The sequence below is a fragment of the Tauraco erythrolophus genome, chromosome 3, assembly GCF_009769465.1.
Source record: "Tauraco erythrolophus isolate bTauEry1 chromosome 3, bTauEry1.pri, whole genome shotgun sequence".
In the NCBI taxonomy this organism is placed as follows: domain Eukaryota; kingdom Metazoa; phylum Chordata; class Aves; order Musophagiformes; family Musophagidae; genus Tauraco; species Tauraco erythrolophus.
The window spans coordinates 10,930,524-11,066,730 of NC_141467.1; the positions used below are offsets into that span (position 1 = coordinate 10,930,524).

General features: G+C 41.8%; 4 protein-coding genes across 10 annotated transcripts; 1 reads left to right on the top strand and 3 right to left on the bottom strand.

Annotated features, from left to right (window-relative positions):
- Nucleotides 1-13,154: 13,154 nt before the first annotated feature.
- NHLRC1 (NHL repeat containing E3 ubiquitin protein ligase 1) lies at nt 13,155-16,967 on the bottom strand. The gene has a single exon (XM_086609004.1). The coding sequence runs from the start codon at nt 16,965-16,967 to the stop codon at nt 15,804-15,806; it is 1,164 nt and encodes a 387-aa protein (XP_086465130.1). The 3' UTR covers nt 13,155-15,803.
- Nucleotides 16,968-17,131: 164 nt separating this feature from the next.
- On the bottom strand, nt 17,132-30,451 carry TPMT (thiopurine S-methyltransferase). Of its 6 annotated transcripts, none has more exons than XM_086608464.1 (9): nt 29,757-29,786; nt 29,088-29,249; nt 28,226-28,318; nt 26,824-26,956; nt 26,275-26,327; nt 21,535-21,609; nt 20,709-20,794; nt 19,678-19,722; nt 17,132-17,583 (listed from the first exon to the last, which is right to left on the bottom strand). In XM_086608464.1, the coding sequence occupies exons 2-9, from the start codon at nt 29,225-29,227 to the stop codon at nt 17,522-17,524; spliced, it is 687 nt and encodes a 228-aa protein (XP_086464590.1). In that variant the 5' UTR covers nt 29,228-29,249; nt 29,757-29,786; the 3' UTR covers nt 17,132-17,521. The 6 variants fall into 6 exon arrangements, with proteins under 6 accessions (XP_086464590.1, XP_086464589.1, XP_086464588.1 ...); XM_086608463.1 differs by lacking the exons at nt 17,132-17,583; nt 29,757-29,786 and adding exons at nt 18,758-18,897; nt 30,427-30,451; XM_086608462.1 differs by lacking the exon at nt 17,132-17,583 and adding an exon at nt 18,758-18,897.
- Nucleotides 29,907-58,809, top strand: KDM1B (lysine demethylase 1B). Of its 2 annotated transcripts, none has more exons than XM_086608461.1 (21): nt 29,907-29,938; nt 30,120-30,186; nt 32,736-32,838; nt 33,654-33,778; nt 36,502-36,613; nt 37,342-37,458; nt 38,393-38,431; nt 39,533-39,737; nt 40,852-41,036; nt 41,896-42,072; nt 43,004-43,078; nt 44,458-44,595; nt 46,081-46,252; nt 47,349-47,476; nt 48,929-49,060; nt 49,437-49,511; nt 50,419-50,535; nt 51,391-51,516; nt 53,017-53,139; nt 55,139-55,291; nt 55,995-58,809. In XM_086608461.1, exons 3-21 carry the CDS (start codon nt 32,749-32,751, stop codon nt 56,076-56,078), a joined length of 2,373 nt encoding a protein of 790 aa, XP_086464587.1. In that variant the 5' UTR covers nt 29,907-29,938; nt 30,120-30,186; nt 32,736-32,748; the 3' UTR covers nt 56,079-58,809. The 2 variants fall into 2 exon arrangements, with proteins under 2 accessions (XP_086464587.1, XP_009988321.2); XM_009990019.2 differs by lacking the exons at nt 29,907-29,938; nt 30,120-30,186 and adding exons at nt 32,559-32,617; nt 35,622-35,711.
- Nucleotides 58,810-62,368: 3,559 nt separating this feature from the next.
- DEK (DEK proto-oncogene) lies at nt 62,369-82,840 on the bottom strand. Its single transcript, XM_086609005.1, has 11 exons — nt 82,737-82,840; nt 80,688-80,834; nt 78,860-78,961; nt 78,258-78,367; nt 76,019-76,113; nt 73,175-73,295; nt 71,738-71,920; nt 68,517-68,649; nt 66,522-66,670; nt 65,140-65,208; nt 62,369-64,180 (listed from the first exon to the last, which is right to left on the bottom strand). Exons 2-11 carry the CDS (start codon nt 80,821-80,823, stop codon nt 64,169-64,171), a joined length of 1,110 nt encoding a protein of 369 aa, XP_086465131.1. The 5' UTR covers nt 80,824-80,834; nt 82,737-82,840; the 3' UTR covers nt 62,369-64,168.
- Between the last annotated feature and the right edge of the window lie 53,367 nt (nt 82,841-136,207).

Genomic DNA, 136,207 nt, shown 5'->3' on the forward strand with positions numbered 1-136,207 from the left:
TCTAAGAATAAATCTGAATGATTCTAATGAATGAATCTAATGATTTCTAAGAATTAATCCAATCTTAAGAATCTAATCTTCCTTATATCTAATTTAAGAAACAACAAACTGTCACAGCTGGTTTGTAACATTATTTACAATTTAAATCAGTAGGCAGGCCCCAACCAACTGAAGAAAAGGACAACCCTCCCATTATTCCCCTTAACTGGAAAGCTCTCATCCCTCTTCATCTTTATAATAAGGCATGTCTGGTATGCGAGCGTCACTACAGCACATCCCTGCAGTTCTCTTGTGACTGTGAATCCCAAATGAGACTAAAGGCACTTGTGAGCACAGAGCCAGCTCCACTGCCCGGAGCATCACTAATTATGCATTTGCTGAGTACTGGTGTGTATCTTACCACAGGTCAAAAAAGCGAGTCTGCGGTCTCCAAATCTCTTCAGTTAGCAATCAGATGCTACTCGCAGTCTGTCTCACATACAGCAATGCTCAGAGCCTGCTTTTTGCTCACTAGGGATGAATGGGAAAGCTGTAAATATAAACAGCCTGAGGAGGGGCTGCAGCCTCTTGGAACAGAGGTGCAGCATTCCTATTAACCCTTTTGCACTCAGTCACAGTCCCCTTGTTGAAAGTAAACACTTTTGCTTTCAGAGAGAAGCTGAACTTTGCTGGCTACCCTGCATGAGACTTGGATCTTGGCTTCTGCCCCAGGGAGGAGGAGGAGGCTGGGGAGGGAGGAGTGCATCCACCAAGCTTGCTTACTAAGCCAAGCTAGTAACCACGCTGGCCAAGGCAAAATTTCTCCTTACGCAATTACTTTTTAGTGATGCTTGCAAATATGCACTCTAGCCAAATGTATGTTATCTTTCTGAAGTGTGGAGAAGAAAAGAAGCTCTTGCTTGAAATAGATTAGAAAGGAGAAGAGTACGTGCCGGGATGTCAGCACAGAAGGAAGGTGAGTGAGGCGAAGCCTTGAGAGAGCAGGTGGAATTGCATTTGTTAAAACATTTAGAAGTCATCTCAGCGCCGATCTTGAATCTGCTCTGCTGTCTGTTGAAGTCAACAGGAAGATTCACATTAAGTTGAACAGGTTTCATCAGTTCCTGTATAAGGTGGAAGCAAGTGCTGAAGGTGCTAATTAAGGTGCATAACAAGACTCAGGATCTTTTATTTAGAAAACAAAACACCCAGTCACTCCCTCTCCCAGTTCTTCCCTGCTTGAAGAAAACATACCAAATACAATCCTCTCATAATAAACAACAACTAAATTATCAGCAACAGATCATACTCTCATTTTTAAATTGAAGACTGTCAAATAGTGCAACCACTGGGAGTCCTTTGTTGTCCAGTCACTTCAAATTTCATCCTCTTTGGTTCCTGGCAAAAAGGCTTGCTCTTTACAGGTGAAAAAAATAGAGGAACTGACGGCCAATGCAGGCTTCTGAGTTTTTTGTAGTTTGTCTACACCAGCATTTGACACGGAAACTCAGACCAGTTATAGGAGTCATCCGCAAAATCCAGTACAGGAGGACCTCTGGATCCCTGGAACCAGTCTGCTGCTACTGCAGGGAACCACAAAAAAAGCCAGTGACTTGCCAGTTAGTGACTTCTGGTTTAATTTTTCCCACAGTCACTATTACAAACGGAGCGGTACAGGGAGAGCTGGAGTAGAAGGGTTCCTAGAACTGTTAGTTTAAATTGTACAGGTCTTCACCCTTTTCTCTCCTGTAACAAAGCTTGCACGCCTGTCTCCCAAATGAATTCCCTGAATGACTTAAAGTCCTTTCACCATTCATATTGTGATCTGAGGTTTCCTCCCTTTAACCTGACAGTAAAGATGAAAGGCTGTTTCAGAAAAGAAACACAGCAAAACCAAAACATGGACAGAACCTCTGGGGGAATTAATCCTTCTTCTGAAATGAAAGTGGAGTGAACACATGTACACACCACACAGCGTGACTAAACAATAGCTAATGAGAAAGAGAGTTCTGGAAGACACTTCAAGGGATAAACAACCAACTGGGAAGAATGGGTGAGGGCTGTGCAAAAGGCACAAATTGGAACAACATGGCTGAATTTCAGAAATCAAAAATTTAGTCTTATCATCAAGAAAAGACTTGAGATTCAAATTCAACAGAAGTGAGAGGGCGAAAGTCCATCCCTTGATAAAGACGTTTGAAAATAATTCAGTTGCATGGCTCTTATTTCTCCGGTGAAAGAGATACAAGAAAGAGAAAATTTTCTTCTGCCTTCAAGGTACACTTTTCCTAAGTGGATGGTTTTGGTTTTTATCTCAGTAACACTGACACAGTGGAAATATGAGAAGAATAATATCAGTTGCATTTTAATGATAACTCCATCCAAATACTGAACAGCTTTATGAACATCACGAAATAAATGATAAATAGAGCCGTAGCTCCAATCTTGGGCCTAGGGCAACTTCGGTTTCACTTTGCCATGCTGGGGAAAAAACGGTGCACTTTTCTCCTGGTCTTTAAAAGTTGGCATTCCTCCATCTGAAATGAAGCAAAACGTGGCTGACTACCCTGCAACCTCAGAACTCCTTTCGCATTGTCTTCCTGGGACCTAGAACCTACAGTGAGTCTCTACCACAATGAAAACACCGTAACTTCCCTAAACTGTTGGCTAAGACCAATATTACCTCTTCAGGATCTGCAAGAGCAGTTCAGGTACGAGGTCTCCACTGATGCCAGTCCAGAGTGAGCCTTGCCCCACATTGCTGGTTACTGGCAACCACACATCCCAGAATGAGGTGTGGTACTGATCCACTTAGTCTGATGGACTCTGAGGAACCAGGCAAGGGTCCAGTCTGTTACAAAGAAATAAATAAGAAAAGTTAAACCATTACCCTGAGTTTGTTTCACAAAAGATTTCTGATGTCGAAAGTAAGTCCTAATTAGTTACGATATATTCTAAACATGGGCAGGGCTTTCAGCACATGAAAAAACCCAAAGCGGTGTTCTGAGGAATTGTCACAATAAAGTCTGCTGCAGAGACTTCTCCAGGGCAAACCTCTGCACTAGCCTGAATCTCCCTGACTTCAAGCCCAGTCCTGCAGCGTTTATTTATGTGGACAATTCCATCGGCAGGACTCATGACTGCACAGATAAACTATGTGTGACAGAGCAAGCCTCAACTCAAACAAGTCACTTTAAGGAATAATAAGAATAGAAAAAGACTAATACACGTATTTGAAATACTTCTGGCTCCGTAATATCATGCTGTAAGTTGAGTGGAGGTTGGTGCAGAACTCAGAAGAGCCCTACTTCCTTCCTAATTAGGGACAATGACAAATTAGGGAGCCAGGCACATCCTTTTTATATGAAGATGATTATAAATTTTTAATATTTAATCCGACTCTTTTCAATAGATTTCTTAAAAGCATGCCTTTAATGACATTATATTTCTTCTCATGTTAGCTCCTTAGTCTGTGATAGTATAAGACACAATTATTCTTTGTTTCTTACTTTCAATACAGGTCAGTAGTTACTAAATACTGGTTAATACTGGTTAAATTCCATAGTCCATATTGTTCAGGAAATCATGCTAGGCGAGCATTAATACTTTTATATAGGCTTTATCTTTTATCTATTTATAACTGGAACAAGAAACAGTAATTGAATTACCTCCTTTGATTATGTAGGTGTGATAGTTTTTTCAAGATCATCTTCTTTGTATGAGAAGTTTTAAAAGCAAACGTTGATAAAGGACTTTTTTTCCCCTATCTTCACAGTTTTCTCAAAATAAATTATTTCATTTTTCCCAGCTATAATTTTCTCTCTCTAATTCTATATCCTGCTTAAAATTGCCTACCCTTTATATATTACAAAGTGTATCACTATATTTAGAATATTTAAAATGGTTTACAGAATCTTCTAACTAGCAATATTTTCCTGATTTAAAAAAAAATGTATTCTATGAAAGCAGAAGTTCTTCTCACCTCAGCTCACTGCCCATATAGTGTTCACCTGTGACCAAAGAACAAGAATTGCCTACATTAAGAGGGATCTTTAAAAAAATGCTATATATGTATTTATTCAATTACAGGGAGCATGCTTCCCTAAAATGCTTAGTTTGCTCCAGATCTTCATTTCCCACAGATTTTGACTACAACTACAGAGCTGGAAGTAACAGATAGCTCTCCTAAGGATTACTGTCTGAAAAGTGCCTAATTGTGGCTGGGAAATCTGTTCAAATGTTGGTTATTCCCCTGCCAGAGGTCAATGCTAGTCAAGAGGTGACCTTTGTCATCTTGTCCATTTTCCAGGCTGAAATCATAGAATCACAGAATGGTTTGGGTTGGAAGGGACCTCAAAGATCATCTGGTTCCAACCCCTCTGCCATGGGCAGGGACACCTTACACTACACCAGGTTGCTCAAACCCTCATCCGACCTGGCCTTGAACACCTCCAGGGATGGGGCAGCCACAGCTTCTCTGGGCAACCTGTTCCAGTGCCTCACTACCCTCTGAGTGAAAAATTTCTTCCTTATATCTAATCTAAATCTGCTCTCTTTCAGTTTAAAGCCATTGCCCCGTGTCCTATCACCATACACCCTTGTCAAAAGCCATTCTCCAGCTTTTTTATAGCCCCTTTAAGTACTGGAAAGCTGCTATAAGATCACCCCAGAGCCTTCTCTTCTCCAGACTGAACAGCCCCAACTCTCTCAGCCTGTCTTCATAGCAGAGGTGCTCCAGCCCTCAGATCATCTTCGTGGCCTCCTCTGGACCCACTCCAACAGCTCCATGCTTCACCTCTTAAGAATGCATTCCCTTTACTGGAATGACGGGTGTGCTCTGTGCTCTGACTTTGTGGAGTTCGCCCTCTGCTTAAGTCACTGACACCTTTCATTAATTTTTTCTCCATTCAGAGTCAATCTCCTCTTTTCTATCCTCAACATGAAATAAGTAACTTGATCACTGGAGTGGGGCTTCACAGCAGTACACCTCCTTACAGAGCATTTAAAAATGTTGAAACCATGCACCTTTGTGGAGCACACTGGAAGCAATTATCTAGGAATATGTTATGGTTTAGAAAAGCATTAATTTTAATGATTTGTAGGACACACTAAAGGAATTAGTAACAAGAAGATCATTAGTAAAATGTCAAAACTTCTTCCAGAATCAGGAAGGGAACTCCCAGACAAGAGGATAATTAAACACAGACTCTCCCTGTTTTATTAAGGCACTGTCATGGTTTAGCCCAGCTGGCAACTAAGCACCACGCAGCCACTTGCTCACTCCTCCCCTCCCCTGGTATGATGGGGAGGAGAAAACACAGTGAAAGGCCTGAGGGTCCAGACAAGGACAGGGAGGGAGCACCCACCAGTTACGGTCATGGGCAAAACAGACTTGACTTGGGGAACAAAAACAATTTAATTCATTACCAATTATATTAGAGAAGATAATGAGAAACAAAGCCAGATCTTTAAAACACCTTCCCTCCACCCCTCCCTTCTTCCCAGCTCTACCTCCTCTCCCCAGCAGCACAGGGGGATGGGGAATGGGGGTTGCAGGTTCATCACATGCTGTTTCTGCTGCTCCTTCCTCACACTCTTTCCCTGCTCCAATGTGGGGCCCCTTCCCACAGGAGACAGCTCTTCACAAACTTCTCTGATGTGAGCCCTTCCCACAGAATGCAATCTTTACCCATCAGACTGGACCAGCGTGGCTTTTTCCATGGAGTCACAGCTTCTTAGGGCGCAGCCACCTGCTCTGCTGTGGAGTCCCTCTCCCACAGACTGCAGATGCGTCTCTGCTCCAGTGCCAATCTCCAGCAGTGTGGGAGGTCCTTCCCATGGAGACAGTCCTTTACGAACTCCTTTGAGTGCAGGTGTCTGCTCCAGTCTGGGGTCCTCTCCCATGGGCTGCGGGTGGGTCTCTGCTCCACCATTAATCTCCATGGGCTGCAGAGGGGCCACCTGCCAACTCACCATGGGCTGCAGGGGAATGTCACCTCTGACACACCTCCTCCCACTCCACCTTCACTGACCTGGTGTCTGTGTGGTCGTTTCTCTCACATTTCTGTCCTCTCTCCTCTGCAGCCATGCTGTGCCTGACACACCTTGGCAGTCCCGGCTGTATGAGCTCGGCCCAGCGAGCGCCCTGGGAGGGGGGCACTCTCCAAGTCATGCTGCCACAGCCATCTCCAGTTGAGTGGCGGTGGCCCACCATGGGCAGCTGCCTGTTCGAGAGGCTGGGGGGGCCAGCCCCCGCCTCCCCCCTCTCTTCACTCCAGGTCCTGCATGGTGCGGGTTTCTTTGTCCCTTCTTAAATATGTTATTTGCATAGAGGCTGACTGGCTTGGCCCTGGCCAGAGGTGGGTCCACCTTGGAGCTGGGGAAGCTTCTAGCAGCTTTCTTCTCACAGGGGCCACCTCTGTAGCCCATCCCCTGCTACCAAAACCCTACCACACGAACCCAGCACAAGCACCAACCCTGTAATGGGAAGTTTGAGATCTAGTCTCCAGTCTGCCAAGGGCTTCCCTTGATTCTCAGCTCTCCTGCCTGCAGCTGCAGGGCCGGGACATTTGTATCACATTTGCCTCAAAGGCAGGTTGGAGTGGCAAGTTCAAAAATAGCTGTAAAACTCTTGGAAAGTGGTGGTGAGAAAAAGGCTAAGTGCAATGCGTCATCTGCTTGCTGAGGACCTCTCCAGCATTAGACAGCTTTGAAGCTGGCCCAGAGAATCAAACGAGTTATTCTAAGGAAGGACTCTAGAGAAAGCCTGTACGTTTACGTAACAGTGTCAAATCTGAACATGTTGTTATTAGCACATTTAGTTGAGATAATGAAGTTGGAAGTGTCATGTGGAACACGGGCATGGTCAATGCCGGAAACACAGAACTTCTAAGTCTTCCTTCCCCCTGGACCGCTGTATGACCCACAGCAGCACATGGCGGAGGGAGAAATGCTGTGTGGGTCGTTGGGTTATTACATTTCAAGTGTAAAGATTTACATGTTTTGTATATTTGGAATTTTTACATGCAGGTAATGATAATAATTCCCCATCGCATTCAGTAGCAGAAAGGTTTGCTGAAGAGAAATCCAGCAAACCGAACATGTTCTTAGCTCATGTCCAGTGGGGCTGAGCCAAACTTCTGCCCAGCAGTGCCTGGGCATTGCCTGCAGAGGCAGACTGAGACCTTATTTCAGGTCTGCCTGGCCTGTTGCTCTTTACGGTCAGTGACCGCACATGTGACATGACAAATTTTGAATTCTTTCAGCAATTTCGAACTCTGTATGTACCTATTGCAGATGGTAACCTCTGCTTTGTTTCCAGAGCCTCGTTTGCACCTTTGCGCTGGCTCTGCAGCCGTCACATCCAGTTAAAACAAGGCAAGGTCAGGAGAAAGCCCCTCTGTTGCTGGGGGCTATACATTCGACCTGGAAGATCTTCCCTTGAGATGGAAGGACGTTTGGACACAGCTGGCCAAACCAAGAGCCTGCTGCATCAGATGAGCTGGCAATTCAACCAGCAACTGCTGGGGCTGGGGCTGGAGAGGGCTGAGCACGAAACCGCACGACAGACCTGACAAGACGGTTGGAAAAGGCACTCTCTTGCGAGACTTTTCCCACCAGACTTTTCTAGAGTAGGGCAGTGGATTCTACATAGGGGCTCCTGGCAGACTTACAGGGGAACCAAAGGTAATAAGGGGAGAAAATCTATCATCGGTAAATTTAAACTGTCTACACAGGGGCCAGGCCTCAGGCACTTGCTGCTTTTTGAAGGATCTGTCACTCCTGCTGAGATGTCTGAATGAAGTCTGAGGTGTAGAGTTAATTTTGCCAAATCTGTATGTTTTTGCTTCAGTTATATGATACTCCTGTGGAGGCAAGCTGACTCACAGGTGACTTGTAAACTATAGAGACGGGCCTCTGAGAAGTCAGGAAAAAAACAACCAAGCAATGAAGAGAAAGAAATGAAGGAAAATTCCCCCTGTGCAGGTTGCAAATAGCACCAAAACCCATGGCCCCAGGGCAGAAAGCTGCTTTTTAATGTCTGTCAACCCTTCCAGAAAGGAAAGGTCTCCTGTATTCAAGGCCATCGTTTTGGTGGATCCTCCTCCATAAAATTCTGAGTGGTCTGAGGGCTGGACATTACAGGAGGTCCCCTCTTCACCTGAAATCAGTCCATGTGTCGTGGGTTAGGCTGATCCAGCAACTAAACCCCACGCAGCTCTCCCACCCCAGTAAAATGGAGAGGAGAAAAATGTAATAAAAGAGCTGAGGATCGAGACAGGAACAGAGGAGCACCCACCAACCACGGTCCCGGGCAAAAGAGGCTTTTTTCTTAAAGCAAAATTATTTATTAACAGCTACCTAGAAAGAGAAAAGCAAACAAAAACGGTTACTTAAGAGGATAACAAGAAAACAAGGCCAGGTCTTAAAAACAACACCACTCCCCCCCCCTTTGCCTCTACTTCCCGGCTCTACCTCCTCCCCCCAGCGGCGCAGGGGGCAGGGAATGGGGGAGTGCAGGTCAGTTCATTCCGTGCTGTTACTGCCGCTTCTCTTAAAGGAAAAGGAGTCCTTACACCATTGTCCCTTGATCCAGTGGATCCCCTACTCACGGCGAAAGCGTGAATCCTGCCCACTGGGAGGCAAATCCTTACCCCATCGGATTTGCCCCAAGCGCGGGCTTTACCAGTCCTGGACTTTTAAGGAGCTGTAGCCACTCGCTCTGGCGTGGGTCATCATACAGACTTTAAATGCGCTCCGGCGTGGGTTGTTATATCGACCTTAAATGCGCCTCCGTACAGACTTAGATGCGTAAATGCAAAATGCGTAAATGCACCTCGACCTGTGCCCATCATTCACAATAGTCTCAGGCTCAGGCATCTCCTTTAACAAAGCACCTCCCCATCGGCGGGGGTCATCCCACGGACTCTAGATGCGTACCGTACTCTGGCTCTGGCATCTCTTCTCGACATGGGTCCTCCACGGGCTGTGAGTGGGTCTCTGCTTGCTCCACCGAGGGCTGGTTGCAAAGAGGCTGCTCACAAGGGGGACTCAGCCGCGGCACACGTTGTTCCGTTCCATCTTCACTGACCTCTTATGTGTGTGGCCGTTTCTCTTAGCTTTCAGTCCTTTCTGGGTGAACTCGGCCCAGTGGGCGCCCCAGGAGCGGGGCTCTCCCCGAGTTCCCCAAGTGCCTCCGCCGCCGCCATCCTCGACGGGGCGGGCACCGGCACGGAGCGGGCACAGGCCCGGCCCAGCCCAGGCCACCGGCCCGGCCGGGAGTGGGGGCCGTCCCCCCTCCGGTCTCCTTGCTCCCGGGCAAAGGCACACCTTTCCAGTTCCTTTGTTCCGACGTAAATAGGGCAATTCGCAGAGGCGCCGATTGGCTCAAGCCCCGAGGGGGACGGGAGTCCGGTGTGATGGGCAGCTTCTGCCACCCGGACCTCCCCCCACACTTCAAACCATAACACCACGCTAAAAAAATGCTATGGTAGTGTTATGCCCACACTTTGTGAAAATATAAACATCCAACTGACATGCCTCGTACCCTCAGTAAATTTGCGGACGACACCAAGCTGGGAGGCTGTGTCGATCTGCTCGAGGGTAGGGAGGCCCTTCAGAGGGATTTGAACAGGCTGGATCGTTGGGCTGAGGCCAATGGCATGAGCTTTAATAAGGCCAAGTGCAGAGTCCTTCACTTGGGGTATAAAAACCCCAAGCATCGCTACAGGCTCGGGGAAGAGTGGCTGGAGAGCTGCCTGGCGGAGAAGGACCTGGGGGTGTTGGTTGACTACCGGCTTGATATGAGCCAGCAGTGTGCCCAGGTGGCCAAAAAGGCCAATGGGATACTGGCATGTATCCAGAATAGTGTAACCAGCAGGAATAGGGAAGTGATCCTGCCCCTGTACTCGGCACTGGTGAGGCTGCACCTGGAATATTGTGTCCAGTTTTGGGCCCCTCGCTTTAAGAGAGATATTGAGCTCCTGGAGCGAGTCCAAAGAAGGGCGACTAAACTGGTCAAGGGGCTGGAAAATAAAACTTATGAAGAGAGGCTGAGGGAGTTGGGGCTGTTTAGCCTGGAGAAGAGGAGGCTGAGGGGAGACCTGATTACGGCCTATAAATACTTGAGAAAAGATGGTGGGGAGGTAGGGGAAGGACTCTTTACATTAGTGATGGGTGATAGAACAAGAGGAAATGGGCATAAGCTTAGTCAGGGGAGATTCAGGTTGGATGTTAGAAAGAATTTCTTCTCTGAAAGGGTTGTCAGCCACTGGAATAGGCTGCCCAGGGAGGTGGTTGAGTCCCCATCCCTGGATGTGTTTAAGAATAGGGTGGATGATCTACTTGAGGATATGGTTTAATGGGGATTAGGGATGGTTGGACTCGATGATCTCTAAGGTCTTTTCCAACCTAGAAATCTATGAATCTATGAATCTATGCACAGCAATGTGGCTGGAGGGAACGGACAGATGGTCAAATGGGCAATGGCCAAAATTTAGTAAATTTTACTTTGTTCTTTTTTCTGTATTTCTTTCATCTTTTTATTCACCAAGTGGAAAAAAAAATTATTATATTCTTTATCTAAAATTATTTTGTTCACAAGCAAAACAGTATGTATGCTACAGGATGCAATTTCGACACACATTTCTGGAACTCCCCTGACTCCTTTATTCTTAAACACTGTAAACATACCCTGGTGTGTTTTTATGCAAGGACAGCAACTTAAGATCAGTGCTTAAAAATAAACCAAGTAGGAACAGCAATCTATAGCAGGGGCTGAAGAGGTGACATTAGGGGAGTACTGCCTATTATATCCTTTTATTATATTTAATTTTAAATATATTTTTATTATATTTATTTATTTTAATTTTTTGTTTTGTTTATTAATTTGTTTTTAATCCAAATTGTTAAAGCATGAGGTGCAGAGGGTTATGAAAGTTTAGTTTACGTTCTTTTTTTTTTTTTAATAAATGCAAGGGTAATTATCACTGAAGCAACCAGACACAGTCTCACGTTGCTTTCTAGATTAAATGGCCACCACTCTTTTCCAAATGTAAGCATGCATCTGTATCTATCCAGTCAGACCCCAAAAGCATCACCTCCCTCATGATACCTGTTCAAGTATGGGCCCCTCGCCCTTGGCCATCCCGCTCTCAGAACGCAAGTTTTCATTCTGTTGGAGTCTGTGACTAAATTACAATGGATTTCCCAATGGATAGGAGCAGTATGCGTCCCCTGGGCCTTTGAAAAGCAGATGGCATTAAGGTATCATCCAGAAGGCAACAGATATCTACAGTAGCTATAGGGGAAATGAGCATATATGCATAAAGGAAGAGGCAAGAGTAAGTAAAAATGTCAAAGGCTTCAGCATATTAGTGGATCTCTGTCTCCCATTAGCTCTTAAATTCTCTTGTGTGACAAAAGAAGGATTTCAGGTTTACTGCTGCATTTTCCCATATACGCTGAAGAACTCAATTTTAAATATGTGGTTTTATAAAACATATTAAAAAATAAACATAAAAACCATATATAAATGTTGTGGTTTTAGGCCAATCTGGCAACTAAACTCCACACAGCTGCTCTCTCACTCCAGTAAAGTGAGAGAGGAGAAAAAATATAATAAAAGAACTGGGGGTCGAGACAAGAACAGAGGGAGCACCCACCAACCATGGTCCCAGGCAAAACAGACTCAGCTTTCTGAAAGCAAAACAATTTATTAACAGTTACTTAAAAGAATAAAGACAAGCAAAACCAGTTACTTAAAAGGATAAAAAGAAAACAAGGCCACATCTTAAAAACAACACCTCCCCACCCCCCTTTCTCTTTTCTTCCCGGCTCTACCTCCTCCCCCCAGTGGGGCAGGGAATGGGGGAGCGCAGGTCAGTTCATTCCATGTTGTTACTGCCGCTCCTCTCTTAAAGGAGGAGGAGTCTTTACACCATTTTCCCTTGCTCCAATGGATCCCCTACTCACGAGGAAAAATCCACAAACTTCTCTAGTGTGAGTCCTACCCGCAAGATGCAATCCTTCCCCAACAGATTGCTCCAGGTGTGGGCTTTACCACAGTCTCGGATTCTTAGGGAGTTGTTGCCACTTGCTTCAGCGGGGGTCATCATATAGACTTTAAATGTGTAAATGTGTTGCTGTATGTCGCTGTTGAGACGGACACGACATACACAGGTTCAAGCAGTATTGATTTATTATATAATTAATTAATCCCCCCTTGCAAGTTCCAGCACGCCTTTATACTAATTCTAGCAGTGCACGTGATATAAGCAATTAGGTGGTTGGTTAACTACAGCTGTTCACGCGCCTTAGCCTAATACATGATTGGTGATCACGCACTCTACATAACTTAAGCCAAATTCATTACATCACACAATTAGTGCAAAAACACAGTCCAGTCTCTTATCATACAGTTCCTCTTTATCTTACGGCTCCCTAGCTCTCCCAGGCACCTGCAAGTTGTTTTCCACTTCTGTTCAGGGAGTTTTCAGATCTGCAGGGGTACACAGCAATTTCTCCAAGGCCAGTTTCTTCATCTTCTGTCCTGGGATCCGCGGACCAGCCGTAGTTCCCACATAAATGCGTCTCTACCTGTGCCCATGCTTCACGACTGTCCTCAGGCTCAGGCTTCTCCTCTAAACAAAACACCTCCCCACCGATGGGGGTCGTCCCACGCCCAGGCATCTCTTCTCCGACGTGGGTTCTCCACAGGCTGCGAGTGGGTCTCTGCTCCCCCGGGACTGCCATGGCTGCAAAGGGGCCACTAGCCATCTCGCCACCGGTTGCAGGGGAAACTCAGCTCCGGCACACCTCGTCCCGTTCCATCTTCGCTGACCTGGTGTCGGTGTGACCGTTTCTCTCAGATCTCAGTCCTCTCTGGGTGAACTCGGCCCGGCAGGCACTCCGGGAGCAGGGCTCTCCCTGAGTTCCCCCGGTGGCTCTGCTGCCGCCATCCTCAGCGGGTGGCACTGTCCCGGCCCGGGCCGCCGCCCAGCCGGGTGCCAGGAAGGGGGGCAGCACCCTCCTCCCCTCTCTTCACTCCTGGGCAAAGGCACACCTTTCCGGTTCCTTTGTCCCAACATAAATAGGGCAATTTGCGGAGGCACTGATTGGCTCAAGCCTTGAGGGGGATGGGAGTCCGATCAGGCGGCCAGCTTCTGCCACCAGAACCTCCCCCTCCCCATCAAACCATGACAATAAAAAAAGGTTTTTATGGCTTCTCAATGTGGGCACCTGCATCAAATGAATTAAGAGAGAATGTAAGGGTGTCTTTGATGCAGTGTTGTACAACACTAAGCACCAAGCTTTGTAGGAAAAGGAAAATAGTGACATCAGTCACAGAAAAAGTCTACATGTGCTTTCAGCAGGTAGTAAAGCAGAGCCAAGAGATGGCATAAAGCAAACTAGGGAGAATAAAGGCACAAAGTTTATTTTGCTTACAAACCCAAACATCAGGTGATTTCCAGTCACGTACCAAAGCAGACAGGAGCAGAACGGGAAACAACGGGAGATTTTGTGGATTCTAAAAGAGCATGAGTCAAATATTTAAAAACGGGCATTTATGCTGCTGGAAAGTTGCCTACATGGCAGTAGGCACAAGGAAATTTGCCCATCCATGAGCTCAGTAGCAAAACCAAGCTCCTGGTGCACACAGAGGTTGGAGGAGATGAAAGCTCACAGCCGATGGTTCAGAGGAAGTGCTACTGCAATAAACTATTAATTATGTATGAATACAGCATCGATGGTGTTGCATGCGTCTTGAAACACAGCAGTTCCCCAAAGGAAGTGTTGCCTAATTGTTTTTATATCCCTCAAAGACAGACGTCTCCTTGGCACCTAAAAAGGAATATATAATCTGCAGGGCTGCTTCATTGAGTAAATTTCCTTCCTGATCCCTCAAGAAGGCTCCTGTTCTAGGCTGTACACCTCCCGCTGCAAAATAGCCACAGAATATTTCTGTCCCACAAAGGCACTTAATGTGTGGCCTGGCAGTAGAGAAGGCTGGAAAAGACCAAATGTGCAGGTCCATATATTTTTCAGTAGCAACAAATGACCCTACAACAACTTTAGGATACCTCCAAATAAAAAAAAAGAAACCGTCCTCAGGGCAACCGCAATAGAGAAATTGGATTGTAACAGAGACACCCACGATAAAAAGACAGAAGGAGTATTCACTAAATTATTCAATATACAAGCAAATCACACTTTATTGGCAGGTCACTGTTCAACTAACCCTTACAAATAGCTGCATTTAATAGATTTTTTTTGTTGTTTATATAAATGTTGACATAAGACACATTAATACATTGCCTGAATTAGAGGGCTAACTGCTCCAGTTTAAAGTATTTGGCAAATCATCGGTGCAGCAACACATGCAGTTATTAAATGCCCTAAAGTCAGACCAAAAACCAGATTAAAAATTTACCAATAGAAAGATTGCCTGTGAATTTCAAACTACGCTAGTTAATATTAATGATTTCTGTGAGTAAATAAAAGAAATTACCACAAAAGTTTTATGCCATTTTAACCTACTTGTCTCTACCTCAGATAGCATTTACATTTATATCTAACTTCCTTTTAACACTGCACTAAGTAACCATTTTAGCAGCAGGTAAATGCCTAAAAACGCAGCAGTGACTTCTAGTGGGGGTGTTAAATCCTTCTCAAAATAAATCAGATATACCTTAATTTCTACTGTGCAATAAATAAGGCAACAGAACTCATGTCCAGAGTGAAAGCATTTTCAAGAAAATACAAACTGATCTAAACCACCTGTGCATTCACAATCAACAAAACCTTATTTGGAAGCTAGGAAAAAAAAATGAGGATTATATCCTCCTTTCTCTATTACTTCTCACCGACGTTTCAATTTTCAGTTGAATCTTGGAGTTTGGAGCACAAAAGTACCATATTAATGACAAGACAGAGACAGGCAGTACTGGAAACCTCCCAAGCATAGCTGTGTTGGCAGCACAGCCAACTCAATTTTATATACGCAGAAGTATTACGGTCTAAACAATAACACTTCAAGGGGCTTTTAGGGAAAGCTGCCCATGATGGTAACCACACACCAAACTACGTCTAGGTAAAGACACAGACTTGTGCATTACACAGGAAGACCAAGTGCTCCAGTACAACCCTAAGAAAGGTGGGTACAAACTCGTACGGAGAAGAGCGCTCCCAGAGATGCGCTTCCCCAGTATGGAAAAAACAGGCTTTGGGCACCAATTCACTTCACGTGGCTCACTACCAGTGGTAGCTCCTCCATCGCAATGATCTTAGCTGGATCCAGGCGACCTTGAACTGAAGCTTCCATTTCTCCTATCGTTTTGTCAAGCCAGTCTCCTTTCTTGTGCACAAATCCTGGAAACAGATATTCTGCCACTCTCATGAATGTACCTATAATTAATGAAGAACAACAGAAACTACGTGTTGGGAAACACAAACAAATGATGCATCTCTTTCTCTCCCAGGTGCCAGTCTTTGATTACTCCATTCCAAATGTCGTTGTTATTACTTGTCAAAAAGTACCAAAAACGTTTGGTTGTCAAGGCATGGAATAGTTTTAAAATGCCAAATTATTGATTTGGTTGATTCATTGTGGACTACGGCCTGCAACAGCCAGGTCTTCTCCCCAGGCAGGCAAGAGAGGTGATGTAAGTCTTGCAGGAAGCACAGCATGTTGGTCAAAAAGGGCAATTTCACTCTAGGTAAAGCCCAGAAAATACCTCCTTCCTACGCGCCTACTAACATCAGAACTTTGCATGCTTTTTGGCCAAAAGCAGCTTGAACCCATAGCAGCCAGCATCTAAACCCATTCACGTGGAGCTATATATTTTTATTGAATGATCACCACTGTCTAAAACGACAAGGGAATTGTTTGCCATGTAAGTCAGTCCCACAGGATAAGAAAGCCCGTGGCTAATTAGAGGGTTAAAGATGGGAAACTCCTCAGGTTTCCCTAAGCATATTACGGCCTGGCCACAGACATCTGTTACTATAACACGATCCTCTTTGTCAAAGGCCACAGCTGTAGTATATATTTTAGAGGGGAAAATGAGGTTCAGACCGAAGCTATCCATCTGGCCGATGAGATCCATCTCGGCACTGAATATCTTCATGCGAGTGCTGCCACTGTTCGGTCCTTGAGCTTTCAGGTGCTCTATTACCACAATGGCACCCGAGGTCTGGGAGACTGCAACTCCTCTTGGGCTGATCAGCTGAGATTGGATCATCTGACACTTCTTTAATTTCCCCTGCCTGAAGTCAGCAGTCAAGCGGTAGAGAGCACCTGCCTCTGAGTCAGTCAGGATGACTTCACTCTCCGGGGTGGCATCCAAGCCCCAGGGCAAACAGAAACCTTCCCGGACAGCCAGGACCCCCCTTCCCTCGAAATCAAAGGCCTTCACGGAGCGATCCCCACCGTCGGTGACCACCACGTGCCCGTCCGCCGTGACCGCCACATCAAGCGGGTACTTGATATCATTGCCCGCGTCTCCCCGCTCCCCGAACCGCTGCAGGCAGGATCCGCTCGGCCCGAAGACGTGGATCCTCTTCTTGCCATCGTGCGACACTGCCAGGCACCCCGACCTCCGGCAGGCCGCCACGCCGGTGGGGTTCACCAGCGACCCCCAGCCCCCCAGGGACAACCGGAGCCCGAGGCCCGCGGCGGCCGGCCCGACCGCCCCTGCACCGCCGCTCCTCCCCAAGGCTGAGGGGACGCTGCCGCCGGCGGGGCCCAGCACCTCCAGCAGCTGCAGCAGCGGCAGACAGTCACTGGTCTCGGCGGCACCGCAGGCCCTTCGGCAGAAGGGACACTCCAACCGCCGGCGCTCCGCGCCTCCCAGCGCCCCCACGCAGCCTCCACAGAGGACGTGCCCGCAGGGCAGGTTCCGCGGCCGCCGCTGCCCGCCGGGGCCGTACCGCTCGAAGCACACCCGGCACTCCAGCAAGTTCAGCTCCGCCTCGTCCTCCGCCGCCATTCCCGCAGCCCTCAGGAGGGGCGGTGGCTGAGGGAGGGGAGGGGGGCGGGGCGGCGCGGCGCGCCTCCGGCTCTCGGGCGCCCCCTGGCGGCGTGGAGGGCGCGGAGCGGCGTTGCCGGCGACCGCCAGCACCCGCCCGCCGGCAGCATCGCTCCGCCCCCGGTTAAAATATTCCCCAGATACTTACAAAACATCCCGTCAACAAAAGTTATCACACCGTTCCGAGTGCTATTTGTGCCATTTATGCCCGTACCGGGGGAGGAAGGGGTCACGTGACGAAATTATTGACGCTAATCACGAGTAACCGCTTGTTTTGTTTTGTTTTACGAACACGTGTCTTTTAAGGTGCAAGGACAGCACGTGCTTGTCCTGCAAGGTGTATTTACGGCGTATTCTCGGAGTAACTGCACGGTACGCGCACGGCGGAGGCATTTTTCACATCCCGAAATGGCTCGTTGGGCACGCAGCATTGCTCCTGTGCCAGGTTGTCACGTACCTGGGAATGCTCTGCAGGACGTTGCTGAGCACGCAGCAGCCTTGTGTGTGTGAACCCGTCATGTATCTGCAAGCTTGAGATAAGCTTCAGTGGCTCTCACGCTGCATCTGGAAAAAAATTCTGGATCAAGAGGAAGGAGACGCTTTAATCTCATAGCTGCAGTACTGGCCTGAAGTTAAAATAGCCGAAAACAGCAGCTCCCAGCTTGTGCTGGGCCACCAGCTACATCCTTTCTTCTCTCCGTCAACCCCACCTTGAAGCGCCAGTAGCTACAAGCAATATCACGAGTTGCAACGGGCTGTAGCGTGGAGACTGCTGTGCTAAAAATCATCAGACATGATTGCAGCTCTGGGACTACAATGCTATCAAAATCCCCATGGCCTTTACTTGCCTTCAAGTCTTGGGGAATTACAACACACTACATAGCACCTTTCCAGCGTTTTTTAGAATGAGCTGCCAAGGGGAGGTGGCCAGGGCAAGAAAGGGTTTTGAGACTCCCCATTTTGTAATTGTTAAAAATTGCAATAGTACCCACAGAGGGGTGATAGAAGACCCTCAAAGGAAGGTTTGTGTTCGGATAGACATGTGGCAGCCCTGCAGGCTTTCTTTGAACACTCCCACCTTACAAGCCCTGCACCGGTTTGCCTGCTCGTAGCTGGGCTCTCAAGGGAGGGAGCAGCATGCTCGTGAGCAGCCGCAGGGCCATTTTCTCCCCTTGCTCTCTCCTTTGTTGTCATCCGGTTCACTTCGCTCCTCTTTCCTGCTGGACGATGATTCCCCCTCGGGTGTTCTCACCCGCTCGCTGCCAGCTCGCCTCTTGACTTGCAATCACGACTAACGAGGACGGAGAGGAGCCACTCGTGCCAGCATCCCGCCTCTCGCGCCCAGCTGCCCGCTCTGGCGCGGGGCTGGCGTCATGCGACACGGTATTTGACCAGCAGCTGCCACCGCTCCTGGGGCTGCCAGCCGCCGAGGCCAACCCGCGGAGCGCTGGGCAGACAGCATTGGCCGGCAACGGCCAACAAGGAACAGCAACGTTTCTTTTTTTTCCTAGCTCTGATGATTTGAACTGATACCGAAGAGAGACTCTTTTAAAAAAGCTTGTTTGTGCACGGAGTTTATGAAAAGCTCATCCCAAGGCAGCGAAGGCAATTATGTAGGAGATCTGCTTTGGTAAGCAAAATGGGCAAAAATGTTCCACAGGCATTTTTCTGTACACTGAAGCTTGCTTTAAGAGTGCCCCAAAACACGTCTCATTTTAAAAGGTAAGATAAAAACAAAAGCAAGATGAGAGGTAAGTTATTTTAACTCGTTTTAATCAACCTATAAACTTTAATATATATAGCACCTCCAGAAAATAATCTAGTCCCCATTGTCTGTGTCTGTCTGAGAAGTCATCGACTTTTTGAAGACACTTAATTTCACAGTGGTTGCCTGAAAAGGAGGAAAGAGTAACGAATTACTGAATGATTAGTCATTGAAAAACACAAACTATCAGGAGGAAAAAAAAAATTAAATTATCTTATCCACAGATTTCCTCACACTCCCTAACGCAGTGGCACCATTGCACCAGGGAAAAATTATCCGTCTCCTTTGCATCGGGATGCAACTGTCCATGCCAATGACTCACTGCACACAGACCCTGCAGGGGTCTCAGAAAGTCATAAATTTAAAAGAAGTGCAGTATCAAAGCATATCAGGAGGAGCTTTTAAAATTAAAATCCTGCCATAATTCTGAGTTTCCCTATTTTGAGGGATTGAGTTGCACATTTAGCGTTTTCTCTGCATGGCATGTCGCTTTTCTTCTTTGGTTACAAAAGTACAGCAAGACTGTGGAACTGGTATGCCTTGTACTAAAACCAGGGCAGCTGGTGATGAGGTGCAGAGAAAGACGAAAGGGTCGAATGGTACTAAGACTGCAGCTAAAAGATCACCGAGTACAGTATGAATCCTGGGAAAATGAAAAGATGCCAAGGGGAGGAAAGACACAGTGTATGTCTCTTGGGTTTTCTTCCTATCTTTTGAAGAGCTGAGAATCTTGAAAATCCCTGTAGCTAAACGATATTTATTTCCCCCGATATTTTTCATGATTGCACCCCTCAGATAAGAAGCAAACAACTCTCTATCATTTCTCACAGGGCAAGGTAGAAGCACATAAACACATGTATGTGTTTTCGAGAAAAAATTCTAAGGGTTAGCTGAAATATTACTTACCAAACAAGCTTTTAATTTCAGATTCAGGAACGTAAAATGGTGGGCCTGGAAGAAAGTGGGTAAAGCTAATCAGAGAGAAGGCACAGGAAGGAAACAACCATTTACACTGGAGCAGGAGCGCCAGCCAGCCCCATCACTCACAGCACCTGCAGGAACCAGAAATCACCATATCCATGAACTCGTGGCACCTTGGTGGGCCACCAAACAGCTTCTGGTGCCACTGCTGCATCATCTCCAGGCCACAGCCAGGGTAGCCACATTGTCAGAAGACATGAACGTGCCGTGGATACAACCACTCTCATGCACTGTGTGAATCTGGCCAACAATCTTGTTATACTACAATGGCATCATTAAAGCTAAAAGCTGAATAATGTGAGAGGGATAGCAATGAATTAAACTATTGTTGCTTATGATAACAAGACATGTTTTTTCAGGGATAATTATGCTGAAGAGCCCAAAAGCAGCAAGAAATCTCTTTCTTTTGAGAGTTAATAATCAACAACAAAAAATTAAAATATCTCAGACTTTCATATGTAATAAAAGTTATAAAGGGAAAAAATGCTTTATGATTTTAAAGAATTTCACCTCTTCCAAGCATATTCAGACCATGGTAATGGCTAGGAGCGAGGCATAAGACAGGCAACATGTTGGGTTGCAAGTATCAGGTAAACAGAGTGAAGCCGATGTTCTTGGGAGTGCTTCAAGCTCCCTAGGCCAGAAAGGATATTCCTTTAAGCATTCACTCTTCCAGCTTCATTGTCACAGCCACACTTCCAGTTTCATGTCTTTGTTAACATACCATGCCTGTCCTCCACTCACCCTTAGCATGTCTGAATGTTAGAGAGAAAGAAAATTTAGTCTCAAGCTTGGTCAATATCTAAAGTTTTTAACACACAGCTGTATTGGTGTGATCAGCTGAGAAAGCTATGCTGATAAAAAACCTGGGGAAGATACTAAGGTATCTACCACATCTCTACACAATTTGTATTAAAACATGCAAAATCAAAACACAAACAGTGCAAAGTTCTCACCTTTGTGTTTGTTTGGATCATATGAAACGGTAACGAGGAGGTAAGATGAATTTTTCTCCATTAGGGTGATCATCAAACTGGCATAGCTAAAAGGAGAAAGTTATATTTTATTATTTTTATACCATACAGACACTCAAGCACAGCATTCAAAATATTCACCAAAAGAGGTAACACATATTTCTATGCAGAGACAACCTGAACTGAACTGCACAGAAACGAAGCAAAGCTTCGTAAGAATTTCATGAGCATGAAATTCACGCTACACAAGAAACAGCTCAAAGAGAGGTTACTGTTTACTCCTTATAAACAAGCGTTTATCTTTTTTTTGCATATTGATCTCAAAACTAAGAGACAAAACATAGTATTCATCTGCCACAGTCTAGAATACAGTACACAATACAGTACTGATCTTTTAAAGTTATTGTGAATTCAAGATTCTGTATCTAATTAAAAAATCCTGGGGGTCAGGTCAAACTATACTTGGGTTGGCTATGGGCAAGAATGAAAAATTGGAATAAAGGAAAACGAGGGGAAAAAGAACAAAGAGAGGAGAAGCAGACGGAGTGAAAAGGAAATAATAAAATTCAGATTAGACTTGCAGCTCTGCTTCTGCTGGGTTGTAACAAACCACATATTTTCCCACCAAGAGGCAGGGCGGCTTCCTGAAGGAAGCTCACACATCCAGAGTACAGCCCTCTGCAACTGCGGCCAATGCTTGTGGTAGAGAACTTGTGTAGGCTACTCCTTTAAATGAAAGAGGCAGGAGGAAAAACATGTGTCACTGCGTACATCAGAGACAAGACAGTCACAAAGCAAATTTACTAACCGTTGTCTGTCACACGGATTCACAGCTACCAGAGCTCCTCTGTCCCAGACCCCATCAAACTTGCCAGCTATGGAGCTACAGGGAGATAAGGAAAGGCTTAAAATACTAAAAAGGCACATTCATCTTTACTCAGATACTTCTGTGAAGTCATCAGGAGCCTCCAGGTAGTTGTGCAGATCCCTCACCACCTTCTTATTATGGTCCAGCGTTTTCATGATCCAAAACAGTATGGAACCGAAGAAACTCCCGTGGTACAGGGCTCTGCTGCCATAGCAAAGAGATGCTGGAATTGCTCCGCCTTCCCCCATCATTAGGGGGTGCTGAGACAAAGTGGGGAGGAAGGAAAGTCGCTTAAACATGTTCGGGCTACAAGTCCGGGTTTCTGGCAATCACACCTGGCCGTGACTCCAGAGGCAGCACTAACGCACTCAGCACGCCGGCAGTTCTTGGCCACCTAAAACCCACGGATTATTCCAAATGTGGTTAAAGAAGGTGCCTCGCTGCTTTACTCACTGAACTCAGCGCACCCAGTAATTCAGACACCTCAGTTCCCAGCTACACGCCCAGGACAGTTACCTTCAGCTTGTAATTCCTTTAATGCTAGAAAAGCTAAGTTACACTGCTGCTTGCCTCAGTCTGCCACTGTCACAGACACTATTTTCACTCCTGGATACACTGGCAGATGGCTTCAGCGATCACCCAAAACCTGCAAACAGCCAAGACTATCGGGAAGTATCTTTATTGATGGGTGGTAAGAGCAGACTGGGTGACGCTAAGGATCAGAGCATTTGGCAGGGAAGGAAGAGCCTTGTTTCTGGTAATTATTAAAACAGGAGTTTAGAGAGTAAGGTAGTAATAACGTTAATTGCATAATTTTAAAGAAAGTCTGAAATAAGTTTACTTAGTGAGAAAAATATGGTATGGAATTGTATAATATTCTGCTTATTGAGAGGGTGTCAGATCCCAACTGCATCACCTCTCTCTTGGCTTCTGGACTGGTTTTGGCTGGGGTAGAGTTAACATTTCTTTGTAGCAGCTAGCATGGGGCTGTGTTTTGGATTTGTGCTGGAAACAGTGTCAATAACACAGGGATGTTTTAGTTACTGCTGAGCAGTGCTTGCACAGCATCAAGGCCTTCTCTGCTCCTCACCCCACTCCACCAGGGAGCAGGCTGGGGGCGCACGAGAAGCTGGGAGGGGACACAGCTGAGACAGCTGACCCCAACTGACCAAAGGGGTATTCCACACCATGATGTCATGCTCAGCAATAAAACTGGGGGTAAGGTTGGTGGGGCAGGACACTGCTCAGGGACTGGCTGGGCATCAGTTGGTTGGCTGGTGGTGGGCAGTTGTTCTCATTTGCATCACTTGCCTTTCTTAGGTTTTATTTTCGTCTCTCTTTGGTTCGTTTTGTTTTGTTTTTTCCTTACAAGTTTTTTTTTAAATTTCTTTTTAATTATTAAACAGTTTTTATCTCAATCCACAAGTTTCTTTCTCACTTTTACCCTTCTAATTGTCCCTGCCATCCCACTGGGTGGGGAGTGGGCAAGTGGCTGTGGGGTACTTAGTTGCCAGCTGAGGTTAAACCACAACTTCTCCCTGCCCACTGCTCATTTCATTGCAATGACATTGCTAAATCTCTGACATCTAACCTAGAAGCTGATCCTGTAATTCCTGCTCTGCTGTGATAAGCCATGATAATACTTTTCAGTCCTCACTTCTTTTAAAGTTTGCCAAGACTGAGCATCTAATTTAAATAACCGGCCTTTTAAATGAAGGGAGATTTTTTAAGAGACAGTTAAACATGTAATGGGCATGAGGGGGACAAAGCCAAGTCTAGTGGGGCAGGTGACAAACTTGATGATCTGAGGCTTAGAGGCTGTTCTCCTCTCTGCATGGCTGAGTCTGCTACCTGACCTTAGGCAAGCTCCTGACGTTTTTCGCACTTGGTTTTCCTTCCCAACTTTAATCTGGTCTAACTGGAATGGTGGAGGTGGCTCCATACAGACATTTCATGTATTCTACTCCCCACTGATTTTATCGGGGCCCACAGACATCGCAGGCTGCAGGCAGCCTCCTGCTGTGGCCTTCCTCCAGTCCTGATCGCCCAGATCTCAGGACCTGCTGAGTATCTGGGTGCTCCCTGCCCATCCGCACATCCAATTTCCTTCTGAGGAGAACCAAGCCAGAAGGAAAAGGCCAAAAAAGGTACACGGCTGTCTTACATCCTGATGTGGAGTCAAGATGAAGCTAAGGTGTTAGGAAGCACTCCTCTTGGGTGTACCTTTCACTGTGTCACTACCCAATCTTTTAGCCCTGCATTCTCTCCTGCTATGTGTTTGTATGATATGTAGGACAAGAGATCGCAGTCTAGGTACTACTACAACTAATAAAAATTAACATGCAAAGCAGAAATCCACATATCTGCAGAAATCCCAAGTTGTGAATTTCTATCTCTGCATAATGTTTAGTAGCTTCAGTTGATGCAATTTTTAATTTTTTTTTCAAATCTTGCAGCCATAATTGTATTAGGAGGTACAATGGTTGTGTAATATAACTGTTTTACATACATCCCAGAGTTCCCACAAAGAGCAGTAATTCCTGTTACTTGTTAACTAGCAAGAGTCTTTGAAATGTCTCATTCTGACAAAGGTCAGGAGCACATCTGGGTCTTTCCCTAATGAATGCTAGGCTAATAGAGATCAAAAGGATTTGTTTGCAGGCCAGCCTCAGCAAGAGAGAAGTAAGTTTAATTTCCATAATTACTGGGTAATTAATCAAATTGTCTGTGCATAGAAACTAGAAGAGCGTGTGCATTTTTCTAGTTACAGGTATCTGCTGCCTGCCGTAGGGAATGCAGTTCACACTTTCACCACTACTGCACCCAGAACAGAACCATGCATCCAGAACATGCATCTGTCAATTTATTTCGTGGATGACAAACTATGCACTGGACCCAGTAACACACACTGAAAATGTCATTAATTACCTATTTTTGGTTTATTTCATAGTACTATTCCACCCTGTTATGATGGAAGTTACGGGTTTCACCATGCTACTTGCTACAAAACTTAGAACCGAATTCTTTAAAAATTGCTGACAAGACGCTTAAGCAACCCCTGGGCAACTTGTCAACTCACAGCAAGGATTTATAGGGATCTACACAGCAAGGAGCAGGGGGAAGGTGGGGAAGGAAACCAGGCAGCATCTACAAAGTCACGTTCATATACAGCCCACCTGCTTCACGGCACTCACTTTGCAGGGCTAGTTATGTACATGTTATTCAAACCAACTGGGGTCAGCTGTACCAGCAGAAGTCTTAGCAACAGCCTATCGTCTAAAAGACTTTGGACTCTAGTAATGAATATTCTTTTTTCCAGTTTATGCAAATTAAAAAAAGATCATACAGTAAGCACTGTATTCTGGTGTCCTAAACTACCTATTACACCTGCATATGTAGTAGCTCTGAAAAGCTAAAAGATTAAGACTTGACCTCCTTCTTCTTATTGAACAGCCACAAAACAAAACCGCGTTCCTCACAGTTGTTTGTAAGAAAAGCAAACAAAACTTCACAAAAACCTTATAATCTAGGGAAAATCACGTCTGAGTAAGAACTCCAAGGGGAGGGAACTACAGGGCAGGACACTGGATACCTTCAGCTTCCTACAAGACACATTACAAAACCAGAAACAACACTGCTTTCTCGTACGCTTTCCACTCTCCAGCTACCTCTGCACCAAACTAGGTCTGAGGACATTTTAGGACAGACTTAAATATGCCTGTTGCCAACACTATTGGGAAACTTCTGGGGATAAATAAATAAGCCAGATGCATTACTGTCCAAGGCAGAGTCTTCTATGCTAGAGGCTAGAGAGAGCCCTAAGTCCTCTCGCAGTCTCTGTACAACTCGGTGATTTTCCGGATTCCTCCACCAGCTGACACGTGAGCAGAAGGTCAGGTGCAAAGTCACCACAAACTCTGAGAAGCAACGCTTGAGGCCACAGAGCACAATGAGTCAGAACATATTTCAGGAGTCAGCAGTGCACACTGTATTGAAGAATTCTGCATTTTCTGTTGTGTCTTTTAACTAAGAAATAAGGACATATTAGCACCAAAAATCCTTCAGAAGACATTAGCAAGCCGAGCCATGTTTGTCAATGCACTTGCAGAGTTGGTGTTTGACAAGATAGTAGTGGTCACATAAACTGGAGTGACGTAATGTACTTCAAGCCCATCAAGAGAAGTATGCTAAGTAAAGTAGAGGATATGTATAATCCATAGGTGCAGCTTACCTATGTATACATTAATCAATAGTTTGAGAAAAAAAACGCATTTAGTACTCAAAGGAAAAGCTGGCTAAGAAGACCCCTCTGGTGTATTCTCTTTATTTTTACTAAGCTACTCCGAGTAAGGGATTGTTCTAGGGTTTTGCTTTGTACAATCCATCAACAAAATTAAACATAATTTGTTTTTACTGTAAAAGCAAACACTTTTCTACACTTTTCATAGGATGGCTCAGAACAAGAAGCCCATTTAAAGGTCCTGAGTTTGCATCTTTACCTAATAGTTAACAAGAGTTACTTTTTGTTGGAGATTAGATATTCACATTTCTCATACAAGTTAACGAGTTTTCTTGAGAAGACCTGTTTCAAATCTTTACAGCAGATTCAAATAAAATAATAAGACAATACTAATACATCTTTGATTACAGAAAATTGTAGAACACATGGCGTATTCCTACCTGGACAAATCATAAATACTGCAGCAGTACAGCGAAATGTTCCCAGAGGTACTCTACAATAAAAAGCAAAGGAAACAATACTTATCAGTAAAATATCTTTGAATATATACTTATATTTACACTTAGAAGTGAATATTTATACTTTATACCTTAAAATATACACATATAGTACTTTTAAATATACACTCAGGTGTAATGGGAAAAAACTGTGAGAAATATTTTTAGTTTTTCTTTACTGAGGTACCTCTCCTGATCCCCTCCAGAGAGGTTCTGCCTCTATCAAGGCACACAACTGTCCAATTTTAAAATACGTTTACTTTGCATTTTAGTGCTTCAATGTCATAAGAAAAGAAGGTCAAAGTAAGAAGCTCAAAAGAAGAACTTTTCCGTCCAAAATTACGACTCAAGAGATTCCTTTCAGACCTCTTCAGGAAAGGTGAATGATTACCAGTAAGACAGAGGCGTAAAAGCAGAGTGACTTGTTTGCTCAGTTATGCCTGCACCGCATGATTAACCACACCAGATCATTCAACAATGCAGGAAACATACCTGCAGCTTTTTTGCTCCTGAAATCTCTGGGACTGGCTCCTTGCAATAAGGCAGACCATGTTCCGCAAAAAATTCCTTCAGTGCTTGCTCGCTGACTTCCACACCAACAACCTTGTGTCCCATGTCCGCCAGCCTGCACCCAGCAGAGAGAGGTCCTAAGTCTACGTGAAGCCCACAGGTTGGGCCATTACCCAGTGCATACCTCCCATGCAGGATTTATTCATTAGAGAAACCCTGGCTGCAGGACACACTGGTATGTCTAATCCTGACTTTCCGGAGCGTTCACATTTTATTGAACGCCTCCCCTCCACGATCTAGGCTTAAATTAGCACCACTCAGTTGACAAGGACTTACAGGCTTTATTTAGATTCAATGGATTACTGATTTATTTCTATGAACTCGATGAAAAAAAAAGTTAATTACACAGAGAAACCGTCCATTTTGGTTTACAGAAGTATGTTCTGCTCCGAGCTTCAGCAGCTGAGGCACGCTGTCCACCCAGCAGTAAGAGGCAGCGGGGTGCAGCAACCTCTTCACTGCTGCAGCTCAGTGCAACAGCAACCTGCGTCGGAGCCTGCTGTCCGCTGAGTAAGCAGTTACCGTGATAAAATCTGAGAACTGGGACTAATTTGGTTCCTTGAGTATGCAGTTCAGTCCGGGTTTTTTGGTTTGTGTCCCCTCCCTCCAACAAAAAACCCACTGGCTTATGCAGCTCCTAATTATAAATATAACCCACTCAAAAAAGTAAAAGTAAAATAATAAATGTAAAAAAGAGGAAGTTATATTTAGCCCAAATCATTTAAGTTCCCAGTGTGACATGCCACATGGCCCCTTGAAAACATGCTCTGGCACAGCCGACCTCGCTGTGGGAGATTTAAGCTGGCATTGTCACCAAAAGAAGCAGTGGTAAAGGCATAGCTTCAGTCACTCTGTCCGTCACAAATTCGGCGTTCCCCAAGCTGAACTTGGGACAATCAGGAGGACTTTCAGGTTAGTCCTTATCCATCCCATTTATCATAGAATGGTTTGGGTTGGAAGGGACCTCAAAGATCATCCAGTTCCAACGCCCCTGCCACGGGCAGGGACACCTTCCACTACACCAGGTTGCTCAAAGCCTCATCCAACCTGGCCTTGAACACTTCCAGAGATGGGGCAGCCACAACTTCTCGGGGCAACCTGTTGCAGTGCCTCACCACCCTCACAGTGGCATTTATGCTACTATACAAAATGCCAGCAAATGAAACCAAACTTCCTCCTCCCTTCAGCCTCCAGTGACGCTGCTTTCCTACCAGCAGAGATGCAGCACGTTTCCATTGGCCGAATTAAGGTTGGGAATTCCCCTTCTCTCTCCCTCCCTCCCCACATCAAGTAAGATTTTTTGCTCTTATAATCTCTGCTTTACCATTTCATCTCTACTGCTTTACCACAAAGTGGGAAAAATATCCTCAGTCCACTCCTGCCCTTTAAAAGAACATCCAGGTACTTCTGTAGGAGCCTGTGGAAGAACAGACAGGTTTTACTTAGCACTGTATTTGTGCTGGCACATTAAAAGCCGAGTACTATACACTACGCTAGTAACACGCAAACTCCGTGATGGAACACAGGTTCTTAGTTCAACCTGCTTCACAGAAGCATCATAAGCTTCATTAGAAATAAAAATGTAAAATAAAAACATTCACTTTCCATTTACGTAGAAAGTAAATGCAATTTATGCTAGAAAAGAACACATTTCTCTTTGTTCTGTTTTCTGTTTGTCTTTTCAAGTAAACAAACCAACCAACACACTTTGAAAAAGGCCACAATAGATTATTAAACTTCTATATCAAGCAAATTACTTATACATATCTTAAATGCAACTTTCACTGGTTGCAAGACTATATAATCAAGTTTGCTTTCTTAGGTCCCTCTTCCAGTGTACAATAACTGCTCAGATGCCCTCTGCATATTGTTTTAGGCCCCAGCTTCATAACTTACAAACAGCAGTGCACAGCTTCTGCATCGGAAAATTTAAGATTCTTAAGTTATCCAAGCACTATAGTTTAAAACCTGATTTAAGAGAAGTTTTAAATTCAAGGCAATCCTTTCTTTTCTCTGCCTTCGACAGACGTACGTCATAAAAATATTTACATTTATTTTACTTTCAAGCTATGCAAAATAATTTTCCTTTTGTAAACGCTCCATTTTCTGCTAAGAGTTTTTTGACCGAGTCATTCATCTCCCGGCATTTCTTTAGACAGCTCGGGCAGAAGAGCACAGTCACGTACGGATGCCCTTGCTCCTTGTGGAATCCAATGTTACCCGTTTCCCATTTCTGCAGCCATTCCTCCTCAGTCACCACCCTGTCTTTTTGTGACCCGATGTCGGCGCCTTCCAGGGCCCCGCATCCATCTGCCGAGCGCTCCATCGTCCCCGCGGAATGCTAGCAGCTGTGGAAAAAAAAAAAAAAAAAAAAAGAGAAAAATTACCCACACTCAGCAGTCTGGAACTGGCTCTTACGTCCCAAGACCAAATCAAAAAATTAGCTCATTTGAAGAGATTATACTTGGGACTATTTCCATGTACCGAAGGTGTTGGAGCGCGCGCTCTTCCCATCGCTGCCTTGGGCTCGGCCTTCCCCCCGGCGCGGAGCCCGCTCCAACGCACCCGCTGAAGCGCTGCGGGGGCGCCGATGACCTCCCGCTCCGCGCACGGCTGCCCACGGCGGCGGCCGCGCGGCCCGGAGGGTTAACCGCGGGCCCGGGCCCGGTGAGGGCGCGGGCAGGCGTCGACACTCCTCTCCCCCTCTCGTCAAGCCCGCGGGCAGAGCGCGGGGGCGAGCGGCGGTCCGCGGCTCAGGGGAGCCGGAAGGAGCCGGCGGGGCGCAGCACCTTCCCGCCTCACCCGCCCCCTCGGCTGCCCCCCGTCCGCCCGGCGGCGGCGGCGGCGGCGGGTACCTGCCCTGAGGCACCGGCGGCGGCGACGGCGCGTCCCGTGAGGCGGCTGAGGGGACGGGGCGGTGCCTCCTGCCCTCCCCCTCGCTACGCACCGCGGAGAGCGGAAGCGGCGGCAGGAGGAGGCGGGCTGAGGGTGCACGGCACCGGGGAGGCGGAGGATGGCGGTGGGGATGGCGGCGGCTGTGAGTGACCCCTTTCCCCTGGCTGCAGCGCCCGCCGGCAGGCCGCCGGCCCGCTCTCCCCGGGCGGCGGGGCAGGTGCGAGCGCTGCCCCCGTCCTCACCTCCCCGCTTCGCCCTTCCTCCTCCCTCCTTTCTCCATCTCTCCCCGCTCTCTCCCTTCCCCCTTCTCTCCCCCGCTGCAGCTCTAGCAGGAGGCGGCGCGGACACGCGTGAATGTGGTCTCCGGCCCCCGAGTGACCCGGCCCTGAGGTGAGTGCCAGGCGCAGCGCCTCCCCCGCTCCCCCTGGGGACCTCCCCCCGGCGGCATCCCCCCCGGTGGCACCCCTCCACCCGGGGATCCCCCTCCCGCCAGCTGTCACGGCCGCGGCGCCGGGCGCTGCCCCGGAGAGCGCCGGCCGCGGGGCGGCGGCGGCTGTCACCGCGGTCGCCGGGCGCCGCGCCGTCCCTCGGGGGGGGGTGTTTGAAGGTGTGCGCTCTCCGCCGTCCCACCTCCCCGCGTCTGTCTGTCTGTCCGGCTGCTCTCCCTTCCTCCCCGTGTCAGAGCGAGAGGGCGGCTTGTCGGGTGCCGTCGTGTCCCCCCTCACCCCCCCGGCAACGACAAAGTTGCTGCCGGCTGCGCCCCGCCGTGTTTTCCCACGTAGGCCACGCGTTACAGGGCGAAATGTCACAGAATGCGACGGCGTGTTATGCACCTCTCTCTCTCCTTTTAAAGGGCTTATTTTCTCAGCCAGTAAGGTAATGCTTTTAGGATGCAGAGTCATGCAAAGCTTAGTAAAGTGAGCGATGTTTTGCTTGTTCTTTAAAAATTTGTGGTTTTTTTCGGAGTGTTGCTTGTTTCGGGAGGGGAATTGGAGGACAAAGTGGCGTACAACTGGAAGCAATGGCCTTGTTTGCAGTTATATGAATAAACTAATCTCCTTTTCTTTCTCTCTTTCTCCCCACTTCCCTCTTTCCCCTCCCGTAGTACTTAGAGCAAAAATATGTTTGTGGTTCTCTACGACTGGCCTCTGCCTTTCAAAATGAGAGGCCTCTCTGCATCTTAAATATTTTTACCAACCTTAGTGAATGATAACTGCTGCCTATTCTTTTTCTAACCCCATACATGCAACGGAAGGGCTGCATGTCATTTCACCTTCTTGGATGAAGCAGCAGCAGACTGTGATCGCCTGCTAGTCACCCAAGTGAGTCGGCTGGTGCCTTGCTCAGCAGTGAGGTAGTTCATCCCCTCCATCTGTAAAGGCAACAGCACATAGGAACGATTATCTAGCGTGAGAAGCTAAGCTGATAGAAAGAGATATTGTTGTGCCACTGATCCAGAAGGAAAGCTCCTGGGGAAAAAAGCCACCATTTCCTGGGGCATTACACAGTAGTTTAGGGAAATCTCATGTAAACAAAACCGGTTGTTTTTCCTTTCTCTGCTCCCCAACCCCATCCACCCCCATACAGTGGTAGGTTATGGTAGAGTCATGGGGTTTTTTTAGGTAATAAAAATTGACTTAATTCTTTTTTTCTTCCCTCTAATTAGTTATAACTGGGGGCAGTGCATACAAAAAATAAGGTTATTTTTTGTATTGAGTTGTCTGAAATAATTTTTCACTTACGTGGGTATCATCATGCGATTTCCCCTCCCAAATGAACTCCTCCTGTCTTGAGAGGAGAATAAAGCGCCAATTTATTTGATTTGCATCAGCTTCATTTGAAAATTTTTACCAATGCCCATTGTCTCCTCCTATTACCTTTACTTTTAGAAGAATTCCTGAACGAAGCTACTGTCACCATGTCCATCACTGTCAGCTTGAACAAGGAAGATGCAGCCTGGAACAGAGAGAATTGAGAAGTCTCAAATATAATTTAAAAAAAAGTATTGCAAACTGATCTGTACTACAACAAGATAACATTTATGATGCAGTTCTGTAGTATGAGGGTTTTATTTCCACTTCCTTTCTGTGTGTGGTGGAGCATATTTAGATTTAATTCTTCCTCTAGGCTCTCTTTATTTGTGTTTTACTCTCTGTGAAAAGAATGCCTTGATAATGTCTTTTTAAATATACTTTCATATTGCTGCAGCATGCTTTCTCACACTCTGTGCTTTCCAGCTTACATGATAAAGCGTGGTCTTTTCCGTGTTCCAAGCGATGTAGTCAGACAGCTATAGAGCTCTCTTGTGTTGTAAACCTTTTATTTTCTCCTATAGTAGGCCTAACAACAAAGTTTGTAATGTTCCAATCACCTCTAATTGCAATGCAGCTGGAGTTTAGATTTTTAAATGCTGCTGTACTTTCGCGGGAGGGTGTGCAGTTCTTGGAACTAGTTGTTGACTTGGTGTTAAACATCTCTTCAGTACACTGTTTGGAAAAGTGCTTTACAGTGCAAATCTCTTGCTACCAATAAATCAGTAGTTAGCAGGACGAGCGTTACTCAGTGGTATTTCAATGCCCGCATTATGAGCTGATGTCTCTTCACTTTGCCAGCCCAAATTCCAGGGCAGGTCTTCACGCAATGCAAATCAGATTATGGAAATCCAGGGTATGCTGATCTGGAACAGCCTGTCAAGATGTACTCAAGGATCTAATCTTAACTCTGAATTTAGTTTAAAATAGTAGTATTGTTCCTTCCGCATAATGCCTCATTCTCATTTTGCTCCTGAATTAATTGTCAAGCTAAACAGATTCTTACCTAGGTAACTCTGACAAAAGTAGTGTTATGAGTGGCTGTACTGCCCAGGTGATGAGACAGCTCTGCAAAGTCAAGCAATTTTTTTTCTTTTTTCCTTAACCACTGCCTACCATTTTTTGCAGATCTAATAATACAATGTCAACTGGAAGGGTGCGAACGAAAAAAAAGGCATGTTCTTCAGACCAGTCTCCAGACAACCTTCCTCTGAGGAGTTCTGGAAGACAGGTATTTATAATAATTTAAAAACACATGGGTTTGTACTCTGGTATTTTTTATTTTCTGTTGACATTTATAAAGAAAGCAAGCTTCATTGTGGATAAGTTAAGACTTAGAATACTTATCCAAAGAGAGGGAGAATTAGTTAATTCTGTGAATAAGCGGGTAAAGTGTCTCATTTGTGAACAATCTTCAGAAAAGGCAAATGCTCAATATAACCTGTAAGTACTTGATGTATTAAAAATACAGTCACAGATTTCTGTGCAGCCAGACAAGGCTGTCTGCCCATCCAGACGGAGGCCTAAAACAACACAATGCACAGTACCTCTGAGGCCCAGAAGAGACATTTGGTATACAGCTTTCTGTTTGGAGTCCAAAAAAACCCCCAAGCCTAATACTGTATTTGAGGCGCAGATAAGATTGCCACTAATTAATACCAGTAAGTATGTGAAGATGAGATTTTCTGAAGGAGAAATAGAATGAACGCATGAGGCTTGACTCATTAGCATGTGATGGAGCTTAAAATATGATTTGAACTGGAAGCTTTGCTTCTAATTTCTTCAGTGGCATCAGTTAGACTAAGGCAATACATTTTTAGCTTTAAATGATATTTCCAGCCTTACTGGGTTTTTATTTTGGTAGAAAAACTGATCTGCTTTGACAGCTGTTTCATGCTGCAGCTACTTCACAATGGATACAAAAATGTTCATTAGTGCCATTTTAACCATTTGATGCTGCCCACAAGCTGCAAAACTGTCTGAATGCCGTTTTGTAGAAGATGCATTTGTGTCATATCTGGTCAGATTTCAGCTATTATTTATTAGGTGAAGAAGAAAGCGGCTGAAGCAGCAGATGATGATGATGAAGCATCAGAGAAGAAATATAGAAAGTGTGAAAAAGCTGGATGCACTGCAACGTGTCCCGTTTGCTTTGCCAGTGCAGCTGAAAGGTTTGTTTCTTTTTATTTGCATTTTCCATGGACTTTTCTAAACTTGCAGCTGAAGTTCAGGATCCTAACTACATTCTGAAAAATCCCTTCGTTTCTAAATGCAGAGGGAGAATCGAAAGGTACTAATATGAGTCTTAAGATGCCAGGAAAGTGTCACAAGTTACTCCTGTCGTGCATAACTTTCTACTGTGCAAGTTGCTAATTCAGATATAGAATATCTTTAGAATACGCTTATTTATGTTATTAATGGTGTCTTCTGGAACATGCCTTGCTTCTGTGAAACTGAGAGCGTATTAGTGTAATCCGAGGAAGCTAAACTTGCTTTCAAAATTGAAAATGAAACCATCACTTACTGCAGAAAGTCTTTATCACTCTTCCGTTAGAATGCTTGGCAGTCTGAGAGGAGCTGCTGACCTTGAGATTTTAGGTCTTGGGAGACAGTTGTACTTATCTGAACTCTTGGTTCTCAAGTTGTCGTGGCTTTCTGTGTACTCGCACAAATCTTTTCACATTCTGACCATGGAGGTACCAAACGCACGATGCTGGCAAGGTGTCTCTATAATAAGCAACATGTTAGTTCTAATTATGCAGTAGGCAGACTGTAATTATATAGCATTCCTCCCTCCCTGGCTAATTGAAACAAACTTTCCTTATTTTATTTGTTTTCCAATGATAAAAAGTAATTTAGCGCTTCACTTCGTTATCTATGTGGATTGTTCTTTGGTGGCAGAAGGTCAATGCGCTCTGGATGTTGTCACAGCAAAGCCGAGTGTTTTGGCAGTTGTGTAAGAGATTTGCAAGGGAAACGAGAACCTGAGAGATCAGCATTGGTGATATTACATTTTTTCATTTGGGAAACAATAGATTCTGCTTAGTCATCTTTTTGAATTGTTATTTTAATATTTGGATTTCCACCCCCCCGCACCCTCAAGTACATACTTTCAACATTACTTGAGATGAGATCATTTCATGGCCAGCTATTTCAGTTAGTAGCTTAGATCACTGCTTTTTATTTCGTGCTTTCTACCTCGTGCATTTATCTTAAACCATTTCATTGAGTTTAATGAGAGTTTTCTAAGTGAAGAGCGATTGCTTTGTCTGATCTTTGCCAATGGATATTTCTTTCCGAGAGTAGTAAAGAATAAATGCCCAGAGTGTGTAACTGCTTCCTCAGGGTTTTTTGCCATTGGGTTAAAATCGCAGCCAGCTTGGTCACGTGAAAAAAACAGGCAACATCTGGTTTTGTGTTCAGATTTGCCTTTATAGTTTCATCAGTTGTTCTGGGGACAGGATGTTTCAATGATTTATGAATCAATTGATCACATGTACAGGAAAAATACCAATTTAAATGATCCCTCCCCTGACTGCACTAATACCAGAACAGAACGGAATGAAGGAAGCGTAAGTTCCTATGGAGAGGGACTTTGCCTTTGTAGATGTTTGCAAAACGCTGAGTGGGTCACAGCACATAGTGTAAGAGCAAATGTATTTCATGTTCAGGAAATGTCTGCTTAAAGGGTACTAAAGACAGGCTCAGCTGACCATTGTTAGCGGGAGGTTGCTGGAAGGCAGACCAACTATACAACTGCACATTGTGTACATTTTGCCTCCTTTGCATCTGGCGTTGCTTAGTTTGGAAACTGGAAATGTTTGAGACAATTGAAACGATCTTATTGTTATTTGAATGACTGCAGTGCCTTGTGCAAGTCAGCCTTCATGAATGTAATGTAAAGCCCTGGCTTGTCCTGAGTAGTTTGTTCACGTTCTAGATCGTGCTATTGTCAATAGAAAGATTTTTTTCGAAATGTATCATAAAACTATTTCTATGTCTCCTGCATTACAGATGTGCTAAAAATGGGTATACGTCTAGATGGTATCATCTTTCCTGTGGGGAACACTTCTGCAATGAATGTTTTGACCACTATTACCGAAGGTAGATTTGCCAATCGAGGTTGTGCCTTTTCAGTGCTTACTAAGATTTGGCAGATATTACAACTGTTGAATCGTCGTATACATAAACATCATACAAAGACTTGTCCTCTGTGCTTGCTTTGTTCAAACTGAGGCTTAGATGTTGGTGCTAGAACTGCAGGTGTTGTATGGACCAATCATCAGCTTAAACATAGCAGCGTGAACAAAACTGGTTAGTTTAGGCAAGCTGGTCTGTGTGTACAGTTATTCTGTAGCCTTTTGGCTTTTTTAAAACATCAGAGAATTTTAAATTATGAGAACAGCTTTAAGTAAATCTATTGTCCTTTATAAGGCAAGTTCACTTTACAGTGTGAGTTCAGGAGAGCTTACCTCTCTGTAACATCAAATCAGTAAGCAGATTTAACTCTTGTGATTCAGTGACTGTGAAGACTCTGGTCAGGCTCACAGGGTGCTTCCAGCTCCAAGCTCCTTCCCATTTGAGTGGGAGTTGAGTCCAGCTCTACTAAGACTTTTGGGTGCTTGCGTGCCGAGCAGTACCTGTGACTCAGTCCAGGCCTTAGATACTGGGAAGCATGCTCATGATCAAGAGGACATAGTGATCAAGATGCAATTTATTGCTATCATAAAAAACTGACTTTCTCCTTTTTTAATAAGAAAAATACAGGACACTCTACAGCCTTACTTCTGTCCTTATATAAAATGTTTAATTTTAGAATAACTGCTGGTCCTTGAAATTAATTACATATTCACTTTTCTGGCTGCTTGCTGTTTTCTTTTCTCTTTCTTCTTAGCCATAAAGATGGTTATGAGAAATACACTGCCTGGAAAAGAATTTGGACAAGTAATGGTAAAAGTGAGCCCAGTCCAAAAGCCTTCATGGCAGATCAACAGCTTCCTTACTGGGTAAGATGGAGGGTGATTTATTTAACCGGGTATATTTCAATGTGGTGTTCCGATGTGAGTTTCTGTGTTCAAGCAGCAGGTCAGCTGAGTTTTTGTGGGGGTTTTCTAGTATTAGAGGACCGTGAAAAAGCTCAAGACGATTAATTCTGATCAGCTCCTGCATTGTTGGAGACCTTCTCCACACCCCACAAAGAACAACCTTCTGTTGCTTTTCAGTGCAGTAGCAGCTAAGATGTGATATTCAGGTAGAATAAGACGTGGTGGGGAAAAGGCAGTGTGCCAGCTATAGGAAAGTATGAGTGTGAAAGACTATGAAAACAGACTTTGTATTTTCCTGGTAAAGAAAGCAGAAGAGAGACTGGAATGGAAGGAATTTTGTTGCTGGTGGTGGTGTGTGTATGTGTGTGTGTGGGGTTGTTACTGTTTTTGAAGTGGTGAAAAATGTGTTTTTGCAGTAATGCTTGCAAAACCCGCCGAAGACCATAGGAACTGGGTGTTGAATTACTTTTGGAGTTCGATTCTGTGGAGAAATTCAGTCTTACAGGAGATGGGCACAAGGTTTCTGTGTACCAAAGTATGACCTGAGGATTGCATGAGAACAAATTTAACAATTATATCCCACAACTTCCTCATATGTCTCTCCTTTCTAATTGGTTAGTTACGCTTCATTAATCTTATCTGTAATCAGACAGCAACAAGTAAAAACATGTTTGTTTTTTGACTTGTAGGTGCAGTGCACAAAGCCAGACTGTGGTAAATGGCGTCAGCTGACAAAGGAAATCCAGCTGACACCACAGATAGCAAAAACCTACAGATGTGGTATGAAACTGAACAATTCCACTAAGGTAACACAGAAGAGTTTCACTCATATCGAAACCTAACAACGAGTTGGTGTTTCTTGTTTGCGGACATTAATTCCTTCTTGTTTGCTGCCTAATGTTTCTAATGTCAAACTGGTTGTCCGATAGCCTGGAGAGCTGCCCGGTGACAGGATTGCACGCTGTTTGGACTTTTTGTTTCCCAAGTGGAAATGTCAAGAAACAAGTATCTGGAATGTCTTTATCTGCACAGACAATTGTAAAATCCTTCATTCCAAAGCTATGGAATAATTAATCAGCATGTACAAAATAGACATACACCACAATGTTTATGTTGGTTTTGTTTGGCCATACTTCGTTATTGAGGAAAGCATCTGAAAAGCTTAATGAGCTTTTATTAATTTCTAACAAGTCTGTCATGGGGTTTTAGATGAAAACTTTCAGCTTTGGCATCAAAATAACTCTTGAAATTTGAGGGAGTCCTTATAGTGCCATAGCAAAAAAACATAACTTGAAAGTACTGACCACAGGAAAATCTGAAGGGTCAGCTTTTAATCTTGAATCTTTGTGATAAAGATACTCTTAAAATGAATGAGAAACTTTTTTTATAGTCTAGACTGGAAGAGTCTCTCTGGAAAGCGTGGGATGTTTCTGGAATTTTTCTATAAATTTTTTTTAATTTTTGCAGTTCCACTCCATTTCATGGAATAGAATGTGTATTTTAGTGTCTGATCAGTAGAAACTAACTTAACAAACGAGAAATGTTTTCTGAGATGTCTTTGCTTTATGGTGTGTTGTGGTTTTTAACTATGCATTTCTCTACTATTTATTTTTACTAACAAAATCATCTGTGCTACAGAAGGCTAATTGGTTTGGTTTTTAAGCTCAAAAATGCTGTAGACAAATTACTTTGTTTTGTATTTGATGCATTTGTATTTGATACCGTTCACTTTTCTTTCAGACTGAGGGCTCAGACCAGTGTTCCATGCCTGAGGACTTGGTGAGTAGTGGCCGTTCCTCCTCATTTGTCCTAGAATACGAAAGCAACCTTAAAGCACGGCATATTTCTTTCCTTTTCTTGGTCCTTTGGCCAATTATGATGATATTAACGCGTTTTGCTCAGGAAACTGTCAGACACTATTTGCAGCAGTCTGGAGTCTTCTACTTTCTCATCTTTTTCCTCTTTTCCCTTACCATACCAATTAGCTTTCAGACAGTTCGTCGTGTCTCTGAGTTGTGGCCTGCGATTCGAGGTTTACTTCTAATTCTCATTTTTGATCAGGCAAAACAGTATTCAGTTGCCACCTTTCAAATAAAATTCGTCATCCTAAAATTTCCCTGTCTTGCAGGTGGTTTCCATCTTTAGTCAAGCTAGTGTGCTCTTTTTGAAGACTGTGAGAGATCAGAACATGTTTGCTCTCTCCTCTCCCTCATAATACAAAACTAGGCTTGATGTCCATTGGTGTTGCAATGGGTTTATGATCACGTAACCCTGCATTTCAGATTTAGTACCATCTGATGTTCAGTAAGCCAATGTTGGCAAGTGTACCTGAGGTGCCTCTATCCCAGGAAACATGTTCAAGCTTACTGTTGACTCTTGTAGAAGCTTTGTGTTTTTGTTTCCTTAATGCACGTTTGATTTGTAAATTAAAGATGATTCATTAGCGTTTTGTAGGGTTTTAGAAGGCCTTTGATGGGGATAGTAGAATCTAAATTAAATTGATCAGTTAGCATAGACTTTTCTAAGTTCAGATTTCTGGATGCATAAACAACTGTAAATGTTTTATAAAGGGCCTGATAAGGCATAGATGTGTTGTCATGGCATGTCTCATCTGTTTGCTTTCCACGTGGGTGTGGAGTTTGTGAAGTTTCAGCTCCATTTCTGAGGAAAAGACTAACGCTACAGGTTTTCTGTGTCAGGCTGAGGAAGGGGAAAGAGGGAGAGAAAATGTCTTTATGACTTGCAATTCTGAGATTGCTACTTCTGGTGCTTTTGGTCTCAGTTTTGGAGGGAGGGGGGAAATTGGTTCATTTTCCAACGTTTTCAAAGTACTGACGTGTTCTCTTCTCCCCTCTTTCCTTCACTTCTCCGCTTGGCCAGAGAGTGGCTGAAGTTTCAGACCATTGGTGGTACTCCATGCTCATACTCCCTCCTTTGCTGAAAGACAGTGTGGCAGCTCCCTTTCTAGCTGCATATTATCCAGACTGCGTGGGCATGAGTCCATCCTGTACCAGCACTAATCGGTTACCTGGTGAATCCAACCTTGTGAAGTTAGAGCACTTAAAGAGCGTGCCTAATTTGACTGGTAAGGGCCATCTGTAGGGCTCTGTTGCTTAAATAGGTGTGATAAGTTTTGTCTTACAACTGAGTTTATAAGGCACATAATGCTCCTGACTCAGAAATACCGGTTCTGTTCTCAGCACTAATACACACTCTCTGTGTGACTGCCTCTGTACTACTCTGATGCAATTTACTCGTTTGTAGGATAAAGGTAATACAGTTTCTTTAGGGAGTAAGCACAGACATCACAGGCTTTTTGTTTATCACCTGTCATTTGTTTATAGAAATGGGAAATCAATATGTGGATACTTAAAAGATTGTTTGCATTCCTTAGGACATGAAGATTTATCAAAACAAAACGATTCTGCTAGTTTTAATATTGTGGATCATTGGGGCTTTGGAGAAAAGGATTTGATTTCTTAAGGCGCTTGGATTCTATTTAGGTTAATTTTTTGCTAATGACAGTTCAGACACTGACAGCGTGGGAGTGCAGATCTGCAGAACAGGTCAGGTATGGAGAAAGGTAGTTCAGGATTCCCACACTCATCCGTACTGGTACACCTCAATACTAGCTCAGAGAGAGTGATTTGAAGAAAGTTCAGTTTCTGCGTCATCTTAGCAGGCGTTGCTCTCCTCAGGCGTTGAAAATAAATCTGCTCATCTATTCAACATAATTTATCTGCTTAACAAACAGAAAACTTCATTACACAGAGCTACCAATACTGCACGTGGAAGATGATTACTTTTAGTTACAACCCACTCTGGGCAGTACTGGGAGCTGAAGATGAAAGGGATTCAGAGGATGAGCCTGTACAGCAATGCAAGACCTTAGACCTAGATCCTGTTCCTTGCTGGACTCCTCATGACATCTGAGGGTACACACAATTTCTCTGACAAAACTTAAGCTCTGATAGGTCCAAGACGTGCCCATCAGGTAGTAGGGCAATAATTAATACCGCACAGCCTAGAGGGTAGGAGAGGGGAGAGCCATAGATGTGAAATCATTCCGAAGGTGACTAGAGGCTGGAAAGCTTCATTACTTGTTTTATCTGTGTAAGGTCAATGGATCATCTTAGAGGGAAAAGGATACAATGAAGATATGATGGAATATGACTGGTTCTTGGTGTGTCTTTATTCAGTTGCAGGCATGAACAAGTATTTCCAGCCTTTTTACCAGCCCAATGAATGTGGGAAAGCACTTTGTGTGAGACCAGATGTCATGGAACTGGATGAGCTCTATGAGTTCCCAGAATATTCACGGGACCCTACCATGTACTTGGCTTTGAGAAACCTGATTTTGGCTCTGTGGTATACTAACTGCAAGGTAAGAGATGCTAACAGTTAATTTGTTTGTTTACAAATAATAGCTACTTTTTTAGGATGTGGAGCAAAAGGATTGGATTGTCTTCCTGGACATCATCTTATGCACCAGAAAAATTCTTCCCATACTTTTGAAAATCCGTTCTAAGATTGGCTGGCTTTTTTGGTGTTTGGGTTTTTGGGGGGTTTTTTTGAGTCTTAATGCCTGGGAGCTTCTTTTGCAGTAAAATACAAAAGTTTTAAAAGTATTAAAAGTGTACTGAGTCTGCCCAGCTACTAACTTTTAAAGGGATGCTTGAATCTTTCTAAACAGTCTTTGTGGGTGCTTTATGGTGATTTTTTTTTTCTTATGACTGTTGGACAGGGAGGTGATTGTCTTTTTACTTATGCTAACTCTATGACACTGCCTTCAATAGAATTGCTGGAATTTTACATACTGGAGCTTTCAGATGCTGATGTCTGTATTTATCTGAAGGTTCTGGATATTAATCTTCTCTTTTTTTTTTGTAATAGATTTTACTGGAATGTCATTGTGAGCATTGCCACCAGGTAGATTGATTTTGCAGTCAGGGATGCATTTCAGTACTGTTCCTGTACTGATGAAGCACACCATGGAGTTTGTGAGGGTATTTTGTGGAGTTATTTGCTTTTATTCCATGTCATTCTATCTTAATAAATTGTTACCTTACTGTGTAAAGCTGGCTAGCAAGAAACTTCCACAAAACTTGCTTTTAAAATGCTCTCAGAAGCCTGATTCATTATTATTTTTTAACATCTGGTTTACAGTTTACAGATGATGTAAATGCATGAAAAAATTGAGTATTAGAAATTAATGCTTTCTATCCTTTCTTTCTCCTTTGCAGGAGGCTCTTACGCCTCAAAAATGTATCCACCACATCATTGTTCGGGGGCTTGTGCGTATTCGCTGCGTACAGGAAATGGAGAGGATACTTTATTTTATGACGAGGAAAGGGCTAATTAATACAGGGATTTTGTCAGTCAATCCTGACCAGTACCTTCTTCCTAAAGAATACCACAATGTAAGTTGCTGTAATAATCCCTACGTTATTAGTGCTGTAAAACTACATGGCATGTAATATTTTTTTTTTGTTCTGGATTTTTTTCCTCATTACCTGTCATTCCAACCGTTTATGTAAAAATTACATCTAAAAGCAAACACATTGCATGTTTTTCATAGGGTTCTCATCTGCCTTCAATGGCTATGGAAATTACAGACATGGGACTGTTCCCAGCAAGGTTTTTGTTCCTACTAAAATCTGTGGAATTCAGTCCTATGGATTTGTGCTTCCTATGAGCTTTTCAGATGGATGGGAACTGTGTGAAAAATATACAGTACACTTAGGTTCTACTCATGGCTTAATCTTGTAATACACCTCTGCTTTCGTAGGTGAGGAAACTTCTATTCCATATTGGTTTGCAAGAACCATGATTAAAATGTACAGATTTATGAATAGCAATTTGCTTGACAGCACACAGAAACTTATCCAATTAGTCTATTCTGTAATGGAATATCTGCTAGAAATTGCAAGTTGATTTATGTTTGGAAAGAGTGCTTGTATATGTTTTCAATTTATAAAATAGTTTTTACTAGTCAACACAATCTGATTGAAATCATTACAAGGTAAGTGTGTTTCTTGTCTGATAGCTTAAGTTAGATTTTGTTACTTGACTGATAACTTCAGCCGTTTCACTTAAAAGCAGATGTCTCAACTTCTTTTAAAGTCCTTAAAATTGTAACTATTTTCAAAGCTACAATTGATGTTTTCTCTGTATTGAATGCATGATAATCTTTAAAAGTTATCACTGATTACTTAAAAGGACAAGAGAGCCTAGACTTCTGAAACCTACGGGTATTTTTAACTTCAGTAAGAAGAAAAATAAGTGTGCAATGACAATTCCTGTTTTAATTCTAACTATTCTTATTTATTTAAATGTTTTATTATTTTTTAGAAATCTGTCATTATTGTTGGCGCTGGTGCAGCAGGATTAGCAGCAGCCCGACAACTGCACAACTTTGGAATTAAGGTAAGAAACTTTAGAGTACATTACTTAAAAAACCACACTTCCTCTGCTTTGAAAGTGTTCCTCATCAAAATGAAAAAAATACATTCTTGTTACAAAGATTTATGTATAGGGCATCCTAGTTAATTTGTAAAATCTGGGGGTTTACTGAGTAAATTTGCTGTTTAAAAACGGCATTTGTTTGTATTTAAAATGCAACAGAATATCAGTGAATATTTCACATAGACTTGGGATGGGAGGATAGGGGAGACACGGACATTCATGACAAATAATGGGACTGTAGATGATGATGGCTGTTGAAATGAGGTGAAATTTTCTTTCATTTGTGCACTTCACTGTACTTACTTGTTGCTTATTAAAAACAAGCAAATCACCTGTATTTCCCTTTTCTCTCAGTTTTATTATTGACAGCATGATCTCACAATATTTACATGTTGAAATAATTTTACATGTCAGAATATTCTAAGGAAAATCTTATGGGACTCTACACATGAAGAGTTTGCAGGGCTGATGTTTAAGGAAATGAATGAGCATCTGACTATCCAGATATATACATTTATATGTTCATAGATGTATATATTTGTATGAATCCTTGAATCCCATAGGCCCATTATCTCATTCTTTGATTGCTAAATAGCAAATTGCAGTGCATCCTTTTTGTACAGCCAAGTCCTGCAGAAAGCTATCCTGCAGTAAAATACATAAATATCAACTGGCAGGACCTTTTTTTAATATATAAAATGTATTATATATATTTTTATATATACACACACTGTTGCTTTCTACTGTTGAGATGTGTTTTCTCTAAAACGATGTTCTCTAAAAATAAAAAGATAGTATAAGTGAGTAGATAAGGGTAAAGATAGTCAGTCAGACATCCATCTAGTCCAGTATCTTGTGTCTGTCTGTGACACGTAGTGGATGCTGAAGGAGATTTGTATGCATAGTGGAAATACATGAGAATGGGGTTTTCTTGGAATGTCCCAGGAATAAATTCCTCCAAAAAGCGTATGGACTTTCTCAGATGGACACTGCATCCAGATCTCACTGTGTTTAATAGCCTGTAGCATGCCTTAAACTCCAATTTTGAGATTTCCTGAATAGCTCTTTAGCTTTCTTAAAAACAAGGCTTATTTTTATTAGAGTTGTTTCTTGAAGTAACAGTTATTTTATATGTGTATATCGCAAAGGGCAACATTTAAAAGACAATTTAAATGCATAAATGAACAATATCCACAAATGAAAATAAAGTGTCAAGATTGTTAGCATTGATGGATTGCTTGGGTTTTTTTTGTTTCTTTTTCGCCTTTGCTCTGGAATTGAACAGATACACTTAATATAATAAAATCTTACCATTTACCTTAGTAAACATTGTGTCGTAGGTCATTGTCTTAGAAGCTAAAGACAGAATTGGTGGCCGAGTGTGGGACGATAAGACGTTCAAAGGAGTCACTGTTGGAAGAGGTGCTCAAATCGTCAATGGATGTGTCAACAACCCAATGGCACTAATGTGTGAGCAAGTGGGTTCCCTGCAGTGGCCATAAATTATCACTAGTGAAAAACTGTCGTTAAAGCTGGGTTCAGGTGGCTGGGCGAGGGTGGGAGTTCTTTTTCATGACGCGACTAAAACGCTGTTCTGCATTGTAAGTGACCTCTGTGTTGCTCTTATAACTTTGACAACAGCTGGGGACAGAGAAGGGCTGTAGAATGGTTTCAGGCATATGATGTAAGGAAAAACAAGGCGGCTCCAGCTTCAGAACCAGAAGAAACCACTTTTTTTCCCCTGTTCTGGAGATAGTGATGTGAAAGGTCCCTAGTAGACTTCCTTAGAGCTGAGAAGGCACTGCTGTGGGAAGCTATCGCTGTGTTGTTGTAGTACACAGTTGTATGACGGACTTGCCTTTGCTCAGCCTCTGTATTTCTAATGGAATTCCGCACTAGTTAAGATGAACAGCTACTGATGGAAACACACTGCAGCTTTATTTTTTTTGGTTTTGTTTTTGTTTTGTTGGTTTGGTTTGAGTTTTTTTGGGGCAGGAAGCTGAATTTCTCCAAGTGGAACTTGAGTATGAATTTTGTTCAGAGAGGCATGCAAGTCCAGCCTATGCTGTTTTAACTGCTTAGTGCTCTATAGTGTCATGAATATATTTTTTTTTCTTAATTTAAAATAAAGTTTTTGTTACAAGGTGAGGAGCAATGACTCCTGAATACACCTGAGGTGCCCATCCCTTTGTGGTCATTTGATGTCATCTTTCATTCAAAGTGCAATCATATCTTGAGAAGAGATCTGCGGTGGTGATTAAGAGCCTAGAGAGATATGAGGATATGTGAAAAATGCTGGAGCGCCCTACGTAACAAGGCCCTAGGAAGAACTTAACGCTGTATTTATGCTATTGTCTCTAGACTGACCCTGTAGAACATGAAAATGTCTTTATTCTCTTGTGTGTTCGACACAAGTTGGACAAGCAGAACAAGATACTAGGTTTAATTCCAAATAATTTCTTTCTTTGCGTGTTTTTAATGAAATTGGTGGTAACTGGCAAGCAACATCCTGTCAGTTCTTGAATGCAGGGAACTGTTTGGGCATAAGGCACCAGAAAGTTGCAGAAAAGAACTGATTTTAATGGCAATTTAGAGTACAAAATGAGGTAGAAATGAAGGAGACTGGTCCATTGTGCTTGATAACCAGACACAACATCCCGGTACTAGCCCCTGGCCTGATAGTGAAGTTGGAGATGAGGTTTCTGGGAATCCCCTGTAAAGAAAAGGATGGAAGACTGGGGAAAAACAGTTTGTGGACAATTAACAGATAGAAGGATTGTTGGTATTCCAGTTTCAGGAGAACGAGAGTTTGAGTTTATCTGACAACTTATTTAAAATCATGGATGTTTTTTAAGTGGCATCGCTTAAATCTGAGGGTTTCACCTTACTTTAAATTACTTTGAGCAGGCTAGGCACTGTAGTTTTTCCATACTTACAAAGCAATAAAATGTCTTTTTCTTAAGCTTGGCATTAAAATGCACAAACTAGGGGAGAAATGTGACTTGATCCAGGAAGGTGGAAGGATAACAGATCCCACTATTGATAAACGTATGGACTTTCATTTCAATGCCATCCTAGATGTCGTCTCTGAGTGGAGAAAAGATAAAACCCAACATCAAGATGTTCCGCTTGGTGGTAAGTGGGAGATGTATTGCAAAGTGAAGATGTTGGCTCTGTTCATAGAGTTTTACATTAAATTGGCTTTTACATCGGATGTTTTTAGAAGCATATAGCTGTACATCTGACCTTAAAGCCAACAGTGACAACCTGTCTCTCTGGAGGACAAAGGGAGATTGACTATTGTCTACACACAGACCAAAAGTCACTTGTAACTTTTAAGGAAGCCTAATTTGAAGGCTTTTATAATGCTGTACAACTTCTGATGCAGTATCTTGTTTTCATGAGGTAGATTTTTCAGTATAACTAGTGGCACTAGCACTTCAAAAGACTTGCTTCTTGCTGAAGCAGGCCATAGCTAGCCGTAACTCTTACACTTTTTGACTAATCTGTCTAAAAAAGAGCCTGATCAAAGCCGCCTGCTGGCAAGAATAGTTCCATCTCCATTGGTAACGCCTCCCACCACACTGACAGCATGCAAGCACATGCAACAACAAAAAATAAACTTGCTCAGAAATGCCTGACTCCCAGATCTTTTCAGCATGGAGTCTGTAAGACAGAACTAGCAACACCTGTGTTCTTCAGTGAACTCTGGATCAAATTTCTCTGCTCTTTTGGTTCTGTAAAAATTAACCAGGATTTATTTGCAAGGATTCTCCATTATCCTAAAGTGTATTTTCCTTCAAATATCTTTAACTGTATATCGATGATGGCCAAACAGTTAATTTATCTCCTGTCTCAACTGGCTAGCCCAGCTGTGCTGTTGCACACCTTTTTTCTCTGAAATAATTTTAACCTCTTTTTTTCCCTGAGCTATGTATGTTTCCTTTTTGAAGAAGATTTTACTAGGGAAACCTATGATTAAACAACAAAGTTGTATTTTTATCACCGGAAAGATCTTGTGCTTTTTTCTGTGAGAATCACAGAATGGTTTAGGGTTGGAAGGGACCTTAAAGATCATCTAGTTCCAATCCCCCTGCCACTAAGGAAAATATCTCAGTGCAAATTAGCAATAAGCTTGAGAATCTTGCCATCCAGAGAATAGCATATTGAAATGCAGTAGGACTTCTGATGAATCGTGATACATTCTTATTTTGAACATGTTCTTTCACAGAAAAAATACAAGAGATCTATAAAGCCTTTGTTCAGGAGTCCGGTATCCAGTTTAGTGAGCTGGAAGAAAAAGTACTACAGTTCCATCTCAGTAATTTGGAGTATGCCTGTGGCAGCAATCTCTCTCAGGTGAGCTTTGACAGCTGTGTTCTCAAGTGGTTGAGCTTCACAGAAGCTAGGGTTGGAAGTAACGTTGAGAAATCGTCTGATCCATCCCATGGCCCCAAAGGAAGAATGAGCTATCCCTAAGCTGTTCCTACATCCCTGACCTGTTCTTTAAGAGCATTGAGAGACAGGCTCCAGCACTGCCTTAGGTAATTAGATGGGAGTTCATTACACGCTTCCAGTGAGATCCTTTTTAACGCAGAGGTTGAGAGTAGATGGTGCAGTGGAGTAGGGCGTTTTGCTGAGATGCTGGGCGGTAAGACTCGCAGGAGAGTTTCTCTTCCTCAGATGTTGTGTGTGACTTCTGCTTCTCAGTTCTGTGTTTAAAAACTGAGGTATTTTTCTACCTTGCTAGGTATCTTGAGAATAAATGCATTTAACTTCTGAAGTGTTCCAACACCCTGACGGTGGGCCCCAGTTCACCACTCCTAGGTATTCTGTTGACTATGTGATACTTGGCTTTCCTCGCGACTTCAGTTCTAACCAAGCAGGTGCAGGAAATATCAGAGTATGGTGTTGTTTGCAGTGCCTTATTTACTCGGTCCTGTTGCTTGGTTTAAAGATGTTTAAGGTCCATCGTACTACGGCAGTGGGACAGCTGATGGATGTGTGCAGATGTACAAATCTGATGTGAACTGGGAAGCGCCTAAGAACATAACAGAAATCTGCAAGACGGTACAGGGCAGTCAATGGAAAATATTTTGATACGTCAAGCTTTCACACTTCACAAGCACACAGGGGAAATAAGAAAGATGTTAAAATCTATCTTACGTTCAATTTTAAAATCAAAAGACGAAGCAAGTGCAACTGCAGTGATAGGAATTGGCATTTGAATAGCAGTTTGAGAATGGCTTCAGATTTTTCACTGCTAAGCGGTGATTGCTTAGTGCAAATACCTCTACTGTACTAACTATGAGTTTGCAGGGGTGGAGGGAGAAGGTAAATGAAAGATATCATGGAAGAGCCTCCAAAGTGACAGAAAAATTCCATTGAGTTTTTTTGTATCTTATTTTCTCCTTCATGTTAGGAAATAAAATATTTCCATTTGTATTTGAAGTCTTAAGGCTGTAAAATTGGATTTCTTTGCTAGAGACAGAAAAATGAAATAAATACACTGCAATCCACCTGAATTTTTGTACTACTTTCCTTGTTTTCTCTACCAAGCAGGACTATAAATTACCTGCTAGTGACCAGCCCTTACTAAGACATTTCTTAATCCAGCAATTGATATGTTGTATAGTGGCCTTAGGTAAATAAGCTTTTGTCAGCATTGCCATACGTTCTGGTGATACGCTTTTTTTTTTTTTTTTTTTCAGTTGTGAAGGGAATTAGGGTGGCTTCTTCTGAACTGTGGGACTCTTGCTAGTACCCATGTCACCTCACCAGTAGAGACAGTTAGTTATGTTCTGTCCACAGGTATCTGCACGCTCATGGGACCACAATGAATTTTTTGCCCAGTTTGCTGGAGATCACACTCTTCTAACTGTGGGATATTCTACTGTGATTGATAAATTGGCAGAAGGGCTGGACATCCGGCTGAATTTCCCAGTGAGTCTGGAAAATGTTGATGCAGTGCCTGTCTTGGATTGCTTTGAAGGACCCAGTTGTGTCTTTGTATTCTTTTGGACCAGGCAAATCTATGTCTGTGATTATTTTGACTTGTCTCTAAGAAAAGATATTCAGCATTTCTGGAAATCCTCTTTGAGGATTATCAGTACTTAAATATTATGATATGATGAGCTTATATGTTAAAATCCTGATGACTTTTTCAGCTTCCATGGAGGCTTTTTTTTCCTTTCAATATTTCTCTGGAAATTTGTGTTCTTCGGTTTCCAGTTTGCAGCTACGTTAGCTATTCTTGTCTAAATTTGCATTGCATATGTAGATTTTGTAGTATAATCTTCTTAAATTTTTCTTTCAATAGGTACAGAGCATTGACTATTCTGGTGAAGAAGTACAGGTCACTACTGCAGATGGAACAGTGTGGACAACACAAAAGGTACTAAATATGCTTCAAGATTAAGGATTTTAGGGAACACAGGAACAATATTGACCACAGTACATGTCATCTTTATCTCCCTCCCCTGCCCCCAGAAGACTACTTAGTCCAATTTCTCCTCACTTAATGATGAAACCCCATGTATTCTAATGACCCATATTTGGGTGTCCTAGAGCCTATTCTTCATTGACCATGCTTGAGTTTTGAATACTAGTTGATTTGAAGAACTAAGCACTATAAAGATACTACTAAAAATGTGAAGCAAATAGATTTTTATCTGGTCTTTGAAGTGACAGTTACGTTTACTGTTTCCACTCCCTGATGAGCTTTACCCCATTTAGCATGTGACTGCCTTGTTAAAAATTTCCCCTTTGGTATGCAGGACTTATCAACCCGTATTTCTCAGGCTCCCTTATTCCCTGTATCACTGCGTAATTTAGCTTTTAGTAATTTTTAAAATGATACATAAACTTGATGGAGATTGGATTGGCATCAACAGTGTTACTGAGCATATTTTAAAGAGAAGGAATCTGTAAAGGAAGAAAAACCAAACCAAAACAATGACCATCTTCTCTCCTTTCAAAAAGATAGCTTTGTTAATCTGAGAGCCATTGACTATAACTTACAGGGGGTATTCAAATCAGTAGCATGGTTAGCCACTCCGATGATACGAGCAATTCAACAGACCACTACAACTTAAAACTAGTGAGCTGCAGGATCTGTTCTTACCTGAGTGTGATGCATGTGTTTCCCATTAATGGGAGTAAAACCAGACACTAATCTGGAGACGTCTTGAGTATTCTGCTGCATCCTACAAAAACAATCCAAGATAGTTAAGAGGACGCTGTGAGGCTTGAGTGCAGCATTCAGCTTTTTTTAATGTTGTGATTGTAATTATTTCTTTCAGGTATTAGTGACTGTACCACTGGCCCTTCTTCAGAACAATGCCATTCAGTTTAATCCTCCACTGTCAGAAAAGAAAATTAAAGCCATTAATAGTTTGGGAGCAGGAGTCATTGAGAAGGTAATTTCAGATTATATGTCATTTTCTTTTCTTAGAAACATTGGCTGCTTTGTCCCTGTTGGTTTTGCTGCATATTTCTCAGGATTTATTATGCATTAGGTTTTACTCTTATACAGAAGCCCAGATGAGGAAAATGCTATCGGGGATCACATGTATTCCTGTTTCTTAGATTTCTCACTTAATGGGGTTTTTAAAGAAATTGTTTGCAGAATCACGTCACAGCTTAAACGTTGTGTTTCTAATTTTGAGTAAGCCATCATGATGGTCTTAGATCTTCCAAAATTCTAATAATATGTTTATTCCAGGACCTTTTGATCTAATAAATACATAAACTATTCCAGAAGAATACCAAAAGTTGTGTATTTGACCAATGTAAAATCTCCTACCCTTTCCCAGTGCAAAAAGACAGCCTCTCCTGAAAAGATCCCTAGTAAGATGTGTGCTTAGAATAAAACAGTAACAGAGGTAATGCCAGAAACAGGATTGTAAGAGTGTGGAAATTTAAAGGCAAGATTCAGACCCCCTCCGCCCCACAGGATGGGGATCACTAAGTTCTACATTAGGTTTGTAAAAATTCTGCTGAATTTCTTGAGCATTTTCCATAGTGAATTCCCTTGTGAATTTGATACTATCTGTGCATTTGCAAATTGAGACTAGTGGGTTTTTTTAGCTTCCTTGTCCCCTTTGGAGAACAGGCCCGTATATTCTCTGTTGAGACCCTCTCATAGAACTGGGTGTCTCTAATGGAGTGGAAAAGGGAAAAAGAATTAGAAGAACATCATATACCACATCCAGTTATAAGTTTTGTGGTATGAAATGCTTTAATTCCATCTCTCTCTCTCTCTCTCTCTCTAGATTGCCTTGCAGTTTCCTTATAGATTTTGGGACAGTAAAATTCAAGGAGCTGATTTTTTTGGCCATGTTCCACCCAATTCCAGCCAACGTGGGCTCTTCAGTGTTTTCTATGACATGGATCCAGAGGTATCATATGCCAGCTGTATTTTCTGTTAGCCTTTCAGAAACTCAGTTTGGAATCTAGGTGCAATAATTACTGAACAATGAAAGTTTTCTTCTTCCCCCCTACCTCCACAACTGTTGAAAGAAGTGGAAGCAGTGTTGTTTATCAAGAAAAACTGATTGATTCTTCATTGTAATAAATGGGAATGTTTTCCTACATTTGGATATAATATACAAGCAAGTTAGTGCTTTTATTCTTAAACTACCTTGAACAAGTTTGTAATACCTGACTATAGACGTACTAACATGGGAAAAAGCCTACTAGTCACTTCCAGTTTAGGACTTCTGTTCCCTTATTTAAATCAGCTAAAATCCTGTTAAAAAGATCACGCTGGCTTATTAACACTGAATGGCTTGTACTAGCTTGAATAACTATTTGGAGTGGTAGAAGAGAAGACAAATTCTAGGTTTTGTATGAAACTGAGGTCTGTAGGGCCATTCCCAAACTCATGAATTTCAAACCAAATTCAAATCAGTGCATTAACATCATGTTTCTCTTCCCCCGACAGTTCCAAGCAGCCACATTACACAGATCTTACATTTCCATGCTTTTACAACAACTGCTGCTTACTATTTGGCAGCAATGAAAAGGCTGCTTTGTAACCTTATGGCTTACTCTGAAGGGAAACCATCCCGTGAGGATTGTGCTCCGTTACTACACAATCTGTACCTGTGTGTGACTTTCCTTGAAGAAGTTTTCTCTTCAGTACTTTTAAGCCCATTCCACAAGAGGTTCAATGTGCTGGTGCTGTCCAGAGACACCAGATATAATTCTTAATTTGCTTGGTAGCTGTTCTCTGCTAGCTACCTAGTTGAGTAACAGAAGAGCTGCCATACATCAACAAGAGAGGGAGAGTTCTCTGAAGGAGTTGAGAACCTGTGTGCTATTCTATAGTAACAGCTTCATCTTTGAAACTTCTGCGTGGTAGCAGATTTCTTGAAGTGGAAGGAAACAACAGTAGAACTCACTGAGCTTTCATTTCTTGGGCCAAAATCCGCTGGTAAAAACTTGGTATTGGCCCAATCCAAAACATATCTAACTAGTATTTAAATCGATTCTCTTTGTTAGCACCTTTTGAAATTGAAGTACAGTTGAGGTGCAATTTTGGCACGGAACTGGAGCTTAGGAGCTCTGTCACAAAGGATAAAACTATAAACGTCAAATCTTTTGGTGTAGCCTTTAAATAGGTAGATACAAAGTTTTCATTTAATTTGGCAAGTTGCAAAAGGGGCCAACCCTAACAGCTCTGTGAACGAGACATCAGACTATGTTAGTAATTAGAGTAGAAATACTGTAGAAGATGCATCCCTTATTCTAAGGAATTAAACCCACTTTTCTGTAGAAAAAAGTTGCTTTACAGCTGAAAATCTCTTTGTCAAAACCAATTAAAAGGGACTCTTGAAGAAATAGTTCATAACCTAGTAATTTCTAAATGATCTCGTATGTTCATGTCTTGGTTTTAGGGCAAACAAAGCATTTTAATGTCAGTGGTCACTGGAGATGCTGTGACAACCATTAAGAATTTAGATGATAAACAAGTCCTGCAACAGTGTATGACTGTACTTCGAGAGCTGTTCAAGGAGCAGGTAAAAGAAGTCTCTTTCCTTAAGAGATGAATTAACTTGCCAACAGAGGTAAAGCTTTTGATTGTATTACTTCATGATGTATAGGAAAACTTCTGATGTTTTAAACTGTTTTTCTTTTCGTGTCAGTTTGAGGGTATGTGCTTCCTTTGAGATACACTAAACCCACAATTTTTGGTCTCTTATGTGAAGAATATAAATTGAAATATCTTAGATGTATCTGAATGAAAACGGTAATCAATTGAAAACCAGAAACGAACTATCATCCTTTAAAGAGCTTTTAGAAAGGAAAATTCATTAAAATCAGTACTTTAGGTAGGGAACACGAATATACTTCTTACTTAGCTGTCACTTTTTCCAAATGTTTGGTTTGTGGTTTTTTTTTTTGTCATCACCACTTCCAATACATCATAAAAGCTTTAAGCTAGATGAATTTGATCTTGATTCCCCCTCCCTCTATGTAAAAAGCAACTGAAATTACAACACCCCTCCCAAACCAAACCCCTTACTGTTTTAATAAGCAACGACCCTTCCTGGGCTGTCTTGGGATGGAGGTACAGGCAAAATGATCCATCGAGAGCCCTACACCTTGACGATAAAACCACATTAGATAAAAAATTCTACCTTTTTTCCTTCTCCCAGCTCATCATGCTGATAAAAACTAATAGGAAAATCAGAGACATCTGGGGCAAGCAGAAGACTATCACGTCACAATGTTATTAGCATTCCACTCTACAGACAGTAACGCCTTAGTTAAATCACTTAGAGCGATTAGATCCCCAAGGAATGTTTGTGTTAATGATGTTCATGGGTGACCTCTCAAGTTTTAGTGATGGTTCAGATGTTAGGATTAATGATCTTGGAAAAACTTTGGCATCTGGAAAGCGTGACTTTTCCTAGAAAGCATACTTTTGGTAACGCCTTTACAGTTACCAGAATCATGTGCAAGGTAAGTCCATGTACCTGCTATTTCGATCTCATGAGAACACTGAGGTAGCAAACAGGTCTTTGGTTTTGGTGCCACCCTAGTCTAGAAGAGTGATTTTTCATGTCTGTCTCTGTGGTTTATAGCAGTTGTGAATTTCAGTCACCTGTCCATATGCAGCAGGATTTTCAAAGACACTATAGCTTCCAGGGGTGTACCAGGACTTCTGGGATGTCCATGAAACTTGCCATACCTGGCTAGCCATTGTCTTGATTGCTTGAGCTTTTGTCTCTTGTGCTACCTGAATGGAATGCTTTACTTGTTGATACCAGATGCTGTGCAAGAGGCAACCAGGAGTGCTTCTGTTTACTTGTCACAAGCCCCTTAAGAGTAAGACACAGCTGGAGTTGATTAAGCCTTCATACAAGCGTTATCCAGGCTCTTTTTGGTAGACTTGTGTGGGATTTGCATGCTGCAATGTGACAAAGAATACTCAGTATTACTGTCATGACTTAGCTGCAGATGCTCTGACTTTCTATTTTGTTTTTTTTTCCTCCCTAAAGCTAGTTTTCAATCCAGCTCATTTTCTATCTTAGATAAGTAATGTTATTTCTCCATATCTCCAAAATGAAGATTACATTTGGAGATGTAACAAGCTAGAAGTAGCAAAGCATCGTGCTGTACCATGATGAAAAGTGCTTACATAATATATACAAACATGTCGAATGATGTCAGTAACGGTACTTTATCTGTTTGAAAGAGTGTGCAGATATGTATTTTGAGGGTAATTTATTTTTTCTCATGTGTAGTTCTAGGTATATTACAATATCCAGATTCGTTGCATTCAACACAGTGCAACTCTGGTATTTCAGACATCAGGCAAGTCTAGCAAACAAGATTATCTTTGCAGTTAGTAGTATAATAAAGAAAACTGGAATTTAATTCTGGAATGTGATCTAATCTGTATTGCAAGAATACTACATACTCTAAAAGATTACAAAAAACTGTTTATGAGAAAAAGCTATTGCAACTACGAGCTTTTCTTTGCAGCACATAACTTTTATTTTGACTCTGCAGGAGGTTCCTGACCCAGTGAAGTTTTTTGTTACTCGATGGAGCAAAGACCCTTGGCTCCAGATGGCATACAGTTTTGTAAAAACAGGAGGCAGCGGCGAAGCTTATGACATTATAGCTGAAGACATACAAGGAAAAATTTTTTTTGCTGGTGAGGTAAATATCTTTGCTACTGCTACTTTGAGGCCCTGAGCAACCTGATCTAGTTGGAGATATCCCTGTTCCTTGCAGGGGGGTTGGACTAGATGGCCTTTGAAGGTCCCTTCCAGCCCTAACGATTCTATGATTCTATGCTGATTAAGGTTATCGGGGAACCATTTATCTAGAGGGAGCATACAAATAATCTGTTACATAAATATGATAATGTTTCTTGATTTTGATACAGAACCCTCTTTATTCATATTATTATTATTGGGCACGGAAAGTCTGCCAAATATTTCAGGTCAGGAGTGAATCAGTAACCAATAAGTGCAGAACATGGCCAGACTCTACAATCCACTTGTGTTTTTAGCCAAATTACCCTTCTGTGACCCCGTCTGTGGGGAACATCACAAATGCATGCTGCTGATGGTAGAGGTGCATTCTGTACTGGAACAGAACTTACCTGCCCCACTAAAGTGCAGATGACAAAAACAGATTACTAATCTTGCTAGTTGACTTGCTTGCAAATTTTGAAGTTGCTAAAAATCCTAACTATTTCCTCCTAAATTCTTTCTAAGAAGTCTTCCGTGGCTTTTAAAAATGTTGGTATATGCTTAAGGAAGACAACACTGATCTCACAAACTGAAATTCTGTGTGTTCCACTAGTTTTAGAAACAATTAACTTTGTGTTTGTTTTTTTTTTTTTTTTTAAATACAGGCCACAAATAGGCACTTTCCTCAGACCGTTACAGGAGCCTACTTGAGTGGGGTTCGAGAAGCGAGCAAAATAGCAGCATTTTAAGTACTGAAATTTTGTGTTTATAGATATATTTTTAATTGTTTTCTGTGGGTAAAACTATCTTCAAGTTTCCTATTTGCTGCCTTTTTCGTAAGTGGTACTTAAACAGTATATGGTACCTGAAGATAAAATCTTCATCTTCCCTTTCCCTCTTTCTCCTCCAGCCCTCTTTTAAACCCTGATGATACATACTGTTGGGGTTTTTTTTCCAGCTAAGGTATTGCTAGCGAGAGCGACATTGGAGTCGCTGGCCACAGCTTAACTAACGGAACTTCTGTTGAGAGTCCTCTTCTGTATGGCTCGAGTCACGCTGTTGTAAACCTTCATTGCAGAAGGTCAGGTTAAAACAAGACTAAGTTAACAGACAGCATTAAAAATGCTGGCAGTTAGTAATGATGATGGGAATTTTCCACTAACTGTGCTTCTCAGGTTGATGATGTTCATAGGAGTTCAAACTTGCTCCCAAAAGCCTGAATAACCTCAACAAACTCTAGAATCATTGTAGGAAGGAACTCAACTATCATTATTTCCACTCACAATCAATAACCTTTTCTATAATATTTTTCATATTCTTAGCCTCCACTGAGTGGGCTTTGGAATACCAGGTTTGTTCCTTTGAATCAGACTGCTGGAACAGTTTACAGTGCAATCATAGAAAGGTTATTGTAGCTAATAAAAACTTGAAAAATGAACTTTTACATTACTTTAAAAAGCTTTGAAATATTCTCTCTATTACTTATTGAGAGAAATTCTTGTTACAATAATAATAGGCTAGGTTTAGATTTGCTTAGTTCTGCTGATCACCTATAAACAAGACAGCTTAAAAATACTATATTTCTATGATTATTATGAAAACAAGCTTCCAAATTCATTTGGGCTGAGTAGAGGAACTGTCTTTTCTGATATGAGCATACAGTGGGGGGTGAAGGACTGTAAGTTCCTAACTGCTCATTCAGCTTTTATATTTAAAAAATAAATGAAGATGAATGAGGAAAAATATTAACACTTTTATGAAGGGCTGAAACAAGGTGGCTTGCACTTTGACTTGAAGGTTTGTGTTTTTTTTTCTTTTATTATTAAAGTATTATTAAAAACAACTTGAGGAAGTAATTCAGTAAGGGCTAAGCATCAAATAACTTTTCCATGGGATAGGGAAGAAAATAAAGTATTTTTCAATAGAAATAAGACAGACACAACCAGGGTATTTGTTGTAATACTGTTCCACTAAAATGGTAATAATGAAAAAAAAAAAATAAAACCAGCTTTTAGATGTCTTCCCCCACACCCTTTCTGTAACTTTACTGCATAGACCTCATGATTTCTGGAAGTAAGCACTTATTCTTCCCTACCACCTCCCCTTCTCAGGCAGAGCCTCTTTTCTTTTTTTAATGTCTCCACTTAAGAATGACAGAGCAAACTTTTTTTGAGTTACAGTGCTTTATTTCCGTAAAGCTGTATCCTCGGAAAAAACTCAAGAAGCAACCTGAAGAAAAAGCCTACTGAATAAATGCAATTCTTTTTAAATACCTAATATTTTGGTTTTAGAGTAGTTATGATATTGTTAAATACCTTTATTTAATCTCTAATTTACAAGGTGAAGATGTTTATATAACTAGATTTTTTCAGATATATATTCTGTTCTGCTTCTTAAAGCTGAATTATATGGATTAATAGGAAAAGTGTAACTGTTCATAATTTTCTTCTACATAAATGCTAGTATGTACAGTTTTAAAGTATTTCCAAGTATTAAATTGTAATTTAAAGGCTTATAAGAAGCAAGACAAAATCCTCTGATGATAAAAGATAATCAGGCATCAGATTTTGTTTCTGGTAATCATTTGCACTTTGTTAATTTCAGCTATTACAGGCCAATTTATAACATAACTAGGAAAGGTTGAGAGCTGCATATGTTCAAGTTCCAAGTTTCTTTCCAAGTTTATCATATGACAAAATTATTAGGAGAGGAGCTTCCGAAGGTGGGGAAAAAAGCTAATTACTACGAGCCCAAAATGTTATATTCAATGGCTGCTTCAGTGGCCTTGGTCAAAACTTCAGTCAGCTTAATAACAACGTATGAACACATCAGATTTTATGTAGGAACTGTCTGGAAAGTTTTGCTCAGCATCCATTTCTTCAGTCCAAAGCTTGATCTAGCATCCCGTTAATTTGTACTTGGGGTTTTAAATCTGTCTACAACTTTGCAGGTATATAAATGCTATATTCTGGAGAACAGAGATGGTCGTGAACAAACACTGTCACATTTGGCTTTAGCTGCTGCACGCTTCTTATAGCATTAAAAAAGAATAACACGATAAATTTACCAATGGCCTAGTCTATTAATTATTTGTATATTATTTTGGTACCAAGGCACTTGAACTGTGTTGTACTGCACTTATGTTTGAGGAGTAAATAAAAAAAGTATGTTCCATTTTTTAACTTACGTTAATTTGAAATGTATAAGAACATCAGGCTGGTTCTGAGACTTCATTCTTTAATTAATGCTCCCCAAAATTTTTGTTTAGTACTTATGTTAAAATTTATTTCAAGCATGGATGTGTTTTTTCTTTTGTTTAATTTATTCCCTGCAAATAAAGAACTGGGGAATGTTTTCTTTGAGTAGATTTGTTTAAATGTTATCAAAAATATTTGAATGCAGAGCATGATCTGTTACACTTCAACTCTTCTGTGTGACTGTGTTATGGCAGCAGAATAAAACTGGAAAGTATCCACAGGATGTTCATGTCTTGCTTTTTTTTTTTTTTAAAAATTTAAATTTAACTAGTGGCTAAGCCTACTTTTTTGTTACATTTGATATTGATTTAAGATTTCATTTTAATATATTCTCAGAGCTAGATAATTCCTTAGTAGTGCCACTCTGCAGTCTTCTCTGAGCTCTAACTCCACTATTATTTGGACAATACCAAAATAGTCTGTGTCTTTCACCTCAAAGGTTTACAAAGCAGCTCATAAGCTCGTATCTGATCGCTTTCCATAACCAGAACAAATTTAAGATGAAATGGTAATTTTTTAGGGCCACTGCCCGTAATTTTAAAATAGCCAGAAAAATCACCAGAGAGCCACTTAATGCTTTTCACTGAATAATTGCAGTATAAACACTTGTTAGGATCATAGTCCCGAAAGGTTCCTAGTAGCACAGATCACTGTAAGACGTGCAAGCCTGATTGTATACCCAAAACACTTAAGTGTTTCCAGAATTTGTCATTGTTTGTATTTTATCTACATTGTTCTTCTTGAATGGGGGGTTTAGATGTTCACTTAGTGTAAGTCTGACTGCAGGCAACTTTCAAAAGGAGTAGGAATGGGGTTTTTTTTTAAGTTTATTTCAACCAGTAAAACACATAGATCTGAAACAGGGAAAACGTCATTGTGTGGAAGATTTCCTGCTTTCCCTTAACCTTGTCGTACTTGATTAGCAGTGCAAAGTTTGTATCCTGAGGGTGTGCTTTCTTCTCCTAATGCGAATGCCCAGAGGAAATTTTTGCTACACTTGACATTGATCTTGAAAAGTGTTAACTTCATTCTAAGAATAACAATCTTTAACATGGAAACAAAACACTAATGCTGCTCTTAGAGTACAAGTCAGTAGATTTCATCACGCTCCCCCAAAGAACGACAGTCCTTCAAGAAAATAGTTGCTGTGAGGGAACTGTTTTTCCCTTTTAGCCCAATTGTCTAAAACTTCGATCAGAAATAAAAGTGAAGTGGCAGTTCTGTGCCTGAATGCATTCCAGTGAACAAGGTCAGGTAGAAATAAAAAGGCACGGCAAGTTACATAACGTTGCCATTCTCTTATCCACAGGACCTCTGGAGATTATCGGGTTTAAGCCCGTACTCGGCACAGGGCCAGTGTGGAGCTGGTTGCTCGGGGCCCCACCAGGCTGAGTCTTGAACATCCCCAACAACAGGGGTTCTGCAGCTGCTCCAGGCCCCGTTTCTGTGTGACCACCCGCATGGTGAAGCTTTTCTTCCCCTAACACACAATTGTCATGTCCCTGGTGGCAGCTTGTGCCTGTTGCCTCCTGTCCTCTCACGGTGCCTCCGAGCAGGGCTTGGCCCTGTGCTCCCCACACTCTCCCATCTCGTAGCTGCAGACTGCGGCATGATCCCCCTTTATCTCTGTCTTCTTGAGGCTGAACAAGCCCAGCTCTCTCTGCCTCCCCACTACATCGTGTGCTCCAGCCCCCACCCCCGGCCTCCTTGGTGACCCTCCACTGGACTCACTCCAAGGTGTCCTTGTCTGTCCTGCACCAGGGAGCCCAAAGTTGAACACAGCACTGCCAAGGCAGGCTTCCCAAGTGCTGAACAGGGGGTAATCACCCCTTCCCTCAACCTGCTGGCCACACACTTGCTGAGACAGCCCAGGGTGCTGTCTGTTCCTTGTCACATCAGCACACTGCTGAACTGGGTTCAACTCGTTATCTGCAAGAACCATCTGCCCCTACCAGGTCCTTTTCTGCAAGGCTGCTTAGAAAGAAACCAGTCTGTCCTCACCCACACTGTTGTACAGGATTATGCCATCTCAGAAGCAAGATGCTTCATTTGCTTTTGTTGACCTTCAGGAGGTTTGTCAGCACATTTCTCCTGCAAGTCAAGGTCCATCCGAATAAACTTTTAGACCTACAACTTCCAACTACTTGCTTTAATAAATATTTCCAAATTCAAAGGCAGGAGAGACATTGCTTTGAAGAAAGAAAGTAATACACTTGTCATCATTCAAGGTGTTTCTTAACTTTGTTCAGCAAGTGAAACATTAATTTTTCTAAATTTCTTATTGCCAGTTTTCAGACAGTATTCTGGTGCCTTATAGATTTTCCACTCTTCTCCCTCAATAATGCAAACTAAAATAACAACCACCATGAGAAGTCATTTCAGGAGTGTTTTCATCTAGCTCAGTTGAAGCTACTTGAATATAATCAACTTTCTGATTTGGAAACAGGAATAATTAGATCTACCCAAGCAGTCATGAGCCACCCTCTCTTTCAAACAGCAACAGAGCTAATAAACCTTATTGGAATCACTGTGCTGACTGCCAGAGGGATTATTTGGCCAGATTAAGCACTGGGCTCCAAAAGGGTTATTTTTAAGTGCAGCTTAGCAGTGGCTAATCTAAACCCAGACACGTTCCTAGATCTTGCTTTGTCATGTGCCTTGTAACAAGGATAATGCAGGAAGAACACAGATGCTCTAAGCAGCCTGCTCAGGTCCAAGAAGGCTATCAGTCTAGAGCTTCTGGGAAAAAGGGGGATGGCACTTAAAGCTGCATCTTCCCAATTTCATCTTGGTTAGACATGCTTAAGCAGCGTACCATGGGTAACTACACAACTCCTAAAGACATGTAACCTCTCGACTCAAAATTTCTACTCTTCCCTCTCCCATTTTCCTTCTCCTACCGGGCCCATACACTGTTACCTCAAGTGTCAAGCTCACTCCCAATAACTATTTAGATAAGCAAGTCATTCAGGTTAATTTTTGTGGTGTTGCAGGTCACCAACCAAAATACTGCACACCAATGACTTAACTGACAGAAGAGCCAACACGCTGGATTGTGGCAATTATGCTGTAAGCAATAACATCAATGTGTTCAGACTATTTTTCTAGAATACAATGGTGAGGACATAATCTTAAGCATCTGGAAGGTATATGCCTGAATACTTGATTCAGTTACCTTTTATCCAGTTGGCCAGTTTCTACTTTTTAGGAGCATCTCTGTACAGGATTTAGAGACCTGATCAGCTCTGTTTTTAATGTAATAGCATCAAGATAAGCAGGATGTTTTATTTACCTTGTAGTATTATCTTGCAGCCTTTTCCCCAGTTGTAGGAAGAACTGGAATCTTTTATCAGTTGCAGCCAGACTGGTGTGGATTAGCAGGGAAACAGCTCAAACACTTCTTCTCTGTTGAGAACTACATTGAGTTGTAGTTAAGAGATTTAAACAAAGTATTTGAAGGATTCCAAGTTAATTTCCATTCCAAAGTGGCAAGTAATGTGTATATACAATAAATAGAAGTACACTATCCTTGTGTAAGTTTTTGTTAGAATTTACACTGTAAGAAGTGTTTATACTTGGGAGTCTCTGATCTTAAAAACACTTCCTGACCCACATAATTAAAACTGACTGGCATATTTACATAAAAATCACAAGGCAATTCAAGTATTTGCAGAAAATCCATCCAAAAACCCAACAAGACTTGACACAAGTAACTTCCTGCTTTTAAGTGGGAATTGGAAACTTTTGATGTTTTTAATTGTAAATTAGAAAGTGTTCTTTATGCTAGATAGTTCAGAGAACAAAACCAGAAACAAACCAACCTCACAGAAGAGAAAAATCTTATCGTGGTACAAGGACGCACAGTTCAGCAATGGTATCTTTGAAGCAGCCTGCTGAATCACGCTTGAATAGTTTCTACCAGATGAGATAAAGACAACAACCTTGTTTCTGTATAGATTTTTCTTTACTATACATTTAAGCAAATGTCAGATCATCAAAACCGATTTACATTTTTGTGAAAGACATTTATTGAATACAAAAAACCCCATTACATTCAGCCTTATTATAAATGATTACACACAAAGAAATTCAAAAAGTGTGTGAAGATTAATAGTCTAACTGGCTGAACATTTTCAGAATTTAGATCGTTTACGAACCCTTATTTCTCAACTGTACAATAATAAAATTCAAAAAAATATGCTTTGTCTTTTCAGCAGCACTAGTCAGAGGGATTGTGTGCTCATGGCATTAATGGCAGATCACGCTTTGGCAACTATTAGTTTCATGATTTTAAGTATAGGACTTCTCATATTAACAACAAGGTGTATGGAGAACAGAAACCTAAACAACGAAAATTTATGCGAAGAGTTCATTTTGATCTGAAAAGCTGTGGGCCAAAGTTCAAAACTGCAGGCTTACAAGTACCATTGTTCATGTGGAGGCACCAAGGCTCAGGTTCAGAAGAGCTTTCCCATACAGAAGAGAGCTTAACCACACGTGTCAGCGCTGCCCAATTCAGAAGCCCCTCTGTGGACCTCCACAGGTATTGAGCCTCCCAGCTCGTATCCTGGACACACGCTTCTGAGATGCCAGGCCATCAAGTCAAGACACTAAAGTAAAAGATTTTCTGCAAAGTGAACTTTAGAAATTTCCCTATAGCCTTTGGAGAGATTTTATTTACTATGTCAAGCCATTGAAACACATGTATCTGCAGTCTTTTGTACAAAGTTAAACACTGAAAACCTTAAGTATAAAACTACAGTTTAGTTTCTGTACAAGATAAGATGGGAAAAACATTGTAAAACCTGAACTCATTTGTAGGTCTTGAAACTTCTGCATACCACTTTTCATCAAAGCCTCACTGCTGAACACTGACATTTCATGTCATAAACCCTAAAATAACAAGATTAAAAAACTGATTTGCACAAAAGAAATCTGAAATAACTTTATATACACAACAGAAAGCCTTTTGAAAGTACAAAAATAACATCTATATGCCAATTAGTTACCATGCTTTGACAGTTCTCTCAGTGCCTACACATGCAAGACAGTGATCTAGATTTAGAATAATTCTGCATCCGTAGAATGTATCAGAATATAAAAGACATTAACACGTGACTAACTTTTGTTGTTTTCAGAATGGATATGTATTCAAAATATCTTTATAACCAATACTGCAATATTCCAGTCTCTGCATGTATATGTGCAGAAAGCAGCTTTCATCTTACTTGATTTTAAAATCTCCTGCAAGCTAGTACAATCCACACTAAAAAGCTACGATGGTTCTAATGAATCTAGTTATACAAAGCAATTCAAAATGTACAAAAACTATAAAAAAGGGAACATTCATTGCCATGCACGAAACTTAAGTATGTTCAACTAAAAACTGCATCAAATGCAGGTTGTTTTTAAAAAAAAAATACACAGAGCAATTTACATCAACACTTAACATTAGATCAGCAGAATCAGCTCTGACTAAATACCACAAGGGTAAGACACATTCCTTTTGCTGGTGCCTATCAGATCTTCAAATCCATGGGAACATAAAACCAGGAATCTTCATTTCCCACAGTCAAATCAGATCATGAAATCAACTGAAATGAGAAGTGCATTAGTTTTCTCCTTTCTCTCAGTCCAAGTACATACAGCCTCTCCTTTTGTGTCAGACCATCAAGAAAACACACTCTACTTCTGCTATCACAAGAAAACAAGAACGTCTCTACGGCAGACAAATTGCTCTTACGCCTTTGCTGATAGTGACACATGTACGCACAGCACATTGACAAAACTATTTCTAGACAGCCATATATCAACAGCTGCAAATAAAGCCACAAGGGAAAGAAAAGTCACTTTGTTAACTCCACTAAGCAAAGCTCACTTCTCTAGTTCCATTTTTAGTTTTGGGGCACGCAAAAATAAACGAACTTAAAAGTTTTCTTACAAATTACCAACCACAGACTGGACAATAAACCCTTTGTCATGAGTACATTTTATCAGGCCTAATCTTCAGTGCAGCAAACTCAAAGGCAGCATTGTAACTGTGCTACACCAGGAGCACTCACAGAGAAAAAATATCTATCTTTATGCTCTTTTGCCTTCTCTCATTGCCAGAGCTTGCAGGTCTGTAAAGCTTATGCAACCTCATGCATCGTCACCTACGAATGTACGTGGTCAGTGCATGAAATATAGGGCACCTCGCAGCCAAGGCTGTAATTTAAAGCAAATGCATAGCTTTCAGAGAGTAAAAGTAATCAAAAATTATGACAGCTGTACTTTTAGTTCTGCTTACCAAAGAAATTCATAAGAGTAGTAGTGGCATGCTAAGAAAATGAGTCTGAAGCGGTTATTTTTGAAAGAGGGATAAAAAAGGGTGTGTGGGGGGGGAAATCAGAGCCAGAGTTGAGGTTTATCAGAGCACTAAACTTCCAGTACTATACAGGAGACTATTACAACTAGTGTGATAGGATACCATGCCACTTTCTAATAGGCTGAAGGAGGAAAAAAACCCCAAACAACCCAACCCAGGATGTTTTCTAAATGATAAAGTCTTTACCTCTTTGACTGTTTTTTTAATGAAGTCTTTCCTGCCAGATAAATCATAACTAGGATAGTTTTCATACACCTAAGTAAAAAAAACAAAACAAAACAAAAAACAAACCTCAAATTACTTTCATGCAATGTATTTTATGAATAGAAGGATCTTAAATAAAATTAGGGCAAAAATTGGTGTGGTTTTTCTAGTATTGCAACTGCCAAAACACCCTGTTAACTATGGAAAGTGACAAGCTTATTCTCCTGTCCTTATTTTGACCACATGAAATACTTAAATACAATTATTTTTTTATTTGGTCACAGACTAAACTGGTACTATAATTTTTCACATCAACAAATTGGAATGCTTAGCCTGCTGTGTCAGACAAATAAGAATTCTCCAATCTCTGTCTTCTATGCTAAGTAGTCAGACACACCTGCATTAGTGTAGGAAGCTACACAAATATCAAATCTCAATGCTTTTTTTTTTGATAATAAGTAAAATAGTGATCCTTTCAAGTGACTAATACAAGAGTCAACATATTTGAGTGCTATTGTACAACTTATTCTTTGCTTAGCTGGGTGGGAGAGGACTACACAAACAAAAAACCAGATGCCAACACTGAAAACCAACGCAGAATATTTTATTTCAGTATACCAAATTTCAGACTTCTAGAATGACTATAAACATGACAAAGAGTTTGTACAGAATATAAACATACAGTTTTCTTGTAATAATAACTTCTGGTTTAATTTTCTCAAGACAACTTCTTGGAAGTACCAGGAAAACAAGCACGTGAGTTAACTGACTGTAGAAAGTGTCAAGGTAACAGTATTGTCTGTGTTTTGGTCACTTTCCACCACCTTTTCCTTTTGTGGCCGCATGGTCCCTTCCTGGCACCTGTCCTGAAAATCAGTGGATTCCTTGCTGAACTGATTCAACTCACTAATTCAGCTGAGAACTATTCGTTTTTTTGCTGATAGATGAGAGCTGAATGGACTCATGAAGAGAATATATGAAGAACGAGAGCAAGGTGAGCAGGAGAAACATACAGAGAGCATGACACAGCCCACCTCCTTTGACAGCAGCAAGCTGCTGCACTGTCTCAACATCTCAAATACTTTCACTTTAATATGTGGCAGTTGTTTTGGAGGTAATACTGCTACTTTCCGTGTAGCTAATTCTTTGGAGACTTCCCTTCTACTGTTAGGTTCAGTGTTGCATATCTTAAGGTTAAAGCTCTCCTTGTTACAGCTGTTGACAAGTAAATAAATTAATGTGAAACTACTTTGTTTCTGAAACTTTGTGCGGAGCGCAAGCCTCCATTTCTGAAACAATGACAAAAGTCAGTTCACAGACAACCCACTGCCTACAAAGGGATTGCAAAAATCATATTTGCTTACCTCCTTGCAAATTTGTTTCATTGTGACCTCCTCCAAATTTGCATTGGCCAACAAGTTCTTGACAGTTTCCTGAAGTTCTTCATCTGTGGGTGGTTTCTTCAGCTTTTTAATTAAAGGTTCATCATCTGAACTATCCTCGGACTCACTTTCTAAATATGAAGAATAAATTGAATTGTAATAAAAGATTTAATTTGTCTGATGCAGATGTTTTCCCTTAAAACAGACATCTTGACAGACCATCCATTTAAAACCAAAGCTAATGCTATCAGTACTACGTTTATTTATCAATCTGCATCATTGGTGATGCACTATCAGTTTACAAATCAATATGTACTCTAGAAAGTATGAGATTAATTAATCAAACTAAAAAGAAACGTTTATTACAGCAATCCTAAATTGAGGTATTATGGCCCTAAAAAAAGTACTTATTTGCTTTAAAAAGGAGTTTGGATTTATTTTTTTTACCTCCAGCAGCACTGCCCACTAGGGTTTTGTAATTTTGCAATGCTGTATTACTGAACATGCTATCAGAAACACCATGACAACAAATGAGGAGGATCAAAAAGGAAGTGAAGAGGCACAGCACAGACATTCTTACAATCTTTTCCAGCAGCAAAAAAAAAAAATAGACTGAATGACTCCAGCATCCACTCAGTTCCTTTACTGCCAACAAGACAAAGTTCAGAGAAGATGCCAAACAATCTAGAGCTGACAGAAATACCTACTTAACATTTGATTTTCGTACTGTGAATATTAACTCAAAACAGACATGCAGTAGGAGTAAAGAAAACATTGTGCGTATATTACATAATATATCTAACATTTTTTAATTTTGTTGTTGTTGTTGTTGATGACAAGATAAAGCACACATACACAGAGTCGGCCACGTTAGTACTGCCAGTAGCCAATCTGGAAATACATGGAGTTCAGCACAGGCCTGTTTACTTCACTGAGAAATAAGGCTATGAAAGAAGTTTAACATAATTCTATGTCTAAGAGTTTAACCATTCCTTTTCTTAACACACTGACAAGCAGAGTAATTAACCTGAACTGATGTCTGTGCTACAGGACACATATGCCAGTGCTGGCACTAAATGAAGATGTTTGCAGTATGGATATATGCTGCATTAGTAACTCACACTACAGCTGTGACAGAGACATGGCTGTTACCTCACAGAGCGGCTGAGATTTAAGGCAGAAAAGGACCTCTGGAGATTATCAGGTTTGAGCCTGTACTTGTCACAGGGCCAGCGTGGAGCTGGTTGCTCGGGGCCCCACCAGGCTGAGTCTTGAACATCCCCAACAACAGGGGTTCTGCAGCTGCTCCAGGCCCCGTTTCTGTGTGACCACCCGCATGGTGAAGCTTTTCTTCCCCTAACATGCAATTGTCATGTCAATGACAAAGAAACCAGTCTGTCCCCACCTGCACTGCTACCATCTTTACACAGAAATTAAGGACCTCAATATATGTATACCGTTTACCCATATCGTCAGATATGAGAAAACCAATACAGCAGGATGCACGTAGAACACCCATATTTATGTCAATAAAAAACATATCAAGCTGCTCAACAAAAGACATACACAGTGGAATATATACTACTGGGTCAATTGTAAGATTCACGTGAAGTCACTACAGAGAAACCAAAAGAATTTCACTAATGTTATTCCAGCAGAAAAAAGAATTTCACTAATGTTATTCCAGCAGAAAAAAGAATTTCACTAATGTTATTCCAGCAGAAAAAAAGAACTAGGCTGATACTCTCACTTTATATGCAAATAAAACATATATGTATGTACACAACAGAAATTACATAAAGTATACCCAAACCAAGAACTTTGTTAATTACTGTTGCAATGAAAGAAACACCAAGTAGCAAGTCAACAATTCACCAAATTCTGTTTTCTTTCACAATTAGGTACAGAGACTGCTTTCTAATAAGCATCCAAGTTAAGCTACAAGACAATGTGTGATGAAAGATTTAAATAATTTACCTTTTCTAGAAGTGTTCTGATTTTTTTTAGTAGTGCTGCTATCCGCCTTCTTGACATTCGCACCCTTCACAGCTTTCTTGGTTTTGGAAGTCATCTTTTTAGATTTTTCTCTTTTAGATGCTTTTCTAGGAGGCTATGAAGAAAAATAACAGAAGATTAAAATTATGGTTTCTACTCAAACAAATTGTACCCCCTTTCCAAAATGAACATTATCCTTTCTGTCAATAAAAACTAAATCAGCAAATTTAACTACTATATTTTTCTAGCAATTTGCACCCCTATACCATAGGGGAATATGTCCACAAAGAGTATTCCTACATTCTTTTAAATTTCACGTTGTCCTTCTACATAGGACTCTTAAGCTCAAACAGCTAGAACTTTTTGATGATACTAATAGTTTGGTTGTGCTACAACTTTCCATTTATAATTACTCATAATTAGCTTATCAAATCACTTTAAAGATGTTCCTTTCAAAAAGGACAAGGTATGCTGTATTCAATTACTGCTATAGCTCTCTAAGACTACACACAGCTAATTTTGCACCAGTTGAGGAAAACTGCATCAGCTAATCCATAATTTGGTCAATTATTGCAACTAATAAATTAAAAAATTATTGCATTAAGTTAATATCAACAGAAGAAATCGAGAACATAAATACTTACAGTATACATGGATCAGTGCATTGGATTTTTGGCACAAATTAAATGCGTGTATAACACAAAATCTTTAGATAACACTTGTGACAAGGCTGAAAACTTTCCTCACAGAAACAAACATGGAATATTGACCAGGAATAAACCATACTTCAGAGAAAGAACATCATAAAACATAACAAATTAACTAACAATAGTTATAAAATTCGTAATTCTGATTTATATTTAAAATGGAAGTGTAGTCAACTGAGCAAACTATCACATCTAAACAGTCGAGACTGGTTCATATAACTTAACTGCTTCTCCCATTATTACCCGGTGCAACTTATGAAACTAGTATTTAATAAAGCAGATTATTTATATTGGCTTGCTCAGTTACAGCTGCACTCGCTCTGCAGTGTTAAATGAAGGATAAAGACTTCCACAGTTGAAATCTCCCCATTTTTAAAAAGAGTTTGTAGTTTCTAACTTGTCAGCTTTCGAGTTTCTGCTAAAGCTCCATCACCAGCTACAAAGTCAGAAGTTAAAACCAGCACTCAGATTTCATTTTGGTGGGGTTTTTTTTTTTTTTTTTTTTTTTGTTTTTTTAAGATTATGCTCCACCAGGACACAAAAATATTTTGGATATCTTATGCTTCCAAGTAACTGTAAGACTTTTTGTCTGTTTGCATTATTTAAAGAAAGAGTTGTCATCAAGAGACACACGCAATTCTCAGGACAATCCATTCCAGCCACTCCATGCCTAAGATTCCAACAGAACTGAGGCAGCAAAGCAGATATGCTGCCTACATCTTTCCACCTGTAGTACGTTAAAGGGTGTCATAAAGCTAACTTTTTTTTTTTAAATGCTGCAATCTTAAACCCGCACAATCGCAGACATTTTCCACTTACCCATTTCCCATATTCAAACTAATTTGACATACTAGTGTTTTTGTAATAATTAAGCTTTTACTCCATACAAGTCGACTTCAGTTTCTGAAGACTACAATCTACTCAGCTATTGTCTGGCTGATGTATCTAACTCCTACCTTCTGAAAGAAGGCAAAGAAGATCCAGCTAGAACAATGGGGTTTACTGTGAGGTTTGTTTGTTGCATTTTTGTTTGTTTGGGGTTTTGTTTTTAAATAACTGAGTTCTTGAAAAATGTAAAAGACAGCTCCTGCCTTTGAAAGCACTATTCCTCTCCTCACAGTAGGAAGACTGCATTGCTGAAGAGGTGAACAAATATGAAATTAACTTTTAGTCAGCCTTCTTTCAGTTTGCCATTCATGAGGAAAGACAAAGGCAAACTAAGAATTATGTTTGTTTCATGGAGGCATGGGGAATTTCCTTGAACCATCTTTTTAAATTATAACTAACTCCTATGAAAATGACAGTGACAAAATAAACTGTTAAAAGTTACTTAAATTGGCCTTTCAACAGAAGATTTTTGTTACTATTTTCCATAGCTCAGACTATTTAGATAAGTCTGTCACACTTCCACTGCAACAGACAGAAGGTAATCCAAGTAAATTATAGCCTTACTATAGTCTTACATTATAGCCAAATGTTCCATAGCTTACATAAAGAATTTCCTTAGACACCGACAGTTGCCTAATTGCTGTTTGTTGCAGGACTCTGATTAAGATTAGAAAGGCAGTCTCATCTAAATCAAAATATAGGATAAGATGGAGCCTGTAGCTCCTTTTAATTTCTTTTTTCCAGGCTTCAGGCGTATAGACAAATCAGTGTACGCTTTGTACACAAATCAGCTGTACACTTTTACCGGCCCTCCATGTTTTGTGGCTCTTCTGTGGTCAAGCACAGGACTGAAAGGGAACACACAGGGAAAGGTATTTTGCATTTAAATGCAAAGTTAACCTTATTTTTCTCCTACTACGCAAGGCCAGAAGAAGTATCAAAGAAAACAGAGATGAACAGAAAATACAGTGAGATGAGAACACTTTGGAGATTACAGGAATCTTTGCAAGGCTGCTTACTATGTTGCTCACTTTATCTCCGCAATGCAAGACACAGAACTCTAAAAGAGATTAGGACATAAAATCCAGGAGAAATATGGAATCCAGATCCAAAACCAATACAGTCAGGTAGGTCAGGGACCTTTACTGAATTCAAAGTTAAGTCCTAGGTATCCAATCAAACCCTACACAGGAAAAAAAACACAGACAGATGGACAGATAGCTATTGGGAGGGAATTTTTAGGAAGTTACATTAATAAAGTCATCGCAAGATGATACAAGAAACACAATTAATTATGTTTGAAATCCTGGCTGCCCCAAAACAACATATAGCAAACAGTTTTATAAGGTGTATATATACATTCAAGAACCAGAACCTTTGCCTCTCATCATATTGATTCTCTAGCTTTATGCACTAAGAAATTACGAAAATCTCTTCTAAACTGTGGATGTGTTCCCTTTTCTTTCAAACCATTCATTCAGTTAAACATCACTTACCCCCCACGTCTACGTGTTCCAAGAATTACCAGTCAATAACAACCACATAATGACAAATTGCAGACAAATGTTTTTAGCCCTATGTTGAAAAACAAACAAAAAACTTCGTTACCTCATCTTCACTTTCTTTTTCTTCCGAAGAGTCATCTTTTTCCTTCTTTTCATCTTCTTCACTACTGGATTCATCTGACAAGATCTCCGGGCACTTGGTGCGTTTTGCTTTTCTCGTTGTTCCAGTGCTACTGCGTTCTTTTTTGCCACCTTTACTCGGTGTTTTTTTGGACTTCGGCAATGGCTGAAAGACGAGGATGTGTGTAATCCAAGCAGGAATACAAAAGTGAATTTTAAAAATACAAATCTCTTCAAATCACATGAAAGAACAGTAAACAAATATAGAGGTTTCTAAGTCTTGATACCAAAACCCAGGACTAATTTATGTACTACTCTTAAGTCATAACGTTTTGCGGCAAGCAGAAATTCATTACAGAGATGGAGCTGAGTAAAATGAAATTTCAGTTGTAAGCTAAGCACGCCGTCCACTCCCTTGGAGGGTTTCCCTGCTCATGGCAGAGGAGTTGGAACTAGATGATCTTTGAGGTCCCTTCCAACCCAAACCGTTCTATGATTCTATGATTTCCCTAATCGAACAAATCTTCAAATGTTGGGGGTTAGGGAAGGGAAGCAAGAAAGAACAATGTAGAAGGAACCTTTTATCTACCTATGCCCCTACAACCAATAATCACGAGATTTTTCTTCTGGTAACAAATTAGCTGACAACTCTTTGGAACACTTAAAAGCAGGAATTCTGTCATGTCTTATGCAAAATCGCATTTTGCTGTCACTCAGTACCAGTGTCCCTAAGGCAGCATGCAGACTCCTTGTTCACATCACTCACCAGTGTTTGCTGGGAATAAATTCAATTTCCTAAGCAACAGTCTAACTGGATGTATCGCTTTTAGATTAAAAACTGAAAATCCAAGATTAATAATAGAGTTTAGTAGTCTTGGTACCTGAATCTAATGCACTAGCACATAGTAGTTAAAGCAAGTTTTCCTACCCTTGCAACAAATTCCATTTTGTGATGGCCAAATGTGATCACACACACTTGTCAACTTGTAGCATACCCAGGTAACACTGACAGCTCTTTTCCTCTCCTTTCATGTTTTATTTCCTTGCTCTGACACTTTTTTATTTTTTCTTTCCCGCTCATGTTATGTCTACTCCCCTGCATTCACCCACAAAGCAGATGCCATTTATAGTATTTGGGTATGGATGTCTCCAATTCCCTTCATGTGTTGACTACATACACACTATTAGCGCACAAAAGTGTAACAGGTGCACTTACATGTAAGCAACTAGTTTCTAAGTCTTCACCCCATTATGGACGCCTGCAGAAGAGCTACTCTCTTTCCAGAAGCCATTCCTACTTCAGGAGGTTAGAGCACTAACTGCATCGCCACTGGTAACACGCAAATAATAAGGAATAGAGACAGCTACATTTTTCATCAGAATAGAGCTATAAAAGCGAGCATAACAACGTGCATCTCACCTTGCCTGAAGATTTTGGGTTCATTAAGAAGTTTAGGATTCTGGTTACCAGCTCACTATTAACTCCTGATCTTTCCAAGTCAAGAACTTCACAGATACTTTTCAACATTGCATTTCTAAATCTGGGAAAAAAAAATATTCAGTATCACATCCTAAACAATCGGTCAACATTTGACTCCTAGAAGCTGCTATCTGGTTTGTGTCTGTAACCTGACAATAGACATGAATATATACACTTAACTACATTTCCAGTTCCAGCTACAGTTAAGCAAAGAACCACCATCATACCACATCAACCAAAAAAAAAATTTCCAAATCCACATATGTGTGAAGTAGGATATGTAAAAGAACTTATAAGATCTTAGTAAAAAAAAATCTTCCCCAGAATCTCTCCTAATCTACCACATTGGAAAGAATCAATCTTGGAAAATAAATCCAATGGGTACAAGACTTGAACTCTAAGGGGCAGGGAGTCTTCCTTTATTTTCTCTGGTTCCTTATCCCTTTACAGAAGTACCTCTGATGAAGATAGAAGGTTAAGAGAAACTCTGACATCCACCCCCTTTACTCCAACAGGATCTTGAAACAACTGTCCCACTTTATCATTTGTCCCACTGGTATTGAAAAAAGTGGAAAGAAAGAGTCAAATCCTGTGAGGGTGTGACATCAGAATGCAAGCTTAGTGAGATTTTGAAAAAAAAAAAACAACAAAAACAGTAACAACAAAATCACCACCACACAAAAAAAACACCCTACTTATTCTGCTTGCCTCCCTTCAAACGCTTGCACTTTCCTATTCATTCATTTTGTACAATGCTGCCTGAAAGGTGGATTTCATTGTCTGACCATTTTTTACAAGTTTAACAGTTATTTTTGGTAATCAAAGTCAAAGGAAACTTATTTTTCATTGTTTATTTAGAAAGTCAGTGCAACTATTTCATGGTGGCCTACAACTTCTCTAAAGTAGCATTTAGTTTCAGACTTTAAACTCACAGACTTTCAAGGCAGCAGAACAACTTTGTTCTCCCATGTTTTAGGGCACAGGAACAGGAAATCTGGTCTGGCATGTCTCCCTGCCTCAAAGTATAGTTCTCCACCACCCCTTCCAAAGACGAAGTCAAATCTTTCAATTGTTTTCCTAGACAAGGTTATAAAAAAAACCATTTGCACAATCTTTACGTGCAGAGACTTCCTGTTTAGCTTTTGGGGATACATCGAATACTTGTGAGGTATTCCTGCAGAATTAGAAGTCAGTTTCTTACATTTTAAGACAGTAACACTGTCAAGTTAAAACCATTTAACTTGTTAACAGATTTTAAAACTGCATAGCATCGAAGTTTCTGTTTCAGCCTTTCAATATCTTGTATACTGAATTTGGGATTTTATGGTGCTATTGCTGCTTTAACTTATGACTTGTGTTACACGTGGCATTTGTCCTTGTATTTTAGCTTAGGTTGGAACTAACAGATACAAAGAATAAACATCATCTCCAAAATACTTTCATATTTTTAAAGCTTTGAAGATGCATCTGTAGGTCACAGCAAACAACGTACTAGAGCATTAAAACACAGCTCAAGTGTGGAATAAACAAGAGCACACAAGTTCTGAGACAGTAACTTCCACAGCAAATAGCTTTAAGTTAAAATCCAAGAACTCTAATCCACACAGCAACCTCAACCCTCATTCTTTTTAGTGTATAACCTGAACAGTAAGATTCTGCAAAATAAATCTTGTCCTTTGTTCGATGCTGTTGAAACATGATGACATGCAAGTGTACAGTGTGGGCAGAAATCAACCGCATAGTCAGAATAAATTAATCAACAGCGTTCCATATATAGCTTTGAACAGCAGGAGAAAGTACCACAGTAACAAGCACACAGGGCTCAGTCCCTTGATAGGAGTGAAAATGTAACCAGTATTCAGAATATTTGCTGAAGACTGAAGAGTAACGAAACTTAACTAGCAGTTCTTTCATATGGAAAAAATGAAAGAAAAGTGCTCTTCCTATCTTATTTTGTGACCTTTTGCAGATAAGGGGAAACATTACCCAATTAAACCAGTGGGAAATGGTCAAAACTCTCATCCTGAAACAGCCTGTCCCGTAAATTCACTTGTATTTGACACACCCTACTCCTAGGAAACTGCGTATCTCAGGAATGAAGATTTGCAAATTCCAAATTCTGGAAGCCTTTCCACAATCAACAAACTGACACACACAAAAAAGTTTTAGAATCAATTGTGTAGAAGTTATTAGTTCTTTCATTTGTTACAACTGGCTGCACAAATATGCAAGGGCCTTTTTAAACACTTTAAGTGAAAACCAAGTTGCAGCAGCTTCTCCTGTTAATAGAGAAGCAGCTTATGCGGGGAGATGGTAAAAAAAGGGAAAAAAAAGATTTGTCAGACTAGCTGCTACAGCAATTCTAGGAATAATACTGTATGTTTAATATACAATGAGAAAAAACGGCTTTGATTCTGAAGGAGGAAGGTTTTGAGGCATAGAAGGATGCAAGTTTGCACCACAAATAGAGCACAGTGTATTCACAACACTATGCTTGCCCTGGGGAAAAATGTTTTCCTCTCATTTGGCAAAAGAATCTGCTAGCTAGCATGCAGGACTGCAGGAACTGTGAATAAAATATTCACAATTTAACTCGTACTAATACATTTCAAGTTGTCTTAAGAGATCACCCCGTGTGATGAAAAAGAGCTCAGACATAGAACAGAGCTTTAGGAAACAGCTACTCAGATTAAAGTTTAAATTTAATCTGAAGTAAAATTTTGAAAATAAAAATGAGCATTTAGCAGGAGTCAAGCTATGTTAAGTAGCAATAGAGATCATTACTTTTTTAACATTTCTTCCTTCTTTTTGTATTGGTCACTTCCTTTTTCAAATGGGAACCCGCTGAACTGACCCACATTCTTCTTTAGGGAAGCAACCTAGAGCAGAACACACAGATTACTTTCCATTGCAAGTATTTTAAGATTTCGTCCAACTCCATTTGTTAACTTTTCACACAAGAAAAAAAATCTATTCTGGCATTTACCTTTCTGCTGACAAAAAGTTATACCCTTTAAGTTATAACCTACATGGATTATGTCTGTCTTTATCTCATGACAGCCAAACTACAACAGTTCAGTTGCCTGTTGCATACTCGGTACCATGTGATTTGTTATAGAATAGTGAATTTTATTTTTGCTACATAATCTGCTAAAGCAGATTTCCTTTATATGCTTTTCTAAAGTCTTACATAGGACCACGATAGTACTTTTGAACCTCTTCTTTAGCATGACCAATTTTTGGATTTACATACCACCCAATTTACAAGTTTTACCATTATACCTGCAGTCTGAACAGGGCTGAACTTTCATTGCGACAGCCCTGGTAATAGGAAATTGCTCCCATCAAGATCCCAAAAATATTAAGTTCTTTGTTTTCACTTCATTTCCTTTTACCAAACTAGAAGTTTAAAAACATCCCCAAATCTTCTGAGATCTTTCTAACACTATTGAGAATAATTTGAACTCACTTTCAATAGTTCTACAAATTTTGTTTCTGATGTTTCTCCATTAGTTTACAATTATTTACAAATAGCAGTTGTGTCTAACTAGTGTGATTTAGGAGCGTTAAAAATCAATTTACAATTACATAATTTGCACATCATTATGAAACTGAGTAGCCGCGTGTCTAGCAGATGATTATTTATTATTGATTGCTAATAATAAATCAATAAATCACTAATAACAGTATCATCGAGTTGTTAGTTTCTTATTAGTGTATTGCATAATCAATAACCAATACAGTCTCTTAAATCACTTATGTGTCAGAGATGCAATGTGAAGTGGGAAAGATAGACTTTGAGGTACCAGTATCCCAGTATCTCCACCCAAAGACGGCAGAAAAGCATTACTGCTTTCCTGAAGAATACACGGATGCAGTTCAACAACTTCCACAGTAAAGCCACTTAAATCAGAAAGTTACATGGTTCTGACATCGCACCCTTCCTATCAAACAAATTCTGCTTTCCTATCAAAGAAATTCTCCAGTCTGGTACGTCGTCATGCTGAATAAATCGCGTCACTCACAGAAGCAGGCTTTAATGAATGTATATGGTTCTTCTTCTGAATACTCGAGGCAACAGACCTTTCTTTGCCATTTGAAAAAGCACTGTGTTTGCAGCAGTGGTTGGAGATACTACAGCTAGCATGCATCTGTGCTAGTACTACTCCATTTCTGGTTCCTGTGCTAGCTGTTCAAGTTTCCAAAATACACAAAGAGATTAAAAACAAATTCCTATAAATATGCTAAGTGTATTGCAATAGTAAAATTTAATCTGCCTTAACTTCTCATCTGTTTTACCTCTATTAGAAAGAAAATAGGTCGTATTTACTCTGACATTTAAGGCACGATCACTGATACATAAAAGGCTCCAAGAAAGATTCGCTATTATATTTTAAGTTTCATCCTTAAATACAAAAGTGAGTATATCAGTTTTTTATCTAAGACAACTAAAATATTAGTTAACGTGACAAAAATCACTACAAACATTTTATATACAATGTAGTTTTACTCTCTACTGCTTTTTGCAAACTAAACAAGAAAATGACTAGGTAATTAGCAATGTATTAAAACCAATTAACAGGTTTCGAACATAGAAGAAATAGAACTACTAAGGAAAAACTACGTTGAACAAAACTACATGGAGTATTTTGACTATAATCTGCATGTCAGCAGCTTTTAGTATGTGAACCATAAACTACTTCCAACTCATCCCCATAAGGTAAATCACCCCTCCTCCAATAGAAGTGGTTTGGGGTGTTTTTTTAAAAAAAACTTATATATTCAAGCAGACCTACAATTCAGTACACCTTTCCATAGGATTTTTATAGTAAGAGTAGTTTACTGGAGTTAGAAAAATTATGGGCTTCCTTCACTGGTCTTGCAATATTCATTTTTTAATTAGTTTGTAATAAATGACGCTTAAGAAGTAGATCCACACATGCAAATGTCACAAACTATACTACAAACACTTTCACTACACATGAGAACTAACAGATACACAAGATTAATGTTAAGTTCTTACAGTGCCTGGCCTGTTGTAGAGGAGTTTGTGCAGGTTCCTAAGTTCGTCTGTCTTCTTTTTACTCAGAAAGAATTGTATCCTTTCAATTTCACAGAGTTTTTGTCCTTTTCCTGAAACAGTTAAAATCAATTATGCTATTCATCGCATTCATATTTACCTATGTGTTTACAACTTTAAATATCTACTGTTTTTTAAAAAAAGCAAAGAAGTTATCTCAGAACAGCATCAGACATTCTAACAGGTCAAACATCAAGCAGGCCTCTTCCTATCTTGACAGTCTCCATCTGCCTTACTTGACACTACTTAGAATAGGGTACAAGGACGTGGCATCTCTTTTTATTCCAGTTGCTCTTGCCTTTGTTAGTGGTGACTAGGTACGGAAGATCCTATTCCAGGAGAGTTCAAACATTATATAATTTCTATGGTTTAAATTGATGCTACAGAATAAAAGAGGGTTTTCATACAATTTTGGTAGCCTTATTATTTTAAAATGTATGATGACTCTTAAGTTAGGTCTCATCTACAACAAATCATTTGAGCTTTTAAGAGGTTTCATTATCATTCCCAACACTCTCAATTCTTATGTGAGAGGACAAGCTTACCTGGTGTAATTGTAAAAGGTTCCTTTTGCAATGAGGACACTTGCATGGTCAGTCGGTCTACCTTCTTTTTCTCCCTTTTTCCTTCAACAATGAGACTCTTTTCTACAAAAGACAGTTTCCTTAAACAAATATTTTTCACTGCATGAGGAGATTCCACTGTAGTGACAGGCAATACAACACTGAATCTTTGAAATGGCAAACTAAAAATGGATAACGATCTAACCAGGTACTACGACACTTTCAAACCTTGGGCTAATAGGTCAATGGGATTCTGTGGAGGTGTATATTGGAGTCTCTAGTTCTTAATCACAGTCCTGCATCCCACCTAACCTCAAAGACAAGACTGGGTATTTCCTAAAGGGAACTTCACCCCACGATGGAGACTGCAGTACTATACATTTCAGAAACCCATCCTTTTCTCCCTTCAACAACTTTCTGAGCTACAGAACTGACATTGTTTGCACAGTTTCCTTCTGGGATGCCCCAGTCCCTACATGCACAGCTCCACTTCAATTCTAGTACCACCAGATGGGCAAAAGCAGAGTCCAGCACATCTACAGACACTTTCTCTTTCCACTATTGGACTGGAGGATCCACACATATCAGCAGGAGAGGCAGAAGCACAAGCACAGTGGGACTGCACTACACCTCACAGGTCTACGCAGTGTGGCACTCCACAGGGCACAATATGAGTGTCACAAATACTACAAAAATACTATTCCCAGTAATTCTAGTACTGCTTAGCAATGAATATATTTAGATTGTTTTATGTATACATTGTACATCACTAATGATACCATGTCAGGAGAAAAATCCAAAGATTGACCTAAATGTTTCATACTAAATACTTGATCTCAAATCACATATCAAATTATCCTTAGTGCTAAACAGATGGGCTCTCCTAGCTTAAAAATGTGGGTGAACATCATCAAAACTGCATACATACCTGCTGAAAACAGAGCAAAACATACTTGTGTGTACACAACAAACAGCTGTTTCTAAAAACCTAGTTCTAATTACTCTATTGTTTCCCAAACAGCATGATCTCTTTTCTTTCTAGTACCTTTCCTCAAGACAAACCTCAACTTTTCTAAGAATTCAAGACTACCAGCAACTTGATTTTCACTGGGCCATACTGCAGCTCTGTTTACATGGATGCTTTCATTTGCAACATAGGCACCTAGAGATTTCACAATGGAAGTTAACATTTTTGCACAGTAGTTCCTTCATCATATCTTGTATTCCTTAACTATCCTCTTCAATTACATGCCACCACACAAAACCTGCCTTGCTTGCTCGTCTTATGGTATCGCCAAGATTTTTATTAACAAAAATTAGTCAAATGGAATTCCTCCCCTCCAATGTAATTAAATTTTGGTACCCGGTAAGTTGATTCACAGTAGTTAAGCCAAGACATCTGTATTGTTTCCAAAGTTATTGCACAGATTTTTCAAGTTTCTCTTTTGCAAAAACAGATCACTTCAGAGTGTTACTGGAAAAAAGGATTCGGTTTTGGATATGTGATTTTATACGAATAATTTGATAAAAGGATGCTTCCTCTTATAATCAACTAGAAGGTTATTATAATCAACCAAAAAAATGCTAGTGTAGGAATCCAGGAAGCTGGCAATTCCTTCAATCATTCCTGAGGAACTGTTTCGCATGTTGCCTGTTACAGTTTACTAGAAAGTGATTTACGGCCCATGAGATAGATGTACCATGGAATCTCCTAAACAATAATTGTACAATTAGCTGAGATCACAGGAGACTGCATTCAGTAAGCTTGACATTTTTAATGGACAACTTATTCAGTGGAAAAAGCACGTACCCTTTTCTTCTTCTTCCTCTTCTTCCTCCTCTTCATCTTCATCGCTTTCCTCAGCTTTGTTTTCAGTTTCAGGTTGTTTCTCATCTGCTTTTTCAGACGACATTGTATCTTCTTTTGATGAAGCAACAGAAGACATGGCGTATGGTTCTGTAAAAAGCAGTCAGGGAAACTATCATCAATACAGCGTTTTACATGAAAAATACAGGAATCCTGCTTTTTAAAAAAAATCTTCTTGCATAGCAGAAGCAAGGTCACAGTGCTCATATTGTGACTGTACACATCCTTCAAGACACTGAAGTATTCTGCGTAAACACAATACATAAAATCTTTCAGGAGAAGTTATTATCCACTCTGCAACCAGCCTGGTTAAGAACAGTTGAAAAGGTTATCAGTTCTTTCCACACCCAAGTCTTGAAGCTTGCTTTATGAGATGTTCAGAAACACCCACTCAAGGCAGCTGATGCTGTTATCTGTTAAGAACGGTAATGTTTTAAGATATCACAATTTTAGTGCACCGTATTATAAACTCAATAGTTATTTCTAATTACAGTTAACTATGCATACGAGTTTCCTAACAAGTGAAACAAACTACATATTTAGAAGAGAAAAGGTAATAGAAAAATAAAAAATAAAAGCTACCAGCAATTGGGGAAAAAAGTTAACACTGCTTTCAGAATTCAAACAGCCACAACATCTTAGGACTTGAAAACACTTTTTGCTTTTAATCTGCAGATCTACAACAAAAAAAGAATAAATGCTTTGTACTTAGCATAATTAAGAGGCATCTTTTCTTAGTATTTGAAATAAGTGGCTTAAACGTTAACTTTAAGATTAAAACATCTCACTTTGGCAAGTACTATTTCCTTACTGACAGAGAATGCCTATCTAACAAAGGAAGATAACTATGTTTGTTCATTTCAGAAAAATTCTAGCTTTCAAAAGTCTTTTGCTGTTTACAAATCTGGAACAGAATACAGCATCAGCTGTATAAGCCCTTGTGGAAAAAAAAGTCAGAATTAACCATTTCCTTTTTCTAATATTAAAGCTGATACCATCTGCAAGAGGCCACACTCAATAAACAATAATTAAGTCAACTGCTTATACACAATATTAGCAGGTGCCAGAGAGCAGCAGCACTCCCAATGACAGAAAACATAAGTTATATTACTAACAGTAAGGGGTAAAAGAAAGTTTATTCCTCTTTGTTAAATCACCGCAAAAATTAAAAATAATCTCTTTCAGAGTATTACTGTCAATATTTCATTTGACACGGAAAAGCAATCTGACTTTTTCACGACATTACTGTCTGAATTTTAATAGTCCGCACAAGTGAAACGCCAAGCAAAGTTACTACTGCGTGTCATCTTTCCCTCCTCTTCCGACGGGAGCAGAAGGGTATGGGAAAGTCAGAGACTTTTTAGCATTTCAGCGACAAGGTCCGTGAGGACGACTTGCCTAGGGAAAAGCAATACTGGGATCCACCTTCAGGGAGACTTAAGCACAGGATATTTTTGGCAGGGATAGGGTATCTGGGAAGCTGCCCCGAAGATACTCGTACACAAAGGCACCTCCCACCCTTGCCCAGGACTTTTCAGACACGGACTCGCCACCTGTCCTCTTCCCGACTCGCGAGCCGGAGGCCGGGGAAAGCGACGACGATGGGCAGCGCCCGGAGCAGCCGGGGGCTAAGGAGAAGGACGGCGGGGGGAGCGGCGGGCACCGTCCACCTCCCCGAAGCAGCAGGCAACGAGACCGTTCCGCTCCCCCCGCCGCTGCCGGGCCGTAGGGCGGGACAGAGCGCCCAAGGAACGCTTCTTCAGGCGGAAAACACAGCCCGCCGCCGCGCGGAGGCCTGAGGGAGGCGGCTCCGGCGGGTCGGTGACAGCGCTCCCGGCACACGGCGTCCCCCCAGCGGCGCAGCGGCCCCGCTTCGTTTCCCCTCGTCACCCCCGCTCCCGGCCTCACCGGGCCGCCCGGCCCGGCGCGGTGAGGTGCGAAAGGCGGGAGGGCCCTCTCCAGCACCGTCACGGCCACAGCGGCAGGACCCACCTCAGCTTCAGTCCCGGCTGCTGGCTCCTTCCTCGGGCGCGGCTGCGGCACAACCGGCGGACGGAGGCGACAGTTACCGGAGAAGGGAGGGAGCGGGGCCGACTGGCGGCCCGGCGCACAGCGACACACACACACACCCCCCCCGCCTCAAGGCGCGCGCTCCGCACCCCGCCGCCGGCCGCTCTCCCGCTCCCGGAATCAACAAGGTTTTCAAAATGGCGGGTTCCCGGACGCGGAGAAGGAAGCGGGAAGGCGGCGGCCAATCAGCGCCCGCAGCGCAGCCGGCACGGGGAGCGTGCGCGCGCAGAGGCGGGGGGGGGGGCGGCTGTGGTGGTGGGGCGTGCGCAGTGTGCGCCGGCGGTGACGTCAGGCTGCGTGCGGGCGGGGCGGGGCGAGGCGGGGCGGGGCGAGGCGAGGCGAGGCGAGGCTGGGCTGGGGCGGGGCAGGGCAGGGCAGGGCAGGGCAGGGCAGGTGGCGCGCTGCGCGCCGCGCGCCGCTGCGGGGGCCGCCTTCTCAGCTGAGGCGCGGAGGGGAGCGGGGCGCGGGCAGCACCTGCTCCGCCGCCGTCCGCGCTTCGTCGGGCCGTGGTTCTCCGCGGGTGCGGGTTCAAAGCGCCCTTTCCCTCCCGTGCGCTTTTTCCGTCCTGCCTCCTTCGTTCCCGCGCGGGCGGGACGAGCTTGGCGGTCCCGGGTTACCACAAGGGCCCGGTCGTCCTTCCTGCGCGGCGGCCTGCCAGAGGTTAACACATCACCCTCAAAGCAGAGAGGAGGCCTGGCAGGGCTTAACGTGCCGTCAGCAGGAGTCAGGAGTACTGAGAAATGCTTTGTACTTAGCATGTTTATTTGTTTGTACTGAGCTGAGAAAGCATGTTGGAGAAGGAAGTAGCCCGAGCTAGCAAGTGCTGGTGACTCTTGAAGCCATGTTGTACTGACAGCAGCTTTTTGGCTAGCGTGAGTAGTTGTAGGTGTGTGGCTCTTACTTTGGGAGGGACCAGGTAAAGGGGTAAGAAGAGGGAGGAAATGAGAGAGACGTCACACAATGTGAATTATTAATCTTATATAAAGCATAGTCACGTAGAAGCAGTAATAAAACTAGGAAATAAACGTAATACAAATACTACAAAATAACAGAATTTGGAATAGGAAAATACTGGGGAAATACTACAATACATATACTGTGTACCAGAGGAAAGTCTAGGAAGTGTATATTAACCTCCAATTTAGGCAGCAGAGATGCAGATTCCTTTTTTTGAAAGCTTTTAAAACTGGTGCAATCACAGACAGTGGTGGTCTTAAAAGGGAAAATGTAAATTATTTACCAACAATACATAATTAGACAAGCCTGAAGTTAACAGGCAATAAGGAGAGAAAAATATCCCGTTAAGCCATGGGCTACACAAATGATACAAGACACATGTTTGAATACAACAGACTACTCCCTGTAAGATGAATAAGTTTGGACTACTTCAGAATCATGACAGAAGTCATCCAAAGGCTGTGCGTCAGGTTGTGATGATAAATTAGGCAGTCATTTTGTAAAGAAGGATAGGTTTACCCAATGGAGATGATTTACCTAATTACACTACCTATGTTCATGTCCTACACATATCACATTAGAGCTGCATCTTGAGGAAAAATAGAAGATAACGGCTTCATTGATCCTTCTAGTGAAGACATATCGCTCTAGTTAGTAGCAGGCAGACCCTTGTATGTAGAGTGAGTCCAGTATTTTAGGAACTGATAAACTCAGTGCAGGTAAATTGCATTTTGTGCGCTGGCAGCCCAGAAAGCCAACCATATCCTGGGCTGCATCCAAAGCAGCATGGGCAGCAAGTCCAGGAAGGTGATTCTGCCCCTCTACTCTGCTCTTGTGAGACCTCCCCTGCAGTACTGTGTTCAGCTCCATGATGGTTTGATGTAAAGGGGTTCTGGTGGCAGGAGAGGGGATTTGTTCCCTGTGACTTCCCTGGTTTTGGAACTGGGTCAGACCCAGTTCTGGCCACCCAATCGGACTCCCATCCCCCTCAGGGTTGAGCCAATCGGCGCCTCTGCGAATTGCCCTATTTAAGTCCAGACAAAGGAACTGGAAAAGGTGCTTTGCCCAGGAGCGAGGAGAGGGGAGGAGGGCGCTGCCCCTGCTCCCTGGCCCCTGGCTGGGGTCTGCCCGTGCTGGGCCAGCGCCACCCACTAAGGATGACAGCGGCGGAGCCGCCAGGGGAACTGGGGGAACGCCCCGCTCCTGGGGTGCCCACCAGGCCCAGTTCACCCAGAGAGGACTGAGATCTGAGAGAAACGGTCACACTGACACCAGGTCAGTGAAGATGGAGCGGGACGAGGTGTGCCGGAGCTGAGTTTCCCTTGCAAGCGGTGGCAAGACAGCAGTGGCCCCGCTGCAGCCAGGATGGACTCGGCAGAGCACAGACCCACTCGCAGCCCATGGAGAACCCACATCGGAGAAGAGATGCCTGAGCCTGAGAGAGGTCGTGGAGCATGGGACGCACAACAAGTAACTGGTTTTGTTTCTTTTTATCCTCTCAAGTAACTGTTAATGTTTCTTTTTATCTTTTCAAGTAACTGTTAATAAATTGTTTTGTTTTAAGAAAGCTGAGTCTGTTTTGCCAGGGACCATGGTCAGTGGGTGCTCCCTCTGTTTTTGTCTCGACCCTCAGTACTTTTGTTATATTTTTCTCCTCTCCACTTCACTGCGGGGAGGAGTGAGAGAGCGGCTGTGTGGAGTTTAGTTGCTGGATCGGCCTAAACCACAACAAGCTCTGGAGTCCCCAACAAAAGAAGGACAGGGAGCTATTGGAGCAGGTCCAGAGGAGAGCCATAAAGATGATTCGAGGACTGGAGCCCCTCTCCTATGCAAACAGGGGAGGGGCTGTTTGTTTCTGTTCAGCCTGCAGAAGAGAAGGCTCCGGGGAGACCTTCAAGCATCTTTCAGTACCTAAAGGGGCAACAAGAAAGCCAGAGAGAGACTTTTTGCAAGGGCGTGTAGTGATAGGACAAGGGGCAATGGATTTAAACTGGAAGAGAGGAGATTTAAATTAGATATTATGAAGAAATTGTTCATTTTGAGGGTGGTGAGGCACTGGAACAGGTTGCCCAGAGAAGTTGTAGATGCCCCATCCCTGGAGGTGTTCAAGGCCAGGTTGGATGAGGCTTTGGGCAACCTGGTGTAATGGAGGGTGTCCCTGGCCATGGCAGGGGGTTTGGAACTAGATGATCTTTGAGGGCCCTTCCAACCCAAACCATTCTATGATTCTATGATTCTTCTGGCAGGACTTCAACAGCTATGATAACTAACTTTTCTTGATTCTATTTTTTAGAAACCTTCTCTGCCATTCATAGTATCTTCTTGATTTATAAGTTTATGGAGTAGTTTCAGTGTGGTGTTAACAGCTTAATAATTGGTTATTGCATCTCCTAGGCAGGATCAAGACTATGGATCAAAAAGACTTTTAGAAAAAATTTGTAAAACTAGAATTTGGGAGAAGAAAATGTCAGATGTATGTTAAAGGGAAATTGCTAAATTCAAGAAAAGAGGCTGAAACTGGTTTGTCTTCTCATTTTTACAATGAGTAAGAATGCTCGTTCTCAACATGCTGCTTTAGGATGCTTCACTGTATCAACACTTCTATATTGCTGCCTGTTGTGGTTTTATAATAAAAGGACTGAGGGTCGAGACAAGAACAGAGGGAGCACCCACCAACCATGGTCCCAGGCAAAACAGACTCAGCTATCTTAAAACAAAACCATTTATTAACAGTTGCTTAAAAAGGACAAAGGGAAACATAACCGGTTACTTGAGAGGATAAAGAGAAAACAAGGCTAGATCTTAAAAACAACACCTCCCCACCCCCCTTTCCTTTTGTTCCCAGCTCTACCTCACCCCCAGCGGTGCAGGGGACAGGGAATGGGGGAGTGCATGTCAGTTCATCCATGTTGTTACTGCTGCTCCTTTCTTAAAGGAGGAGGAGTCCTTACACCCTTTTCCCTTGCTCCAATGGATCCCCTACTCACGAGGAAAAAAAACATCCACAAACTTCTCCAGCGTGAGTCCTGCCTGCAGGACGCAATCCTTCCCCATCGGATTGCTCCAGTGCGGGCTTTACCACAGGCTTGGATTCTTAGGGAGTTGTGGCCACTCGCTTCAGCGTGGGTTGTCACACGGACTCTAGATGACTCACGACCTCGTCGTGCATCCCAAGCTCCATTATTAACAATTACTCGTCATGCATCCCATGCTCCATGACCTCTCTAAGGCTCAGGCATCTCTTCCCCAACGTGGGCTTCTCCACGGGCCGCGAGTGGGTCTCTGCTCCACCGAGCCCATCCTGGCTGCAAGGGGGCCGCCTGCCGTCTCGCCACTGCTTGCAAGGGAAGCTCAGCTCTGGCACACCTCGTCCCACTCCGTATTCACTGACCTGGTGTCTGTGTGGCCGTTTCTCTCAGGTCTTAGTCCTCTCTGTGTGAACTCGGCCCAGCGGGCACCTCGGGAGCAGGGCGCTTCCCAAGGTCCCCACGTGGCTCCGTCACCGCCATCTTGAGCACGTGGCACTGGCCCAGCCCGGGCAGCTGCCCAGCCGGGAGCTGGGAGCGAGGGCAGAGCCCTCCTCCCCTCTCCTTGCTCCTGGGCAAAAGACTTTTTCCAGTCCCTTTGTCTCAGCTTAAATAGGGCAATTCACAGAGGCGCCGATTGGCTCAACCCTGAGGGGGATGGGACTCAGATCTGGTGGCACAGGGAGCAAATCCCCTCTCCTGCCACCAGAACACCCCCCCACATCAAACTATCACACACCCTCAATGTAAAAAATTTCTTCCTTCTATCTAACTGTTATCTCCCCTCTTTCAGTTTAAATCCATTGCCCCTTGTCCTGTCACTACACGCCCTTGTAAAAAGTCCCTCTCCAGCTTTCCTGTAGGCCCCCTTTAAGTACTGGAAGGCTGCTATAAGATCACCCTGGAGCCTTCTCTTCTCCAGGCTGAACAGCCCCAACTCTCTCAGCCTGTCTTCATAGCAGAGGTCCTCCAGCCCTCGGATCATCTTCGTGGCCTCCTCTGGACCCGTTCCAGTTGGTTCAGAGCAGCTTGTATTAGCAAGCAATGTTTACTGGCTTCCAGTATGGAGCATACGGCAGTTTTTGAGAAGCTTTTGGGAACAGAAGTATAGGCTTCACTGCATAAAGAGTCCCCCAGGACTGTATTTATTTTCTTTCCAAAGTGACTGGTGACTGCATTGTCCTGCCATCAATGCAGAAACTAAGAGATCTGCTGCGGGCAAAATTACGGAAAAGGTCATCTGTAGATTGCAAAGAAAGTGCTCTGCATCAAAGTAAGTACTCAGCAACTTTAGGAAGTTTATCCAGAGTAAAATACCACAGCAACAAATTATGGGATGCTGCTTTTTAAGAATGTAGGTACTGTTGCTTTGTGTTCTTGTATGAGTCATATAAATATATGTACACACTTCAGTTGCTCTGTAACAGTCATGTGACTACATATTTCCTAGAAATGTCAAAGCGGCCTGTCTATGAAATGCTGAGAAAAGTCCTGTGTAAATGCCATGTACATCTTTACTAACCTTAGAAGCATTTTATGGCTTTTGAATCGAAGGGCTGTATAATTGCTGCTGAAAGCAGGCATCTCCATATGAACTGATAGTTGAGCTAATTAACTCAATTTAGAAGACAAGAGAAACTTGGAAACTATTTGAGCAGTATGTAGTTAAGCTGTGGTGTGATTAGTAACATATGCTGAGTATCTCCGAGTGTTCACTGCATATTTGTGCAAGATATTTTACATTTGTTGACTGGTAAGAATAGCTGATTGGCAGAGTGTTTTCTAAGGGGGTCCTACTCACTTCTGACATCCTGCGTTCCCCTCTTCATTCCCCGTCTCGGTGTTTCAGGGTTAGCAGACTATTGCATCATCCACCCTTGTCACATGTTTCTTACCTTTAAGAAGCCTAAAGAGTTGTCCTTGTAAATACAAATTCTTGCAAACATGAAATGAGTAATTGATACGAATCGATCTAAGCACTTCAACTATATTTTAGAATCTCTATATGGGCCATGTTTCAGGGTAAATATATGCAAAGATTTAACAAAATTGTAAAGTAATAAGCATCAGAGAGAGACTATTAATCAAAATAGTACATAAAGTGACATTTTCCATCTGTGTGTGAACGACAACACGGTACTCTGTCAGACTGAGCTCTGGGTTGGGATTTCTGTTAACCTTCCAGTTACCATGAAGTTAAATCTGACTCTGCAAGGTTTGAAAATTACTGCTCTGTGTGTGTTTAGTAACATTGACAACTGTATGTTCAGTCAAAGCATGCACGGCTGTTATGTCTTGTGTGAAGTAGCTAGATCTAGATCTAGTATTTCGATCTGCAGGTACAGTCTGGGATCTCGGTAGCAGCTGATGTGTAGCTCTGGCAGGCGATAGCCCTGTAAATTCCTCTGCATCCCTCTGCTGACTGAGGATAGGGGTGGGAAAGCCTTTCATCTCCGGGTCCTGCATGCTGCTTGCTGTTTGAGAACTGTTAGGAGGACGGTTTCCCTTGCAAAGCACCGCAGGGGCAGAATCTGCCTGTGCTTACTCCGTTACTGGCCTCTTGCTACTTTTGAGAGTTTTGCCTTGTATTTCGTGCGTGTATGTGCCAGTTAACTATGTAAATGTTATATAACTCACACTTTAGAGAAAGAAACACCGTCAATTCATTTTCTCTCTGAGGTTTGAGTCTGCAAATATTTATACCTGACAAGTCTATAGATTTTGGTCATTTACAATTACACATTTTTAAACTCATTGTAAATGGTAAAACACTTCCAGGGGTATTACTGCTTTGCACTAGCACAAGTTTGCACTTTGCTCATCATCAAGCTGGGCTACGAAGTGAAACTGGTGGTTTTCCACATGCGTTGCATGTAATTAGTGGCAGCACGTGTTTAGAAACAAAAAAAAAAAAAACCCGAGAAAAAGGAAAACTTTGGCCTTGTAATAATTTAAGGTGATCTTGGTAATGATTTGTCGACCTGACGTGATACAATTTGCCATTTTCCAGAAGACAAGAGGCTTTTCTTTTCGGAGTGAGTTTCCTCCCCGCAGCCGTCCAGTACTTGTGAAACTCGCCCGGCGCGGAGCCCTTCCACCGCTGCGCTCGGGAAACCCAAGATGAATTTGCCCTTTGTGAGGGGAGGCGGCCGCGCCGCCGGGAGTTACGCGCCCGGGCGCGCCGTCCGCGCTGCCCTCGGCGGCGGCGGGGGCAACCCCCGCCCCCAGCTCTGCCCGGGGCCGCCGGTTCCTCCGCTCTCCGCCCGCGGGGGCGTGCAGGGGCACCGGCCCCAGCGCACCCCTCGCCGGCGGCCGCCTCGGCAGGCGGGGGCGTGAGGGACAGGAGGGAGCAAGGAGGCGAGCGCGGAGTCCCAGCAGCTCCCCTGGCCGCCTTCCCGCGAGTTGCCGTCCCCGCTGTCCCAGCCGCGCCGCATCCAGGAGAAAGCCGCTGCCAGCCTTAACGCCCCGCGGCCCCGGCAGCGAGGGGCAAAGGTAGGGAACCGAGCGCGGGCGCGGAGGCTGCGCTGCCCGCCCCGGGCAGTGCCGAGCCCGGCCGGCCGCCCCCGGGAGCGGGAGGCGCTGCGTTCCGTGCCGCCGCCCCGCATTTCCCTGGGAGGCCGGGTGTTGTCCCTGCGCACCGACGGACCCCTACCGAGGGAGGGAGCTGAGCCCGCTTCCCTCCTTCCCAAAGCCAGGCAGGCGGGCTTCTCCACCCCCGCCTCTCAGCTGAACAGGTGATGATTGCTGGCTCGGGACATGTATGTTAATTGCCTTATCTTCTATAAAAGCGGTGAACTTTTCTCAGCTTTGGGATTTTCATGCGATTCCTCTGGGAATTTGTGAATGCAGGGTTGCTCGACCATTTGCTGCAGGGCTAACATAGTGTGGCAGTGTTATTCAGTGGGGGTTTCATTTTACATAGTTAAAAGTAATATTACAAAGCCTAATTAAAGTTTTAAATTTTTTAAGTGACATTGATTTGTGCATGTACTCTCTGTGTTTTAAGGTATTTTCCACATACCTTTTCTCTAGGTTTGCTTTGCCACATGTGAGGTGCAAGTGCAACCATACAAAAGCTTCTAAGCCTTCAAGAGACTACTACTGCGAACAACCTTCTCGCTTCTCAGATCTGAGCCTTTAATATTTATTCTGAAATATATAAACTAGATATAGAAACAAATATTAAACTTTCCAAGTATTCAAAGTCCATATTTGAAACAATTACATTTATTATATAGAAAGAGAAATCCTAACTAAAGATGTCTAAAGGTTTATACATCTGCTTGTTATATTCAAGCTACTTTAAAATTCCAGGGCCTGCCATGCGAGTTCTGTATGAATCACGTCTTGTTTTTAAATGAATGGAATTTCACACTGAAAATATTCATGCCATATTAAACCAATATCCATGGCCTGGCTTAGACTAACAAAATCCAGAAAGTTCAGCATGGAAGGAAAGCATTTGTCCTCATTTCACCTCTGTATCCTGGGTTTCTAGACACTTCTTCTCACAAATTATGTAGTTATTCATTGTTTGACCCTTCCAGGGCTTTAGGTTTAGCAAAGTGAGTAAATGTCAGGTGGCCAAGTTCTGCTCCCAGTTACTTCAGACTTTACAGCATGGTAACTCTGTTTCAGAGCTGTTATTCTAGATTTACCTGACTGTAACTGGATACCGCATTTGTTCAATAGCTTCTGTCAGATTTTGTGATTTTTTGTTAGCTCAAGCCAAGCTTTTAATACAGGATTTTTATGTAAATTCGATAATGCAGTTTAGGTGATTTTCCTTTTTCTTAAGGGTTGCAGAATTGGAAATGCAGATGTAACACATGTTTTTAGTAGAGGCAAGAAACCACAATGCTGTTTTGTGTGGCTAAAAGCTGTAAGCACTCAGTTCTGATGACCTTTCTAGTGGAAATTCTGGTATGACATAACTGAAAGCTTTAGGGAAGCTATTTTATGTGTACACACATAAATAGCCTTGCAAGGTAAAGATGAGAGGTTTAAAAAAAAAAAAAAAAAAGTCTTAAACAATTCCAGTAAGGACATTCTGAAATAAAGACTACTTAAATATAGGAAGCTCATATTTTCCTCTCTGGTGGCTGGACCTCAGAGGCTTCACAGATTTGTGCATCTAGCTTCCCCTTAGTGTGAGATGGGCTCAACCATGGTCTAGGACCCCAAGGAAAGTTACAGGAGGCCTGTAGAGAGCTGCAGGGGTTTAGCACAGGATGGAAGATTTACTGTTTCGTAGGTCAGGTTCTTGGTTTGATCCTGTTCTATGTTAATGCATCTTTAGGGGGCATTTAGGTAAAGTTTGTTTGCAGTGTAAGAACCTAGCAAGACATATTTTAAATTATTAAAGTCTTTAAAGAGAAAATACCCCATCTTTTTTGTTATACAGAAATTCGATATCCAAGTATGAGTGATTAGAAATGGATTGGCAAAAACTTACTTAAATATTGTCACACTACTAAGTGGAAACAAATTCGATAATGCTTATTTGAAGTATCACTTTTGATAGCAGTATCCTTGTTTTGGAGAAAACATGGTTTAAAGCCTAGTTTTGAGTGTGAGACTCAAAGAACTGTTTGTCATATGAAAGGGAAAGTTAAGGTAAATATTCTGAAGTCTCTGCTGAACTGCAGCCTAATCTAAACATTATACAAAGGTAAAAAGTCTATATTTGTGAACTCTGTCACTACATTTGTTCACCATGTTCCTTTTTCATTTATAATTTTTCCAAGTAAATGTCAATTGATTTCTCTCTTAAAGTTTGCAGCATGATAGATTTGCACTGACGTGCATGCATTACATGATTCCAAGAGGTATCCCTATGCAATAACAATTAAGAAAAAGCATAAAAGGGAGAGTACATTTAGGTTGAGAGGACTGAATCACTCACCACTTCTTCCAATGGATGTAGCTTGCCGCAAAGCCCATAATTTTGAAATGTGCCATTATATATAGTGCATTCAAAAGATGTGGAGAGATTTGAAAGCTGTGGAACTAATCATTCCTGACCAGCAGCTGTGTACATCATGATAAAAATGTCTTCCTTACGAGAGGTTAAAATAAAGACTGCGCTTTGATAATTACCACATAAAGCAATCTGGCTCGCAGGCATTATAGTAGGTAAGAGAGTAAGTCCAGTTGATGTTTTAACATGAGGAACGTGTCACTCACAACAAGCGGGAGTGAAATTCAAGGTCATTCAGTACTGCAATATGGTATAAAGGAACAAAGATGCTGGCATAGGAGTGATCAGAGATACTGCCATGCAAAAGGGGAGGTGGCTGGATACTTACTGGGAAGGCTCCAGTCAGCTCTGCAGAATTCGAGTTCTCCCTAATTTTACTCCTAGGACTTCAGCCATTCTTTGTGGAGGAAAACTGATTTAAGCTCAATGATCTTGAACAGCTGATGAACCTTTTTTAGTTTTCTGTACGGAATAGAAGCTTGTAGTTGCAAATTTTATTGCTTCTTTAAACAGAAAGGCCTTTTCATATTTCAGGCTTTTTCTCATGGCCATAACAGAAATAGATTCTGAAATCTTCCTAGTACAAAGTGTATTTACATGTTTTTTGTAAAAAAAACAAAAACAAAAACCCTTTTGGCTGGGGTAGAGTTAATAGTCACCTCCTGTGTCATCAACATACCTGGGCTTTGTAGGTATGACTTGGAGAAAATAAGCTTGAAGCTTGCTCACAAAAAGGAAACGCTGTGTGATGCCTAATGAATGGAAGCTATGTAAGTTCTTAAAACGTTTACTGGAATTGTATATAGTTTTTCAAGTAATTCCTATAAAGTTGGCCTAAGCCTTCCTGGTCAAAATACCAAAACAAAAGAGTATCCACTTATATGAAAATCAGTACTTTTGTTATCCTGTTTATTTGCAGACAGTATCAAGTCACTGTTTTACTTGACGTAATTCTAAAAATTAGATTGCGCTGTAAAATATTTTGGTTACTGCAATCCCACTACAAGTCAAAATTATTGCAGAGATGTCACAGAAGGCAAAATTTCAGTACTCAGTTGCCTGAGGATGAGTGATGCCACTTCTGAAATGTGGACGTTACAAATAGACTTTTCAGGAATAACATCACATCATTACCCGCAGGCAGCTATGGGTATCTGATTGAGCTTTTTTTGAAAATTCACAGGCTAGCTAGTTAATATTCATCCCTCAATAACATATATAACGATGAAAATACTTAGTGACAGAAGAGCTCATAAACTAGTTGGAAATATTTTTTTCCCCTGTCCCGTCCTCTTCTGTCTCATGTACCTGTGTTGTAAATAAATACATTTCTATTAATGGAATACCAGGCTTTACCAATTAGTTTTTCTAAAGTGAAACAACCTCCAAGACACTAAATTTGGGCTAGCTGTTCAAGTAAAGTTAGTTGTTGGATTTTTTTTCCCCATTTTATGACTTAGTAAAATGAGAAAGGACATAGTTTCAATATGATTTAATGGTGAACTGGAAATAGGCTACAAGTCTGCTGATTCCCATCCATACTGAACGGTGGGTGGAAAAAAAAAAATTTACAACATCTTTCCTAAAAGTCAGTAGAAAAGAGCAAAGTAAATGGATCAAACTGTGTGGTCTCACAGGACCTTTAATCTCTAACAGGGATAGCTCATTTGCAAATGGTTACAATGCCTATTCTGTCTCCTTCGATGATTTTGCTGTCTCATGGAGCAGCAGCCTCGCTGTGCTTTACATCTTGGCGCGTTAAGATGAAACGCCAGATTGTGATCTGTGGCAGATAGCTGTAGGACAGAAAACCAAACATACGCTGTATAAACAAGTATCCGATATAAGCCATCTCACGGATGACTTCCAAATATTCTCTCAATGTTTGTGAACATGTATATGTTTTATTAGGCATGTTTCGCTGGCATGAAAAATGTAACAAAATTATTCGCTTCAGTTTCTGAGAGTGACTTGAGAACTTACACTATTTGTGCTTTCCAGGGTTTCAGCAAAAACCAACCAAACAATTGTTACTGTTGATGTCCTGTCATCAGGGCAAAGAGGTGTTAGTCAGTGTCAGGTATCCACAGGTCTGATGTCTGCTGTATCCTCACTCCATGTGTTTAGGTACCTTGTGGGCAGATTTTAAGGAAGCTTGAAATGCAAAACTAACCTTAAAACTGCTGGTTTTTGAATGTGTAGGTTAAGATGATGGGTTTTTTTTATGCCTATGTTGAACAACTGCCTCACTTAAATCTTACACGTGATCCAGTATACACAGAGAGATGTGTTACTCCCAATAATTTTTAAAAGATTTAAGAATTGGTAAAATAGATCTTGGTTTTGTTCATATTCTACAAAAGTTTTTGGGGTGTTTCAGATATTATTCTTTCCAGCTCTTATAAAAATAATTTCACAAGACACTTGAAACTCTTTTTCTGGTTACAGCACCTTTGTTGTTGCAGGTATTTGTTGTACTTCTTCAGCTTACAAAAAGGTGATACAGCATGTGAAATTTGAAAATAAATATCCTAGCTTCTCCAAATAATTATTTTATAAATAAACAGAAACTCTTTAATTTAGGCTAAAATGTCAACTGTCAAACTTGGCAAAAATCCTACGATTCTATGAAATTATCTACTGCTTTTTGGAACAAAATGTGCATAGTTGTGTGGACAAAGGTGTCTTCATGGACTAGAACACATACTCATGCTTTTGAAGCATTTGTTCCTGATACTGAAGATGAATGTATGAAAATCAGACAGAAGTAGAGAGCACATAACATAATGCCTGTGTCTTGAATTCAGTTGAGTTTTTTTTTTAAACAAATATAAAATGTTCTCATTATAATAGGTAGTAGTCTGTAGTGGCCTGCAAAATTGAAAGTTACGTTAAGAATTTTCACCCTTGTCTTGTGTCCGAATGTTGTCTTTGCATACTCATAACTTAATGAAATATTTTCCTTTCCTGCTGAAATTTTTGTATTTGGTTTTAGTCCAGAGGTTGACTTCCTGGAGAGCTTATGGGAAAATCCTTTGCTGGTTTTGATTAAAAAAAAAATAAAAATTACATAAGTTTCCCATTTGATGAATTGAAATGTAGCTGGGGAAAGATGCTGTTATATAAGCACAACTATATAATTTGACAGTTTTAGCCTGGCCATTTCTTATTGAGTATTTAATTACTTTGGAACTAAAAGGTTGAACACATATTTTTAAAAATCTGATGTCTGGTGGTTTGTTTGTTTTTTTTTTAAGGTTTGTACCTTAGTTGCTACCATGTGGTAAGGCTTGTACTGCTGTGCTTTTAAACTGCTGTAAATTAGCATGAATTAGCACATATTACACTTGTGTTACCTTTGGTGGGATAAGGCTTCCTTGGATGCTTAGTTAGGCCTTAAGGGAAACAGTTATACACACTAGGTAAAAACAGCTTTTATTATTGATGAGGATTAGACTTTTTGGTGGTGGATTGCAGCATTGATTACAAGATCCTTGATCACACACGAGCTCTGTAACCTGAACACTGTTAAGTTGGAAGAAGCAGTTGCCTCTCACTTCTCAGAAATAGGTCCTGAAATCCCAATGCTATAAATACTTATGAGAGCGGTTACCTGATTTGCCTACTCAAATAAAGATGGAATATTCACATACCTAAAGGTTTGTACATTTGTGTGCAGGATTTTACACTTTAATAATGTAACACAGAGGTCTTAAAGCTTTATAGAAAATTGTAATATGTAATATTATTAGATCTGCTTGTTCTATAAAACTTCCTATTTTCGTCTTGAAAAGTAAACGTACTAAACATTAAAAATTTGCTTAATTTTGATTAAAATTGGGTACAAGATCTGTCATGTCCTAAAGCCTCCTAAAGTCCTTCCACTGTTTTAAAGAAGTCCTGAATGAAGCTACTCTGAGAAAAGCCTTTTTGCTGCAGTAAATTGCGACCTGATGTACCCCGCTTTTGAAGCCAGGTGGGGAAGTATGCAGGTTGAGTGCTTCAACTGGAGAGAGTTTCTGTGTGTGACGTCCGACATGTAAACGTCAGTTCAGTTTGTAAGTTTAAGCCTCTGTGTAATCCACTTGGAGCTTTGCTGGGAGGGAATACAGGTACTGAATAGCAAAGCTGGATCTAGCGTTAACTGTAGAAGTTAAGACTGACTCAAAACAAATGCCATGACTCTCATCAGAGTAGGAACTTGGTTATGTCATGGCTATTTCTCTTTTAAAATGTATAGGAATGTAATTTTCTTTTTATTCTGATTCGCTTAAGAGGTGGCTTACCAAGGAAGAATTTGGTCTGTAGCATGCATCAGAATGATCAATAATACAGGGGTGTGATATGTTTTTTCTCAGAAATCTGAGTGCTGTTAGATTAAATTTGGTTTGTGTGTCTAGTTGCCTATGCAATTATCCTTTAGATAATGCGTTCACCTTGAGTTTTCCCCAAAAGCTTTGCTTGTCTTTTCAGAGTAGTTTCTACTTTTAAACTCTATTTAAAAAAAAAAAAAAAAAAAAGTAAAATATATGACCTTACTTGGCATAGAAGGTCAGATATCTTGGCTTTCCATCTGGTTAAGTAATTCAGTTGAAAAATGAGCTAAGCAACAGAGCCATTTTTGTAATTTCTGTGAGTGACTTACAAAAATACTGGCTCGAAATACTTTCGCTTCATACTTCTTCACAGCTACCTTCCTGCCCAGCGCTAAACACAGCCCTCTCTCTTCACTGCATTTTGTGTCTCAGAAATAACGAACAGCAGTTGCCTGGCTTGCATACATAGGAACATTCAGAAAAAAATATTCCAAATTAACTGCATGGACATTTTGGAATGTTAATCTGAGCTAACTTCAAAAGTGTATTAATTAAATCATATTCAAATCTGTTATGGACACTTTTATTTGGAAGTGACTTTTGTTTGTTTAGCTGACTTCTAAACCAAATTAAACAAAAGCATTTTGCAGTCACTTTTAAACTCTCTTTATGGTTTTATTAATACATTTTAAAAGCTTATTCCAATTAATCTTCCTGAAGGTTCTGATTAATAAACCCTGCTAAGTTTTGGTAGGGTGATTGATGAGGTCACAATGTCTAGTTCTCTGTGCTGCTCCTCTCCATAGGCAGCTGGTCAGTGGCAGGACAAGACCTATGCAGGCTGTGCAGCCAGGGTAGTTCACAAATGGTACGTAGCACAAACGTAGGTTCAGAGAAAGCAAATACAGCGGACTGTGAAGTGGGGAGTCATGAGACGCAGACAGATTGCTCACTGTGCCACAACAATGGCCATCTTTGGCAGAAAGTGAGGCAGGCAGCGAAAAAGGGCAACGTCTTCAGCATTCCTTAACGTCTTCAGTTGCAGGATTTGGCAGGACTTGCGACGGTAGTGTGAGCGTCTCCGTGTAAAGGAGCTCTCTGTCTACAAACTGTGAAGCGTGCGCTCTCCTGGAAATCTGCAAAAAATCAAGGCGTTAAGTTAAACTGTTTAGTTTGTTGTTTTGTTGTTTGGGTTTGTTTGGGTTTTTTTTAAAGTTTCTTTTTTCCTGATATTGAACGTGTCTTCCAAAAGTTATAGTGGAATAAGGTAGGATGTACACAACATCCATTTCTCCACACTGGCTCCTGTTTTAGGAATTATTGAATATTCTTGTTGAATGTGAAGTAGTTCATTATCCTGGAGCGTTCAACTCGTTGCATTATTGAGTTAGTTGAGGAGGAGTTATTGAGCATTTGAATTTGTGCTGTAAATTCGTACCCTCAATTAATAGAGTAGCTTCTTTGTGTAGATAAGCTATAAGAGTCCTTTTTCATTCCTGCAAGGACATGTGTCCTTGATGATCTTTAAGGTCCCTTCCAACCCAAACCATTATATGAGTCTATGAATATCTTTCCACACTCTTCCAGCAGTACAAAAGTCTGCTTCTCGTGGACATCCCTGATGCCAAAGATACTCATTCAGTAAGGCCATCCTGCAGAAACTGCGTGCAAGAGGAAATTTTGAATGCAGTTAGCGGTGGGATAAAGTGCTTTTCCTTCTCTGGAATTATGATTAAATTCTGTACAGATTGATTTGGATGAACATATGGAATTTTTCTCATTTCCATGGTTCTGGCTAGGAATGCCGACTACTTACTTTTCAAACTTAGTGTGTAGTAATGCGTATGAAACTCCTTTATAACCTTTAAGTAGTTACACATCTCTTTTCTCCTATAATTTAGTCCAAATAATCTGGAATTTTCCTGATAGTAACCTGCAAAAAGCCCAGAAAATATGCCCCCTTAAACATTCCTGGTGCTTCCCAAACTAAATACTCCCTTTTGACGAACGAAACGGATCACATTCTTTGGCATGGGCTCTGCTCCTGACCTCAGAAAAACAGTCTTGAAAATGAATTCAAGCAGTTTAGAGCAGTTGGAAACAGCTTTTTTTGTAAGTGCGACTAGATGTTGGTTTCTACTTTCTTCTGAGGATACCTGGTTTTGTGCCTGGGGTTTTTCTGTCAAGGCTAAAACAAGTTTGTTCTTAGACTTGTAATCATTTGTCTTCTGTCTTTTGCTCACGTAAATGAAGTGTTTCATCCTTACAGTATATTAGGACTTCTAAAACTTTTTTTTTTAATGCACTTTTTTTTCCCTACTTGCATTCTTCCTCTACCTTTGCGGAGCTGAGAACTGGCCCGTTTCACCTTTCTGTGTTGCATTTTTTTCTGACATATCATAAATATCTAAGCTTGTATGTATTTGTTCATACCAATTGGCATTTTCACATACATTTGAAAAAGTCCAAGAAAACTCAAGTGTTTCAGGATATTTTCAAGTGTGAATGTATAGGTTATTTTGAAAATGAATTAACTGATGTTTATTCATAGCTGATGAGGAGAGAGGTGAAGGGACAAATGTTGCATGTACAGTTATTGTACATTCAAATGGCAATAGATTTCCAGATGCTTCCAATGTACAATCAAATGAGGATGGGAAGAAAAAAGCAGATAAAGTAAAATGTTTGGTTTTATTTAGTAAATAGTAATGGACTAGGAAGAGAACTCCCATTTCTTTATTGCAAAAGTGGTGCTGCCTTAGTGGGACTACTCTGTTACATTATTTGTTAAACTGTCAGAAGAAGAATATGAAATGGTCTCTGTGGAGTGGAAGGATGTAGAAACCATAAACCCCACTAACACACAGTAAAGTCTCATATCTGCCTGAGCGTTCATCCATTGCAGTGGGCCACTGGTGAAGGTTTACAGAGAACAAATGCACCAGTCTGTGCCTGTTCGGCTTGCGCAGTGGAGCTCCTCTTCTTCCTTACCTCTGCGCTGGGCCCTGCGAGGAATCATGCTCGTCCTCAATTTTGCACTGAAGTCTGTAAACAGTCTGTGCTTCTGCTGGAGAGATGTCCCTGCCCAGCCAGCCAGTGTCGCCATCCTTTTTTGTGCTACTGCTAGCATTTGTTAACAGGATAATTAGCTGGATAATAGACATGGTCCAGTAGGAAAGAGATCAGATTTTTTGTCATTGTAGGATTAAGGCTCTGATGAGCTCCCAGACCTCGCAGGTCACCTGCCTACACCAGTGCTATTCTGGTGCAAGTGAAAAGTCAGGAAGATCTTTTTTGTTTGGGGCAACATAAAATTAGGTCAGCTTTAGCTTAGAGCTATGCCCTGAGCGTGTGGCTGGATGTGATGCTGTCTGGTACAACTGCAGTTCCTGCAGAAAGAAGTGGATTTCTGTTGTGTTTCTGTACCTATTCACACACTTCCTCTATTCCTGGGGCAAGAGAAGTCCAGTAAGCTGGTCTGATGGAAAGCTGTTGTTTCTTTTTTGGAGGCTGGCAGAAGACTGACTAAGTTTTCTGTTAGATGAGATTGCTAGACTGTCTGTCTTTGTGGCTGCACAGTTATTAGGTGTGGTGGAGAACAAGCCAAGGAGTGGAGGGGTGAGAGGAAGGAGGCAACAGGAGCTCTTCTTTCAGGGGAAGCCCACAGTTGCACCAGATTGGAAGATGCTGGATACATTATATTACATCACATCTAAACGTTTAACATCATAAATTACAGTGTGAGTAAGTTTCAGTTCAGTGGTGCTTTTCTTTCTTTCCTCACAGTTCTAATTACTTGCTTTTGAATCAACAGGTTTTCTCTGACATGAAGCGAAAATGTGATAAGAATCAGAAATACTTTGTCATTAACAAAACAGAAAAAAATATTGTGTTTGAATCATAGAATCACAGAATGGTTTGGGTTGGAAGGGACCTTAAAGATCATCTAGTTCCAACCCCCTAGCCATGGGCAGAGAAATCCTCCACTATACCAGGTTGCCCAAAGCCTCATCTAACCTGACCTTGAACACCTCCAGGGATGGGGCAGCCACAACTTCTCTGGGCAACCTGTTCCAGTGCCTCACCACCCTCAATGTAAAAAATTTCTTCCTTATATCTAATCGAAATCTCCCCTCTTTCAGTTTAAATCCATTGCCCCTTGTCCTATCACTACATGCCCTTGTAAAAAGTCTCTCTCCAGCTTTCCTGTAGGCCCCCTTTAGGTACTGGAAAGCTTCTATAAGATCACCCCGTAGCCTTCTCTTCTCCAGGCTGAACAGCCCCAACTCTCTCAGCCTGTCTTCATAGGAGAGGTGCTCCAGCCCTCGGATCATCTTTGCGGCCCTCCTCTGGACTTGTTCCAGTAGCTCCATGTCCTTCTTGTGCTGGGGACTCCAGAGCTGAACACAGTATTCCAGGTGGGGTCTCACGAGGGCAGAGTAGGTCAGAATCCCCTCCCTCGCCCTGCTGGCCACACTTCTTTTGATACAGTCCAGGATACGATTTGCTTTCTGGGCTGCCAGCGCACATCGCTGGCTCATGTTGAGCTTCTCATCCACCAACACTCCCAAGTCCTTTTCCTCAGGGCTGCTCTCAATCCATTCTCCGCCCAGCCTGTACCTGTGCTTGGGATTGCCCTGACCCACATGCAGGACCTTGCACTTGGCCTTGTTGAACTTCATGAGGTTCTCACAGGCCCACGTCTCCAGCCTGTTAAGGTCCCTCTTTTAATTCTTTTTAATACTTCTATGTTTTTTAGCTCTGTTATGAAATGTTTCTCTTTTTTATCTTGCATCTATAAATGGGATTAATCATGGGATTTTGCAGTATCCACAGAGATTAGCTACCTTTGTGGGCTTAAAACCAAATGTAAAGTAGTATGAATAATAATTCTACATTTTGTTTATTGAATAAAACATTAGATTTTGACATAGTAAAAGTGGACATATTAGAATTGTAGTTTATTTTATTTTTGCTATTAAAAATGTCTCCTAAAAACTGGAACTCATACGTAGTTGTTTTGACATTTGACTACACTTATTTTATGTCGTAGATGACTCAGATTCCCACCAGCCTGCCAAGTGTGTTAATTTGCAAAAGCTGTAAAAGGCGAGCATTAAAGTCATAGACTGTGCAGAGTGCCCTTCAGCGCTGATTACACACTTATTACCTCCTCGTGCCCTCGTTTGGTTTGTATCCTGATTCCTTGTCCTCAGAAGACACATGCGTCTGCTACTTTGTCCTGAGTTGCTGCCGAGGAATTAAGGGAGCTCTGATGGTCCTCGTCTTCCATCACCTCAGGAGATCCCACTAGTGTATGATGGTTCACAGGAATGAATTAAAGCAGAGGTTGCAGGGAGAAGCTGGACTGGTACAATGTATAGAGTGACTGAGAGCATGTATGTGGTGGTACTCTTGGGATACCAGGAGGGAATTTACAGGCACTGATGGCCCCCTTCATCCAAACTATTGGTGTTTGTGGATTTGCTGAGCTCCTCCCTCTCTGTGTCCACCTCCTGGGTGAGTGCCACTGAGCAGTGATCTATCATTTGCCGGTTCATTATCCATTCTCTCCTCTTGACCCTCTGACAGATGAGTATGAGATATGAAGCTGTCAATTCAAGCTCAACTCAGACAACTTGTTACCATTAACAACTAGGGAAGGGGGAAAGTGTTCTGAGAAAACAGTGAATTGTTTGTTCACTAAGATTATTTTGGGTTTAGGACTGCTACTTGTACTTGAGTGCAGCCTCAGCAAGTTTGAGGATGACACTGAGTTAAGTGGTGTGGTTAATACTTTAAAGGGAAGGGATGCCATCCAGAGGGACCTTGACAGACTAGAAAGGTGGGCCTATGCAAACCTCATGAAGTTCAACAAAGCCAAGTGCAAGGTCCTGCACATGGGTCAGGGCAAAAGAAACATGGCCAGCAGGTTGAGGGAGGTGGTTCTGCCCCTCTATTACGCTCTCATGAGACCCTCCCTGCAGTACTGCATTCAGCTCTGGGGCCCCCAGCATAAGAAGGACATAGACCTCCTTGAGCAGGTCCAGAGGAGGGCCATGAAGATGATCAGGGGGCTGAAGCACCTCCCATGTAAGGACAGGCTGAGAGAGTTGGGTCATTGAGCCTGGAGAAGAGAACGCTCTGGGGCCACCTTATAGCAGTTTTCTAGTACCTAAACGGGCCTAGAAGAAAGATGAGGATGGACTCTGTCAGGGAGTGTAGTGATAGGATGAGGGGTAATGGCTTTAAACTGAAAGAGGGGAGATTTAGGTTAGATATAAAGAAGAAATTCTTCACTGAGGGTGGTGAGGCACTGGAACTGGTTGGCCAGAGAAGTTGTGGACCCCCTTCTCTGGAAATGTTCAAGGCCAGGTTGGATGAGACTTTGAGCAACCTGGTGTAGTGGAATATATCCCTTGGCAGGGAGGCTGGAACTAGATGATCTTTAAGGTCCCTTCCAACTCAAACCATTCTATGATTCTATACACTAGTAACGGTCTAGAAAGAGCCAGTATCCTTTTCTTTTGTGTCTCTTTCCAGTATGGTGTTTCTGTAGTACTGAGGGTGAAATGAGCACTAATTTTTCTCAGTGTATGGTTGCTGTCAGAAGCTGAGTGGTCTCAGCCAGGGTACAGTGAAAAGGAACTGCTAGGAGGAAAGATAATTCCATGCACTGTTAGCCAGAGATATTAAAGTACACAGTGAAGCACTGTGGAGTGGGACGACTTTCCAGAGCAGTTGCTTTTTTTCCCTAGTTTTTAATTAAACTTTGAGCAAATAGTTAAATGTATATCATGAGTTCTATAAAGAACACTTTTAAAAGTTCCCAAATCCTATTGCTCTCCTATTTGTGTTTATTTTAAAAGAGAAAACTTGTTCATCTTGATGTATGGAGCTTTGAGTTCTAGCGCATTTTTGTCTTTTTTATTATGTCAGTGTTGGTAAATGTCTGCTTTGAAGACATGAACATAAAGGTTCGAGTGTATTTTTGTAGGAAGGATGAGTATAGATACAAGACTGTGATTAATAACAGAAAAAAACCCAGGCTTCATAACGTTGTTTAAAGATTAGTGATTTCTGTGCCAAATATTGCTGTTCATGTCATACATTGCCATGAGGGACAACTCTCTAAATGCAAGGAATTAAAGCTGTGCTTGTCTGAAATGTGTGAACGGCGGCAGGCAACCCCTGGACATGTGCTCAGAACAGCACTGCTGGACCAGGAGGGCAGCTGCGGCTTAGAGGTGGGCACTCCACCTGCCTCTGCAGGTCCAAGATTTTGGCTACCAGTTTTCTGGTGGTTTATTATTATTACTATTATCTGCTCTGAAGTGCTTTTAATTTAAATTTAATTTTAACGTCTCTTAAACCTCTCTAATTCCGTATCATCCCGCCAGTTTCCTGTGTGAGGTCTGTGAAGGACTGGTGGCCGTTGTCCTTAAAGCCTCCATAACCAGAAGTGAACGTTGGGTACCAGGGCTACAAACTGGGTTTGCCAGGCAGGATGATGGCAGTAGCATATACAGCCATTGTGCAGCAGCTCCCTGCTTTCGTCTGGGTGGCACAGAATTGGAAGTAGCTTCAATTTTAACTGGGAGTTCAGTTCACACCTGCTCTTATAAAAAGACTTGACTTTATGTGAAACAGTCTTGAAATTTTTAATGTCTGACTTTTATTTCACCTCTCCTCCTCTTCTGGCATGTAAGGTTTAGGGACATTTGAAGAGATAAGCGTAAAACCTTATGAGATCCATAAACCTTTTTGATTGCAGAAGGAAAATGCGTTGATTTTTGAAATCTCTCTTGAGAAGTGGAAAAGAAAAATAGGTTATTAATCAAAGATTGGTGTATTAAATACAAAATACAAAGTTACATCTTGCAAATGATTTCTGTTCAATGCACCTTTAAAAGGTAAAGGCAGAAGTACTTGTAACCTTTGTAACTATAGCATTTCAGGTCCTCTTAAAGCATTTGCAGAAGATGCGTATTCATGTTATGGTTTTCAGTTTTCAGATGAAGAAAATATGCTTGCTTACTCAGGTCGCCTTCTGCAGGGTTACCTCTCAACAGGGATCTGTAGTGCATGTATTTTTCCTCACCCTGACTCTTTTTTTTTAAGGAGGAGAGTAAAGAATATTGAATAAATTAGATATATAATATTGTGTCTTTCTCAGGGGATAGACTAGTTGATAGTTTTGGGCTATGTCAGGATGAAAATGAAACCTTGTGTTTGTGACAATTGTCTTGATAGCAGCTGCCAAACATGATTTTGAGTCATGGGAAGTGTTTGAAAATGTTCCTGTCAAATAACGGCATGCTCAGTTCATTCCTGACCTTGGAAACCATTGCTTGTTTTAACAAAATACTCTTCTGGCATCTATAGTCTCTGTGAAGCAGGACCAATAGGGTTCTTTAAAATTAATCTGTATTATCATTAATATAGTAAAACAATACAATCCCCTGCATCAGAGCATCATAATTAATTTGTTCTAGTGTCACTCTGCTTTCTTTCATGCTGCTTTTTCGTTTTCTAGTAGAGGTTACAAGACGAGGGAAATCGTAACAGGACACTGAGAATGTAACTCTAATTTACATGGAAAAATATAACAATAGTAAAGCAGCAGTGAGCTTCCTTTGGGAAAACAAGGTTTTCTTCTTTGGCACTGTTCATAAAATCCTATGTGCTTTGACCTTGTGGTTAATGACCTCAATAGAGTAATTTCATAGACTTAAAATCACTATAGGATTTTGCATATTTTCCTTTTGCTTATTTTACCTGCATAATTTTATTGATGCTGATGGGAAACTTAAATTTCATTTACATTTAGATAACCAACTTGTGCTAATGCTAGGAAGTTATAAACAGTTCTAAAGCTTTTGTACAAATGCTCTATAACGGAGGTCAGTGAGTTGACATTTTCATTCCATATTTAAAATAACTCATGCTTTTTGTCATTCCAGTAACTGCAGCACAAAAATATCCTTTCAAATCCCTGAAGTAAGAATCCTATAAACAAACCTGTGGGAGTTAAGACTGTGTCACATATTCTGTGTTCTTTGTAATGGAAGAGTGTGCAAGTAGTTTCTAAATGGCTTTTCATGTGTCTAACCTGCTTGCTAGAGCTCAGACAAAAGCTGATGTTATGCTTCCTAATCCCATTATTTTAGCGGTGTTTCTGATTGTACGTAATACATCATTAGACTACAGCAAATCTAAAGAGACTCTGGAATGGGAGCCTTGCACACCTTGAGGATGAATATCAGTCCTGTCAGAGGGGATGTCTTTGCTATCATACTTTATTCTCAAAACTTTTGCACAGTTTTGTATTTTCTAAAAATCAGTAATTTGCAGAGATCTAATATTACTTATACAGGTATTTAATATATTTGTTTTTATTTCACTGCAGGGTTACATTTCTTGTTCTTTTTCAATTGCAACCATGCAGTGGATGTAAAAAGCTACTATGGATTATGACAGAAGCAGGAAAAAAATGTCAGAATGCTTGGGTATTTATTGCATTGTCTCCCTAAAGAAAAAGCTTTGGTGAAGATGAAGAATTGCCTCTCTTCCTGAGAGCAAGTACCCTGCAGGAAAAAATGGTTGAGAATCTTGGTTAAATTCACCTTGAAGAATTGCATCAAAGCTAGCTAAACTGATGTGGAAGTATCAATGTAAGCACAAGTTACACTTTTATGGCTTAAAGAACATAGAAGTTTTGTCTTTGCTGTTGCATTATCCTCTAGGCACATGCATTCCATACTCCTGTCATAGATATTAGAGGTACCATGTCTTGGACAATTTTGAATGCGTAGTGGGGTCTAGGAGAATTGTAAGAGTTCAAGTAAGCTCATAATCTCCTGAGAAAGTTTCATGTCTCCAATAGTGGCAGTGTTATATCCAACGCTTTGCCTCTGCCAAGGCCAAAGGCTGAGTCTGTGCTTCTGTAAACACAAGATAGATAGATCTTCAGATAAACTATGTGTGTGTGTGTGTGTGGGATTGGGATTTTTTTGGGGGGTTGATTTTGGGTGGGAGTATTTTTTTTGTTTGAAAGGTGCCTGAAGAGTCTGAGTATGGAATTTCACGTGATACTGGTTGGACAATGTAAAGAACTCCTCTCTGGCATGTGTTTGTAAGTACACAAGTAGTTTCTTAAATGCTAAGTGCAGAGAATTTTTTCGTTTTCAGGTCTGGATCATGACTACAGTTGGCAAAAAAGAGTTTCTAAGGCGTAACTAACAGTAGCTTGCTGACGTTAGGATGAAAAAAGGTAGTTACAATTTTGTACTAACTTCATTCTGATATTACAGCTGCTTGGATAAGAACCAGTTTCCCCTTAAAACAGGGAATGGTAATAATTTTGTGATGGCTGGCAACCAACTTTCCCTAGGGAATCCATAGTGCTTGTTACAGTGTGGGCTGGAAGATTCAACAACAAGTACTGTACTGATAAACTTTTTAGGAACATGAGCTCAAGGTGTTGGAGATTATGGGATCAAATTAAACTGCTTCATCTATGGAAAGCTATACTCACCCTGTGTTGTCTGATTCTTAGGAGCCTGTTTACAGGAAGGATTGTTAATCCATGCAAAGGCAATGAAGAGGCAATTGTCTCATGTTTGTATCATGGAGACTATGTCTCTGTAGGGTTGTGGACTGTTTCATGTTCCGATAGGCATAGTATCTTTCTTTAGCTCAGATAAAACCTGGATGCAGTCTTCCATCACAAGATGCAAGGCCATTCCAGAGAGGAAAGTAGGTGTAGAGTTAAGGGGCAGGTCCTGTTCAGAAAGCTAGAAGCTTCAGGTCAAGATTTTCTGGTAACTCAGTTCATTCTTAGGTATCCATTTAAATAAGGCGTTTCCCTGGACCCATCAGTTTACTCAAAAAACTGTCAGGATTGAATGCTTCTGAAAAAGCAACCAACTTAGTGCCCTCAGGTTGAAATGCTGCTGTTTCTGTGTGAATCTCACAAAAAAAGATATAGTACAAACCTACTTAGCTCCTGCTGCTTGTATGGGGTACCAGGTACCCTGACGGTCCACCTTCATAAACTCTTCGGCACTTAACACTTTGGGATGGGTGTTTCATGGCAGGGTGGGGGGACGGGGGAGGGCGGGGGGGGAGAGCTAAAGAAACAGGAAAGAGGTATCTCTGACTATTGGGTTTGCAAGCAGTTGGTCTGGTTTTATCCTTTCTTTACCTCCTTCATCCTCTGTCTTACCCTCCCTAAAGAGGCAATCAGGCCATGCCTAACAGAGTCACTATTAATGATCTGCAAGCTCCTAACTGCACCATCCCAGAAGGCCCCTTCCTCGCAACGGAAATACTTGTTTTTTCCTCATTGGTCTGAACCTTCCAAATAGTTCATGCTAGTTTGATCCAGGAGATCCCGTGTGCAGCAAATGTGCATTTTCAGAAAAAGCCCTATCCTAGAGCTCTCTTGAGCTGTTTCCAAAGCCAAAACCTCTACAGGCCCAGTCTTAAGCCAGCATAAAAGCTCAACCACTAGGGCGAATGAAGCAATGGAGAAGCTGTGAGAGGGCTCAAAGACGCTCCATGTAGGAGTTCATTGACCTGCATTCACCACTACTCAGCTGAATTGCATTGTCAGCTTGATTTCAAAGCTGATATGAAAGGTGAGAATGAGGCATTCCCTCTGTTGGTGGAGCTGTGCAGTGTTTAAAGCTAAATGCTATTTTGTGGCTTGAAATCATAGAATAGTTTGTGTTGGAACGGACCTTTACAGGTCACCTAGTCTAATTCCCCCTACAATGAGCAGGGACATCTTCAACTAGATCAAGTTGCTCAGAGCCCTGTCCAGCCTGACCTTGAATGTTTCTGGGGATTGAGGCAGGTACGTATCACTAGGGTGGAGACAGAGATGGAGCTCAGAGAGCCTTTCATTTGTATTTTAAGATGTTTCTAGCTGTCTAGAGAGAAATGAGGACCTGGAAGTGCCAGTTCATGAGAAACAGAAGCAGAGACTTGTGTATTACCTCTGATTGCTGCAAGGCAAGGAGAGAAGCCATGATCAAATGTGAGGACACTGGTGGTGGAGCTTGTGGGACAGTGTGCCATCAGATGAGATGATCATGCCCTTTCTCCTTACCCATGAGTTCTGGCTTCTGCTTTGTGCCAGCACTGGCCCTTGTGTGGCCACGTGTTAGTTAGAAAGACTATGGGCCTGATCTGACAGGTGATTAATTTTCACCAGGAAAATTCCCTGATCTCATTGACCCTATGGGCTGTGTCTGTGGCAGCAGGTGAGAGCAGGAGGTTCCAGATGTCCAGTAACTAAGACAGGATACCCACCCAAGAGAGACTTGTAATGGGGAAAATAGCTCATGTGGGAGGTTTGATGTATTTTAGAGTGTCTGAATGACCAGTAACACCATATTTGAGGAAGTATGTCTTTGATGTGGAGATGCAACAAGCATAGATGATGCCAATTATTATTACCCAACTTAAGGCACTGCTCTGATGAGGTGTATGTCTGAGATTGTTTTTTCTTTGTGTCCAGAACATATGCTGCCCTACAGCTACACATGGCGAGTGTCTATCAGTAGATTCCCTCTGGACAAAATGTAAAATGTGCTATTTTAGGGATTGCACGCGTGTCTGTCTTGCAGCTCTTTTCAACAGAGTGATGGGTTAAAATCTATTCTCGCATGGTGGATAGGGAACTCAAAGGCATAGGCTCTCTATATGCTTTTTCTATGGGCTGTGGTAGCACTGGGGCATGTCATGAAGTGGTTCATAGCTTATCTCCACAGGCAATTTTGTTGACCCAAATGAGGGAGTGGGGCATGTGAATGAGTAAGAAATCTTAAGCTAATATTGCCTTTTTCCACAACATGGTCTGAAGGTTTTTGCAATTCATTGCTTAAACCGGAATGGGGTGGTCCTGCAAGAACTGAACTGAACAGAACCTCTATAGAAAAATACCTCTTTGGAGATCTTTGCAGCATGACTCATTAGTCACTGACTTTCAGTAGTGGTGACTGAATGAGAGAGCTGGTTCATTTTGAAGACTAAAAGCTCTTTTTCTCTATAGAAATAGATATGTATCAATGAAATATTATTGATGGTTGGCTGAAATGTTTAAACCCGTGAGTCCTTTAAAATTATACAGAAACTAGTATAGAAATATTCTCCTGATAAAGAGTTTTAATTATAGAATTTAAGTTATTTTCTTCATGCAGATGTATCACCCAGTGCTGAAAAGTTGCTTTCTTTCCGCTAGCTAGAGGTGCTAGGTAGAGCTAATATGTAGAGATTTGCAAAGAAGTTCCTTAGTCATTTGAAATAATGTCTTATGCCCGCAGTAGGCGAACACTAGAGGGCTCTTTAGGCTAATGCAAAATAATACAATGTCATATTTATAATTGAGGCATTTTGTTATCTTGAATTAAATAGTCAAAACCACTGTTTTCATTAGGATTGTGTAAGGCTTTCCTTTTCAAGAAAAAAAAAAAATCAGTGTCTTTGAAAGAAGAGAAGTATAGCCTGTTGTTATGTAGCAAGTATTTGAGTTTTTGAGAAGTGGGGCCTTTTATATGTAGTCATCTAACTGGTTCAAATTTTTATACATCTTTCTTTTTAGCAGTCAAGACTTTTTTCATGTTCCCATTCCAAGTGGTTTATTTTAAGATAATGACATGGTTTATATTTCTTTCTGCTTATCTGTCCGTCTTTAAATTTCTTTGTTTACATGATAGTTGATTTATAGTAGCCCTTGTATTATGAAGCCCAAATCTGCATTGCTTTGTAATGTACATGATCACTGTACACAGAGGTGAATGTGCAAGGTAGCTATGCCTGTTTAGAGTGTTTTTCAATTGCTTTACACTTGCTTTTCAAAAAAGGGTCAAACATTATACATTTTGTGGATGTCAAGAATGATTCTTAGCTGGTGTGAATTTCTAGTGCAGCCTGGAAAGGCTTTGTCATCTTATGCTGACTGAAATTTGGATCCAGTGTGTTTATTCCACTGTTAACTGGTACCATTTTGGTGGGCGGGAGAGAAGCTGCAAAACCTGCTCTATATTGATGGGAAAAACCATAAAATAAGACCACTCTATAAGCTGTAGGGGAACAACGATCTCATTGTCTCGGTTTACACGGTCTTTGTAATCAGATGGGTTTTTATCATACATCCTCTTGATTTTTTCCTTGCAAAGTGGTTCTTGTGCATAATTTGTTCTAGTGTTTTTCAATGACACTGTGGTATTGTAGAAGATAATTGATGTTAGAGAAAGGGAGAGACATTAGAAATTGAATTAGTTATTATGGTACACAATTTACATCACTCTAGGCAGCATAATTTTATACTGTCAGAGGGAAGCCTGAAATTATGCACTAAAATTAATACAAGTGTGCTTTGAAATTTAAAGCTTTTATATACACACAAATGTACGCAGTCATTTCGAGAAGTTGTGAAGAACAATGCGTAGGTTGCTTGTTTAGAAAAACAAAGGACCTTTTTTTCCCTATGGCAAATCAATCATCCAAGAAGCAAATGAGACTTGAAAGATGGGTTGAGATATTTGGTTCCTGGGACTAATGTCCTAGAAACCAGTGGAGATTTTTCTGTGTTAAATAATATTGGCAGCAGCAGAATAATTTTGCTTGAGAGACTTTCTTTGGCGGTCAAACACTCTCCATTTTCTTGAATTTTCCTGGCCCTGCTGTACTGTTTCCAGTCATAGGTATATGCAACTTATTTTTAGCCTTTGGTGTGGTTGTTCTGTACAAAATATTCAGCCTTCAAGTAGAATTTTTGGAAGTAAAGAAATGGTGTAGTGGGAAGAGGAGTAGGAGATCTGTTTGAACTGTTTCAAGATTGGAGAGAGATATTTCCATCTGACTTCTTTCAGATTCCTGATATCCATTATCCAAAAGGAGGTTATGAATTTACAAGGGAGAATTAAACTGGTCAGAGAGAATTTTGACTGATGGTGAGTAAAGCGTTAACTGAGCAGAACAGCCTACAAAGAGAGCAGGGAAAGAACACTGTTGGTCCGTTTTATAATTCTGTCTCTTCCAAGTCCCATCAAGCTCACATTATTGTTCTTCCATGCCAGAAGCTCCCAAGGGAAGTGGGAGAAGAGGAATGTTTGGAGAAAGGTATCTAAGGGTGATGGGAAGGGAATTAGGGTGCTTTGCCTGCCAGGGAGAGACAGGGAGAAAAAGGATACAGTGTTGAAAAGCAATAGGCAGAGGAGTCTGCTGTACCGAGGTCAGACTGGTAAGAGTATGGTGGGAGGTTAACAGGGAAGAAGAAGAAAACCTGCTACAGGCCCAAATTGTCCCTGACAGCTCATAAACCTCCACCCCTAGTCAGAGCCTTGTAACTCCTTGCTGGTGCTCTCTCCATAAGGATATTTGGGAATCCCTCCAGACTTCTTTCAGGTCCTCACCCTTACTCTGCTGCAGTTCAATATCTTCACCACCTACCATCATCCCCCTCCTAGCACCTCCACCCCCACCATACCGCTGCTCTGCTGCTGTTCCCAAATTACATATTGCTGGCCCAGGGACAAGGACAAAATTACTTAATTTCTTCTCATCCTCAGGGCAGTAGCATTTAGTTTTGCCTCCCTTGCTGAGGAGCCTCAAAATGATTCCATGGAGGATAGCATGGCTCTCTTTCCCTAACCACTGCTGATGTTATACCTGACAATTACCAGAATCAAAGTAATTTCAGTTTTCTTTGAGGATGAATACACGGTCTGCATTGAGTGTGTATGTGTAGTTCAGTTTGCAGCACACAAAATGAATTAGAGCTATGGACATTAGACTTCATGAAAATGTCTTCTGGACGCTATACGGCTAAAGACACTGTTTAGCCTAGGACACGTCTGGCTGTTATATTTCTACTTTTCATCACTGGTGAAGCACGATGCATGTGGTGACTTAGATTAGAAAATGACAGGCTTGGATCTGTCTCAGCTGCTGCTTCTAGCTATCATAGAACCAAAATAGCATGGGCTGCAGCACAGTTCATAAAGCTTGCAAAACACACTTGGCTAGTGAAAATGCCAGCCAGGTATCAAATCCTTTGGCAATGAGAAGGTTCCTTTGATGTAATCAGTAGTTTATCCTATGAATGCAGGTCTAGGATTTAAGGAGAGCCTGTGTTGGCACTAAGCTGAACAGACGGAATGCTCAGTGAAAAGAACATGATAGATTTAAAAATTATTTCCATCTTCTGTGCCATGGTTAGTTCTATTTGACTAGGCTTTGTTTGTATACAAAATAGAATACAAAAGCTCATGTGTTTAATCAGTTCTTGCTAGTGTGAATTAATATATATAGTTCTTACTCGAAATAGCATATTTTAATATTTTTAGCTTTTGCAATTCTAAGTCTCAGAGCAAGATTCAAACAATTGCCAAGAATTACAACATTTCAGGGGGAAGCTAAATTGTGCCAAATAGAGTCAGGAAAGATTGATGTATTTCACATTATTAGAAGATAAAGGCTTATGTTTAGAAGAGTCAAGTAATACTAAAATGCTAACTTGACCGAGGATAAATTATAAACTACTACTATTAGTTATCATTAAGATTGATACAGGACTCTGAAGGAGAGTATTTTTGTTCTGCATTGCATAAATTCTGAAACTAAAACTGGTTGTAGTCAAGGAACATTCAAGAACATTTCTGTTAAAAACATTTTGAAAAAATAATTAAATGTATCATTTTGACATTTTGTAAATAAAAAAAGTAATTATGCCAAGGTTAACCAACAGTGAACCAAAAATTGAAAGCACATTCGCAGCTCTGTCTTTCTGATGAAAAAAATTCAGTTGAGGATCTTGAAAATTATTTGTCTTGATACCTCTTTTCATTTAGAATAAGTTATATTAATATTGTCCTTCAAAGGCGTGGCTTTTTCTAGAAGAAAAGGTAGCGTGTTCCTGGATTGTAGAGAAGGGTTGAAAGAAAAGGAAGGGAAGAGAGCACTGTCTAGGCAGCATGTTCACCTCAGACCCTGACTTCTGCCAGTAGAAACTGGTGGTAACAGTCCAAAACCAATTCCCGTTACTTTGTATACCAATAGAGGTAGAAATGCTGAGGAGTTTTGATTAAGCTTATGAAATCCGTGGATATCGACTAAGCCATATAAACAGCAGTAATTAGTGTTAATCCCTTTCACAGAAATGCAGCTTATTGATAATCTAAGAAAGTGGATGTTGGCCACCATAATCATGGCTAAATACTCTTCTATTATTGATATATAGATATGTTTCTCTCTATTCCTTATCTAAAGTTGATGGCTCCCTTTTTCAGCTGAGTTCAGCTGGAAATGGGAAATTTTATGTGGGTGATGGTAAAAAATAACCTTTAGTCCAATGCAAAGCATACAGGCACGTCCTCTAAACCCAGGATATGCACGACTGTGTCCCTGTTTTTCTGCTCCTGCTTTTTATTTCATTTACGAAGGACAGCCTGTCCAAAGATTCCCAGAGACAGGCTGGATCCTATAGGCTTGCCCCCAACTATCCATGTTGGTTTTGCTGAGAGTCCGTACTTTTTCAGATTGCGTGTTTCGTCTACAGGGTGAATTTTGCGTCAGGCTTCATGACGCAGTTTAAAAATACAAATGCAAAGAATATTTGACTGCTGTTGAGGTCTTTCTCATAACACAGCAGCCAAAACCATGTTAAATCTCTTGTTGATGTCACCCTGATCTCTTGCAGCTAGAGGAAACCGAAAAACTTGCCACAAGCCCGTCTTTTTTTGAGGAATTGCATGGCACATTCTGTTCTGTCATGCCGAGGCCTTTCTGTAGGAGGGAGATAGGGCTGAGGACCTCAGTCTGAGGCAGCAGCACTAATGTTTGTAGATGGCATCTTAAAGGCTTCAATAAAATGCATGAAACTCAGCGACACACTTACTATTTTCTCTGTTTTGAGTTAACTGTATAAATAAGCTTCCAAAAGTGAAAGTTGCTCAATGAAAAGCAATTATACCAGGACACTTTTGAAAGATGAATTTTCTGATAACTCTGTCATGCTGATGTGTTTCCTGAAAAGGAACGCTAAGCAGCATCCAATAGCCTTTGGAAGAGTCTAGTTAGCTTCTGAAGAAAACACAGTGTGTGCAACCACCCTATCTATTTCTTTGTCCGTCCATCTTCCTTCTAATGGTGTTGGGTCTCACTGCCCAACATACAGTGGTTTCTGCCAGGCTGGAGGAGGCAGAGCTCAGGTCTTATTCATTCTGTTCAGCTGCCGCTGGTCACTCATCAGTGCAGACATAGCTCTAGGCTGGCAGGAGCTGGGTGGAAGAGGAGGGATGAGGGTGGTGACTCAAGGAAGGAGGAAGATGTATAGAGGAGGTGGTGGAGGAATGCTGTGGGATGACACTTGAAAGGAGAGAGCTGTGTGTGTGATGGAGAAGTTCAGATATGGTGTGAGTAACGGCTGCCTTCAGGGAGCTTGGGGGGATACAGCGGAATAGTAGCTGTGTTGCACTGGAGGACTCAAGGACGGTGTTACACCATGGGTGCTGAACATAGGACGTAATTCCCCAGGTTTCATTAGTCCTGCTGCTCCCAGGGTGACTTACAGGATGGTAGGCATGCTTCTACGTATGGTTGTATCCTTAAGATACTAACAAAATTTCCATGACTGAGTGCTTTGTTTTGTTCCAAAGATACATTTTCATTTCCACAGCAAATGGAATTATCGAGGGCCTGCTGTGGATAGAAAGCCTGTAATTTATCGAGGAGCTGCACTGGTAGGCCTATCTAATCTGCCTAATCCATTGGTATTAGCATTGAATAGACAAAATGTTGAAAGCATCCCTAAGCCCACTGGTGATATAAAAGTGCCTACAGCTAAAGAGATTTTTTTGTTTCTTGACGATTTATAGTTCGCATATGTTTGCTATACAACAAACTAAATTAAGCTGAATAGTATTACTGTAACTTAGTTAAAGCTTTCTATTGACAGTATAAATCATGAGGGCAAAGCTAGATTTCTTTTTATGTGCCTCTAGAATACTGATATAAAAATATAGCTTTCTGTGTTCATATTTCTTCCCAATAGTTTAGAAGAAAGCATTGGCAGTAGTTTTACTGAAAGGGAACTTGAAAATCAGGACTGCTATGTAGTTGCATCAAAAAGGAATTTCAAAATCAAGCATGATATGCATCTGTGAAGAGCCACAGTTTCAGAAGGGATGGAGACAGTCATCTTTGGTCTTTGTATGCAACTCCTGTGCTGGTTCCTGCAAAATGAATTGAAAAGGATACTTTTCTCTAACATTCACAAATGTAGCTGTTTAACAACATTATACTGCACATTGTAATACAGAGGAAGAGAGAAAGCAGAATAAAAGCAAGGTGGTGGGATGAATGAGGCTTAGTGATTAAGCTACAACCAGTCTGGAAAAAAAAAAAAAAAAGTTAACTGTAGTTTGGTGCTCCAGATCTCAAAGGCATTTATCCTGCAAGTGAGAAGTTGGGAACATCAGTAACTTCCTCCTCCAGCAGTGTCTGTCTGATTTCAGTTAACAAAGATCCTCATGAACCTGCTTGATGGAGTCAGAAGAGATAATGTGTTAAACCCTGTGATAGCAGATCCTAATTGCACATCTTTTCAGACATTGTACCCGTTTTACACAGTAGTGTGTTTTTCTTCAGTCTCTTGATGCCAGACGCTATCCAGTTATCGTAACAGCTCTTAATTTGCACTCTCTCTTCTGGTTCTTTACTGTGGTAGCTTTAACTAGGTAGTCTCCTACTTTATTGACTATTCCCCTTTTAAGTTAGGGCAAATATTAAATATAAACAGTGTTTTAAAGTGTTCAATACTTATTTTGTTCTTGAAGACCCACTTAATAACTGGTCAGAGCTGGTTTTCAGGTAACCTTAGCATGTTCACTTAGCACTTTGCTCAGCAGCTTTAAGAAGGAGACAGGGTACAGGAGCAAAGGGCTCTTAGTCACCTTTTTTCCCCCGCCTCAGAAAGCCTATTGGAACTTCCTAGACAGTGCTAGTGTGCATTAGTGATTTTGCCTTTACAAAAGTTGGAAAGCTCATTAGGAACCGTCAGACTTGTTTTGTGCGTGATATTAAGACAAACAATGCAATTGTACGATCACAGTACGTAGCATATGTACTTGTCTGAAGGTTGCCTAACACTCCAAATGTTGACAGTGTGAGCCGTTAGACTTTCAGGCTAGACCCTGCTGTCAGCTGTTGCTAATTTAACTGTAGTTTTATCCAACAGGGGGCATTTTTCCTGTGAGAAAGCCTACAAATGTAGCACAGCCCAGAAAAAACTAAAGAGCTGCAGGGAGCACAAATGGACCAATCCAGCCTTCTTGGAGTGGGTGTCAGTATGGTAGGAAGGGACTGAAAAAAAATAGAAGAGGTTGTACAGTTGAGGCTGGCTGGGACAAAGATAAATTGTTTTCACTTGGAAAGAGGAGTCGGAAATGGAGGAGGAGCTCTGGCGTGTGACACTTCTCAAAAGGCAAAAAGCTTTTCCCGAGTCAAAAAACATGGGAAGGCAATGCTCAAGAGGAGATCTGAGCTTCTGGGCAGCAGAGTACTGTTCTGCGCATGTTGGGTTTCAGTTCCTCTGCCAGATAGTGTTAAGAATCTGCTACTTGACTGAAGGCAGGCTTGATAAAGGCGGCGTTTGTGAAGATTGAATGGCACAAATGGACTTTGAAGAGGAGGAACATGCCTAGCCAAAAACTGGGGTAGTTATCCCTTGCTGGTTGTGTTAGCAGGGTTTGGGACTTTGAGGAAAGGTGGAGCTTTGTGTGACTCTGCAAGAGGGCTGAGTTAGGGGATCAGTAACCCATCTGCCTGGCCACTGCTAACGCCAACAACAGATGGAGTTCTTCCAGAGCCAGGTCTCTGCATCCTTCTGTTTCTGTGTTTCAGGAAGCTGATGCACACAGAGCTGTTCTTCCAGAATGGTCTGTGGAGCACAGCTTGATTTCATGGCATTTAAACACTCTCCTTTGTTTCTAGCTTCTAACCAAGAGCTAATCCCTCCTAGAATAGTTTCTTCCTATCATTTTTCAGGACTGAAAAATGTAACTGATTTACTGAAGCTCTAACTACAGATGCCAGGGAAAGTCCTGCTCAGTTGTGTCAGTAAAATGGTTTCTTTTATTAAGGTGGCTCACGTTGTGGATGACAGCTACACGGCAAAATACAAGCCCTGCCAGAAACACCTCCGCAGTGAGGTGTTGGCAATATCTGCGTCATGATTAAGCAATTGGAGCACCCCACTCATTACTAAAGCAGGTTCTTCACAGAAGACAGTTCAGAACTGTCTGAAACAGTGAGGAGTTTTGAGAGGAGAGGGCAAGTGGGGAAGGGGTTGGTGAATGAACTGAGAAAAGGTGAAAAGGGGGAAAAAAAAAATCTCCCAATAATTAGGTTTCAGTTAATGCCATGCAGGAGCTGTCAGCTTTGTGATGAAATCAGGTCGCTGAAAAATGTTTGAGATCAGCTGGTGCTGAAGTGTCTCACGTGGCTCTTGGGCCCGGAAAAGCATTCTGCCCGATTCGTAAAATGTGCTTGAAAAGCCTTTTTTTTAAAAAAAAAAAAGTGACAAAATGAGCAATTCTGGAAACAGTAAAAGGAAATGTGTGGTTTTGGCGTTAGGTGTTACCATCAACCACCCTGTAGTGGTGTCTGTGGCTGTTCAGTTCCTATGCTGGCCCACAGCACATGCCAAGTGCCCTCTCTCCCATAGCCCCTCCAGCTGGAAGGACTGCGGCTTCTCCTCTCTGCTTTTCAGGTCCTCCACAACACATGGCTGCTCTCTTGCCTTCTGCCAATGATATTGGCCTTGCTCATGTTGTTACGATCTTTTATGTGGCCCCTTCTGTAAAAAAAGCACCTTGCCTCATTATTCATAAGGGAAACATCTTTTCCTGCAGCTCCTTCTCTTCCTCTATGGCTTCTCCCTGTGGCTAGCCAACAGTGATGACTAGTTAATATTTGTCAAGAATCACAGTTATTTATTTTCTTGTTGAGGAGGAAAGGAGGCTAAAGAAATGTCAAACGTTCTGAATCATTTCATCGTGTACAAAGGTAGCTTGTATCATCTTCCAGTCACACTTTTCCTGCCTCACTTTTCTTGTCTTGTTTCACAACTCTTCCTTATGGCCTCTGATTGCAACTCAAGCTATGAGCTCTTTCAGACGGCGCCACTTCCTGCCTGTTTGGCTGATGCCTTGCAGGGGGACCACAGTTTAGAGTAGGGTACAGAAAATCCATAAAATAAAATGTAACAATACCAGGCTACTTAATTAATTTAGCTCATAATCTCGAAAAGTACAGCCTCTTATCATTACTTGCATTTTAATAGTGGAAATGTTAGCAGTTAGGAATTGTCAAATAGGTGTTACCTAAAGGAGTGACCTTGTGATAATCCTATGCACACGTTAATGACAAGCATAAAAATATGATGGTCATGCATATTACATTACCAGTAAAACAGGAACTCCAATGTATATACTGACAGAAAAACTGTTGGTTCAACACATTTCACAAAGCCTTTAAGGCAAAAACAAGATCAAACACACTGGAGCATGTTATATATTTCTACCAATACAAAAAATCATAAACCACTGCTATATTCACAGTGGGATATTTGGGCTTTTGCTGACTGAGTGAAGTAACTATTCTGAAGAAAAGGTGAAAAGTTTTAGACTTTCAGAGTAGATTTAGCAAAGTTTCAGACAGGTAGTGCAGGGATGACTAGTCAGGAGATTTTACAAACTGCCTGCCAAAGTTTTTGTGTGTCCAAGATCACAAGACAGCATATGCTGACATGTCAAAGGGAAGATGGTGGGAAGTGGGAAGGAAGAATTCAGGGAGAGATTCGGAAATGAGAGGTATCAGTGGCCCCCTGTGATCCCATTGCTCCTCTGCAGGCATTTAGTATGGCATTTATCTATTCTACCTTAGCTAAGGCAAGATTGATTGAAATATGCCACACGGAGACACTTTGTATTGTTCGAATGATCATTTGTATTATCTTCCAAACAAGTGTCATCCAGTTTGTCAAATCACTGACGTTCACTAAAAAACCTTTTTTTGTTGTGACTGACTTTTCATTCTATTAATTCACTTCAGATTTCCCTGTTCAACGTTTATCTTTCTCTGCTTTGTGCTTGAATCCATCCGACCTGGAAATGCAGGACACTTTACAGTCTGTAACAAAGTATACAAGACACCTGGGGCAAAAGTAAGTAAGTTTTTGGGTTTTTTTGTGGTGTTACAGAGGACGAAGTTAGTGCATGTTGAGATTAGGTGACTTTTCCAAGGTCAGAGGATGTTTGTGGCAAAGCCTAGAATAAAAATCTAAATCTTGTATCTGTACTGCAGGTATTTTTTTAAGGAGGTGGAAGGCCTTTTGCAGAATTCCTGAAGTTGACTTCCCTTGGTCAAAACCAAATTGTCAAAGGAAAGATTCTCCTCTTTGCTTCTTACTGTGTATAATGAAACAGAAAAGTAACCACAAAACAGAAGTGTTGTACGTAGTCCTAAGTCTGAAGTACCCTGTGGAGTGCACTGACTTTTGCTACTTTTCTGTGAAATCGTCATTCTAATCCTTAAAGATTTGAGCAGAGTTAAGTCTTCTGCTTAACCTCATTTCTCAGGGCAATACAGCTCATGTGGATTACACTATTTGTCTGCTGGTACACTTGACAACTTTTGGAGTCATTGATATAAAAAGGCAGGCAGCGCTCCACTGTTGTATGTTTTCTGGTAGTATCTAGTCAGAAAACCAGCATCGTATCTGAGGCTTACTAGTCAGCGTGCATGTGAGTCATGCAAGTCTTAGCTTGCATTGCCCTTGGTCCAGGGGTACATTGTAAGCAGTATCACGGAGCTGGGGGTTATTGTTTAAGTAGTGTTAAGGCACAAAAATCTGTAGAAACCAGGCTTCATTAGCTTTGCTGCTCACCCGTTTCTTCACATTCAAATTTGGAGCGTAAAATCTACCTAATTAATAAGTCTTCATTCCTGAGGAAAACCACAGTTTACAGTACCTTCTGAATGAGAAAAGTAGTTTTCTCATCAACTTTTTTTTTAGCAACATGCCTGGAAACACTTGTACAACAATCAAACCTTTCATTATTTTTCATCAGCATTTTGTAATCTTCCCATAGAATTTTCAGTTGAAAAAATAAAATTGTTTTGCAACTGATAGTAGAGAGACGGCAGAGATCTTGGTCATCAGTTTGGGGACACTCTAATGTGTGGAAAATCTCAAAACATCAAACTCAAAACATCATGGTATGTGCAATTTTGCATATTCAGGTTATCACCAAATGACAAAAGATTTATTGTGCACTTATTGCCAGTTGAAGGAAGCTAAAGTAACTTCTGTGTTTCCTGGACAGACAATCAAAGAGCTAAAGCTGATTCATTGTCACCATCTCCATTCACTCCATATTCTGCTGTGTTTAGTGGAAATTAACTGCAGCAGAACATCCATCTAATTTTCCATGAAACATTAATTTTATTTATTCTTCCTACATGTTTTTCAGTTCCCTCCTCTCCCTCCTAATCCCATTGACAACAGAAGAAATGACACAAAAGATCAAGTGTTGGCTTTATGTAAAATATTGCATCAAAACAGTGAGTCACCAGAAAAAGATTTCCCACAGTCAACACACACACAAATATTCACTCAGGTCACAAAAACAAAAATGTTATCAATAAGGACAAAGGAAGTTGTTATTTTAGTTTTTAAACAGTCTTGATTCATGCTTCCTGTCGTTTTGCTTGAGGAGAGAGAAATGACTATTCTAAAAAAAAGAGTTAAACAGAACTGCCAGAAACTCTTCAAATCCTTAAACCAATATGATCAGAAATAAAACCATAGTGGAAATACGTTATCTTCTCCTGCTGTCCAAATGCTACTTTTCATGTACAAAGTTTGGGTGCTACATGTCACATCATGATGTGTTATTTTTTTTAACCCAAAGACAAGAAGCCATTATTGTAAACCCTGTGTCTGTGGCATATTCCGATGATCACCGTATGTCAAAAGGATCTCAGGTGGAACATCTTGGTTCTTACCCACTTGCGCGGGACAATTTCTCTGAGGTTTGCCCAGCAGGAAGCAGAGTATTTGTTCCAGTTCCATCAGCCCAGATGAATGCTTCCTGCCGCTTTCACAGCTGAAGCCTATGGCAGCTTTCTCCCTTGGACACCCTGAGACTGGTGAGGTGTTTGTGACCACAAGCAAGGATGCTGGAGATGCTACGTGTCTGGAGCCCACCACTGAGTTTGCTCTCTGTGAGGCTATTGGGAAATGCTGTTTGTCAGCTTTTTGGTTATGTTACCCAAAAAGCCATGACGTTACAGAAGGCTAAAAGGTTGTTTTATAAACTGGTCTTAGAAAAGGACAAAAACAATTAGTAAAATATGTTAAATTGAAATAGCTTTTTCTTTTTTTTTTTTTTAAGGTTTTTCATGCAATGTTAGAAATATTCTGTAAGCACATATAATTTTTTTCTCCCTTTCACTTGCTTTCTTTTCAGTATAGCAAATGTACTCTATGCATGAACCAAAAGCAGGGAGAGAGACAGGAGAGTTCTATGCTCGGTCTTTATGCTGTTCATTCCATATTCAAGAGAGTCAAACAGTTTCCCTGTCTTTGGCCCTTGTTTCTCCTTAAACTTCCTGTTCTCATACCTTCTTGGCAGACTTCAAAATCTTGGAAGTTTCCTACTGTCTGCGTCCTGCAGATGGGAGCTGACCTAACTAACTTTGTCATATGGAACTGAGAGAGGTGTCAGGACTTTTTCCATGCCAGTAGGCCAGTTGTTTCTACTCTTGTCTAAGGCCTCTTTTTCTTATTCCACAATGTATCATCACCACTCCCTGTGACTTGGTAAATTGCCTCTTCCCCAGATTTGCAAATTGCAATTGTGTAGACAGTTATCCTAAGGATAATGTAAGGAGAATCATAGAATCATAAAATGGTTTGGGATGGAAGGGCCCTCAAAGATCATCTAGTTCCAACCTCCCTGCCATGGACAGGGACACCCTCCATTATACCAGGTTGCCCAAAGCCTCATCCATCCTGGCCTTGAACACTTCCAGGGATGGGGCATCCACAACTCCTCTGGGCAACCTGTTCCAGTGCCTCACTACCCTCACTGTAAAAAATTTCTTCCTTAGATCTGATCTAAATCTCCCCTCTTTCAGTTTAAAGTCATTTCTCCTTGTCCTATCATTACATGCCCTTGCAAAAAGTCCCTCTCCAGCTTTCCTGTAGCCCCTCTAGGTACTGGAAGGCTGCTTGAAGGTCCCTCCAGAGCCTTCTCTTCTCCAGGCTAAACAACCCCAACTCTCTCAGCCTGTCTTCATAGGAGAGGTGCTCCAGCCCTCGGATCATCTTTGTGGCCTCCTCTGGACTCGCTCCAGCAGCTCCATGTCCTTCTTGTGTTGGGGACCCTAGAGTTGAACGCAGTACTGCAGGGCGGGTAGCGGGGCAGAATCAGCAGAGTTCACTGAGCACATTTTCTTCACCTTGAATTCTTATACCCTGGTCACAGAAAGATAGAACTCATAACGTCTATACAGATTCAGAGTGCACACTTCAAAGCATTGTTTATATCATACAATGCAGTGATTCTCTGTGGGAACAAATTTATTGATACATTTTGCTCTGACTAATTTGTTTTGTCATATCCCAGGAAATACATATGCATGTATAAAATAAAAAGTTGGAGAATGTACCTAAATCTAATTAAATTTCTTCCTGAGAAGTGTAGAGGAGTTAAGCAGAGCCAGTGGATTTTCACAGATGAAGTCATGCTTAAAAAAAAGATGAGTTCACTTGTCATTTCTTCTATGACCACAGACAGTGGTGAAGCAGAAAACACTCTTTGCTTGGATTTTAGCAGTGTTTGGAAAAGCAAAGGTTTTGGTATGCATCTTGCCCTTCTTCCCCTGCTTGGTATTGTAAAACTCACATTTCTTTTCCTAGAGGTTTCCTCTGCCCAAATAAATGTACATTGTTTTATAAGAGACTTTTAAAAAATTACTAGGCAAAAAGCACATATTGTTAATAAACTTACCTGGCACTTGAATGTATCAGTCACAAAACCAAATAGCATGAAGTTAAAAACTCCAAAATTATTTGTGTAACTGAATAAATCCTTATGTCACTTGCAGCAAGCAAGCAATTTGCTTGTTTTTGAGTTCCCACTGTGCTAATTTTGGGATTGTTGAGTTTAACAACTGCTTGCTAGGTGGTGCATGTTAAAGATGTCTTTTCAAAGGGATTGTTGTAATTGCTGTCTTCTCTGTTCTGAGCAGAAGAGAGGAAAAAAGTTTTATCACTGTCCTAACAAGGGACCTGAATGTGGAGCAGTCCTGGGTTTTATTCGTACAGCTGTGCTATGATAAGCCGACTGCCCGCGAGCAACTGTGTGCCTTTTAAGAAGTTGCCGCATCTCATCTGGGAAGTGATACTGTATCCTTTTTGGATGTTGCCATTGCAAAGGTGGCCAGATCAAAACAGCAGGGAGAAGATAGGCTCAAACAGCTGTACTCTGGCGCACTGAAGTCCTTAAAAACTCTCTTAGTTGAGATTATCTAACCACATGATTAAATTCTGTGGGGAGAAGAGCGGATCTGGACAAACCTTTTCACATCTGGTCTCACCATAAATGAGTGAGAAGCAAACTAGGGTAGAGAAAGTATGAAGAGGAGGGGAATGACGTGGTGAACACTCCCTGGAAGTCAAGTAAGGGGAGGGATGCTGGGGGAGACAGAGACGTTCTTGGTTCTTCTATATGGGTGTGTTTCAGTTCCAACATTTCCCTGCATAAGCAGGCCATTGGAGTAACCCCTCTCGACTTGGAAACCATTTCTCTAAATTATCAAAAAGTAAGTCTGTGTCATACCTAATACTACAGAAAAGGTATGAATCAAAGGTATGCTTTAGCTCCACACCTTGGTCCTGCCTGTTGGATGTCTGTGGAAGCTGTCATTGGCTTTAATAGCCATAGAAGTAGGCACCTCTATGTCATCTCTGACCTGCCCATCCCCGCTCTAGAAGGTACCGTTAAAACAACAAGGTCTGGGCTGAAATGTATTATTAAGCCCCCCCATTGTAGCTGTCTGTAGATGGGGCCTCACCAGGCTAAGGCAAAGCCATCACCTAGGAGACTGGCTTAAGTTGGAAGGAATAAAGCTGTCTCTTAATATTTCAAAAAAAGGACAGTTAAGAGCTTGAGGCAGGACAGAAGAAGCAGTAGAAATTCACAGAGAAGTGAAAACAGCGTGCAAATTTTTTTCTCATGACAAGGACAGGTTGGTGACCTCCTCCGTTACAGAGGAAGCTTCCTGTGTTGGCTGCCAGAATGGTTTTGCCTTCTCAGTTTTTAAACTGATGGTGATTCCGACGTCTGGAATCTCTGCAATTCTAGGTACATTAACAAACCACTTGGTTAAAAGTCAATAGATTGTGTCACTTTGGGCACACAGTCAAAAGGAAAAAAAACCACCTGTGCATAATTGAAAGTCTGTACCGTGCTCTGAAGCTGGCTGTGAGCATAGTTAGTAGAAAACAAATTAATTTAACCAAGCCTTAAGTTTTTCCTGTACAGTCTGTATATACTCTTGATAAAATGTCTGCTTACTTTAAGAGAGAGCAAGAGGAGAGGACAGCTTCAGTGTTTCCTCTTCTGTGTGTATATGATGTTATTTTATCAATGCTACTTTATAAATTACCCTTTTTGCAGCTAGAAATTCTCACCTGTTACCCGATCGTCAGAAGAACCAAGCAGCTCCATATCTGTATGTGTCACACAAGAGAGCAAGGCGAGCTGTTTGGTTTTGTTTCATTTTTTTCCAGCAGTTCATGAGGTAGCGCTGGTTTGGGGGAAGCTACCTGTGCTGTCCAGCTGGAGAACTGGACCTGCTGAGCCCAAGAGGTGTCCTGTGTCCTCTGCTGCTGTGTCACTAGAAGTTGTGCCATCACGTCATTGATGTGCCGGCTCTTCTTGCCATCCAGAGGGTTCATGTTGGTGCTCGCTGTGCATGTGGGGAGGGACACGACTGTTTTGCGAACCGATGACTGGCTCGTCTCATGTCCCAGGAGAAGTTCAAGGTTCAAGGGGAAGGGTGACCGTAACCTGTCTCTTCCCCGTGTCTCAGTGTGCAGAGGTGGCCGAGGACGGGCCCTAGGCTGGGGGTGTTGCGCTGGCTGCCCTGGGCTGGACGTCTACCGTTCAGTGGCACTTCATTGGCATTTTATTTATGGCAGACTCATATCAACTCAACTCATGTTCTTTTTGCAGGCTGGTTCTTCACACACTTAGTGAACAGGCAGGACTTAGGAGAAGTTAAAAATTTATGTAAAGCTGTTGCAGAGCCATTGAGTTGCTGGTGGCAAAATGCCTGCTCCTGGTGGCACTACCGACAGAGCTCTGCCACCAGCTGGGTTTCCTGTGGGGGCGAATATACTTTCTCTCAATGCTTCCAGATCTCAAGAAGACAAGTTGCACTGGAACTCCAGAAACGTACTGTTGAAGCCATCGGCCTTGATCTTTAAGCTGAGATTTCTATGCACCCCGAACCTAGCCACCCCACTGGGGTAGCAACCCACTGGGTACCGCAGCCCACTGAGGTGGCTGGCAGGCTGTCTTCTCACTGTTTTCTCGTGAGGCTGTATGTTTTTTACCTCTGGTACTGTTCTGTATGGATCAAATACCAAAAGCTACTTTCCAGTATGTCAGAAAGTACTTTGAAGTGTAAATGCAGGAAAAAATATCTTCTATAGAAAAGAAATATAGAGCTTTCTGGAAGCCATATGATCATGGTTTGTTTGGAGAAGGTCTGCTGTGCCAACAAATTTTAATGAATATTACATTTTGCCTTGTTCATAGAGCAGGATGAGTGTAAGTCACCTGCTTTTCTTTGTGTCTGAGCAAATCCACGCGTTTTGAGATCATAATCATTATAAATATTCAGTAGACAATGTGCCATCCCACTCACTTTTTTTTTGCTTTAAAATAAAAAAAACTCTTTAGATTCGTACCTACTATTCTTTCAAAATAATTTAACTTGATTTATTTCACTCCAATACAAAACACCTTATAATAAAGTTTTACTATGTTTTAGCTAAAGGAAATAATGAAGATTTCAAGCCTGGTTTGTCAGCAAGTGACTTGCATACCAAGTCAGAATTGTAGAACAATAGGGTTATTTAAACAGGAAGAGATGTGATCCTGATTTTCTTGTAGCTGTTCTGAGTAAAGCTTGTCTGCGTGCAAAATATTACATAGCTCTGTATTTCTTGCCCTGGCATCTGATTTCTGGCATTGCGTGATTATATAAATACATATATTGAATAGAGATTCCTTTTTTAAAACATTTTAGGTTTATGAAGGTACCACAAATGACTTTTGATGTTGTAATCCCCCTTTAAAATAGTTCCCATCGAAGAAAACTATTCTTAGTCCATGACATCAGGAGAGTCATACTTGGAACTTCATATAATATATGTATACTCACTGTGCAAAAACCCTTCCTGTTTTGTTTTCAGCATTGGTTATGTTACACATTAGTATTTGTTTTTCTTGTGAAACTGTCTCTCTTGCCTATACAAATACTTTGGTTTTTTTGGTTTTGCAAAAGTATATGGATCATTTGCGTGTATAGTAAATAAAGTGGATAAAGACAGATTATTTTCTTACTTAAGCTCTGGTTTTAGAAAGCTTGTTACAAAATCTGTTTTATTTTACACTTATGAATAGCAATTATTTTTCAGGGTATTTGTTTTTTATTAGTTGAAAACTGAATCAGGGTAGTGAAAATTTTTTTTTTTTTCCCCTCACAAGCTAATCCTGGTTCTTTTTGTAAAATTATGACGGAATTGTTTGTTAGTTATACACTAAGTGTTTTCATTTGCTGTTTATGGTATTCTATTTGTGGGAAGTGAAAGATCTTTTCAGTGGTCATGCTGTTACTTTTTTACCCACCTACCTCATAAATTAATTAGTAATTTTAGTTAATGCCAGAGTGGCTTTGTCATTTTGTAAGTATTTTAAGAAGCTGCAAGGATGACACAGCAACGTTATTAATTAACTATGCCAACCTTTATTCTTATTCTGGCTATTAACAACTACAAATTAATGGTGATGTTGCATTTTGGCATGTATCACCTCAGAGGCTCAGCCATTCCCCAGCCCTGGAGTTATAAAAGCGTCAGTTAAGAGTGTCCAAAAAATTAATTGGACCCTCTCAGTTTTGTGCTTTGTATCACTGTTATCAAAGAAGAAAGCAAATGGGGAGGGCTTAGCTTGTGCCTTGACTGACATTGCGTGACATTCTGAACTTGTATTTTTTATTTATTTGTTGCCTCAAAAAGGAAATCAATCAATCTGGGCTAAGAGATTCAGGGATTTGAGCTGGGTAGCAGTTCTAGCATGACTCATAACACTTCACAAAATTAGCTTGCCAAGAAGATGTGCTTCTGGGAAACTGTGAAGTACCTGGGCTCGAGATATTTCTGCGGAGATCCACTTCAGAGCAGGTAAGACTGCGACTGGGAAGAGCTGCTGCAGAAAAAAGCCGAAGAAAAGCTCTTTTTTGGGGCTTTCTCGAAGCATTTTCTAGCCGGGACCAGATCTGCCGGTGTTGGGGGCGCTGCCGGCGTAGGCGGGTTGCTGGGAAAGCCGGGGCGGTGCCAGCACACCCGCGGCTCACTGGGCTATCAATAGCCTCAGGGAGGGCAGCGACTAGTCGCCGAGAAGGAGGCGAGCAAGCCTATTGTTCCTGCCTAACGAGGGGGCAACTGCTGCTGCTTACAGCTGGTTGGACGGGATTGAAGTGCTCCACCTTATCACCTGGCGTAGTGGAGGGTTTTCCTGCCCATAGCAGGGGCGTTGGAACTAGATGATCTTTGAGGTCCCTTCCAACTCAAACCATTCTATGATTCTATCAAGGAATCATGGTGGTGTCTCAGAGGAGGAGAATTGTGCTTTCAGCACCCACTCGAAGGGATTTTGGTGTTCAGGTCACAGGCTGTGAGGAATGTCATAGCTTTTCCCTGGTAGCTGGGAGCAATCCTGAGGATGGCTGTGTGAGGTGCGAGCAGGTTGATGACCTGCTAAATCGGGTGGCGCAGCTCCAGGATGAAGTGTTGGAGCTCAGAGAGAAGGTGAGTAGGTTAAGAAAAACTAGGGAAAGTGAGAGGGAAATTGACAGCTTCCATAATCTGGTTGTGGCAGAGCAGAAAGAAGTGGTGGAGGGTTAAAGGGGATCAGGGAATGTGAGGAATTAGGGGACAAGGAGTAATGGCACAAGGTCCCTGCTTGGTGTGGCAAGCGTAACTGCCTGGCAATTCCTCCCCCCCAGGTGTCCTTGCGTAACAGGTACAGTGCTCTGCAAGGGGAACTGGATAACAGTGAGGATGATGGTTCTCCCGGCTTGGAGGTGTCACCAAAGCCTAGTCGGACTGCTGTCGGCATTAAAACCTCATCAAAAGAGGAAAATATAGATGAGGGCCCACTCAGGGGGTTGCCTAAGATGAGACAGTCTGCCCCACACATTCTGACTGCCTCTATTAAAAGAAAAAGGAGGGTAATTGTCATAGGTGATTCCCTTCTGAAGGGAACAGAGGGGCCAATATGTTGACTGGACCCAACCCATAGGGAAGTCTGCTGCCTCCCTGGGGCCCAGGTCAGGGACGTCACTAGGAAACTCCCTGGTCTGGTACAGCCCTCTGATTATTATCCGTTACTGGTAATGCAGGTCGGAACTGATGAGGTAGCAGAGAGAGGTCCAAAAGCCATCAAAAGGGACTTCAGGGCATTGGGGCGATTGGTTGAAAGGTCAGGAGCACACGCAGTGTTTTCCTCAATCCCTTTAGTGGCAGGAAAGAATACAGATAGGAACAGGAAAACAGACTTGATTAACAGATGGCTCAGAGGCTGGTGCCACCAACAGAAATTTGGTTTCTTTGATCATGGGGAGGCTTTCACAGAACCGGGTCTGATGGCAAATGACGGATTCCAGCTGTCTCAGAGGGGGAAAAGGATTCTGGCTCATGAGCTGGCGGGGCTCATCGAGAGGGTTTTAAATTAGATTTGAAGGGGGAGGGGGATATAACTAGGCTCAGTACACTAGGCTCAGGGAATAAGGCCTCCCACCCTTCTAGGGTGAAATCAGCTTGCTCAGCTGGCTCTCTGAAATGCCTGTACACCAATGCACGCAGCATGGGGAACAAACAGGAGGAGTTAGAAATCTGTGTTCGATCAGGGGGTTATGATCTGGTAGCAATTACTGAGACTTGGTGGGACAGCTCGCATGACTGGAATATGGTCATGGATGGCTATGTCCTCTTCAGGAAAGACAGGCCAGCAAGGTGAGGTGGTGGAGTTGCTCTTTACGTGAAGGAGCAACTAGGGTGCATTGAGTTCTGTCCAGGGGCGGATCAGGAGTAAGTTGAGAGCTTGTGGGTGCGAATTAAAGGACAATCTGGCATGTGTGATACTGTTATTGGTGTCTATTATAGACCACCGGATCAGGATGAGGAGGTTGATGAGGCCTTCTACAGCAGCTGATAGCGGTCTCACAAATGCAGGTCCTGGTTGTCATGGGGGACTTCAACTATCCTGATATCTGCTGGAAGGCCTACTCAGCCAGCCATCCACAGTCCAGGAGGTTCCTTCAGTGCATTGATGATAACTTCCTGATGCAAATGGTGGATGAGTCTACTAGAAGAGTGCTGCTGGATCTTATTCTCACTAATAAGGAGGGTCTGGTTGAAGCACTGAAGGCCGAGGGTAGCCTTGATTGTAGTGACCATGAAATGGTGGAGTTCAGGATCTCATGTGGCAGGAAGAGAATACGTAGCAGAACTAGAACCCTGGACTTCAGTAGGGCCAACTTTGATCTTTTCAAACAATTGCTAGGAGAAATCCCATGGGACAGAGTACTAGAAGGTAAAGGGGCCCAAGATAGTTGGTTAGCCTTCAAGGACCTCTTCTTCCGAGCTCAAGACCAGTGCATCCCAACAGGTAGGAAGTCAGGAAAGGGTACCAAGAGACCTGCATGGTTAAATGGGGAACTGTTGGGCAAACTCAAGTGGAAAAAGAGAGTGTACAGATCATGGAAGGAGGGGCAGGCCACTTGGGAGGAATATAGGTCTGCTGTCAGAGGATGTAGGGAGGCAACCAGGAAAGCTAAGACCTCCTTGGAATTAAACCTTGCAAGAAAGGTCAAGGACAACAGAAAGGGCTTCTTCAAATACATTGCAGATAAAACTAACACTAGAGGCAATGTAGGCCCACTGGTGAATGAGGAGGCTGCCGTGGTGACAGAGGATAAGAAGAAGCCAGAGTTACTGAATGCCTTCTTTGCCTCAGTCTATATTGCTGGAGGCTATCCTCATGAGCCCTGGAACCCTGAGGCTCCTGAGGAAGTCAGGATAGAGGAGAAGTCTACCCTGGTTGATGAGGACTTGGTGAGGGACCAGTTAAGCAACCTGACCATCCATAAATCCATGGGTCCTGATGGGATGCACCCGCGGGTGCTGAGGGAACTGGCGGATGTCATTGCCAGACCACTCGCCATCATCTTTGCTAAATCGTGGGGAACGGGAGAGGTGCCTGAGGACTGGAGGAAAGCAAATGTCACCCCAGTCTTCAAAAAGGGCAAGAAGGAAGACCCAGGTAACTATAGACCGGTCAGCCTCACCTCCATCCCTGGAAAGCTAATGGAACAACTTATCCTTGGTGCTGTCTCTAGGCACATCAAGGATAAGAGGGTCATTAGGGGCAGTCGACATGGTTTCACTAAGGGGAAGTCGTGCTTGACAAAGCTGATAGCCTTTTATGAGGACATCATCCAGTGGGTGGATGATGATAGAGCAGTGGATGTGATCTATCTTGATTTCAGTAAAGCATTTGACACAGTCGCCCATGGCATCCTCACAGCTAAACTGAGGAAGCGTGGTCTGGGTGATCAGATAGTGAGGTGGATTGTGAACTGGCTGAGGGATAGAAGCCAGAGAGTAGTGGTCAATGGGACAGAGTCCAGTTGGAGGCCTGTATCCAGTGGAGTCATTCATCAATGACTTGGATGAGGGGATAGAGTGCATGGTCAGAAAGTTTGCTGATGACACTAAACTGGGAGGAGTGGCTGACACACCTGAAGGCTGTGCTGCCATTCAGAGAGACCTGGACAGGCTGGAGAGTTGGGTGGGGAGAAATTTAATGAAATACAACAAGGGCAAGTGTAGAGTCTTGCATTTGGGTAAGAACAACCCCATGTACCAGTACAAGTTGAGGACTGAACTGTTGGGGAACAGCACAGGGGAAAGAGACCTAGGGGTCCTGGTGGACAGCAGGATGACCATGAGCCAGCAATGTGCCCTTGTGGCCAAAAAGGCTAATGGCATCCTGGGCTGTATTAGAAGGGGTGTGGTTAGTAGGTCAAGAGAGGTTCTCCTCCCCCTCTACTCTGCCCTGGTGAGGCCACATCTGGAATATTGTGTCCAGTTCTGGGCCCCTCAGTTCAAGAAGGACAACGAACTGCTTAAGAGAGTCCAGCATAGGGCCACAAAGATGATTAAGGGAGTGGAGCATCTCTCTTATGAGGAAAGGCTGAGGGAGCTGGGTCTCTTTAGCTTGGAGAAGAGGAGACTGAGGGGGGACCTCATTAATGTTTATAAATATGTAAAGGGTGACTGTCATGAGGATGGAGCCAGGCTCTTCTCAGTGGCATCCAATGATAGGACAAGGGGAAATGGATATAACCTGGAACATAGGAGGTTCCGCTTAAACATGAGGAAGAACTTCTTCCCAGTGAGGGTAACAGAACACTGGAACAAGCTGCCCAGAGAGGTTGTGGAGTCTCCTTCTCTGGAGATGTTCAAAACCCACCTGGACGCGTTCTTGTGTGATCTGATCTAGGTGGTCCTGCTCTGGCAGGGGGATTGGACTAGATGATCCTTTGAGGTCCCTTCCAATCCCTAACATTCTGTGATTCTGTGAAATATCTGGAAGAGAAATCGTTTTGGCCGAAGAGCTCATAACAGTCCAGCTCACCCCTTTTGGTGATGGCAGTGGAAGGAATCATCAGTATTGATCATCTTAAGTCCTTATAGCCTGAGCTCTTGCACAGTGCCACATCACCGTCGGCTCCTCTTTGCTGAGGAGACCCTGGATAGGCACAGAAGTAGGGGCAAGTACAGAAGTGAAGATGGAAGCAGGGGAATAGCCAGCTATCCACAGAGCATCAGTAAGTGGTTGTCCTGCATGCCAATTTGGGGACCACAGTTTAGGCTTGATACTCTAGAAGTGGAGTGCTTGGAATGACCACATCTTAACATTTTCCAGAAAATTATATGTGTTGAGAAACACTCCTGATGTTTCTCATCAATTTTGTGATGTTTAAGGGAAATTAATTTTGTCATAAGCAGTTTTGCACGTTTGTGCAGTCACGTTATAACTTTAATGCATAGAGATACATCGTAGGGAACCAGTTAAAAATATAATGTGATGTTTGCAGCTGAAGTTTCCAGAATTTATCTGCATTTTAATGGACTAATCTAGTTTTCTTAATTCAAAAGAACAGCCCCTCTAGATACAAGCTGGCCTGTTCATTTATCAGAAGGAAAGATGATTAGCCTTTATTTGCAGATGTTTCACATGACTGTTGGAGGCTACTGCAGTGAAGCTTGTTTTTGTTTTATTGTGCCAGCAAGGAGTAAGTACCAAACCAGATGCTACTTTTGCTACTTTGCCACTGGCAGCTGTACTGCTCTACTTCTGGACCTACTGGCCTGCCATTTTCCCTGCAGCTGCATGAATGACTTGATTTCCTTCATCCTCCCTCTCTCACCACTCTCCTCCTTGAGAAAATTGTCCTTTTACTGCTCAAGCGCTGTGGTGCTGAGCACAGGAGCTGAGAGCAGGAAGATTTTTCTTGTGGTGCTTCATCTGTGGCCTAACAAGTACCTGCGTGATGGAGGCAGAATAGCAAAAGTAGCAGCTGCAGAAAGAAAATATAGGTATGTGCTATTTATATATATATATAAGAGAAAATATAGGAGCTGGAACAGAGGGAGAGAGAAGAGAGGGGGTAGTGAAAAGATAGTGATAGAGGCTTAAGCTATTTCATACTAGAACAGAAGACAGAAGATAAAAATCTAATCACTGAAGGAGACTCCTTTTCTAATCGTGAAGTTTGACACAACTCCACATTTTCACTAGTGCCCTGCAGCCTGAAAAATAGCTCTGAGCCCCAGGTGTTTCGTAAGTACTGTCTGGATTGGTCACTGCTGAGGATAAAAGGCCACTGCTGCTGGGAAGTGCTGTACTAGCCCAAGTGGCTCTCGGTTGCCTAATCCTACTGTAATCCTGTTGATGAATACTGTAGGGATCAACATGATTCCACATGTTGGAACGGCTTTATTTTTTGTGGTGATTATTCCCTCCCTGCCCAGATATAAAATTATAACACCCGAAATCAGATAGATTGGTAAAGTTTGTATTTATTCTGAGGAGAAAAGAGTATGTGACGATAATCAAGCAAAGCTGTAATGTGTAGGCGCAAGGAGGCTGAATTAAAGTTGCACGAGCTTTCTGCATTTTCTTTAAGTTAATCTGATGCAGCATAATTGTCTGAAAATAACTAAAAGTTCAGCTGTGAGCTTCTGTACACCCCGGCAGAAATGCCTATACATCAGTCTTCACAGAAAAGTACTGAAGGCAAAATGCCAGCGATAATTGCGTGAAGTACAAAGTAAACTTACTTCATCGTAAAGAGAAAATTATAGATTAGCATCTATGCTTGTTTCTCCCTCTGTTTTTCTGCACCTCCTGCGCTCGGATGTATCTGTACTTCTTATCTGTGGGTGGGGTACATTTCCTACAGCAGGAAAAGTTCTTGAGGGTTTGGTGTCATGTGGCACAATAATACCTTCTCCTGCTGCTTGGCTGGTGTGAATCACACCCATAGGTTTGGAGCGGAGAACTGTAGAATTTCCTCTTGCACACAAGCCCAGCTTAAAGAGTCAAAATTTAGTGTTGGTAGAATAAGCTGAACACTCTCATGATTAAGCACTCATATTTGAAATCACACTGACACTTTACTTGTGAGTTTAGATTTTTCCTTCCTTCCCCTCCAACGTGAAGAAATCACTTTGCTTTTAGATGACATTTTTCACATGGAGATAAGCAGAAGCCAGCGATGTTTCAGACGTCATCTGCCAGTAGGGCAGCTGCCATACAAACTGCTACCCTAAAACAGGTTAAATGGCAATTGGAAGGTTTTTTTTTAGTGTTGCACCTAATGCCGCGTCTCTTTAAGTTTTATCTTGTCAGGGCTTAGATGGGAGTTATAATGAAAAGCAGCATAGATATCCAAATAAGAACGTAGGGTATGGATTGGCTGGAATGGCTGGAGGCTGACAGGGTTTAAGTAATCACCTGCAGTTGAATTGAGACTCGGATGGGAAGTAGGAAGTGCTGTACTCAAGCTTCCTGTATAAATAAATGCAGCTTTCCCACAGCTACTGCATACAAGCTGTGACGTGCTGTTAAGATCTAATGGCAGCGTGCTCTTAATAGCAGGGAGAGGATGATTTCTCAGAGTGGCAAAGGGGCTGGGAGACAAGTCCTGCTGCAGTCCTAAAAAGTGTACAGCTGTCAGATACCCGGAGAAGAGGAAGGGCGTGCGAGAGCGATCTGCCTCCGCTCCGGGTTGCGAGCTTCAGGGGTTTGTGACATCGTGGTTCTTGCGAACGCTGGAGTCTGAGTGCAGCTGCTGAAAAGTCACACAGCTGGCAGTGAATGCTACTCTCCTTTCAAGGTATGTTGGAATACAGCTTTCTGTCTATTTTTTTCCTTAAAAGCAAAAGGATACCCTGAAAATAACAGAAAGCCAACATTTTCTTCTGATGGAAGTAAGTAGAAAAGGCTTAATTAAAAAAAAAAGGTAAGAATGAGAATGATTAAAGACCTAAAATAAATGTTATTTGTGGCTTGGCTAAAATCAAACTGTGTGGTGCTTAGAGCTGAGGCAAAAGGAAATCTTGGAGTCTTGACTATTAAAGGCACAGAAAATTAAACACACATCAAGTAC

What these genes read in the sequence shown, in the direction of transcription:
- NHLRC1 (XM_086609004.1), bottom strand. Translation starts at nt 16,967, where the DNA reads ATGGCGGCGGAGGACGAGGCGGAGCTGAACTTGCTGGAGTGCCGGGTG.
- TPMT (XM_086608463.1), bottom strand. Translation starts at nt 29,227, where the DNA reads ATGGAGCGCTCGGCAGATGGATGCGGGGCCCTGGAAGGCGCCGACATC. An exon ending in CACAAGGAGCAAGGGCATCC is followed by an intron (nt 28,319 to 29,087) that starts GTACGTGACTGT and finishes GTTCTTCCACAG; the next exon opens with GCTCCTACAGAAGTACCTGG. An exon ending in AATCCGTGTGACAGACAACG is followed by an intron (nt 20,795 to 21,534) that starts GTTAGTAAATTT and finishes TTCTCCTTTTAG; the next exon opens with CTATGCCAGTTTGATGATCA.
- KDM1B (XM_009990019.2), top strand. Translation starts at nt 32,559, where the DNA reads ATGCCTCATTCTCATTTTGCTCCTGAATTAATTGTCAAGCTAAACAGA. An exon ending in TTTGCCAGTGCAGCTGAAAG is followed by an intron (nt 33,779 to 35,621) that starts GTTTGTTTCTTT and finishes CCTGCATTACAG; the next exon opens with ATGTGCTAAAAATGGGTATA. An exon ending in AACTGAACAATTCCACTAAG is followed by an intron (nt 37,459 to 38,392) that starts GTAACACAGAAG and finishes CTTTTCTTTCAG; the next exon opens with ACTGAGGGCTCAGACCAGTG.
- DEK (XM_086609005.1), bottom strand. Translation starts at nt 80,823, where the DNA reads ATGTCTTCTGTTGCTTCATCAAAAGAAGATACAATGTCGTCTGAAAAA. An exon ending in AAAAAGAAAGTGAAGATGAG is followed by an intron (nt 68,650 to 71,737) that starts GTAACGAAGTTT and finishes TTTTCTTCATAG; the next exon opens with CCTCCTAGAAAAGCATCTAA. An exon ending in TGAAACAAATTTGCAAGGAG is followed by an intron (nt 65,209 to 66,521) that starts GTAAGCAAATAT and finishes TTTTTTACTTAG; the next exon opens with GTGTATGAAAACTATCCTAG.